This window comes from Agelaius tricolor, unplaced genomic scaffold (genome assembly GCF_023055355.1).
Source record: "Agelaius tricolor isolate 1412-34295 unplaced genomic scaffold, bAgeTri1.0.p SCAF_5, whole genome shotgun sequence".
NCBI classification, from domain to species: Eukaryota; Metazoa; Chordata; class Aves; order Passeriformes; family Icteridae; genus Agelaius; species Agelaius tricolor.
Window position 1 is genome coordinate 34,761,547 of NW_027269265.1, and position 121,896 is coordinate 34,883,442.

The 121,896-nt window shown below is 42.1% G+C and overlaps 2 protein-coding genes across 3 annotated transcripts; one reads left to right on the top strand and one right to left on the bottom strand.

Moving 5' to 3' along the window:
- Positions 1 to 6,978: 6,978 nt before the first annotated feature.
- On the top strand, positions 6,979 to 35,611 carry TTC9 (tetratricopeptide repeat domain 9). Its single transcript, XM_071427200.1, has 3 exons — positions 6,979 to 7,742; positions 29,159 to 29,341; positions 34,454 to 35,611. Exons 1-3 carry the CDS (start codon positions 7,376 to 7,378, stop codon positions 34,531 to 34,533), a joined length of 630 nt encoding a protein of 209 aa, XP_071283301.1. The 5' UTR covers positions 6,979 to 7,375; the 3' UTR covers positions 34,534 to 35,611.
- Positions 35,612 to 62,347: 26,736 nt separating this feature from the next.
- On the bottom strand, positions 62,348 to 120,755 carry MAP3K9 (mitogen-activated protein kinase kinase kinase 9). 2 transcript variants are annotated; one of them, XR_011679223.1, is made up of 12 exons: positions 120,142 to 120,755; positions 114,753 to 115,166; positions 93,033 to 93,213; positions 85,731 to 85,879; positions 82,144 to 82,319; positions 79,839 to 80,079; positions 78,615 to 78,737; positions 77,714 to 77,867; positions 74,980 to 75,092; positions 73,501 to 74,316; positions 72,364 to 73,159; positions 62,348 to 68,280 (listed from the first exon to the last, which is right to left on the bottom strand). XR_011679223.1 is itself a non-coding variant. In XM_071427201.1 (11 exons), the coding sequence occupies exons 1-11, from the start codon at positions 120,440 to 120,442 to the stop codon at positions 72,678 to 72,680; spliced, it is 3,150 nt and encodes a 1,049-aa protein (XP_071283302.1). In that variant the 5' UTR covers positions 120,443 to 120,755; the 3' UTR covers positions 62,348 to 72,677. The 2 variants fall into 2 exon arrangements, 1 of the variants encoding a protein (XP_071283302.1); XM_071427201.1 differs by having other exon boundaries at positions 62,348 to 73,159.
- Between the last annotated feature and the right edge of the window lie 1,141 nt (positions 120,756 to 121,896).

Genomic DNA, 121,896 nt, shown 5'->3' on the forward strand with positions numbered 1-121,896 from the left:
TGAAATTTGACCCAGGCCCTGCAGTTTACCCTTCAAACTCAATAACAGGACAGGCATGTTAAAGGTCAGGACCATAAAACACCTTTGTCTCACCTCTCTTCCAAGGATAGCACAGCTATCTGAGCTGCAGGGCTTGCCAGTCTGCCAATAGAGTGGCTAAGTGCTCTCTTAGGGGACAGTACCATTTACTGTATCATCAGCCACACTTCCTGAAATAGCCTGTTTCTCCTCAGAGGCCATTCTAATCATCATCAACAATTTGCAGGAACTTTTGAGACCAGACAGGAAAACAGCACAAACTCTCTCTTTGACATCAGCCCAATCAAGTATGTCTAGCAGAGCAAGAGCCTACCAAGAGGCCAAGGTTTGGTACCCCTCAGGAATGACAAAGTTAGTTGGCATTGAACCATTACCTTAGTGAAGATTGTGTCATGACATAAGACAATGAAAATGGATGGGCAATGCAAGACAATTCTTGTAAGCCCTGGTTTTCAAAGAAATTGCCAAATTAGGAACTTTCCAGACAACTCTGTTTGTTGTGAGATCTTAACTCCTTTGCACACTGCCAGACCAGATTTTAAAAAAGCAGACACTTCTCTAGCAGGTCTGCTTGCTCTGTAAAATTACTGCTCGTAGTTCTCCTCTTGCAGTACAGCGGAAGTTGGGAATAGCTGTGTCTCACACACAGCAAGCAATTAGAAGCACAAGCATTTCTATTTGCTCCCATGTGTCATTTTTAATCTCATAAAAAAGACTAAGCCACAAAACTAAGAGACAGAGGGTTTTTCCAGCTTAGAGGTAGTTAGATGCACTTTTGATGTGTGCCTTTATGATACCATGGAAGAATTCAGCTCTATGATTTACAGCTGTATGTGCAAGTTGAACCCAAGGGTGCTGGTGTGAGCTCTTTAGGTAATGGGCAAATAATGATAAATATGCACTTATCTTGGAATGCAGTTGCAATCACTGCGTGATCCTGAAGATATAAGCATGGTGTAAAGACTAGGCAACAGTCCTAATGTGGAAACACAAACTGAGCATGCTTTACTACTGGTGACCATTGGATGGCGTTTCTCTTCAGAGTACCAGCAATTCAAAGTTCATGGGGAGTCAGTGCATTTTAGGATTCTTTTTTGTATTGTTCAGTAATTCAGTTTCCAGTTACACTCACATACTGAACATACACTCTCATTAGACTGAAACCTGAGTTGACTTATTTTGTACTCCTGTACAGGTCTGAACACCAAGTGTCACCTGGTCACTTGGAGTTAAGTGATCTTTACTAACATTGAACTATGTGCCATTTACCTGGGCAGTAGGAGGATGCCAGACATGAACAGACCTGCAGTAACTGCTTCTATGAAGTCTCTTATTCCCCACTAATGCTGCTCAATATGCAGTCTTTCAGCATTACGGGAATGAGTGCCTTCACCTCCATGGAGGGTTGAAACAGGCACCCTGCCAGGCTGGTGGAACAGCTGATGTGCAGTAACTTGAGCCCGTAATGCTGTGCTGTGGCATTAGGCAGTTCTGTAAGTCTTCCTGGGGCAGTAGCGACTGACAGTGGAGTGAGGGTCTGCTTCCTTAGGGTCTCAGAAAAAGCGCTGTTCTCAAGTCAGATCTAGGTCAATGCTAACTCAAAAACCTCACACCACACCCCTTTGCCCAGTGTAGATGGGCCTCCAGAATCAGGACAGCTTTGGATGCTGGAAGATAAGCTAGAGGAAGAATGAGGGCTGAAAGATATAGGAGTTCCTGTTTTGTGGTTCTCAATATCCGTCTGATAAGCAAGATCTGGATGTGATTTTTTCCAGAGCTACTCTTTTTCACACACAACAGAGGAATCAACATTGCTGCTGGTTTTTTTGTCCAGCCTGAGTAAAGTGCAAGAGCTACCTAGGACACTGGAGTTCGCTTGAGAGATTATAGCTGTAGCCTGTAGATGGGATGTCAGCAGCTGACTTTAAGAGGTTAAAAGTGTTTTTCAAACTTTTTTTTTTGCACCATTTCCTTCCAGTATGATTGTTCTACAAATCAGAGTACTACTTTTAATTAAAGTGCAAAAAGAAACACTGGGAATGGTGCTAAATTGTTGTGATTTGACCTGTCCTGGGTTCATGGGCAAACTTCTTAGTAAGCAATTTGTTACCACATTTATTTAAAAGAAGGAAAAAATCCAGAATGCTAAAACCAGAACTTGGAACAGTTGTTTTAATTCTGAACAGCTGCTCTGTTTAACCTCTTAGGATTGTCAGCAAGCATTTTTTTGTGACAAAGATGCTGGTCATATACACACACGTGCAACAGCTTGTCATGGAGACTTTCTTATTTGTCTGCAAACATTTCTGTGGGCTATTCTTCCTTGATTGTAAACTATTCCTGGGAGATTCATTGTAGTCCTGATTAACCATTCTCAACCAGGCAGTCAGCAGGCATCAAACAGCCTGCAGGAAGAACTGACCCAACACAGAATGCAGACTGTAGAAGAAGACATGCACAATACTCTCTAAGTGTGTTGCATTTGATGGACACTTGTAAAAAAGGATCTCATCTTTAAAAAGGAATTTTTGACTGCAACAAATGATATAGAGAGATCACAGATATTTGTACCAAGGTGTTACCTGCTGTTAAATGTGATTTTATTTCCCTTTCCTCTCTTCCTTGGATACAACTACATAAGAAAATTTCCCCAACAAAGGACTTCAGAGGCTTCTCTGTTTTTGTTCTCCTGGCCTTTCAGAAGTTCTTTCTCTTCTTTTCCCTGTATATGGACATAAAAGGCTATGCTGCAGGGCTTTACATACAGTTTGGAAATAAATAATGGATGATTGACTAAGCTGGTGACAGACTGTAGCAGCAGCAGCAACTGCATATGCTGGAAGATTGCTGGTGTTTGAGAATTCTGCAGTTGAATTAAGGCAATGAGGGAGCTCTTCTGTTCACAGGGGATTGACACCATTTTCATCACAATAGGAAATAGGTGAGGCTTGTGCTTTGGCAGGAAGGATTTGATGAAACAACTCTCACATGGCCAACAGTCCCATCAACATGAATGAATGCACAAAAACTGGACTGAGGTCTTACATGCTATACTGCTTTCCAAATTGATACCTGGTTTCAATATATATAAACTTGCTTCCTCATAGCAAACTTTAGAGTTCCAATTTATAAAAAGCTCACCTAACAGCATAAATGCTACAGTGGATTCACATCCATCTAGAAGAAGCATAGAATGGTTTGGGTTGGAAGTAACCTTAAAGATCACCATGTTCCAACCTACCTGCCATGGGCATGGACAACTTCCACTAGCTCACGTTGCTCAAGGCTCCATCCAGCTTGGCCTTTAACACTCCTAGGGATGTGTACTCTAGAAGCTTCTCTGGGCAATCTGTTCTTGTGCCTCACCCCCCTCATTAAAAAAAAAAAAAAAAAAAAAAGTCCTCTTTATGTCCAATAAATCTACTCTCTTTCAGTTTGAAGCCATCCCCCCATGTCATAACACTACCTGCCCTTGTTAAAAGTCCCTCTCCAACTCTCTTCTAGCCCCCTTTAGGTACTGAAAGGCTACAATAAAGTCCCTCCCTCCAAGCCTTCTTTTCTCCAGGCTGAACAACCCCAACTCCCTCAGCCTCTCTTCATTGGAAAGATTCTCCAGCCTTTCCATGCCCCACCAGAGACCAAGTGCCCAGCCTCCTCAACTGTCTCAGGAACCTTTCCAATTTCCTTACTGAAGTATCCTGAAATGCAGAGAATCTGTTCCATATGCCTGTAAATTAATTGTCTTATGTGCAGGCAGAAGCAATTGTACCTGGAGGAAGGCTGGGACAGCTCACAGATATGTAAAATCCAGTATTTTTCACAGTATTTACCATTTCCCCCACATCTTCCAGCCAAGAATAGGATGCCAAAAAGACAATTTTCTTCAGGTAACCTGTGAACAGGAAATTATGGTTTAGTGAGTCACAGATCCTAAAATATCCTATGAAGCATGTGGCCTCTGCATAATACTACTATTAATAATAATTAAGCAATGCAAGTGTATGCTTTTGGAACATGCTAAGGAAACCTCAGTGCAGAGGAGGAGAGACAGGCACACTCAGGCAGTTTTGGATACTCACAGCACCTGGGGGCATCCAGATAGACAGGTACAGCCCATCTATTACAGAATGGGAGAGATAAGTGTGTTCTGCTTCTACGGTCAGAAAATCCCTCACCACTGGGCTAAAGACAGGCACAATAGCTAATACTGACCAATACCATGACCTCATCTCATGGCACACAGGTAATGACTGCAAACTGGCTTCATTTTATCTGAATGTATGTATGCTTTATTTCACAGTTCAGTGCATCAATATAATATATAAACTAACTCTTTCTGATGCTTTCAGGTTCCTGTCATGTTTTCAAGCTGAATATCACTAAAGGTGTTGACCACTGGCAAGACTGTATGGAGAGTGTAGTGGACCTGAGACAGCTGAAATCTAGACCTGAATATCACATCATATGTTAAATGAAATGTGAGGTATCTCTCAAGCACAAATCTTGTCCGTCTTGGAAAGGTGACAGCTTCTCATGTTTTCCTCCAAGCACCACATTCCTCTTGAAAAGCAAAAAAACAAACAAAAGCAGACCCTTATGCTGTGGTCAGTGTGGTGACCTATGTCTGTGTGATGTTTCCTAAATATTTTAGTACAGCCAACACTACTTAACTCCTCTCCAGGAAGAAGGATCTGGTGGACTAAACTGACCTTTGCCAGTCATCCTGCACATCTTATGGCAGGTTTGAATTCTCTCGCTGAGAGATCCAGCTCTCAGCTGAGGGATACTCTTTGCTATCAACAAAGGGTCTAAGCTGGCAAATAAACAGCAACCATTCTGACATTTCTGTTATGGTCTGTTTTGGGATTTACAAGCTTGCGGCATTCATCCTTATAGGCACCAGCAATGTCAGGAAGAGAGTTTGGACATTTCTGCAAGAACTACAAGGTGGAAAACTCATTTGGGTGCTTAGGCAGAATTTGGGATTCAGTATATTTCCTAATGCAAGGACCACCCAGTTTTATCACTATTCTGTGACCATTTCTGACCAGATCTGCACCCATAATGCCAGTGGCCACTGCCAAACTCTTCTGTAAGAAAACTTGCACTTTTCATAGCTTGTTTCAGACTACCACTGTTGATCTGTAGCCGAAGGAAGAAATCGCAAAGATCCCTTAAGCAGAGGGGGTGGAAGAGGAGAAAAAGTCACTTATGTCTCAGTGCCCCCTATGCCATGTACTCCATGCGCTCAAGCAAATGCTGAAAAAGGGAAGCAACTACTCCCAATGTCACTTTGCTACATCACCCTCCAAGAAAACAGTTCCTTCTTCAATAGCTTCTGCAGCTGCTCAGATCTCAGCAATTAATCCTCTGTGGCAATCTCCTTTCCTCTGGCAAAGTCAGCGTTCCAGCACAAGAGATATATGTTGTCCTTGTGAATTCTCCCAAGCTGCAATCAATAATGGTACAATGAAACCTCTGAAATTACTTAAACTTACTTTGTGTAATATGACTAGCAGACAGATTAAAACAATGTCCCAACAGGAATGTTCCTTCCTTAATATTTAGGTTCCACACATCAATTCCACTCTAGCTACTGTGACTAATATCTACCACCACCACACCCGCCCCCCAGGATTTCCTGATTTTAGATCACATGTACTTTGAGCAGGATTTGTAAGTAATTTATCTCACTCTTGGCTTGAGGTACCTGAAAATGCTGAGCATCCATTTTCATAAAGTAAGATTTCTTGAAGATGTAGATAGTAGGGCACCTGGAAATGAAAGCACTTGAAATCATGTAATCACTGCTGAATGCCTTAGCTATATTTTCCCTTGTGAAAGCATTTTCAAAATTGTATTTCTATCACAATCAGTGTGATGCTATTTGCTTCTCCTTGTGGCTCTGGCTTTTGGATTCAAGTGAGTAGATGAGTGTCTGTCCTACGCTGTGACCACAACCTCAACAAGGTCCAGAAACTTAGCAGCAGGGACTAACATTACCAATGCATAAAGCACAACTCAGTGGCCCTGCTAACAAGGAATTATCCAACTACTGGTCCCAGACCTGCATTAATACCTTTACATGGAGCTATGCCACACAGCTATCCCAGTTTGTCCAGCACTGCAACACCACAAGCCACCACAGTAGGCTGTACATACCCCAAAGAAAAACTCGTCTCCATTTTAAAATGTTCTCATGGTTGCAGAGAGAAGCTTGAACACATTGCACCGCAGCTGCAGCCTTATCATGTAACAGTTGCATGGGTAATGAAAATACGCATTCCAATATATTATTGAGAAAAAAAAATACACTGTGGTTTTTTCATCCATCCTCTAGTTTTTAAGCACGTGGTAAGACCTACAAAATACCTACAACAATACACCTAAATACATCCAACTGTTCTAATATTCAATGCAGACATGGTGTTAGGTCTAACAAAACAATGCCTCATGCTCCACACAGTTTTTCTGCTGTTGGTCTGCAGCAGGAGAGTCACCTCTCCACTCTGATACCCCCAAACCAGGACATGTTCTAGGCATCAATGAGCATCGACCAATTTTTCAGCAGCACATAGGAAAATCTGTTTCAGGAAAATCAAAGTCCCTGAGTTACTGGTGCCAGGGCAGTTACTGGTCCTTGGCTTCTGCTGCTCTGATGCAGAGCACACAGGAAATTTCATGGTCTGGCACTTCTTTGCCCAGTGATACAGAGTACACACACCGAAACACTTCGAGGGACCCTGAACAGGTGTTCATGGTGAATGGCCACTGGTGGGATCTGGGAGAGGAGATGGAGCTGGGAAACGGGGATGAGGAGGGGAATGGAGGAGGTGGAATCCCAGCCTGCCGACAGGGAGGCGATACCCTCAGGTACGGGAGGGCAAGGCACAGGAGGGCAGAAGGGAGACGGCTGTGGGGGCTGGAGTGAGCTCAGTCTCAGGGAGAGCAGGACGGAGGGCAGGGGTCTGTGGGCTCAGCCAGTCCGGGGCGCTGAGGGTCCCGGCGTACGCTCGCCCCTTGCTGGGCCGGGGCGGTGAGCGGTGAGCGGAGCCGGCGCATCCCCACGCCCGAGGCTCGCCCCCGCCGCGCCGCGCTGGGCTGGGCAGGGGTCGCAGCGGAGCGGGGGGCGGCGGTGCCCGCGGCGGGCGGCGGGGGCGGGCGGAGGCGGGCGCCCCGCGGGCGGCGGGGCGAGGGAGGAGGAGCGGCGGCCGCCGGAGGATGGGAGCGAGCGGCGGAGCCGCGGAGCGGCGCGGGGGCAAGGCCGGGAGCGCGGCGGCGGGCGCCGCGGCATCGCCCGCGTAGGGCGGCGCGGGAGCCGGGCGGCGGCGCGGCCATGGAGAGGGCGAGCCCGGCGGCGGGCAAGCTGAACGCCGGCGGCCGCGGGGCGGGCGATGGGCACGGCCCCACCGGCGGTGCCCAGCCGCGGGCGGCGGCGGCGGGCAGCGCCGAGCCGGGCGAGCTCATCGGACGGGCGCTGGATTTCAAGAGCGAAGGGGCGCAGTGCTACAAGGACAAGAAATTCCGGGAGGCCATCGGCAAGTACCACCGCGCCCTGCTGGAGCTGAAGGCTCTGCTGCTGCTGCTGAGCCAGGAGCCGGCCGGGCAGCGCCCTCCCGCCGCCGCCGCGGCGGCGGGGCTGAGCGAGGAGCAGCGGCAGGCGGTGGAGGCCATCGAGGTTGACTGCTACAACAGCCTGGCAGGTCAGCGGGGCCGCGGGCGGGGGGCGGCGGGTCCCCACCTGCGCCGCGCACACCTCCCTCCCCCTCCGCAGAGCAGCGCTGCCGCCCCGCTCCGCTCGCCGCATCTCCTTCCCTTCCGCTGGCTTCCATTTTCGCGTCCGCGCTCCCGCTGGGCACAGCCGCGTTGCTCGGGCAGCGCTGGGGAGGGGGCGCACGGCCGCATCTGGCGCTCGGGCTTGCCCGCGACCCCCAGCCCTTCTCCCGGGCGGCTCCATCCGCCCCCGATGAATCCGTGCCCTCTTGCCCCGGGAGACAGGTGGCAGGGCGGCGGTGCGTGCCTGGGGCGCTTCGGCTGACAGAAATCGTGGTTTGTGAAATGGCCAAGATTGCCTGCTGCGCTGTACCCTCAGCCCGCGATGTCCTTCAGTCCCTTCGCCGCAGCTCCGGCTCTGGAGCCTGTAATTAATGGTATTACAGAGAGACGGACTCCAACCACATTTGATGTAAGGAAGGGGAAGGGTTTGGGCGCAACTGCAATACCTCCAAATAGTTCTACCAGATATAAAAAGAATTTTTTGGCTCCTTAGCACTGAAAGTTGAAAGCCAATACAGTCCTGGCTTTTCGCTAGCTTCCAGTCATCACTGTGGTCAGTAGACATTTGATCATGCCTCCCTTTGCTCCTTGCCATCTGTTTAGAAGTGCTGCAGGAAGATGGAGAGGAGTGGTGGGGGGTTTAACTACTTTGTAGTCTGATTCTGAAGTCATTACAGAAACAGAACTCCTGTTGACTTCAAGAAGCTTTATCCAAACAAGTGCAGGATCAGATGTTATTTTTGGTCCCCAGCAGCACATGTTTTTTTTCTTTCCAAACCTGAAAGCATCTCTACAACAAAAACTTATGCCCAGGTACATACAGGGAAGAGAGCATTCATAACTTGGACAAGATACACAAAATAATAGCATTAAAAAAGCTCTGCTGTTTTGCAGAAGGATGAAGGGTCACTCATCACCCTTCATATCCTTGGGGGTAAAAATGGTGCAAATCAGGACGTTAGCTTTTGGCTTTCTAGACAGAGTTTGTTAGCTTTGTTTCCTGTTCTCTAGTGCTAGAAAAGATGCAGTATAAAGTGAATGGTTTGAAACACTGAGCCAGCATCCCCTCATCATAATGCATGCCAATCTCTTACATTCAACACGCCTTTTGGGATGAAATAGGGAGCACAATTTAGCTCCTTTTCATCATGTTTCCAAATACTCTTCCTTCAAAAGCCTATTGAAATATCGTAGGTAGAGAGGCCAGTGAGATTTCAGAGTGATACCATAATTGCACAGATGTAATTTTGTCTCTCTACAAATTTCTGTTCACAGGTTTATTAATATCCATTGATTGTATTTGGCAAGGATCATTTAGATTGGCAAGGTTACACAAAGAGCCCACAATACTCTGAACAATATAGCTTGGTGAGCTCCTGGGCTTGAAAAAGGGCTCACAGGCACTATCTCTGTTAGATACAAATGAGACGTGGTAGGTAGATGGTAAATGAAGTGGGAGAGAGAAATGGAATTTGCTTCTGAGGCACTTTCTGCCAGTACACAAGTTCCACTTGCTAGAAATGGCTTGACTCCTGCTGATGGAGTTGTCCTGTGTCATTGTCATTGTCCAGCTCACTTTTTTACAGTTTCATGTTTGTGCAAGGAATTTTTGTCACTGTTGGTTGTATTTGATCTTGTCATCAGTAGCAATTGGTGTGAGAAACATTCTCCATCTTTATCCTAAATATGAACAGATCTTTTTCTAAATTTAACCAGTATGAACACAGGAGGAGGTAAGTATAATTAACCTTGGACTTAGAAGCAGTACTTTTCCTGGGATAACCTCACAGCAGGTCAAGCTGTCATTTTGCACAGGCGGTTGTCACATGTTTTCAGTAGATGGCATGCACAAAGCAGAGAACAGCACTTGTCTCAGAAATGCACAGCTTTGTGTGTGTCTGCTGAGCTATCTGCAAGCAATTTTAAAGAAATGCCCTGCATGCTGGAGAGGGGAGTGTGCAGTTAAACTGGAATTGCAGTGTTTTTATTCCTAGTCACAGAGCTCCCATTCTAGCAAGAAGATCAGTGAATTCACATTGAAAGAGAAAGGAAGAGAGGAGAGGGAGTTTCCTCACAAATGTAACAGTAATTAGTATATATTTCTAATAGCAGCTTCAAGACATGCAGCAGTGAGACTTCATTTTCTAAGTGTGATGCAGCAGAAGACACCAGTTCCTATACGCCATGGGCTCTAGCAGAGGCACCAGCACGTACTGTTACAGCTGAAATCAGTGTTACTTGACATGGGGAGCAGAGGAGATGCAGGGAGTTTTGCTTCTGAGCACTGCTGGCTGCCTAGAGCTGTTTCTAAAATAAATAAATCTGTATAGTGCAGAAATCATAACAGCAGTACATGTTAACTCTGGAGAAGGCAGCTTTTCACTTAGCTCTGAAGTATAGCCGGTAGCATTACCAGCTGTCATCTGGGTGTCCTTATTATCAAGTTCTTTTAGCACCTCCGCTTACTCTCTAAGCCTGGCATTTAAGAAGCCCACCTTGCTTTTGCACTGCCGTTTTTCATGTGGGCACCACACATCCACCTGTCAGAGATGCTTTGCATCACGGCTACAGATGCACACACACATTGACTTGTTTAGATGCAGCATGAGAGTCAGAGGGGAGCATCAACTATAGGTAAATATACACATAGGTGAGAAATTAACCCAGAGGGGATTTTGTGTGATCTCATGGGTAAAGGCTGGTGTTGTTAGTTTGGCTTTTTTTAAAATCTGACCAACTGTGCATGAGTAGGCACATGTGGGCAAATACTAAACGGTTTTCAGTGCCTGTCATTGCCTGCTGAAGGTAAATTTAGGCAGAGATATGCACACAGATTCTTGTTTAGGTCCACTAGTTTTGTAGACCACCTTCAACAGGCAATTCTACTGTAAGATGGGGTGGCCAGCTCACATATTTATTAAAAGCCCCCCAATATTTGGTGTGTTTTCCAAGGTCTGCTGTTGTAGAGCTGTGAGGTACACCACAGCCTAAACTATTTAGCCCATTTCAAAGGATCCCAGATCTGCTGGGTCTTAAGTTCTTGTGATTTTTAAAAACTTACTATTTTTAATCAGCCAAGGCTTTTCAGAACTTGCCATTGGCAGAGCTGCTCATGTTTCTTTCACTAAGCTGCTAGCTGGGCTTCATTTTAAGCTCCAAGAGTTTTGCCTTAAAGGGACTGCCCTTCACAACTGTGCTGCTGCGTTCTTGCATGGGCCTGCCAATACCCCGTCATTTTACCACAAGTCATTCTGATGAATGTCACCAGAGGCAAGAGCAGCAGCATGGCCAAGGCTCCCAGAAATTGCTAGGGTAGGCAAAGACAAAAGCCTACCAGCAGCATAGAGCCTTCCGGAATGAATGCAGGGTTGTAATGCAAACAGTCCTTTCTTTATGACTCACTGGCGGTCTCTGACCTTGAGGAAGTCATTTGACCTCTTTTTGCCTCTCTCAGCCCTGTTGAAAAATAAAGAACAAGGACCACAATCGCATCCTGATGGGTGCATTCAGCTGAGTTTTCTACAAGTTAGTGGTTTATGTTTTTTTAAAAAACAGATGGATGTACAAAGAATGCTTGTGGAAAAGTAAACTGGCCAAATACACCTCAGGTCTTGATCTCCCTTCCACTCATACAGCATATTTGATCTAGAAGAAGCTCAAATGCTTTATGTACTGCATGCAGATGGGGGTCATTTATCAACTACAAATGCAACCACTAAATGCAATGATTATTTTATGCCACCATTACTGCCTAAAAGTTTACAGGATTAAAAGCACTCTCTCTACTCTGCAGAAAGAAACAAGTCCTAGTCATTCCAGAGCAGCAAAATGCTAAGGGTAAGCACAGTTTTAAGCTTTTCTGGTGAGGGAATGTTGCAGTGTGATAAGCAAACCTCTGCTGATTTTCCTAAGCATGCAGAAATTCTAGAGCTAATTCTGGCAGGAGAAACAGAACCAGAGAGAGATCTGGGGATGACAAGTGGCACTGGGGGATCCGCTTGCTAATCCTCCCTCTGTGCTAACCAGCTGTATTATCTTCACAAAATCTTTTGTAAACTTCAGTTTATCCATCTGCATTTTTGACCTCCTGGGAGTACTGTAAAGCTGTTAATTACATGAATGTAAAGTAGGTGTAGAGTGTTTATATTCCCATTCAGACTATAGGAGTCTTGCCAGGAGGGCACAAATGCCTGGAAGAGTATTAAAAATTTAGCTCTCCTAGATACATCTCAGTCTGGAAAATGATGTTTGGCTTCTTACACTGGCAGAAATTTCCACTGGTACCATTTCAATGGCTATGTGAAGGTCATAGTGACAATCCCACAGAACATGACATTTCCAGCAGCATAGCAACCTTCTAGCATCCTCAGGCTGGGGTGTAGGTACTACTTCCAATTACCATCAGTTGCGTGGTCTTCTGTGAGTATTTCCGGTGAGAAATCCAAACACAAATACTTATAATACGTAATCCAAGTAAAAATGTAACTAAACTCGAGAAAAGCTGGTAAAACTTTCCACTGACCACCCACTAGGAGACGTCAAAAGGAGTTTCTGCTAAAAGCCCATCCAAGTATATAGCCGTTAGCAAGTACACACTCTACCAGGACACATGGTGCTGTGGGTGTTAAAGCAGTCTTGGATTGTTGCTTGATGTGATGGTTTTTTTAATCTACTGCATCAACAAAAACACCCTCTATAAGGATGCCATACAGTGGGAAAGAGGGGCAGCAGCAAACAGAGCAGCAGGATGTGGTCTGCATTTTCACTTCTTGGTAGGGGGTGTTTCCTGGCACTCTTGTTTTAGATACATCTGACCAGCCTGAAATGCTTGGAAGCTCCTTGTTTTACAGGACTGATGCAATTACTGCTCCAGGGAGGTGCAACTGCAGCAGAGAATAAACACCAATGACTGTGTGTGGTTTTTTAGTGATAGGCCCAAACTCTGACATGTATTTAAGAAAGATGTGGAATTTAAAGCCATTGTCATGAATTGCTCTTTAGAAATACTCAGTATTCACCTATTCCTTTTTATTTAGGATAACAAAGATCTCCCCTGTTCACGGAGTTTCTTGTGCTTTGGAAGGGTGGGATGGAAATACATCCAGATGCCAGGGGGGCGTGAGGGAGGGAAGAGAAAGGATAGCAAGCTGCCACCAACCTTGGTTTAAGTGATATGTGTCTGAGACCATCTCTTGCTGAGGCAGATGTGTTTTTCTCCATATATGTCACTATTTATCCCAGGCTTTTTCAAAACTTAAGGCTCTGTGGGTTGCAGGTTTTTTTGCAGCCAGTTCTACCTCAAGTTTAATTCCCTTTGCGTGAGGAGAAGCCTATCCCAGCTGACCTTGTCAGCATAAGCCTGAAACAAAGAACTGAGAAGATATAGATTGCCTGGCCAGACTGTCCAGAGGAGCTGCAGTCTTGATGACCTGAGATCCCTCAAAGTTTAGCAACAGCTTACTATGGGAGATGAATCAGGAAATACCGAAAATCACAAAGCTCTCCAAGAACAGAATGGTTAATTTGTTTACCTAAGAGTACTGCTTGTTTTCCACCATGAGAACACTGCTGTTTTCTGAGTTCTGTAGTAGCACATCTTTCCAGCTTTACTCCATCCTCTTCTGAAATGTTGTCCTAGAGTTTCCTTCAGCAAGAGTTATGCAATGAGTCACTGCCTCTTACACCTCCACAGGTTTCCATCAGTGCTGTGCTGAAGATGGTTCAGCTGGTTCAGTAAAACGTAGTGTTAAATCTGGGTCCCAGTCAATTGGTAAATATACCCATGAGGTCCATTGTTACCACCTTTTCTGGGAGCTGGGCCACTTCTGAGTGGTTCAGCAGGTGGAACATCCTTGTCTTCTTGCTGTTCACTTGGGCTCAGGCCCAGAAATGTCTAACCCAGCTCCAGGCCTCTTTCTCCAGCCTCTCTCAGAACTGTTTATCAGTTCAGCAGCACATCCCAAGTTCCTTGCCACTGTCCTCTGCCATTGCTACAGATATTCAAAGAATGGAGGATCATCAGGAGTTCACACATTAGGATTCTAGGACGGTAAAGGAGCTGCTGTGAGGAAAGAAACAGTAAAAGTAAACCGTGTAAATAAAAGGGGAGGTCTAAATGTTGCTAGCTTCTTGCCATTGTGTTGTGTCTCAGAAAGTAACATACAAAGGACTGTGAAATGGAGGAAATAAAATGAAGAAAGGGAGAAGATACGTAATAAACTTTTGAGAAAAATTACTGACTATTTATTTGTTCTCTTGCTTCATGGATGAGAAATTGATAGGGAAGGGAGACAACTGCTATAAATTCTGGTTTCAGCTTACTCAGATGACCATACCAGTGACTAATATTGAGGGTTAAAAATGCTTGGAAAAAAAGTCAGAAGTAACTATCATTGACTAGAAAGGTGTTACTAATGGCTGCTCAGGAATCTCTCTCCTTTTGTTCATTTCTGCACTGCATCTTGGATGGGAAACAGTAGCCTCAGGACATTGATGGATGGATGCAGGTAAATCTTATGGTGGCATGGAGTGCTACTATTCTGTTCTCTCTAAAACGATTGTAGAGTCAGTGCAGTTTGTGGAAGCTTTGCTGGAATTGCTGAACATAACTCCAGCTGGGGCACATTTACTTGAGTGAAGCTAATAGGTGGTAGTAGTGGTTTTCTACACTTGCCTAGGCAGCTGAAAATGGTAACCATTGAATGTGGGGCTGGAGCAGAAAAATCAGTCTCAGGATAGCCATTTGGAGTTTAGGACACTGCCACAAACAGCACTAAGACAGTTCATGGAAATGGTTTAGGCACAGTCATGTTTTTTCTCTGATAATCTATGGCAAAAGTGGCAGCTGGGAGCAGTGGTCTTTAGCTGTCATAGCTTGACATGCCAGAACTCATCTATTACTAGGCAATGACTGATGTCATGATCTTAACTTCAAAATCTGTCCCATTTTCCCCACTTTCCAAAATTCTTGACACACCATTGCCCTGAGGCTCATAGGCTGGATAGCACCATCTGCTTCTCCTTGTCTTTGTCCTGTGTACCCAGTTTTCCCATCATATGTCTCAGCACAGAAGTCAGGGCTGCTTGCATAGTCTGTGCCTCTACCCTTTGAATTCCTTTACTTGCTGTCCCAGTTGCAGCACAGCTATGTCAGACTTTTTGACCTCCCACACAAAGCTCTGTTCTTTCCCAGACACCTCCCATCTCTGTTATGCCAGTGAAGTCTTCTCATCCCCTCGGTGGGTGATGTGACATGTAAATGGAAGCCAGTCAGTTGGTGCTGGTTACCTGGTTTTGTGTGACCTCTCTACTGTATGTGTGCAAGCATGAGACTCTATTCCCTATCTTTACATGCTGTGTCACTCACCTTGATAAAATGACCAACTCTTCCAGTCAGGGCCATGAATTCTAACACATGTATGTCCTGTGTGGCCATGACCACAATTCTGCCCATCACAGTAGCACATACTTAACTTGAAAGCCTTTGGCAGTGTAAGTCACCATCACTGAATAGTTCTGCAATAGCCTCCTAACAGAAGTGTGGGGGAAAAAAGCAATCCCATGCTGTTTGCACCTTTAGTAGTTGTGGATATTTTCCAGAAAAACATTGCCTGACAAGTCCTGTGTCTCAAGGTCCTGACTATGGTGTTATCTCAGTCCTTTTCACTCACATGTACCATCAACAAGGCAGGAACTGCAACCCTGTATATGTCCCTCTGTGCAGAAAACAACCATCCTTACTTACATTGCTACAGAAGCTTTTCAGGACCCAGGACACTGATTGTTGCTTTCAAGGCTTCATCATTTTTCCTTCTCCAGCACATCTGTGTTTGACAGATCAAATCTCTGCCCTACTAAAGCAACTACTTTTATAGACACTGCTCAGTATTCCTTTCTTTCTTTAGTGGGAGCACTGCCCACTGCATTTACTTGCTGCCAGTTTAGAGGGCTGTCATGTAGATTGTTCTGCATCGATGGCAACAGCAACTCCTTTCATATCAGAGTGGCAAACAGCAAAACTCTGATAATCTAGCTGTCCAACCAGTTGCCTGGGAGCTGCTGGAAAGAAACAGCTGGGTCAGCCAGCAAAGAGCCACCAAACTAGTGTTCCTCAAATTTTGCTTCCAAAGCTCCTTTGATGCCCTGATTACAAGGTTTCCACGCCCCTGGCATTGTTCTGGCCTGGCCACATCAGAGACATCTGACAGAAAGCTCATTTCCTACCTGATGAAACTCAGATGAGTTACCTTGAGTATATGTCACCTTAGCATTCAGGGCCCTCTTGGAAGAACCCAGTCAGGCAGTGGTGAAAATTTGCTGCCCATTTGATGAGTCTGTAAGGTTTAGCCTAACACGTAAAGACTGCTTTCAGATCAGCTCAGTTGGATGCTGCTTATCTTCAGCCTTTTCCAGTTTGAAAGACTCTACTCCAGACAGCAAAGCTGTTTACTGCTACCTGAAGCAGAAGGAGATGAGAATACAAAACAAGCAGTGGGGTATTCATTGCCCTGTACATTGCCTAGAGTATGGGAGAGGAAATTTACTCCTGAAATTAATGAAAAGCCAAGGACATGTCTGGGACTTGAAAATTTATGTCAGACTTTTTGTGCTTTCTTTGTCTATTCCTGGACCAATGTGACTAACAAACATCTAACCCCAGTGTGCTGTGTTATCCCTGCAGTCACCATGAAATCCAGAAATGTACTGTGATATGAAAAGCATCTTTATGAAATAAAGGACAATCTAAGAATCTTTCAACCAGCTGCAGGGAAGAAGCTGTGAGAATTCACATACCTCTGCTCACCTCTGCTTCCAGAGAGGAAGAGGGCAGAAAGATTTTATTTCATCCACACTTTCAGAGAATAAATCCAAGCAAACAGGAGCTGCCCAGGGAGAACATCACACCACCCAGCTGATCATGAAGAAGCAGAACTGCAAGATCAGCTGAAAGAATGAGAGAAGGAGTGTCTTAGGGTGCTCTGGAAAATCATCCTAAGTCAGCCCTAGCTGTTGTTCTGCAAAGGCACCTTTTCTGTTGTCTAGTGATTCAAAAAGGATCAAATCAGAATCTCTGTACCATACCTGAAGCAATCATTCTTTCATCAAACAATGTGGGGGAAAGTTAAGCCTCAACTCCTTTAGTCACCATATATTTTTAATACTAACATAATTCAAATCCTAGATTACTGTCCTCTTAAATGCTTTGCAATGATTAATTGCTTAAGACACAGTAGTGTGTTCATGCTGCAAGGAAACTAGAGCAGTGTAAGATCCTCACCTATACTGGAAGTACAAAGCAAATAGATTGATTTTCCTTTTTACATTCCCTAACTACTGTGATGGCGCTCAAACTCCATCACCTCCACTGTGAGGTGGCTCATGGGGTGGGGTAGTAAATTAAATTAATAGATTAATACAAAATAATTTTTAAGCCTCAGGTCTGATTAACTTGGGAGTAAAGTGCCAGAAGGTATCATGGAGTTAAAGAACCTAATAAGGTTAGAAAAGAAGGCTTAGACATACAGCTAATCAGAACATTCACTGCCCTATTAAATAGGATAAAAATTGAAAAGCAAATATTAGATTTTCATGCTTGAGAACCACTGCTAACTGGTTTGAATTTTTGAATAAACTTCTCTAAGATTTTAATTTTCCCATCTATGGCCATGTCACATAGTGACTCAGTCATTCTTTGATCTTCTGGTGTATTCACGTCCTTTTCCTCTTCGTTTTTTCCCAACTCATGAGCTCAAAAATTTTAGCAAAAAATTCTTAGTATGGTCTTAAATTTTGTATCACCAAATTCTATTGCAAATAAATTTACTTCTGTGTACCAGGTCATGTAGTTCTTTATATATGACATTGTCATCCTCATCCCTTTTGACAGTATCTTTGAACTTGACAGTCAGTAGGTCACTCTGACTTTGGCACAGGGCTATTAATAAAGCACTAAACAGGCTCCATTCTGAAATTATTCCTAAGATATCCTACTAGTGATCTCTTTTCAGACCAGCATCCTTGTCAGCAGAACCCATTCATCATGTAATTGTTACAGCGTATCTTCCTCTTCCTCAGCTTAATCCAAAAGGCACAGTCAAGACAGAGAATTCTATTGGTTCAGTGCAATGATTTTGGTGTTCCTGGTGCCTGAACACAGCTGCTATTGGGGTGGACATTATCCCCAGTCAGAGATGCATTCCTGCCTCATCCTTCCACTGCCAGCAATTCACTGCATAAATGTGGTTTATGAAGGCTTTGGGAGTGATCTGAGATTTTTACCTGAAGCACTTTGCCACAGCTTATATTAAAGAGCAAATATCTTATTAGAGGACTGGCTTATGCTTTTGCATAGTTCAAAGTCTGACTTTTTTAAGCAAATAATATTCTGAATCATCCCTCTGGTCTTAAGTTTATTTGTTTTCAGCCTGATTTCCAAAGGAAATGAGTCATAAGTACATATGTTTTCTGCTGTCTGCCTGTCAGTCCCCTCTCAGTAACTTTCAAAGCTGTTGGCCAGCTCGATTTGATAGGAAGAGAGATGTATCAATGATACTAAACTAATATGGTATAAATGGAAGATAGGGAAGAAGCAGGGACACTAGAGGCTCAACTGCATGACAGGGTGATGCTTTAACTGCCTCTATGTGGCCTGTCAAAGCTCAGGCAGGTGACAGCCTGGCACAGGCAGGGTTAGTTTGCTGTTGCTGACAAATCATTCTTCTCAGTAAGTTTGTTTAATGCATTTTTAAGGAAAATAAGGTTGAGAACTTTGTTTTATACCTCTCTTCAGTTAGAAAACAGTTTACTTTTGATTTGCCTCTTTGATTCTTTCAGTTCTTCTCTCCATCCCTCCCAGAAAGGCATAAAGGTTTCTCTCTGTTTCAAAACATCATTAAAATGGAAAAGCTTTAGGCTACACTGGATCTGGATAAAACATATGAATGAGTAATTAATTTAATGAAGGAAATATTCCTCCTCATTTGACATCTCCATGTTGTCAGATGAATCATTTCAGCCAGGGAGAGTTCAGGGAAAATCCAAAATCATTTCAGTCCCAATCAATTTTCCATGGTAAGCCTGCTCTCCACCCCTCAGCAGATTCTACAGTGGTCAGCTCTGTCCTGTGTCCTGGGAGGTGAACTGTGAGCCACCACAGGGCACAGCACACAGATGTTACCCAGCCACGTCATCGTGCCTTGTTCATGGTACAGCATAAAGTGCCTGCTTTCATCCCAAAGTGAGCATGCTGCAGTAAGCCAGGCTTGAGGCCATCATGGCATGCACAACTGTCTGAGACTTCACTGGAGAGCCTTCATGCTGTTCCAGCTGCATTTCACAGTACTGCTGTTCGTTGTTTGACCTACAATGAGCAAAGTATGCATTTCTCTTCAGCAGAGAAAGCAGCTTGAAATCCCTCATGTCTTCCAAAGTGCTTCCCTATTTACAAAAGGACCTCTTTGTCTCATATGGGTTTTGAAAAAATAACATAATTCCATTAAGACCTTAATTTCAGTGTTTAATATATTACAGTAAGAATTACAAATATTTGATAGCAGTTGTTGGAGTTGACTGCTGCTGAACACTAGATATTTACTAGATGGTTGTCTGCTGCTGCTGATCTCTGGTAAAATTCTGTGTACTTCTCCCTTGTGAAAACAAGTCAAGAGACAAGATTCCTTCAGTGGGTGTCTGTAGCAACAGGAACCCAGAGGAGGAAAGGGAACAGTGTAGAGAAGGTGCCACAGTGAGAAAGTAAAGCAACACAAGGTGAGCAAAAGCAAACAGCAACAAAGAGGCAGTGGAATAAATAGCAACTGGAACAGATCTGAAGGCCAAGCATGTCTAGTTGACTGGACTAGACTGGATTAGATGACCACTGATTCTAAAAGATAAAGACAGGTCAAAGATTACTAGATAGTCATAGAGGAGGAAACCTCCAGGGTGTTTAACCTGGCAGATCAACAATAACAGCCTTGGCAAAAAAAAGCCAGAAGGAACTTCCATCTCTTCTAATGTGGCTGCAGTAGGAGCTATTATAGAATAGAATTTATTTATAGAATTTATAGAATTCTATAATTTAGAGTTTATAGAATCAAAATGTTGTAGTAGTTAAAACCTGACTGGATCTCTTGCTGTATCCGTGCTTTGATGGACTTTGCTCCTATCTCTCCTGGCTGAGAAAAACAAAGGTGCAATATGAAGATCATCTCCATGTGAAGCTCTTTATTTTGGTAAAATAAAGATTTGCTGATACATAACTAGAGGCAGGTTTTGATTCAGAAAGTTCTTGTTCACTAGAAATCTAGATTTTAACTACTGCTTTAATATTACCACTGCCAAGATTTTTCAGTAAGCCTCTGGTTTTGATTTGAAGGACAAGTAACTACAGGAAGTGGTAGGCCAAAATACTCTTACAAAACAGAAGCTATGGGGATCAGATGAAAAGTAGGCTGAAATTCCTTGCTTCTCAAAGCTTGGCTCTTTGAAGGAAAACTGCAGTACTACATCCCTGAATTTGTGACAAAAAGGAAGCAAAAAGCATCACAAACTTATCTTCAAGTAGCTTCAGAACCATCGTACAGAAATAATGAACACTTTTAAATAGGCAGTTCAAACCTACAGAAGTATGAGATAGTGGAATATAATCACATAGCAAAGGTTAGCAGTCATGCCAGCTGTTCTTAAATGCTTACCTGTCCCCATGTCTGGCCAGGATGTTGCTCTGACATCCTCCAACAGGACTTTTTGATAGGAATTAGAACTAACTAAATGGCAGCTCTCAAGGGCAACCCAGGATGTTCATGCTCTGAGTGTTCAGGACAATCAAGAATGGGACTGAAGAGCTGTCAAGAGTCCTCTATCCATACCCACGAGTGGTACAAGTGTACAGATAAGACATATCTCAAGTAACATTTGCTTAACCTGTTCTTAAGTATTTGCAAAGCTATGAACCTTCACAATTTTCCCAAGCAGTCTCTTTCAAAGGTTTACTCTTTTCACTGCTATAGAGTTTTTCCTAGCTGAAATGCAAGCCCTCTCCTTACTTTCTGAGTACAAGGAGAACAGATAGTTTCCTGGTTATAACCTTCTTTGCATTTGAGTTGCTTCTTTTTATGTGGATGAATAAGGTTAGCCTCTCTTCCCTCACTGTCTTGGTGAGGCCCTGTCCTCTCTGGACCACTTGTTATTGTCAGGGTCCTCCTGTGGATTTTCAGCAGAATTGCTTTCCAACTACCTGTTCCTCTGCTTGACTTACAGTTGGGTCTTTTCCTGCATATCTGTAGAACTTTTAACTTGCCACTGTCGAATTGCATCCTGTTTTTATCAGAACACCACCACCAATTTGTGGGGATCCTCTGGAATTCTGCCCCTACCTTCCAACAGATACTAGCTTCTCACATCTAGAAGTTATGGGCAAAATGACAAGACAGTCTACAGTCTGTCATTTAGGTCTGTATTGACAATACCAAATGCCATGGGGCCTAGGACACATCAGTGCAAACTACTTAATGTTGCCTTTCGTTTTGTTAAGAGAATTAAGTCTATTCATTTAGACTATGCTCCTTCAAATTGCTTAAGAAAATGTACTAAAATTTGTCATTAGACTAGTGTAAAAGCTAAGATATCTACTGTTTTTCCTTTATCTTCAAGATTGATCATCCTATCACAGACTGGAGTTTAACTGATCTGTTCTGACAGCTCACATTAGTCCTAGGGTAGGCTGCCAGCCACAAAAAGCCTGACACACAGACTCAGCAGCTCCTTTGAGAACTACTAAATACCTTTTAATGTGTACCATGGTGGAAGCACCAGCGTACTTCAGACACTGCTACTGCCTCTTTCTCTCCTGGAAGAGCTAATTGGAATGATGAAGTTGGGATCTTTCTTCTTGATGGGTATGAAGGACTCAGGAGCAGCAGAGAACTGAAAGAGACCATGCTATGTATTGGAAGGAAAGCATTGCCAGGATGGCAGGAGGGGGAGGAACAGTTGGTATCTGTTCACAAATTGAGTCAGGCTGAGAAGAAGGGGAAGGCTGTTTGGAAGAGGTGGCTCACTTTGGGCTCTACAAACATTTGTGGATCCACACTTCATTTAGCATTAATCCCTCCCTATGGAGAGAGGCAACCTGTCATACAGTTTGGATTTTAATTTTCCACCCATTTCCCTGCAAGCAGAAACATACGGGTATGTTTAGGCCTTTTTGGTACCTGGAGAGGAATAAATGAGAGCCACTGGCTGAAAAGTTGTACTGTCATTGTGATATTCCCTTTTCATCTCATTAAGGTTGTCTGGGAACTAGGAGTCAGCTGACCAGATTATTGTCAGACATTATCAAGCTGTCTATAATTAGCTTTTTATTGGTGAGAAGCCAGAAAATTCTCTTTGTTTGCAAGCTTGGACTATAGAGAAAGAAGAGAAATATTTAATGGAAGAGATTGTTTGGAAACTGGATGTCCTAATTAGTGTCTCAGTCTAGTAGGGAAACTGCATGCAGCATTTCTCTGGAAAAAATAGATATTTTAAGCATCCTCTTTTGAGGAATGCTGGTTTGCATTCTTGAAAGGCACAGCACACATGGAGCTCTGTGGAGATATGGATGCTTTTCTCAGTTCCTCTGCTGCAAGCTTCTTACATTCACACATTATATGGCTTCTTTTACTGCCAATCTATTGAAAATTTAACACAAGTTAAAACATAGGTTAAAGCTTGGGCTGTGCCTTCTACATGTAGCCCATGCAGTTTACAAACTCAGGATCAATAAATCCAGAGAAATTTGAATAAGCATTCCAGTAGCCAGTTCTTTTTAGGCTGTACATTAAAATTATATTTAAGTCCAAGGTGACTTTAAATCTAAAATAACCCTTTACATTTTCAGCATCATCTTGTGAGTCACATGTTACCTGATTTATTTTAGAAATTAATTATATTCAAATTACTAACACATGACTGACATTTTCAGTCTCATATAGTAATGGTAGCCATTTTAATTCTTCCAGTGAACATTGTAAACTCCATGTGCTGTTTGTCAACACCATTTACACAGTCTGCAGCAAACAGAGATTAATGATACGTGCACTAGTGGCATGGTTCGAAGGCTGCTGTCTAATCCAAGACAAATATTTTTTCTTTCCACATCCCCTATTGCCCTGCTGCCTCCTGTTTGATTTGGGTTTTGTTATTGTTATTATTGTTGTTATATTCCAATAATTTCCCAAATGCTTAAACTAGAACTTAGCACTACCATGTTTTCTCTTTCCTGAGGGAGAGCATCACCAAGCCTTCTGAAATACAGGACTCTCTTAGTCTGCCCTGTTATTTTGAGCCTTAAAGAGATGTGAGAACAAAGCCTGTTTAATGATATATGAAGGTCTTAATCAAATGTCTGAATAAAACCCTGAAGGAATTATATTAAAGTATCAATCATGTTTCCCAAAGTAGAACCCCAGAGCAAGAATAGGAACCATCTTCCTGCAATTAAATAGATTTTAAGTGAACTGCTGGCTGCTATACCTAAGGTGAGATCATATCCAAAAGCGAAGTATTTTGCAGAGTTTAATTGCGGTTATTTCTGGGAATGACACTGTCAATTTGTGAAATACAGGTTGAGTTTGTAGTGGCTGGAGTACCTAGCACTTGCTAAAGAGGAACAATCCACATATGTTATTAAACTCTAGTGGTGGAGTCAAGAATAAATACAGTAAAGAGGGAAGATCCACTTCAGGCTTAAGCAGTAATTAGTTTAGCTACTTCTCTCTGCATTGCAACTAAACAAATCAATACAGGATGTTTTTTTCCTTCTAAGGGTTGAAAAGAAAGGTCGTTTGGATTCAGACCTTTCTGCACAGGTATGTAAGAGTGGTTCAACCACATGATTTATCATTAACTTTTGTACAGGACACCTACTCCTTGCCCTGCTTGCAAAGGTAGCCTTTCAGCAGTGCTGGTTAGTGTCCCTTGGTGATATCCCAGCACAGGAAAAGGGGATTCAGAGCAGCGATGTGACTGTGGTTAAGTGATGTGCTAGAGATGCTGCTGCCATACACAGCTAGGGAGATTGGTTTCTTCTGTCTGGATTGCACTGCTATAAATGCTCCTCTTGGTCTCCAGGCTGGATACACTGTGTGCTATGTCCTTAGCACAATGCCCCACACTCTTAACTTCACATCTCCACCCAGACTTTACCTCCCCAATAGACCTCAGTTCTCACTTATGCACTGCTTTCACCAGAAACCCCTTTCTGTGCCTCTGACCCCCCATCTTCCTGTCATAACTGAAGCAACGCCTCTTAGCTTGGTTTCCACTTTCTGCTCTTTATTCCTGTGACCAGTGAGCCAAAAACAGTATTTTAGCATCTCAGAGTTTTCAGATCACAATATTTTTCTGGATCAGATTGTGCCCAGGGTGGACTGAATATTCAAAGGATTTGGGTACCAGATTCTAAAGCATATCTCTACAGTATTTGAGTACCATACTGGTTTTATTTTCAGAAGGTTACCAGTTGGCCAGCTCACGATTACCTTGGGGATAACAGAAGGCACTTGCTTGACACAAAGGATATCTGCCAGATTTCTGTTTGCAAAGCCAAATGATGAGGGAATGAGATGCATTCAAAGAGGAAGTCACCAGAGATCTTTAACAAGGGGAAAATAAGCCATGTTTCCCTAGCCTGTTTTTCAAAAATACCTGAACAGTCTTGTCCGACATTTTCCAAAAGCAGATATCAAAGGTGGATATCACACATGGAATGTGTGGTATTAAGGTCATAAACTTAAAGGACCAGCTTATAAGCAGCTGACTCTCTCTTTCAGTAAAAGGCGCAAGAAAATCCTAAAAATAGGCAATGCAACCAGCTTACCTCAGTGAAAGCAAACAAAACAGGAGTTTGTGAAACATGAATTTGCAACCCAAGATTTTCCTGTAAGGTGAAGGCATTTTCATCTCTGTGCTGAGCCCAAGGAACATGCCACAGGGTAGGGATGCTTGCACAGCCCTAATGCTGCTTGCACAGCAATTCAGCCCACTCTCTTAAGTCTTCTGTAACATGGATAGGCCTTGAGCTTTACCTACAGTGGGAATTTAGCCACCGGCATAAAATGTGTCTGGACAATTGCTCTGGAATGAAGATTTGCCCTTTGGTGAAAATTCCCAGCTAAGCAAGTGTCTTGAAGTTGTTGTTCAAAATCTCCATGTTAAAGCCTGGACATGCTACTCCCAGACTTAGTTTTTAGCTCAGCCAAAATTAGAAGCCAAAAGTTAGGGCCAAACTGAGTTTCTTGCATAACCTGCAGAGGTATTCTCACAGAAAAGGTTTCTGTAGTAAGACGCTGACAGCACTATCAGTTGAACTTCATTTTGAGGGTTCAGAGAGTAGCTATAGAAGCAAGGAAAGCTGAAAAAATAAGTTTTTGGGTTTTTTTTAATTTTTTTTAGTAAGAGACTCCAGATGCCACTTTATACAAGCTAATAAAGAGAAGATGAAGGACTTGATCAGAGTCTCAAAGTACCAACACAATAAGGATACACAGGCTTTTCAGGGTAATGTGTGGCTAGCAAATTGAAGCTAAACAAAAATCAGTATAGAAATGTAGTGATGTTTCCTAAACAATAAAGTTATTAGCCTTTGAAATAAAAAAGCTGTCGTGGATTCCTTCTCACTGGTACTGTCAAGCCTAGATGCATCCTTAAAGATACTCTGAAATTCAAAATTATTTCAAGGTGGAATAAAGTAGAATCCAAACCCTTGAACTGCCAGGATTTTAGTTACAACTTCCCATCATTGCTCACCACAGCTGCTGGTAAATGTTAAAGGTGTAGATGTATTTTGGCTCTACAGGTGCTTTAATCTTTGGTTTTGCTCAACCTTGTGCTGAACAGGGCTATACAAACTAGCTCACTTATCTACTGGTACCAGATCTGTACTGCACCTCTAAAATGGAGCTGGCTGCCATAGATTTGAATCCACTAATTAAAATGTACAAATCTAGGTTTAACATTACTCTTGTGAAGAAAAACGGCCACATTTTCTATTTCCTTGCTTAAACATCAGCAGTCAGTTGGGATGTGTGATGGACAAGGCCCCTCCTCTGGAGCTAATAGCATTAACCTTCTCCCTGTTCCCAAGGCACATTACACCCAGTTGTTTCAAGGTGGCTTTTATTTGATTTGATTTTTATTTTACAGCAGATGGGGATTCTTCATCACTATGTGACATACATAGGCTTAAAAGTTAAGAATTACTTATAGCTTAAGCTGACACAATGAATTAGCTGCCAAATTGAGACCGATAACCAAATATGATGGATAACTGTCACATGCTGCTGGAAGCAGGGTAAGCAACCTTTCTGAGTGGGGGAGATGTAATCCCCACGTGCTGTATTACAATGACAATAAGACCTGCTGGGAATGGGCAACTATAGTTTGCCTCTGCAAGTAAAGAGTACCCTTCAATCACCAGAGAGTTACTAGAGCTGGTGCTGAGTAGGATCAAGCCCATTCAGTTTCAAGAAAGCAGGAGGATGATCTGGATTAACCTCTAGATTTGGTCCCTCTGAGTGAGCTCTGTTCATCAGAGGGATTCACCAAGGGCCTAAAATGAAATTAGAAGGAGTGTGATAAGGTGTTTGATATGGTAAAGAAACACTCCCAGCCAGAGTTACACATCTGTTTAGGAAAACAACACATTTTCAAAACAATTCTCCCCTGACTGGATTAGGTAAGAAGTTCAAAGATTCCATATCTTCTCCATTTCTGAAAGCTGAATTACTAACAGCCTCAGTATTTTTGTCGGACCACAGTAGATGAAGATCATTTCAGGCCGCCAAGAACTGGAAGCATGCATGTCTAAATATTTATAAGGGAGATACTCCCTTCAGGTTCATTTCCAATAGCCGCTTCCAACGGTGGCTCTCCAAGTGGCCAGCTCTTCCAGCAGAACTGCTTCCTGCACATCCATCTGCTCTGTTGGTTCAGATAAACACACGTCTCTCATGCTGGCCATGTGGTGCTGACTTCTCCCCGCCACGTGCACAGTTAGCGGGGATGCCCTGCAGAAGCTTTACTGTGAGTATGAGTCACAGAAAGAATCCAGCTGGATATTTGGAAACCCATTTGGGTTTATGAAATAGCAGGATGTGGGAAAGTTTTTCTTCTCTTTTCAATGAATATGTGAAGCAAGTACAGTATGGAATTACTGAGTTAATATACATTAATAGACCACCTGTCATTTTTCCCAGAGTAATTTCTGTGACTCTCACTGGAAATACCAAGTAGCAAATGAACAGAGAAACTGAAATCCACCCCCTAGTAGCTCTGAAAGGCAGAACGTGAAAAGCTGGCTCAGATTGGCAGTGTGCAGAAAGCTACTGCCACTGCTGTACATGTTACTGGTCAGCAGATAAACAAAGCAATCCTGTTTCTGGGGCAGTGAAGCCAGCAGTAAATTTACACAGTCATCTTTTCAATAGCTTTAAAAAATAAAGAAAACCAAGGCACAGTCATTTCAAGCTCCATTAGAAACAGAGTGAGAAAAATCAATGTGTGACAAATAGGAAGGGACAAACTCTGGATAAGGAAATGCCATTAAAGTTTTAGAAATATATGTGGTTTTTAACTGGAAATCAAATAACAAATCAGAACCTTTCAAAATACCTATGCACATAATGGCAGGAGGTGTTAGAATATATACTGCCATTCCATTATTAAAGCAAATAGGACAAAGCTCTTGTTAGTAATGGCTCTGTCACTTAATGTACCTGCAGTGGGACAAGTTCTGCAGTCCCTTGTTAAATCCTTGTTAAATCTGCTTCTACCACCAGAGCACTGATGTCTCTAGCATCAGAGCTCTGGTGGTAGAAGCCTGTGTATGATTGTTCCCAGTAAGCTGTTTAAGTTTTGAAGGTGTATTTGCGTTAGAAATGTATTTTGTCCACATTAAGTGATCATAGATTTGGACTAATTTAGCTTGGAAGAATCTCAGGAGGTCATCTAGCCAGCCTCCTTCTCATGAAGTAAAGTGTGATACAGAAAGGATTGTAGGGCTTACTCTAGGGGTATGGGAAAAGGGGATGAAGAAGTGCATCACATTTCTGACCCAGTACCGTATCCTCTCAGCTGCAGTTACCATGCAAGAAATTAAATCTGGCTGTTCATTGGTGACACCTGACCTGTGATGATGTGGATTTCCAGGAGCACTGAGTCTCCTCCTTGCCAGAGACACACTGAGTAACACCACCTGCGATGGGAAATTTCTCCCCATGCCCTGGCACTTGACTGCCAGCCTCTGAACTGATCCTTGCAGTGGCATTCTGCCTTCCTTCCCCTAATTGTGTCATTCTCCAAGTAGCCTTGGATTGCTGCACTAGATGGGCTTGTGTTGCAGCACAACTTTATTTCCCTGGAACTGTGACTGCATCATGTCCTATTCTTGTCAGTGTTTCCCAAGCCATTCATAATGCTCAGGTCACCTGTATGAGATTTAGCCCACTGGAGTGGGCACTACAGAAAGCCATGAACATGGCTGTAAAGCGTGGCTCAGGGATCTTCCCCTTTATATCACTTCTAGTTGTGGGAAACTCACAATGGGCATTTTCTTCAGCTCCTAGACATTTATGCAACAATTGTCCTTCAGCACACAGAACTCTCAACATATTGTTTATTTACTGTTTGCCTTTTCCTTTAGGAAGTCAGCAGAACTCACCTCTGGGAATGAACTTGTGTTGCAGTGCTTAGCAGAGAGCAGGCAGCATAGCACATTTGTTCCCTGTACTACAACTCCAGGTGTCTCTGGTTTGCTGACAGCACATTCCAGCAGGGCAGAACCCCTTGTCGTTTCCTATAGCAAAACTCTGTACAGGATCTCCTGGATAAAAGGCAATTACATATTATTTTTATACCTAAGACCCTTGGATTAAGCCAAATACGAAATCTGATCCAATTTATCCCCCTTTCTCCTTGTCGGATAATTGTTAGTCCAACTTTTTGTACTTTTCAGAGCTCAGTCCGGGAAGCGATTTCACAACAAATAAAGCCAGCCACTGCCACAAGACTGTGTGGCATTCCAGAGCTGTGGAGGGGTGTTTATGTTTTCCCTCTCTCCCCCAGTGTTTCATGTGCCTATGTGTCTCCCGGGAGTAAACACAATCCCTTTGCTTTGCAATGCCAAAAATAGAAGCATTGGTATATAAATTACGAACAATCGGGTTTGGCAAACAATCCCTTTCTGAATCACGGGGCTGAGTCATTTCCCTCACCTAAGCTGCTCTCCCGTGCATATTGCAAGAGCAGGGGAAACTCCAGCACTAATGTTTTCCTGTCTGTCTGTCATCCTCCCCATGCCCTGCAGCCTGCCTGCTCCAGGCCGAGCTGGTGAATTACGAGCGGGTCAAGGAATACTGCCTCAAAGTGCTGCAGAAGGAAGGTGAGAACTTCAAGGCACTCTATCGATCGGGAGTGGCATTTTACCACCTGGGTGACTTCAACAAGGCCCTCTACTACCTGAAAGAAGCAAGATCCCGCCAGCCGACAGGTATGGGGAAGGGAGCAGAGATGTGGCTTTGCCCTGAGTGCTTTTGTATTTCTTTCCATGAGATGTATCTGTTCCTGACTTGATTGCGTTGATTTCCACAGGGAAGAGCATGCATGACTCACTGTATGTCTTTGCCTGTACTCCCCTTCAAGCACTCGTGGGCAGTGCAGCAAGGTCACAGTGCCCAAAGATTAACTGCTGCCAAGGCTGCAGCATGACCTGGAAGAAGACAGTATTGCTGGAATGCTGAGAGTGTGGAGGGGATCCTGCCTCTCTTTTCCACACTAACTTATTTTTGAAGAAGAAAGCAGGGCAGGGAAAGAGTGTACCCCAACCGTTACATTTTCTGACGCTTTGAGAAAAAGCTTTTTCCCCTTAGCAATGCCAGGAGACTATTTGTCATCCTTAGTAGCCTTCTGCCATCTCAGTAAAGGGTTAGTATTCTGCTTTGATCAAGGAGACAGACATTTACCCACAAAGCTTCATCAGGATGCTTCAGCTTCTCCCATGAAATCAGCCAATTCCTTGTTACGTGTCTGTCATCCATCTGTTAAAACCATACAGTTCATTTGGGGACAGCAATGAAATTATATATCCAAACAACTGAGCCTTGCCAGTGCAACCATTTCCATGCTAACCTGACCAGCCTCAGAACATGGGTGAAAGGCCAGAGGGTGAGGCAGAGATGATGCTTTTATTTTTCAGAAATAATAGGGAGATAAAACAACACTGTGGTTTTAAATATAAAGGAATTTTGTAGAACTCAAAATTAAAGAATTTCAAGAAATTAAAATGGAAGTCATGTGCAAAGAAAATCCTACAGAGAAGCTCTTCATATGAATCTGAGACGAGTGAAAACTGGGTGGGAAAGAGGGGCAAGCCTGGGTCCTGGTGGAGCATGGTGGAACTGATACTCATTGAACTAGAGGAGGGAAGGAGGCTGTTAGACTGGCTGTGCTTGATGTCTTACAAGCATTGGCCCTGCAGGGCTCCTGCAGTGGCTGTGCCCTGGAGGACCATCAGGGAGGGTGTGCTTGGGAATGTGCTGGGATTTCCTTCCTCTTCCACCTCCCCTAAGGGTGCTTGGTCCCATCTGCTGTGCTTGGCCATGGGCTCTGGGCAGTCTGACAGCACAGCTGTGCACCCCACACTCCCCGAGCAAATGTGTTTCAAAGCTCAGTTTAGCCTATTTTAGTTTACAGTGTGCCCTTCTGCTTTCAGCCCTTGCCAGAACCAGGAAATGGAGAAGCATATGCAAGAGAAAAGTAGTCAGTGGAAAATAAGTTATCCTAACCTTGAAGTTTTGACTAGATTTAGATGTGAAAAATTTCTTTTAGCTGAACAGCTTAGCTTCCATTTCTTAAATATGTTTCTGTGCTCCCTTACCACCCCTCTCCTCGTGATACTATTTATTTGGTATTCCTCATTGCTTCTTGAAATAAATACTAATTTATTCAACAGCAACAATTTCAAATACTACTTGCTACAAAAAAATACCAAAAAATGTCCCTAAAGGCCCTTAATGTATACAAAACCCAGTTCTGGCCTTCAGCTCTGCATCAGACTCTTTCCTGTTATTTGTAGACCATTCAAGGCTGTTGTTCCACTGTTTTATTTATGATTATGGAAACCTTGAAGGGCATTCAGGGGGAAAGAATTGAATATGTACAGTAAGAAAAGATGTGGCTGTTAAAATGCAGTAATAGGAATTAGGTAGCACTATCAAGAATTATTATGTGACCTGGAATAAGTCAGTGTCTCCACTTTAAATGTCTCCATCTGCAAAGTGTGATTGTTTTCCTTTATCTGAGGTTTCACCAGGCTCACTGGTTATTATTGCAGTCATGTTCTGTGTGTTCTTTTTTTTTTCTAATAAGGAATGTTTTTGGCACAAATCACTGGCAGTTATTCTCTCTGATGGGAGAGCTTTTGAATGGTAAAGAGAAATTAGTTAGCAAAGGGGTTTAGTTTTCTAAAGGGCTGTCAGCACAGCAGATCCCTTATGGCTATTCACTATCTGCCCAGGGTGAAGGAAGGTTGGATTTGGCCTGATTTCTTGTGCCACTTCCAAACAAAAATCACAAAAGCAGATTGAAATAACACGAGATAGTTGTATAACCCTCCTACTAAGGAAGAGGGAAGTTGCTGTTAAGTCATGTAGAGCATGCATAGACCCTCCATGAGCTCTGTGTCCAGAGGCTGGGCAGCACATGCAGCCAAACATGCACCTTGCTGCAAGCCTTGTTCAGCCCTCTCCCAGTGGGGCTGCATTGTCAGGGCAGGGACTGACTGGGATTGAGACCAGACCATCAGCTGGGAATGGCCTGGTACTGTCAAACAGTGGTCCCTGCTGTCCCTGTGCTGGGAGCCCACGTTCAGATATCCTGCGGGCTGCCCGGACCAGATGTTTTTTGTGCCGTGCACTCAGGCACTGCCTTCCTGCACCCCTGCGACTCAGAAATCCTGGGAACAAAACCCAGACCATGGTGTCTGCACAGCAGATAAGCAACTGGGCTCTGAAGCTGTAGGGGAAGCAGAAATGACCTTTAAAATAGCATTAGGCCACTCTGCAGAGAGATACAGGCACAGTCCTAAGAGCCAGGAAACACATTCCTGTTGGAGCTCTAGCAGTATCTCTTTGCATGGGTGTGACCCCTTATCTGAATTGTTCTTACCTATTTCCACATCAGCCAATGGGGATCACTTTTTCTGCACTGAGAGATCAGTGGATCTGTTTTCTCACTAACATTTCCACATAACTTTGAAATACTTCTGCAGGTAGAGCTAGTATGATGCAATAGTATTTGGTAGAAAAACTTGACAAAGACAGGGCTCCACTCCTGTAAACAGAGTGCTGTTCTCATTATTCTTCCTTGGTAAAATAATGGCCCTCACAAAGGAAGTAAAACATGCCAAAACCAGCCTGAGAGATCTATAAAAAGCTTGCAATGGGAGTGTCTCCCACCCTCTGTCAGGCTACAAATTATTTTGCCCATGGCTTCCCAGGCATGTTGAAATCTCCCAGGTGAGTGAAGCTGTGCCATCAGCAGTCACTATGTTACCTGAAAGCCAAAGGAGGCTGGCAGCTTTTCCCAATTACGAGCCCACCTCTGCCCTCAGTGAGATGCTCAGTCCCTGCGGGCCGAGGCAGGTGGGATCTCCTGACATGCCCACAGTTATCCATTCTCACCTGCACCAGGCAGGCATTCCAAGCGTGTACCTCGGCGGTGGGGATGTGTACCCAGAGCACAGCCCATCAGAGCCTAGAAGAGCACAGAGCAGAGGTCACAGTGAGATGCAGGCAGCACGGCAGGATCCTGCTCAGGCTGTGTGTCCTGCCCTGCACTCATTTTATTTTAAGTCAGCCAACTGCACTCATTTCATTTTAAGCCTAAAATTCAGGACTACCACCTCAACTGAATTTCTTCGTTCCAGGAGGCCGCACAGCTGAAATAGTTCTGTTTTTTAAAAAGCTGCTTTAAAATTTGCTGGGCTGGTAAGAAGTGCTAATGCATAAACAGCCCAGGATGCTGGTGCATCTTGTTGACAGAAGCAACAGCAGAATTCTTAACTCATTTAAAATGTCCCAAATGGGTCCAGGAGCTTAGTCATCAAATCCCACCCTCTGGAGTGCCTAGGATGATGTAGTTGAACCTGCAGAAGACTCAGCAGGGAGACCCACCTCACCAGAGACAACTTGAGAAGTCACAACAGCATAGCCATGGCCCACAGATGCCCCATGGCATGTTTGTGGATAGCTCTGTGTGGCAGGAAATTGATCTGTCTGGCACTGATTCAGCACTGGCAGAGGGCACAACAGAGATGTCCTCATCTTTAAAGGAAGCTTTGCACCCACAACTGCTTTGGGGGGTGCAATACCCACCCTCACTAGTGCTGGACGTGTTCCCAGTAATTTGTTCATCACTTCGAAAGCTGAAGCACTTCTCATTTCCCTAGCTGGTGCGGAACACATTGCAGTTTGAATGAGGAGGAGACGAGATTGTCCTCTGATTGGACTGCATTGCACTTCTGATTGGTGTCTGAGGATCTAATAACTTCGGGGACCAATGTGACTCTGGCTGGCTGTCAGAGCAAGGCTGTGAGCAAAGAACCATTTTTTAATACAGAAGTGAAAGTTGCTGTGGTTTTACTTGCTTGCTTCTGGTACTACATGGCTTTTGCCATTTTGTGGGTGCCATGAGTGTGTGAAGTTTTCCTCATGATAGAAATCAGCATAAAGAGCTTAAAGAGTTAAAGAGAGGATTGACCATGACTGCAGAATCATTAGCTCTGTCTGGAGACATGTAGTCATTTAGATCAACCCGTGATTCAGGGTGAATCAGGTTCCCCTAGGGCTCAGGCCAGGAGATAAAGCCAAACTCACATAGTCTGTGAGGTGTGTTGATGCTCTGAAATTCTGGAAGGAACAACAAGGCTCAGTTTATCACCTTCACACTGCTGGGATATCACAGCTTTCTACTAGGATGGATCAGTTGTTCTGTACCTCTAGGAACTTCATAAGACAAGACAGACAAGGCAGTATGCAGCATATTGCATATGACAAAATTGCAGAAAGAGTGTCATGGTGGAAGGACATCCGAGCAGAAAATTTAAGGGAAGAAGGGGTACAAGACAATGTGAAGGATGCTCTTCCCAATTCTATTCATCATGGAAAAATGTGAAAAGAGTGGAATAGGCTGTAAACAGAGTGGGAGAGTGAAAAGGCAGAGCATAACCGTACACAAAATGCCTTTAGGGGCTTGCATGCAGGTACTGCAGGAAGAGAAGCTACTAGACGTGTGTCATTCCACAAATACAGGCAAGGATGACCTGGAAAGTTTCAACTGTGCTGACCTGTGTAATCAGATAGAAAGTAAAAACTAGCTGAGGCAATACTGTGAGCAATAGGGATGGTGAGTGCAATCAGACCACGCTCTCCAAAACCAAAGGTTCTGGGTTTGGTTCAGTGCCCCTTCCAACTGGTGTTGTTCCAGCACACAGCGCTGGAGCCGTGCTGCTCCCCTGTGATGTCCCAGGGATGAGGGTACATTCTGTCTGTCTGCCACAGGGAGCTGTGTAACCACCATACCTCTGTGTGTTCTTTCCCTGCAGATACCAATGTCATACGATACATCCAGCTGACAGAGATGAAGCTCAGCAGATGTTCCCAGAGAGAGAAGGAAACCTTGTGAAAATGAAGCCACTTCAGCTGAAGTGCCCAAGGGGGAACATTTCCTTCCTAGAAGCTCATTTGGTGGATTTTCCCATTTGCTCTGCCTCATCCTCATCTCCTCATCCATCCACTCTCCCTTGCTCTTCATTGAATACCAGTTTTGAAATGAAAGAGACTTGGACGCTGGATATGGCTGCTTGCCAACCATGGTAATACCCCTTCCCCATGGCAAAAGAGCACAACAACTACAGCCAGCCTTGTTCCCAGACAGTGTCACACACCTGGAGTAGGCAATGCTGGGGGACCTGCCTGGTCCTAAACTGACTGCCTATTACTTATTAGGGAAGCAACCCCCAGAACAACGACTTCCTGACCAGGCAAGTTGGAGACAGAGGGTTTCTGCTCTGAGTGATCACTGGAGCTTGGAAGAGCTAAGAAACCAAGAGAGCCACTGGTCATTCCACAGGGAACAGCAAATGCCTTTTTACCATCAGTTCCCTCTGCCTGCTTCTCCAGTGTGTGTTATTGGTCTCCAGTGAGAGCTCACATGCTCCCAGTCTAATGTCAGTGAAAACTGTTTCTAAACATCCTCTTTATGAAAGCACAGAGCACCCTATGAACCCCCTGCAGAGCTGTCCCAGTGCCAGAGGAGAAGGCTGTGGGCCACCACAGAGCGCTGAATGGACTATGAAAGCATGGTGTACAGTGTGAGGGAAAAACTGTGAAATAATTCATTAAAGGCAAATAAAAAATATTCATAGGCAACAAGTCTGGGCACTGCTTTTCAAAGGAGCCTCTTCGGTTCCCCATGTCCAGACAGGCAACATTATCTAGGGAGGGGTCAGCATGGGGTGGGGAACAAGGGACGTCTCCATTCTTACCTTGGCTCTACCAATGCCTTGCTGTGTGATCTTGGGCAAGTCACTTTTAGCCTCTTGGTGCCTCGGTTTCCCTATCTGTACACTAGGGATAATAATACTTCCCTACCTCGCAGGGGTGTTGTGAGGATGTTATCAGTTAATGTTTGTAAGTAACAGTACAGTGATGTACAGTGCTAAGTATTATTAGTACATTGGATTGAGGTCTTGATTCTCCCACCTTGTGTTGGTTGTTCCTGTGTCCTGTTTTTTTTCTTTTGTAGGAGAATGTGGTGCTGACAACAGGGCAGGACCAACAGCTTTGGAGCCTATTTGGCAGTCCAGAGGGCCTGTTTAGACCTTCTCCAGCAGTTTGATTTTCTCTGAGAGCTCTGTCTCCTTGGCTCAAAGGCCCTTTTCTGAAACTGCCAATAATGGGATCAGTAAGTGCCACAAACATATTCTCAGTGTGACTTGCCCCAGCAGTGGCCCACAGGGACATGTTCCCAGTTGCAGGATGTACATGAGTGGTTTCATCCCCTGGTGGTCAGTGTCAAGTGAGTGTAGCCAGAGTTATTTCACTTGGCCCTCAGCTGAAACACAGAAACTGAAACAGAGCTAAACAAAGTTCGGCCAAGTGCCGTGTGCTTTGGTTCCAGCAGACTTGGTATCTGCAGACAGTTGGCTATGGCATCTCACATTCCAGCTGTGGTATCTGGCCACATTTTTCTCCAGCCAAAATTCAAAAGAGTTGTTAGAGAAACATCAAGAGAAAAGGCGAATTGAATATAAGCCAACAGTGTGCCCTAGCAGCCAGGACAGCCAACTATGCTTGGGTGCCTGTAAGATGTACCTAGTACTGCATTAGTAAGATTCTGGTTCTCAGGCACACACAGTCCTCTATCTCCTAAATATATCACAGCACACAAAAAAATTCAAATAGAGGTCACTCTCCCCTACTTCATATTGCTGATGACAGTTCATCCTGCAGCTGCATGTGTCTCTTCACTAGGAGTGAAATGAGGATTCATCCTGCAGGCAATGCAGAAGAGGACACCACCTACGCAAACAGTCTCTGCCCCAGGAAAGCTCATGCAAGCAGAGACAGGCTTGTTACTCATGACCTTAATGTAAGAGAAAGGGCATTCTCCAGCCACTGGAGATGGAGGGCCATGACTGTCATTTTGTCTGGGAACAATTTTAGCCCTCACAATGGCTTCATTGACGTACTGTCACTGCATCAGGGCCATGTATATAGTAATATAAAAAGGGCACAGCAGGCTCCAGTCTCCTCGGTTTTAAGCATCTTTACCTCCAGGAGCACTGCAAAGGGTAGAGGAAAGAGGGAAGTTTTTGAATGTGCATAAGAAAAATATTTCAGAGAGCCTTCAGGTGCTATACAAAACCCTATTTTCTTTCAGAAGACTGTTGTCCTTACATACACTGACAGCCAGGGCACCTGTAAACAGTGACACTCACACCAGAGGCTGGAAGAACTAAGTCACCAAAGAGGGAACAGAGTCGGGGACTGTTTCATGCAGTGATACTGAGTTTGAGAGAATTATGGACACACCTTTTCCAGTGAGTGGTCCTTAGCAGCCAGATGTGGAGGTGTGGGCAGAGGCCACCCAATTCCACCCAAGTTACACAGACCTTGTTGTAGGGAGTTGGAAACACACTGTTGGAGGTAGCCATGTCCACTACAAGTTGATGGTATGTTTCTGCAGAGCAGTCAAATAGCAATGGGAAGATACACATCCTGGAACCCCGAAAAAGTAAACAAAGCTTTAGCTCAGCCAGGTGGTGAATCTGTATGTCAACATGCAGTACACAGGGGAATGAACACAGGCCCCTACCTATACCCAGCAGGGCCAAAATGTCCTCAGTGCAATGAGATGTGAGCCCATTCATCCATCTCATGGTAAAACAGCGGGAACAAAATGGCAGGTGCCAGGCAGAGCAGTAGGACAGCAAGCAGGAACTGAGGGTGAAAGGACAGGGATGAGATGATTACGGGATGCAAAATATGAGCCAAACCCAGGTTCATGGGCAGAATGACAATTGAACTAGAAAAAAACTGACCAAAGGCTTAGACACACTATTTGCAGTTCATAACAGCACCCAGTTTTGGCAGGATGCACAGCAGGGAAAAAAGACAGCAAGATTAGATGTGATTTTTCCACTTGGAGGGGGCAAAAGAGGGGGAGGCTTCCTTCCTGCTGCACAATCATTTTTGAAAGTGCAAGGAGAGGACAAACAGATGCTGGCTGTGGAAGTTTTCCAAATATGTGCTAGCAGTTGCTGTTGGTAAAGGTAGCTTGAACAGGGTGGAGAAATCTTTGTTTAAACTAGGAAGCGGATATGACTAGTTTCTGGAATGGATGGGAAACAAAGATCTGGATATTCTTGCTTACTAGTGAAATCCAGGAGCCTCTAAGATGAAAAGGAGGGTTTTGAGTGCAGAGCAACCCCTTTAGCTATGCATCTCCATTTAGCTTCCCCAGAATTCCTCTGCAAGCCTCATCTGTGTAAATGTTATCCCCAAAATACACTGAGTAGGCCCAGGAGTGGCTGTGTTCTCATGCCTCACATCACATCTCCAGAGGGTTTATCTGCACTGTTTTCATTATGCTCAGTCCCATGATGATATCCTTTTGATTTGCTTTTTTCCTAGGAGCAGGAGAAGGGAAAGGGGAGGGTATACACTGGGTGAAGGTGAAATCAAACTAAATTCACACAGGTCCTGCTGGCTATCCATCTTCTATGGTTGTTTATTCACCTTTCCTCCTGCACCCTGAATGACAGTGATGCTCTTCCCAAGTTTCTATGGTGAAATTTCTTATCTGCACAGTATTTTAAAGGCTTGAGCAGGAGTTAATTAAATAAGGAGAAGAGGGGTGAGCTAACATGCCCCCCCAGGTGGGATGCTTGGGAGGGTGCAGTAAATGATCACGTTTCTTAATACTGTCCACATATTTTCATAACCAATTACTAAGATCACTGCAGCTGGTAAGAAGTGGATTCCAGAGATTGTTCTTGAGGAGTTCCTAGCTTACTAATGTGCTGCAGGTGTACCACTCTCCCCCTGCCAGCAACAGCTTCATGCTGCCTCAGTGAAAGTGATGAAAAGACAAGGCACTGTCCTGGCTCCTCCCACAGATGCAACTCAAGGAAGGTAAATTCATGCATTTATGATAAGAACATAAGAAGAAACCCGTGGTAGTATGTAACTTTGAGGCAGTTAGCAGCTTGTGAGATGGAAGGGCATATAAGCAGTCCCACAGATGTAGGGAAGGGAAAACCTTCCCTCTCCTTTGCTTCCCAGAGACAGGTGCTCCCCCTGTCACAGCACAGGCCAGCTCAAACTGTTCAGCCCAGAGAACTGTGCCTACAGAAACTCTTTCCAGTGGCAGTTGTGGTTGAAATCAGGAAATAAATAGACTGTGTAGTGCCCAGGAAATTACCTTCTTACTCTACCTTCATGCTCACTCCTTGTCCTTTGGAAAGCACCTGTTGTGACATGACAGACAAGGGGACATATATGACAATATTCAGCCATGGCTATGGTGAATGAGGCTGCTCTCCAAGACAGGCTTCACAGGCCCTACCACAGCCTCCTTTTTTCCTTACTGCCAGCCAAGTCTTATACACAGCAGCAGCTCTGCAAAACCTACTTCCACAGCTTTTCCTTCCACAGGGCTCCCCTTCACCACATTTTGCCTGGAGGGAACATGAGCCTGTGCCAGCTGGTAGCTACCTCTGGCAGCTCCCCATCACTGGTTAGGAAATAATTTGTAATGCAGCCAGGCGGAATTGGCAAGGGCATCAGGAAATAAGAAGAGGAATTTGGCTGGGGCTTTGGGGCCAACACAGATTCTCACACAAGTACTGCCACCAGATCTTCAGTGATTCCATGTGCCCAGGTGCAGAATGCCTGGGATCACTGTACATCCATCCACAAGGCACTCAGAGAGCTCCCTGTTGTGCTCCAGAGCCTACAGAGGAGATGGCAGATGAGCTCAGAGGAAGGGTGAATCACCCATGTACTCTCAGCATTGTACTATTTTCTCCTCAGAGCTGAGCTAACAGAAGCATATGAGCATATATTCTCCTGTCTATTGTTAGAGCTTTAAATCAAAACTGTGATTAATCTGAAACTGTACATTTTTGGTATTAGACCCAGTTTACCTCACTACTGCAAAGACTTGGTATTAACTTTGTGTAATATTGACATCTAAAATGCAAAATATGAGCACTGAAGATGACAGAACAGCTTTCTATAAAGAATTCTGCCAAGAAAAAAAAAATTTCAAAACAAAAGGAAAAATACCTGGTTACTAATAACAGAAGTGATATTTAATATTAAATCATCTCAACCAGTGATTTTTTTTCCAGCATTTATGGAGGCACTCTTCAGTCTCTGCATAAGTGAATGTGCATGTGGGTGGGTGCAGAAAGGTGTCATGGGGTGCAGCCCTGGGGGGAGAAATGTACAAGGCAAAGCTGAACCTGACCACATCCTGCTGCCCAGTCCATCCCACAGCAGGACCTGCTCTACTTCAACCAGTTCTGACATGTTCTTCCCAACTACTTAACTCTCTTAAAATGAGAGCAGGGCAAATGCTTGGTTGCCAATTATTGCTGTTACCAGTTACCAGTTCTGCGGGCTTTTCTCTGGCCATGAATCTGCTGTGAACATAGTGGCTTACACATGCTCTCCATAGAGAGAGAGGAAGGAGAAGGTATTCCAAGGGAAGCAAGAGCTTCATGGAATATGAAAGCCAGCCTGAGTGAAAACTCTCCTGACAAATCAATAAAAGCACATCCAATTTGGGGTCTGGGATCCTGTTTGAGCAAGAAAGCAGAATGAGAGTATCTCAAAGGACAGTTTAGGTGGGAAAAGGAACACAGGAGAAAGAGACATAGGTACCCATACCTGAAAGTCTGAAGGACTTGGCAGAAGCTCTGACTCCAGGGCAGAAGAGGGCGTTTTAGAACGGGAGACATGAGGAGTGAAATGGAAGAGGAAATAGAAAAACAGACTGTGGTAGAAAAATTAAAAGATAGAGTTGACCCCAGTAGGATTTGGGCATCTGGGTAACCAGACCCTACCGTAGCTCTGACTCTGGAGGCAGAAGAAGGAAGAGTGAGGACAGTATCACCCTGAGGACTCAAGGAGGAGACCTTGGGACTGGCTGTCTGCTGGATCTTTAAATCCTGATCCCTTTCTTTTGCCTTTGTGTTGCTTTCAATGTCGTGAACCAAGAGACAGCCCAAATGCCTTATGCTGATGTACTTCTTAACACATGACAGCAGCATCAGGGCTGGGGGAACAGGGATACCGGGCCATCATTTTAAGACCTATATTAGCTGGAAATAGTAAGCCATGTTCTTTATGTTTTTGGGGACAGAGTTATTCTGAACCCTGAAACAAAGCAAATGACAGCTTTTTTCCAAGACTGATATTTTCCTGATAACTTCAATTTCGAGCCCTTATACCAAAGTTGTCCATAAAAGCAGGCTGCTGTTCCAGTTTGGTAGGGGGAGCTATTGCTGTCAATGCTTCTGCTTCAGCAGCGGCCCAAACTCAGATGTAGTTGCACCTGGTTCTTCCTGCACCAGCATCTTTGACTCATGTTCTAAATGTTGCTTAGCATGTGATACTAAATTTAAAGTGTGTTTTAATGGCCACAAGAAAAAAGTACATATTCAGATAATCCAGGATGAAACAGATGGACCAGTGGGGAATTTACAGTTGGGAACAAAGGATTTTCATTTAACAAACAATGGATGGTTGGCAGCCAGTCTAGCTGTCAGTGTTATTTTGTGATGGCAGCCCAAAGAAAGCAGCTTAGCATGGCCTGTACCAGCCTCAGAGGAAAGCCATGTGCAGGATGGACCATGTTTTTTGGCTCCCTGAAAAGAGCAGGTGATAGAGCTACAGCCTCTGTAGGCTTCCTCCACTTCACACAGCAGCAGTACAGGGTTGCAGCAGAACTTTTGGCAGCAGATAAACCCCAAGCTGTTTCCTATTACCTCCCACAAACTTCTGGTTATAGAAATGGCCACATACTAATGGCATATTCCTCACTCAGAGGTGGTCTCCTGCATTTTGTTGGGGCTGAATTAGATCCAAACGAACAGTTGCTGAATTCAGTAGGTTGTCTTTGAGGCTCAGCTGCCTCTTGGCAGGATCTGAGCATTGACTCAGGGAGAGCATATGAGCCCAAGGACACAAGCCAAGATGCCAGCCCTTTCATGGGGTCCTTTGGATGGCCTCTAGCTGAGCAAGATATGGGGGATGAGCCCAGGTGCTCACAAAAACAATGTGCTTGGCCTCAGCTGAGCAGAACAGATGTGTGACCCTTTTGTGGTCCAGAGGCCAGGCCCTCACATCAGCTCCCCAAGCTGCAGGGCGGTGTCACAAAGCCAGGGCTGACAGCTGACTGGCACATTCCCACTGCTAACAAACCTAAAGGGCTTTGACTATCCCAGTCTTTGGTGCTTGGTCTACACTGTCACCCTGAGGTGTCTCTTTCAAAAAGCCCTTTAAAACTTCAGTATTAATGACTCTAAACATCAGCAAATAAACTGTAAAAGTCCATGAGGTTTTTTTGGAGCTCAGAATGGCTCAGGTTATCACTTGTTAATGTTTGTGGCAGGCAATCCTGCCTGCTGTTGTTTCACACAGGCCTGGGCTTCCATATAAACATAGAAAAATAGTTACTTTGTCAGTGGCCCAGCAAAATAGAAGAGCTGAGCAAGACAAAACCTTGCCTTGAGCATCACCAAACCTGCATGTCACAGCAACACAAACTCAAGTTATCAACTCAGCCTGGCAAGCTCAAGTTGCTATTCAACAGGCTGTCAGTCTGGGAGATTTGATTGATGTCTGGAAAATTATTTCCACGTGACAGAAGACCAAAAGCTGTACACAGGAATAGAGTCTGAATCTGCAGTTTACAGGTAACTGCACAGCTTGACTCTCAGATGAGGGGTTGGGAATACAACACTCTCAGTTTGGAAAATCCTGAAACTTACAGTATACACAGTGTGCTGGTTTTAGCTGGTGTAAAGTTAATTTTCTTTATAGTGGCTGGTATGGGGATGTGTTTTGGATTTGTGCTGAACATAGGGTTGATGATATAGAGTTGTTTTTGTTATTGCTGAGCAGGGCTTACACAGAGCCAAGACCTTTTCTGCTTTTTATATAGCCACACTGGTGAGGAAGTTGGGGGTGCATGGGAGGTTGGGAGGGGACACAGCCAAGGGCAGGTGACCCCAGCTGACCAAAGGGACATTCCAGACCATGTGACATCATGCTCGGCGTATAAAGTTGGGAGAAGAAGGAGGAAGAGGGGGTGCATTTGGAGTGATGGTGTTTGTCTTCCCAAGTCACTGCTGCATGTGATGGGGCCCCATCCCTCCTGGAGATGGCTGAACACCTGCCTGCCCTTGGGAAGCACTCAGTTAATTCCCTGTTATGCTCTGCTTATCTGAACAGCCTCTGCTTGCCCTATTAAACTGTCTTTATCTCATTCCAGGGGTTTTCTACCTTTACCCTTCCAATTCTCTCCCTGATCCACTGGTGAGGGAGTGAGCAAGCAGTTGCATGGGGCTTGGCTGCTGGCTGGGGTTAAACCACAACACACAGTCAAAATTCAAATCAACAGAAGAATGAAGAACCCCACAGTAGCATCAATACTGGTTCTGATTATAAAATGAGCTCCATTTTTCTTCTCAAGCAATGAATCTCCTTCTAAGACATATGCTGTTGTTGAGAGACATCCTTCTTATTTTCTGTGTTCTGGGACAGCCATGTCCCACTTCACCTGTTATTAGTCTACAGACTGATGTGGAGCTCTAGGGATCCCAGATGTTTACATCTTTGTGATGTCAGATGGACTCACTTCACTAATGAAAGATGGCTGCCTAATAAAAGATAAGATCTCTCCTTTTCACTCATCAGCAGTATAAACACAAAGTCCCTGCAGGAACTTCACAGCTCTGTTCATGATGAGCAAGCCAAACCAAGCCATGTCATCTCACACTATAAATCTGAGGAAATACTAGCTCTGAAAATAGGACTTGAAAAGATCCTCAAGAGACCATGTACATACATCACCCCACTACCTTAAGGCAATTAGGTCAGATCAAATTAAACTGCTCCTGAGTTTAGTTTATCTAACCTGTTCTCAAAAGCCTCCTATGACAGAATATCACTGCCTTCATAGATGAAAAGTTAAGAGACTTCTTACTACAGCTTTGTCTCCTTTGCAGTGATTTAAACTAATTACTTCTTGTTTCAGCTACAGCAGATATTATCAAAATGTTAGTGTCTGTCTTTGCAGTAAGTCATTATGTTTGTGAAAGGCTCTTCTCTAGGACTGATCTTTCAGCTTCCATCAAGATTTTTTACACTCAAGTTTTCTGGCTCCTTGCTTGTTCTACTCATTCTCTGGATTTCTTCCAGGTGGTTTACATATTTATTGGAGTGCAGTGCTGAAAGCAGGACAGTTCTCTAGCTATGGCCTTCCTGCACAAGACAGAGCAGAAGCATTATTTCAGATAATTATTTCTGATAGATGATAGGCTGCCTTACATATTTGCTGTACTAGCAAGACATTATTGACTCGCATTCAAGTCTCACCCCAGACTGCTTTGACCCACTCCAGTTTTTCTTCTATGTTGTCGTCATGTTCTTTTGTATTTCTGCAGCCAACATTCCTTACTGAATTGCATCCCATGTGGCTGAGAAACAGTCAGATTCCACAAAATCAGACATCACAACTCCTTTTCCATAGAAAGAACAGATCTGCATCTCTGCTTTTTAAAGGATGCATGTGGTCAAATTTTAAGAAGAAGCAAAATTAAGATTTAGCATAAAGTACCAGGTTTTGGGTGGGGAAAAATCAATATACTTGTTCCACTTCTGTGCCATTGTTAACAAGTTCTACTGCACAAGCTCAGCAGTGCTTTTAGCAGCTACAAAAACACTTAGAGCTGAGAGTCACAGGCTGTTGGGATCATCACTCAACAGTGTCTTTGATCATGCAAAGCAACTCCTTATGTTGCAGAGTCAGGCACATTCAGATCTTCCAAAAAGCAGGCTTAATAATGCCTGAGCAAGACTGGAACATTGAAGAACCAATGGCACAAAAATCAAGTGTTATCTACCACACCTTGCAAGCCCTTTCCCCAGCATACCCCAGTCAGACAGAAGATTCGTGTTTCTTTCAGAAGATTCGTGTTTCTTTCAAAAGCTTCTAAGCAAAGGTCACAGGCAGTGCAGCCCATAGATTTGAATTACCAAATCTCCTGTGTGTCTTGGTTTTTTAGCAGCTCATGCACCTGACCATGAACAGAAACCAGGTGCTCCTCAACAGAAATGAAAACTGAGGATGAAAGATGGAGGGAAAAAAAAATAAAAGGAAGAAAATGCTAATTGAAGTTTGTACTGATTTCAGTGAAGATTATGGCTTGGCTTCTCTTCATAGATTTTTATTCTGTACTCACAGGTAGTGAGTAGTTCAGTGACATCCAGAAAGACATTCTGAATGTGTGACTCGCTGCTTGCTCTTTCCTAGCAAGAGAAAGTGTGAACAGCCAAGGACTTGGCTTGGTAGGTCATGGGTTGGAATGCACACATTCCAGTGCTTCTGCCTTTAATCAACGTGTAAGAAACAAATATCACTATCTCCCCAAGGCACTGAAGGAAATAATGCTAATTAGAGTAGCTGAGAATCTGACAGATTGGGTACAGTGCTGAAAGTGGATCAGAGGGGAAGAAAAGTTGTGTAGGGTAGTAGAGGCTGGACTTGTCTCCTAGTTCTGCACTCTCACTCAGCCCATGTCAGAGAGCTGTTCTGAGCCCCACTTCTCACTTCATTGAACAAGCCCCATCTTCTGTTGCAGAGTATAGAATAACTCAACAAATAAGATTTCCAACACACTTTTGAAGGGACCCTATGAGCATGAAGTATTACTGCTGCTGTCGTTAGGATTAAGAACAGAGTCTGCTGCTGAATAATTCATTTGATGTGAAAAACAGCCAGCAAGTTGTTGAACAAAAATGATGTACAATGAGACATAATTACAGAGTGGTTGTGGAGAGCAGGATGCAGATGGGGCTCTCAGGTTGGTTGCTGGTGACATCAGAGCATGGACAAGCACAGATGTGTGTTGGGTTGCATACTTCCTTTTCAGAATTATTGTATCACTTTGCCTTTAACTTTTGAGATACTCAAGGACTCATTTGGAGGGACCATTTCTGGTGGAGAAAGAAGATTCAGTACTCCCAGTTTTTTAGTACTTACCATTACTGATACAGCTCTAGAAGTAGTAAGTACTGCTGACTGAGAGGCACTATCTTGTCACATCAATACTGGTTTTCTTGACAGGAGGAATGGGCAGAGCTGCTAATCCCCCACAGATGTTGTGGACATCAAAATTTTCTGCAGCAAATTTTAAAAATTGGAAGGAGATTCTGTGCTTCAGATTGCTGTTTGCAAAAAGATACCAGCATTCCCAGAGCCCAGCCTGCAGTGTGTGAGCTTTAGAGCTGCCTCTGTTTTTCATTAAATCACACAGGAAAAGCTTTCTCTGCCTAGGCTTGGGAAGAAAATTAATTCCTCTCTACTCTGTTTTCTTTACCCCCACCTGGAGCACTGCATCCAGCTGTGGAATCCCCAGTATAAGAAGGACATGGATGCCTTGGAGCAGGTCCAGAGGAGGGCCATGAAGATGACCAAAAGGCTGGAGCATCAGCAAAAAACAGGCACTAAATCAAAAACTAAACCAGAAACTGAGACCTATTTCAGCCAATTTGTCATCAGAATTAAACAAACAACCAGAACTTCTAGATACTACTGATAGATTCAAACCTGGCTTGGGAGACTGAATGACAAAATCCCTCTTGTATCCCAAGTCTCTGGCTATTTCTGACATGTGACCCAGATTCAAGGGGTGGGGAGCTTGGAAGATAGGGATGGCTCGGAGCCAGGGAGAGAAAGTGGAACATGAGAAGAGGCTTTATCATGCATTTCCTATATAATAGCCAGAATATCCTTCTGTTCTTTCTCATATATCCTAGAGAGAGCACAATTGAAGTGTGAAGAACTGTTTAATGGATTTAGTAATAGTATTGATCTTCTGTCATTTAGAAAGGGTCTCAGGGCCTAATCAGATCTGTAGAAGTGTCTCATTATTTACTTTGCCAAAGGAAAGGATTAGATATCAGAGAAAGAAAAGGCCCTTCTGCGGGCATGGGTTTACTCAGCAGGATGCAAATCCATTCCATTTACTCTTACCTGTATATGTGTTTAAATAGGAAAGAATCCAAACAACCCTCAATGAGATTCTGCCTGGAGGAATCAGTACAGTAGCAATAAACAGAAATAGACTCAGCAACACAGCAAATTGACTCTTAGATTTCCAACACCCTGATTTAGCTCCATTATGTGGTCACATAAGAAATGACAGCAGAAATTGTATTGCTAATGATAGAGACAGATTGAAAAAGTTTTCACCTTCTGAGATACAAAGGTAGAAAGAGTAAACCAGAAACTCTCTGATGGATTTTTATAGTCACTTTTGAGACAACAGAAAATTATCTTATCACACCATTGCCTGCAATGCCCCTGCCTCAGAAAACAGTGATGGTTTTATTTCCTTGACACTTGAACCCAAGTTAACTTCCCAATCTATCTTTCAGGGTGGCTGCAGATGAGACAGCCCATTTTGTACCTATGTTGTGGCACAACTGAAGCTATGCAGACATGGAGTAGCAGCTGTAGAACTGCCTACTCAGCCCACGTTGGGTCTATCAGCAGAACAAAATATTTCAGGTTGAACACAAACATTGACTTTGCAGTGAGATTTCTTTTGCACTGATATTTTTTCATGTTAACATTCCAGATATTATCAGTACATTCTGAGATAGGCATGCACACATATACTTGCATGATAACTATAATGAATAATCTGATTTGATCTGGCTTGCAGGAGATACTTTAAACATCTATTTATTTCAATACCATGCAAACTCTACACCAGTTTCTACTGCTGAATTCCTCAAACAATAGAGTGAATTCAAGAACCCCTGTATTTTCCATCACTGGAGAGATTTTGTGTTAGTTCTCTTTCAGATACTTCTTTTTGGAGACTTTTACTTAAAACACCTCACTGTTTACCACAGGAACCTTGCAGGTGGCTTGCTTTCTTGGATCAACATTGATCTGCCTTGCTCAGCACTGTCATTGTACTCATTCATCCTGATACCCACTTGCATTTATGGATTTGCCATATCCCTGGCAGGTTTGTAGTTAAGTTAATGGACTATTTTATGGGACATGAAGGTTTTGGACATCCCCCATGTCCCAACTACATACTTAAGAAAGGAAGATGCACAAAACCCAATGACCAAGAAAAGGTTAATTCTTTCCTTTTCCAACCATAGAAAACAGGGTTCTTCTTTCTGGGCAGAGATGGGTTAGCAAGTGAGCAGGGTATCCCCTTGGAGCAGAGGCAGGCAATGCCAGCATGACCTTCAAAGCACAGGGACATGGCTCCCTGAATCAGAGGCTTCAGCATGGGAAAAAGAGCCACTGCCAAATTATAAGAGAAGCCTGAAAGTGACTGACAAGCCACAGACTACGCAGAAGTGTCAAGAGCAACAGAGGGTGTGCTGCTCTGCCATGGCAGCTCCAGCGCTGGACAAAAGTCCCCAGGATGGTGGCAGATCCCAGGGCAGAAAGCCCAGGGCTGGCAGTGGCAGCTGGAGAGGCAGAAGGCAAGGAGGAAGGGGTAGTGGGAGTGTAAACTGTCACTCCTTGTATAGCCAATGGAGGAAGGGGTAGTGGGAGTGTAAATTGTCAGTCCTTGTATAGCCAATGGATTTCACCTCGCAGTCACTGATGGACAATAAATTTAGAAAGAAAGGAACACCATTATTTTAGTGTTCCTCTTAAGAAGGAGACAGCATTGGAAAGGTGCTATTTATTATTTACCTGCGCTGCAATACCTTACATACTTTAGTCTGACATTAGAGTCCAGTATCTCAGAGACACTTTAATAAACCTGTACCTTTGAAAGTCTCATGTAGATTCAAAAAGCCTGCAGAGGCAGGAGTAGCCAGCTGCTACAAATACGTTCTCTGATTACAGGAGCTCCAAGGCAAGAGTAGCTTTGTCTAAAAAAAGAACCCGCCCGTTATGCTCAAGCATCTATTTTGTGCAATAATTAAATGTCTGCTGAAAAACCATCTTGTGATCTGTTGCAATAAAAGGAGTATTTTGATCATAGTTTGGTTGTGCTTCCTGAAATGCTGCAGCCCACAGCCTTTAGGGCAGAAAGCCTGACATGTTCCTTCTTAGAGCACCCCTCATTCATACAGAAATGTTTTGGGCCCCTTGCACATTTTGCCTACAGTGCCAGAGCCCTTTCCTTCCTAAAGCAAAAGCCTTCAAGCTTTCCTTCCACTGCTGGAGTATTTCTTACAGGGAAGGGTACCTTAGGCTTTCTATCAGGTTTGTAACCTCCTTCCCAGATGTCATGCTCTGTATTACATCCACAGTTGATCACAAAAATAGATGGCAATTTTTATTTCATGCTCAGCCTGAACCCTACTGACTTAGCAGGAGCAAGGCAGATGTGGTGAATTAGTCTTAGCTTGTCCTCTCTGCACCTTTTCAGCTATAAGAGGACCCTGCCATCTTATGAAAGCAATCTACTGCAGTATGATCCAGACAGCAGTAAATACTTTCCTTCTATTTTTCCATTTGTCATCACGTTTAACCTAAATCAAGTCTTACAGCCTAAAACCAGATATTCCTTAGAACTGCAGATAAAGCAGCAGTTCTAAGCAGTACAAGTAAAATGCCTTTTTTAGACCTATATTCAATAACAAGCAAATGCTAGTAGGAGTGCTAATATCATTAGGAGTGAGGAGATGTTTTAGTTTTAATTCCTGATTTCATGATGCTGAGAAGCACATCACAGTTTTTCTGTGTTGAACTTCAGTGGCTGCTGCAATGCCAGCTGTAACACCCTCTTGGAAACTACAAAGAATGGATGTCCTCTTCTGAGTTGGGTTTGGGTGCCTCCCCCAGCTCACACATACTTGGGTGCATGTGTGAGAAAGGACATGAATGCACAGGCACACACTTTAGGGGTATCCCACTTGCCAAAGGAGACTGTTGAATAATAGCCTCTGAAGCTCAGTGCGTAGCTATTCCAGCCTTTCCCTGGCTATTTTCTCCCTCACTGAGACAGATTTTAATTCTACATCAGACTTCCTCTCATGCAGATTAACTTCATCAATTTTTGTTTTGACATAGGTGACCCCATGACACCAAGAGATCCCTGATGTCTTACATGGCACCTGCTGGCCAGCTCAGAAAATCACATCCTTCCTTGGCTATTCTTCACCAGCTCAGCTATTCCCATCATGCTCTTAGTCTTACCCCAGGCAGTATGACTTGCATGTGAAAGTTTATACATTTTGTTGTTCTTTGGTACAAAGAGGTTGTTTATTGGAGTGATGCCCAGAATATCATTTGTCTTTGTTGAGCACACATAGGTAGGAAAGGGCAGGAGCATAAGGATAGAAGGAATTTAAAGTTGTGTCAAGGTCTTGACTTGCCTCTTCTTACCTGTACAGGAGAGTATGTCATCTGTAACACCTACCTTAGGGGAGGCCAGAAATTACTTTCCTTTCCTTGTCTGCCACTGAAACTAGAACAGCAAAGACTGGGTATGTGAAATATGTATTCAGTCCACAATGCCAATCAGAGGGTCATCAAATGGGACTAAGACTTAGAAATCAGCACCAAGTAGCTGTTAGGAACACCTGGTACTTTGCAAAGCGAAATGAGTGGAAGAGCATCAAACTCCCAGGGTAAGGGCAGTTCCAGGATATTCTATGCACAAAGGCAAAAGCACCTCTAGTTCCCTGGGCTCCCGTCCCCTCACTCATTTCCCCCTCAGTGGAGGACAGTAACATACAATGACAGCTTGGGACTTCATGTCTCCTGTATCATTCACATCCTTCAGTTGCTAGGCTGGGTCCTAAGGGGTAGAGAGAGCAGCAGGACTTTTTTTCCTTTAGTTATGAGGAAAGTTCTGTTCCTTTCTCCACCAAAAGTTATTTTGCCATTTTTGTTTTTATGTTAGCATTTGATGTCAATCCACAGGTAACTCTATTTCTAGCCTCAAATCCTTTTCTGAGGTCCTGATTCTCAACCAGCATTTCCTTTCCCTCTTTCATGTAATGTAATGTTTATTCCTTTTCTTTGAATCAATACAGCTTTATTTAGGAGGCATCTTCATAGAAACTGTATTCTGAAATGCCTGTGAATAACTCCAGACCATGGCCTATATATAGGACAAAGCATTGCAAGTGGCAAATATTGCATGGGTTCAAAACATTCAATCACACTTAGTTTCACCAAACCTCATGTCATCGATTCCTCACCTTTTCTGCACCTTAGAGATTTTACATCTGCACACTTTTCCCCTCCCCTCAAAGGTTGGTGTTTCCTACTTAGTCCTTTATGCACCTCTGATCACAACCACATGAAATCCTCAGGAAGGAAGATGTTCTCAATTAAAATATGTGCCCAGCCTATATTTGCAGTGGGCATTTGAGATGCCAGCTAGATAGCTCCTTAACTCCCAGAGTATCCAATCTCATTAGTTCTACCTAAGTTATTGAAAGTATTGCTTATTCAGAAGAGGTTCTGAGTGCTGACCCAGGATATCAGCACAACATAGTACTGTAAGAAGTACCCAGTAGGATACACTGAAGAATTTGTACCTGCCCTGAAAAGGACACTTTGAGCCCAGGCTTATCAAGATCTCATCAAACAAAAGGCTATCCTGTAGCAGGAAGAGGATGAGAGGCATATAGGTGGCCTCCTGGAGGGCACTAAAAAAGAAAATGACAGTTTTTCCCCAGCAAAGCTTTAGACTTTCTATATTCTCTCCCTATACATCCTATGGCAACCTCCAAACCTGTCTCACTGTCTCCACACCCACTGATGCAGGGGAACCAACACTAATTTCTGCAGAGGCATCTCCTGTAAGCTCACCCTAAATATGAGCAAATTAAGGGGCAAAATGGGAGGAAAGAAGACTGTCATTAAGACTTATTTGGTTTTAAATGACCAGAATGGGAACAGGGATTAAAAAGTATTAGCATATAGAGTGAAAAGTAGAAGCAGCAAAGTCCCCATGTACTCTGATGCCCAAATGATTTGGTTCCCCTCAGGACCCATTGGTGTTAAGGATGCTTGTCCTGCCCGCTGGATTGTGTGGCAGATAACCACTGTCTGCCACTAACTGTCAGCACCTGCCTGCATCCCTGGACCTGGGGAACTCAGGAAGCCTAATGCATTTATCTGAAGGGCTGGGAGACCCTGCCCTCCCCAGCAGGTCAGGAGACAGCAAACCCAGCTCAGGGATCATCTCTGGTGGCGTGCATAAGGGGACCCTTGGACTGTGTGGGCTCAGCGCTGCTGCTGAGCGACGCTTTGTGTGACATACACCATTGCTGAGGGATGCTGACACTCACTGTGTGTTTTAAATTTTGACCAAGAGAAATGCTTTACTATTCTGCATTCACACACCAATAACCTTCCTTTACTAGCTAAAGTCTGCAAAACTCACAACAAAACATTTGACTGATCCTCTGCATAGAATGCAACATATTCTTAGGAAACAATTATCAAAATAAAAAAATAGCCTCAACTTCTATATGTAATTTTTCTTCTTAATGGGCCATTAAAAGGCTCATTCTTGTGCTGCATTCATCTCTTTCCTGTTAGTGCTGCTCTTATGAGAGCATCTTGTGCTTCCCTGTAGACCTCTAGAGACATCCAGACATTTTGTATTAATATTATTATCCTTGCTAAGAGCTGAATGCAATTGTTCAAGAGAGCAAGCTAATGTACACCTACAGTGAAAAACACTCGCAGAAAACCGAAGAGAGCTGTGGCCAGAGAAATTAAGAGGCAGGACTCCTAGGATCTACTTCCGGCTCTGCTTAGAGCTTAAATATCTGCAAAGATTTTTTCAAACCTCCTTTTGCCTCAGTTTCTAAACTGTTGAATGATCCATGAAGACCTAGATTTAAGGTGCTAAGTGCACTCAAAAAAAGGTTGTCCACACTTCCTGTGCCCCTGAATCACACCACTTTCAAAACATAAATTGGCAATTCTACCCATCTCCTTCTTCCCTTCTCCATCCTCAACTCATCCTTCTTATAAGTTTTCCCTCGTTGGGGGTTAGGATTTCTCCTTTTTTTTTTTTTTTCCTTTGGGGGGGGGGCGGGTCGGGGGTGAATTTTCTCCCATTTGTTGCTAAGAGACAATAACTATCGATACTTAAAGAGATAAAAGAAATGGCCAAGGTGAGGGAAGGGTGCAGCTAGCCACTCTCTTACCTGGCAGTTTTCTCTTTGGAAGGGCAGAGATACCATGAGATTTTAGCCGGGGAGTGCGGAGCCCGCTCTCTCACTGTCGGCATCGGAGAATGGTCGAGCTGTTGCTTACTGTGGGGAGATTTCACTGCCACCGCCGGAACCCAGCGCGGTACTGCTTCTTCCTTACTGTGCCTTTGCTTGTAAGAGCAGCCATTGAACTGGGACCTTATTAGCACCCTATCACACTGGAAAGGACCTTCACCATCTGCTCGGGTGCCTCAGGGGAAAACCCTTCTGAAGGAGCCTCTCCTGGCTGCTGTCAGGAGCCATCTCAGCTGCTTACGGCTGCAACCGCCCAGCCCTGGCCTTTCTCTGCCACTGCTCCGGGTTCTTTTCGCTACACTGGAACTCTGCACCCCCTGCCTGCCAGGACACCGGGCAGCTCCTGCCAGAGCTGTGGAGTTTCTGATAAATTTCTCTTGCTACACCGGGGTCTGTTGGTCCCTGCCGTTCCAGCCGCTGCTCCCAGGTTCCTCCTAGAGCCCATTTCACCCCCCAGCCCGCCCGCCATTACGGCGTGAGGGAGACGCGGCTGGGCTCGCGCCACAGCGCCCCCTTGCAGGCGCGGGTGAATCAGCGCCCCCGCGCTGCCCTGCCCGGAGCCAGCAGCGCCCCTGCCGGCCATGACCGGAACTGCAGTGCAGGGGAAGGGCCTGCGGCCGACAGACGGCTGAGCTTGGGGCTCTGGGTCTGGTTCTGTTTGTTGTTGTTTGCCTTGCCATACATACTAATAAAGAACTGTTATTCCTTTTCCCCTGTTGTTGCCTAAAAGACCCTTAATTGCAAAGTTATAATAATTTGGAGGGAAGGGGGTCATATTTTTTTCATTCCAAGGGAGGTTCCTGCCTTCCTTGGCAGACACCTGTCTCTCAAACCAAGACATCCTTCTTTTTGGCTGTTTTGTGCACTCATTTAAATTGCAGCCAGAGACATCTGTAGAGGATGTTAGGAAAGCAATTCTAACAGGAAATATAGTGAGGTGATGATGATTTCCCTGCTAATGTAGTTTAAGGAAAGGGAACAAACATGTAGAAATGCCCGCCCCACAATTACTCTCTGTAGCTGCAAAGTGCTGTTATCATCAGGCCACACAGCCAGAAAGGAGGTCACAGCCGTGTGCTGCTGTGGTTTCATGTCCTTACTGCTGCCTCTCAGCTGTCCTGCCTGCAGCACCTCAGTTACCTCTCATCCCTCGATATGGGGCTTTGCTTTGCTTCCACAAGCTCCTGCACCCAAGGCCAGGAGTGAGGATGTGCTGCACGGCCTTGCAGAGTCAGAGGCCCTACCTTGTGTTTGTGTGTACTAGCACTTCACTTATCTGTCTCCCTCCTTGAATATAGAGAAAGTAAAAATTGTTGTTTTTCAGATGTGCTATAGCTCTAACCACCTACTAGATGTGGAAGACACAAGTCACAGTTCACTGGAGTAATTTAGCCATTGAATAACTTAGAGAAACCAGAAGTGCCAGGAAGACATTCTGGGGAGGTGGAAGCACATAATTTGCACTTCAATCATGATGTTCGCTGCCAGATAAAATCAGCACAAGCCTTAGCATGTACCTGGGACAAAAATGACAAATGGTTGATGAGCCCTGATAGACAGAAAATGGAGAAAAAAAATCTGAGAAGCCATTACAGAATCAAATACAAGCAGCTGCAGGAGCTGTTGTTCTGTGATGGTCATACACTCACCTTGATTATTATTTTGTACCTTGTTACTAGCCTGTGGTTGGCACCTATAAATGCAAAAAGTCAGCTCTGCTAGAAATAGATGTGCTCTACAGCAATCAGTATCTCATCTACTCGAAAATACAGGAAAAGGCACAGCTACATAAGCTGCAAAACTGAGTGCTGGCAGATGAGGCTCTGGAAACGCATCCAAGAGGGTCAGGTGGGAATTGGGAAACAGAATGGCAGCAGGAGGACAGGAAGGATATATGGGGGTCGTTGCTCCCAGAGTTAGCAACAGGAGACAGGGTTTCATGGTGCTCAGTCAGCAGACCTGGAGATGTGCAGGCATCCTTATATCTGACAACTCCTGACTATGTGTAAGGCTGCTTGGCAAAAAACACCAAAAGCCCAGGGGCTCCTGAGAAAGCTGTCATTTTGCAGCTTTTGAAGGCACTAACAGCATGCTGCCAAGTCACTGAATGCCTGCTGTAAAATTCAAGCCCTCAGTGAAATGCGGTTTCTGCACAAGCAGCGTGCCGGACAAGGGGAGGGCAGCAAGGTACAGGAACATAGTGCACACCACCTGCTTCCCACAGACCCACAGCTCCCCATCCAGCCTGACAGAGCTCAGCTAATCCATCCCACAGATCCTTTATAGCATCATCTCTTCTCTGCAAGGCTCTGCTTCAGTGTGGTTCAGGCTGCAGAACCCAGATGGGAGCTCTGGATGTTTTCCTTTCCACCCACAGAAGCCCTTTTATCTTTCAGCTGCCAAAGAGGCATGTGGAGCCTGACAGGAAAACAATCAGCAAGTCTCTCTATCAGCCAGAGACATCAGGGACACAGGCATGTTTATACTCTGAGCCCTTATCTGCCCGGATGGAGATGTGTGCCCTTTGAAGAGCCCAAACTGCTCCCTCACCCTGCACAGTGTCCAGAGTGATGATCATTGTCCTGCCCAGATCCTCTGAGAGCTGCTTGGCCTAAGACCCTGGGCACAGCCCTGCTTTTTTGCCAGCTATCTTGGATGAGTGACAAGGGGTGTTGAATGGAAAGGGAATTGTGACCCTTTGTGACTTGTCAGTGCTGGTGTGGTTCTTCCCACTTCCCCTTCATCTGCTCTGAACTGGCACAAAGTGTGCCATGTCACCACTGCTTCTTGCCTAGTAATCATGCAAGAAACAGGCAACAGGCAATCTTTTTTTAAAAAAGGGCTCAGTACTCCTAAAGATGAGGAACTGGGGCAAGGAATATAACTAAAACAATGAAATGGGAAAGAAACAATGAAAGAAAGAAAGTACATGTGTGCCCAGGTCTGCCAATACAAGCTCTAGAAAGGTTATATAAGGTGCTGCTCACATCCACATTGTGCTGCTGTTGGGAGTTAATGCACAGTCTTGGAGACAAGAAGCTTTCAGTCCTGGAATAGGTGCCTCAGCCTTTCTGGGCACTGTCCTCCTGTTCTGCCTGGGAGAGAGGCAACTAGCATCAAAAAGAGCATCTAATCAGCTGTAATTGAAACCAGCCAGCTCCAATCTATCTACCAGCAAAGGGAAGGGCTTCATACAAAATGTCCTCTACTCCTGCAAGGAGGTGTCTGTCCTCATGAGCCTCCTGGGAGTGAGCAGGAGCCCTTTTCTCACAAGAGGAAAACCGAGGAGTGTGTGTGCTAACCATGGATTGCCAAGCCATTGCACGGCTGGGCTGGGAGCAGGTCTGTGCAATGCCCTGCTTGTAGTGCCAGAATTCCTTCAGGTGTACAACAGGTCTTGAGTGTGTTAGTGGCTTCTGTGTTGTGACTGATAAAGGGAATGAAAATCTCTACAGCATAGGACTGTTGGCTGCTGGCTACCACAGGACCTGAAGCAAATCAAATCCAATGACCTCTCTGAGCGAGGTTTCTTTGCCCTGTTGTCCAATGCTCATGCAATAAAAGAAACTTTTATTTTTGGCCTGTCACAGCATAGCACAGAGATGCAGATGTGGTAAACTTCCTCAGGCATTAAAGTGCTGGAATGAAACAGTCATTGCAGCAAGTTTTGTCCTTCAAGTTCTTAAGCAGGACACAGACCATCACATTCTGAGTCATCCAGCCTCACAGCAGCATGAACTTGCTGTCTATACCTTGGGTTGCTTTTTTTTACGATAAATACACTTCCCTACCACCCTGTCACAGCACAAAGCATTTAGCAATGAATAATATTTCTGCACCAGTAGGAACATCCCCTGCAGTTTGAGGATGCAAACAGTTTCTTCCTGGCAATACATAGTGCAGCTGCCAAAGGCTACCACTCTGAGCTGGAACCTTGGTGTTATTTTAAGCACTGTTCCCAGCTGCAGCAGCACTGTGTTTGCCAAAACCCTTCCTTCTAGAAAGGAAGAAAACTAGCCAGGCCATATGGTGTCTTTCAGGGAGATGAAGTGTTGACTTTTCCCAGCATGTCATGAGGATAAAATTAATCCACACTTTAGCATAGCTGGTGAAGAATCTTGCACACCTTTCATGTTCAAACCCATGTGTTTTGTCTGTCCTTATAACTCTGAATTTATGTCACTCAAACTCCAGTTTGATGCCAGGACCTAGATGAATACCTTGTTCATGCCTATCACTGAACAAATATATGGAACTTCCACTGAGCTGTATTAAAAGCCAAAGGTAGGGACCCAACTAGAAGTGCAGATAAATGAGGTCTTGGAGGGACAGGAGACTGATGTCAGACTGACACAGAGGAGAATGCCAAGAATTTGTGCGCTTCTGACTCATCCCTGGCTAGAGAAGGGTGATTAAGATAAGGACTCTGCTCCAAGGTTACCAAACATTTCTGGACAAGTCCTGCTGTTTTTCTGTTCCTCTGCCAGAATTGAAAAGCTTAGACATGTCCACCAGGTACCTGGGTATAAAGGCAGACACAGGTAGTACCCACAGAACCTTCCCAGCTGCCGCAGAGAGGTTTCCCTTCTCATACGCACAGGCATCCCAGGACACAAACCCAAACAGCTGCTGTTCTAACTACCCATCAAGAGACACACTCAACTATCATCTCGGTCAATTTAGCAAATGTTTGCCTTAGATAAGACAAAACTGAAGAAAGGTGAGAACCTTGTGTAATCTAAATCACATTTACTCCTACGCACAGAGAAGTAAATAAAAAAATCTTTTATATTGTGCACTGCAGCCTATGGAGACATATGTATATAATAAACATCCCCATTCTAGAGGTAGTTAAAGAAGGGGTATACTGAGCCATACAGGAAACACATTGGGAAGATGAATCCAAGTGCTCAGTCAGCTCTAAGATCTCCTAGCTTCAGTCTGCTTTCCTATGGCAGATCACAGCAGCCAATATCAGCAAACTGAAGCAGACCCATTGGCAAAGAAAATGGCTGTTTGAGTTACAAGATTAGGCCCGTGGCACTTCAAGTAATGGCTGGCATAGTACTTCAGTCACAAGAGAGAGGCTGATGGGGATATTGCTCAGGGGCAATTTCTCTCAGCTGGTGTTATTCAGATTATGTAGAGGCAACATCCCGATGCACACCAAAACCTTTGGAGAAGAATACATTTACAAAGGGTCTGACATAAGGTTAGGACTTCCTGTCTGAGATGGAGCCCAAGGCCAGAAGCACTGCATCAAAATAAGGCAGTCTGGATGTGCCACGCAGCTTGAGAGGAATTTTTCATAGTATGAGACAAAACAGGATTTGCACAGAGCTGGTCAGGCCCCCAGATTCCCTTAGCCGCATGGTTCCAAAGCTCTGTTCTTAGCTTGTGCGCAATCTTGCAGTTAACCACCCACTGCATAGTTTAGATGAGGAAAGGAAAACAGCTTCCAACACCCTCAGCTGTGGTTTATGCAATACTTAACATTATTGTTGCTCAAAGGCTCTCATAGAAGTTTCTGCTTGACTCTCCTTAGTCCCAAAAACCCTGTTGTTCCTGAGAGATATTGTAAGTGCTGAGAGGTAGCACTTACATCTACAAGACTGTGTAGATTCAAGCCCAGAAAGGACTTGCTTAAAGAGCAGGTTGTTGCAGCAAATTCCTACACTCCACCAGACATTTTCAGTTGTGCACTGTCCAACAGCAATTTTTTAAAAATCTGTTCCATCTTTAGTTGGATGGGAAAGAATTTGCGATTGAGACTTAGACATCTGTTTCTCTGATAGCTGTGTAAATTGAGGAACTCTACAGACTAAATGGCTGTGATGCCATTTCAGAATTAAGATTTGATAATATTGACTCCTTACCCATGTCTGTAGGCAGGGCGACAGTGAAGGACATTGCTTGAAATAGTACTGCTGAAAGGTTGTGTATAACTGGTGAGGAAGTCCTACCATGCATGTAATTTGTAATAATCAATGCATGTGAAGGGAAAAAAACTTCAGGCTAACCCTGAAGAGTTGACATGTAGATGCAAGAAGTGTGGTCCTAATGTCAGAAATGAATGCGGGTGAGAAACCAGTTGGCAAACATGGTTATGACAGATTGATCCAGAGAAAGACATGTGATTGCAGAAAAGGAGATTGGATTATAAAGACAGAAAACTGCATGGCAGAGGAGAAGGCCAGCAGAGAATCTCAGCTGTTTGTACTAAAGATATGAAGTACTGAGGCTGCAGGACTGCTTCTTCCACAAGACTCAGCAAAAACTGAGTCTCTGAAACCCCCACTGGTGGTGAAATCTCCTGGCCCCTCCTCTCATTCTCTAACTACACTTGATTACAATGCTGAACTGCAGAACTAGAAAAAGATAATAATGAACTTTAATGGATTTTGTCATTGAATAGCCGTCTGCCCCACTACGTATGCAACAGCCCCTTCTACAGTTTGGCTGCCTGGGCTCATGGTCAGCTCAGATACAGCTGTGTGGCTGTGGCTGAGACAAGAGCTATGAGAAACCTCATCATAGCCTCCTCCCTTGACCAAGTAGCCACATTTTCTTGCCCAAAATCCTTGCCTCAGCTAAATTATGATTATGGCTTCACTTGCCCAGTACCTTGCTCACCCAGGCCCCTTTCTGCCTTCCTAGCTTGACCTTGGACCTGCCTTATCCCTACAGACTTGCCTGATTATCACGGGACTGTGACTAGCCCCAGTTACTGTCACTTGACCTGCTCTGCTTACCTTGATCTGGGACTGTATCCATGAGGCCACTGCCCTACAGTCACCCTTTGCTCCAGTTCATCTTCCCTTACAGAGCAGCTCCAGTCATAAGTCATTATCAAGAAGTTCTCCTTTACAGTGCACCAGCTTAGAAGTTTCTCTTACCTCTAAGTAAGGCCTGCAAGATCTGGATGTACCTGTAGCAAAAGTGAATAACCAAATGCAATTGCAGGAAGATCACCAAAAGCAAAAATTCCAGACTGCTGCAGAAATAGTAAGCTCTTTGTACAATGAGCAGTTCTCCAACTACTGTCTCAGGGCCCCATTGGAGACCATGATGGTGTACAACATTCACATCCATGAGAGCTGGTTCTTTTAATACTGGCTGCAATCTGTGACAGGTAACCCCATTCATGCTTTTTTTTTTAAAAATTCAAAACCTGTGATTTTTGAAGCGTGATCTGGGGACAGAATAATAAAATTCAGAGCAATTTTTGCAGGCATGAAGTGTACAGACTTTGGTTATATTTAGTAAAGCGATTATGGTTCTGTTCCACTTTGTGTCGGAGTGCTATCAGTTGATCCTGCCTCTTTTCATTCCACTCAGATTTGTCCATTGTTAAATTAATGAGGACTTAACAGCAAGTAAATCACATGCCATTTAATAAGATTTCAGATGAAGCAGCAAAGAGGGACAAAGCATGCTGAAGTCTACTTGAAAACGCTAGAGCTTTGTTCATCCTTAGTTACAATTATTTTCTTTCCCTGCCAAAGCAAACTGCAGTGTCCATTGTGCCCAAGCATGAAGACAAAGCTTGTTAATCCTTGTTAAAAGACTCTGATGTTTGTTATTGTCATGTTCACTCCAGATTATTTTCAAGAGCTTAGTCTGTTTGAGCCTGATAGCAATATGCCTAGAACCTTTTCATGTTACATGTAATTAGGCTCTTGTTAAGCCTAGCTTTAGTAGGTCATCTTCTCCTTTTACTTCCATGTCAGAAGGATTAAGAATGTCAAAATTTCACTAGAAATAGCTGATTAATCAAATTATATGGGCTGCATGATAGAGGAAAGCCTGTCCTCTTCTCCCTTAATCAGCATAGCCTTGGAAGTCCACTAGAAGTTTTATCAAGGTATGCTATGGACTTTCAGAGCACCACTTGCATTTACTATTTCAGCATGTGCCATCTGAATATAATGTAATACATGGTGATTTCCTCACCTGAGCACATTCAGAGCTAAAGGCCACATATGATTTGCACTGTCACGGTAGAACTTGTACACCCAACCCCTACCTACACATCAAACAATGAAAAACTCAAGTTGCTCAGCCTAAAGCATCTGCTGGTGTGTTTGCTCTGCATGGTGCTGCCTCTGCCAGTTTTCATTTAAGACGTTCCTTCTCTGCTAGAAGTTAAGATTTCCCTGCTTAGAAAAGTGCTATTTCATTTTCCTCTTCTAACCCAGTGCTTTGTGCTCCTGCCATGTTCTGCAGAGGCTGCAGCTGCTGGCAGAAATTGATCTGCCACGATGCATGTAGATTTCTGTTGCTGATGAGGCCAGCTTGAACATTAGGGTAACCTTATCATTGTGACAGGTGAGTAAATTCCGCCAGAAAATCTGAATCTTTTAAGACATAATGCTACTTTGCAGAACATTACAGGAGGTAGAAGTATTTGTTTCAGTTTGAGACACTCCAGATTTGGGGAGGAGTGAAAAATAGCTTGAAAAACAAAACACTGTAAGAGACCTTTTGTTAAAGCAAAAGGTCTCTTGTTAAAGCAAGTGAAAAAGCAATTCATCTTGCATGCTATTATTTCTAATAAATTTAATTGACAGTCTGTTCACTGTCCTCCTAGTTTATCACAAAACACAGTACTACAGCACTCTGAATGGAATATATGACTAAAGGTAGCCTACCTATGCATTGTTCAGTCTCTGCATCTGTTGGAAGTGTGGAGGATTTCTTGCATGTACCTGCATTAGAAAAAAAATCTTTTTTCAAAGGAAATTATGAAATTTAAGTACTTGTAGTACATAGTCCTTCATCAATACAGCTACATTTCTTAAAACAGAGAAATGTGAAATTATGGTTTTGTGGCAGAGAAAAACAAAAGTATAATCTAGGATTCAAATACACGACCTGGGAATCAAAACCATGTTATTCTGGCTTTCACACCGACAGCGGATGAAAACAGCTTGGAAAGATCCTTGTTCATGCACCTTTGTCTCACTGAATGATGCGGCAGGGACAAAGGCACAGCATCACAAGTGAATCTAAACCATCTGTTAAATGTCACCGTGCACAAAACATGTTACTGCATAAGCTCCATATCCAACCATTTAGATTCATATTCTAGTTGGGATATTAAATAAAGAGTTGAAAAATCTCAAGCTAACAGAACAGAAATATTAGCCTTAATAAAAATGGTATGCAACTAATTCTTCGGTTCAGAGAAAAGCCAGAAGGGGCTCAGCAGACAAGTACTATGTGCCAACACCTGCACTAAACTGAGTTTTCACAAAAACATTTCAAAAGCCCTATGGAGAACCCAGAGTTGGACTAGCTGACCAGGACTGAGGTACCTAGTGAAGAAAAAGAAACTTCTTGTTGTACTGGGAAAAATTCTGAAATCCTCATAGCAAGGTAATGCCACTTTTATTCTAAATACCTGCTTGAAATTATTTGGAGCACAAACCCAAGAACTCAAGGCCTGAAGACAATCACTTTTATAACAGTTTTATTCAAGTCTGTGTGCTCTAGTGTTGAGACAAGGCCTAGATCAGCATTACACTGTAATACAATAATTTTAGCCATTGAACCAAGCCTGCTTGGCATCCTTGGTTTACAATTTACAGTACATCCAAAAAAAGAGCAAAGAGAAAAGAAATCCCAAAACGTCAACAACTTCCATTAGCTCTTTGCTTCACTTAAATATTGTTCTATAACATAAAATAATTTAATACAAAAAGAACTGTAATCCAAATACACATAATACATTGACACAGAACAGAGGAAAGATACAGCAGATTATGCACAAGAGTATTCAGTTGATGTGTTACCTACAGTGAAACAAATTGGACATTAATATAATTTAACTATTTAAGCCCAAGAGGGTCAGAGGCAACAAGTCCAGGTCACAAATAAAGCTTTTTAAAAATGCAATCTTCTTTTCCTCTAAGCTTACTGCTGTACAGAAGTTAAAGGAAGGCTCCAACAAATCACTTAATTTGACAACATTTCATCACACAAACAAGAAAAACTTGGTGGCCTCTGTCATTTTACTCAATTCTGGGGTACATTGTCATTTGGTAATGTAACTGCTTCATTGCAGGTTCTTCGGGCAAAACATACCTTCAGGTGCTACTTCCATAGCAACAGACTTTTGAACACCATAAACGGAAGAGAAGACATACAGAGGTCTCCAAAACCAGACTGAAATACTCAAGCTATAAGATGAATCCCAGTCCTACAGAGTTTGGAGTTCCTTATGAAGTACCCAACACCCTCTACACAGCGATTTCAACACAAGCGGGAACTATTCCATATCTCAAAGGATCAGACATGGGGGCATGATCTTACACTAGAGAAATCTACTCACCTGGTTATTCAGATTCACAACACTGTACCTAGGAAAGTCAGGTCACCAATTTTTGCATCTGGCTTGAAATAGAAGCAGGAGCAGATTCACAATTAATAAGGCAAAAGAAAGAAGTAGCTTATAAAAAGAAGGAGGAAATACATTCTCTGGCTGAGAAATTCTTGGACTTTCAAAGCCACAGAAGAGACATTGTTAAAAGCACAGGTATTTTCCCTGATTTTTTTCACCACTGTTGCCTGCTCACTCCATATAAGCCTCTCAACTTAAGTCAGGCAAAATATCTCAGATATTTCCAGCTTGTTCTGAATTTATGACAAAGAACTCAAATATAGCAGCACAGTGTGCTGTGCCAACAGCTGATAGACAAGAATCCTAGAACTCTAGTAAAAGTGGTGGATGTTGATCACCGCTGAGCTTGTCAGGTCTGTCCACCAGCCTGGAGGGATGCATTTGTAAAATGAGAAGAAACACTTGAGAATAGGCCTCAGGTTAAACTGCCATTTGCACACACAGCCTCCAGTCACCACTTACTGCCCCTTTACAGCTAGCAATCTGCTAATGCAAAAGTTCTTCACCCCATGTCAGAAAACATTCTCAAAGCTTACCCTGGTTATGGTTAGAAGTAGCAGTCAAATAGGCATGGCATGTGAAACCATGGAAAGGCCACAAGAGTCAGCAATCAAACAGCATTTACCCAGGGGCTTGTTGAGGAACTTGTTCCTCAGGTTAACTGACCTCTTACTCTGACAATCAAGGTAAGAACCTGGTCCTTCACCATCAGTTTCAACACAACAATCCCCCAATTCACATTAAAAGAGCTTTGCTCAGCTGGGGTCTTGTGCATTTTGACCGACAAATACATTCCACTGATTTCAGTGATATTTAAGTATGTGATGAAGAGCTTTCTGAATTGAGGCCTCTTCCCTTTTAACTTGGAAGTTAAATAGCCTAAATACAAACTTTTATTACTAGCTGCTCTTGGGTTTATGTGGTATCTTCTTATAACTGCCAAACATGATGGGCACTGGTGCCCATGGACTTTATGTGAATCTAGGTAAATTCTGCAGTTCAAACCAAGCCATCCCCCAAAGAGATCTATGTTGCAAAAGAATGGATCCTACTCTCTGCCAAGAGCACTGGCCAAATTCAACCAGTTCAGCTGGCAAACGCTCCTGAATATTCTTTCTTTTTTACCTATTATTTTTTCATGTGGCTATATTCTTTACAGTCTGGATATTATAGTTGTCAAGATAACCTTGAAAATAGAGCAATGGCAGAACTGATGGAGTAACAACTGCTTGAGATGCAGTGTGAAAAGTCAGATCTTATTAGCTGCTCTGCTCAGATAGAAATGCTAACCCTGTTGACATTGTAAGAGCTGCTCACTAAAGCATGCAAGACAGAAGAACAAGCCTACTATGAGTATCTGGGCAGTAAGTTGAGGGTGACAACTGATTCTGTGACATTGACCAAGCCTGGGAGAAAACAAATTACCCCAGCTGAGAAGTGGCCACATTCACAAATTCCATCAGAATTCAAGGAAGAAGCTCTGTTCACCTTCAGATATAGTCAGACTCAAGGAGCTCAGTATGCAACTGAGCTAAGCCAAACAGTAATCAGAGGCCAGGTTTGTTCTGTAACTTAACTGCTGCTAGAGGAATTCTTATTAATGAAGCTTGGAACAACACCAGCATGTCCTGCTGCACCATTATAACCTCTCCAGCTAAGATCACGAGACACAAAAGATCAGGACATGGCTAGAGCCATGTTTCTTCTCCCTCAGACCTGTATGCCTCTCCAAGAGGAGAAGGCCAGTTTTATCCAACCTCAACATCTGTTCTTGAAAAAAATGCTGAATTGAAACAATCAAGGTAGAATGGGAGACAGTGTTAATCAGTCTGAAATAGCATATATAAAATTAATTATTCTTGTCTTAATGTTGAGGTTTCAGCCACATTGAACACAATGTAGATTCTCACTAGCTATCCTGGCAACTTAAAGTTTGAGCATGGACAAGATCTGATAGATGTATTTCTGATTAATTAAGGCCCTCTCACCTGCCACCCTCCATGCTTATTTTTCAAATTGTTTATTTTAAGCAAATACTACTTTGGCATTGCTCCTGCAGATTTGTTCTAAGCCCCCTTTTCCTAGCTGTGCATCCATCTGACCCATCAGCAACAGACCTAACAGTAGCCCACTTCAAGCTGGGTTAATAAATCCACCATAATGCACACTAAAAATGTGTCATAGTTCCTTAATATTAGTTCTATTGGGCTGCCTGCACATTATTAGCATTCAGATATAGTAAGGACTGTATTAGGAGCTGATACACTAGGAAAACAATACTGCAAATACAAGAAAACAATCAGGATCGTGCACAGCTCCACTTTAAGAGCACATTAAATTATTAAAAAAAAAAAAAAAAACAAAACTGTTTTGAAAAAAGACTATCATTTCTAAAAGCAGTTGTGACCAATATGAAATCTCCACCTTTTTGACTCTGGACAATCAACTCTTCCACAAATTAGAAACTATCAAGAAAAATGCCCCACTTTGTCCTTTATTGTTTATTTTGGAGACATTAATATCTAAAGCAAGTATAATCTTAACTTAATAGCTGGTTTTACTTTTGCATCAGGAATTTGCACGTCAAAGAGCCAAATACAAGTTTGCCTCTGCCTTCCCATCTCATTGCAACCTTAAATACTTAGAGCAATTCTTACCAAAACTTAGATTTGCTGCCCATTCTATCTCTACAGATGAGGTAGTTCAGGGTAAAACAAAACAAACCAACCAGAAACTGGGTAAGTTGGATGGGGCTTTGAGTAACCTGGAAAGCATCCCCATCCATAGCAGGGGGACTGGAACTAGATGACATTTAAGGTGCCTTCCAACCCAAATCATTCTATCAAATTAAGTAACTGTACATTCCTCAAATTCTTCTTTAGGATCCAACCTAACTATGATGCCGACAGTTTACCAAGTAGCTAGTATTCCTCTGTCCTCTGACTTATATTAAGAAGGATAATTCCACTGTGTTATTTCCTGCCAACCTCCACTTCCACTTCCCTCAGTTATATCTTATGCTTGTAGCGTGGAAATCTTTTAGGTCAAAGCACATCTGAAGTGTGTATGGTTTTCTGCCTCACACTTGTTACTATGGCAACAAGAATAAATAACCAACAAAGATGGGATGGGGCCAAAACCCCAGTGGAGAAATAGGGAGAGGCAGTGATAGCACATGGCTCAACACAGGAGAGTAAATGGGACAACACAAAAGGTTTCCAGTGATGGTATTTGGCCTGAAAGTACTGAAAGCTACAGCTAGGAGGTCCCTCCAAAAAACCAACCCAGGCCCCAGCAAGGAGATATGTGAGATGGAAGGCACCTTGGCATACAAGGATGCACCTAACACATACATATATAACTGAGAGGCTTAAAAACCAAACCCAAAATGAACAATTTCCCCAAACAGAAAACTAACAAAGAAAACCACAGAGCTCAAGAAGCCATTCTCAGTAGGAAAATTATGTTCCTGATTAGAAAAAGGAAGATTTTTCACTATGTACAAAAGGAGCTAAAATGTATTTCTCGTATACAAACGTTGAGGAAGTGCTGAAGAATTTCCAGTTGCAAAAAATGGGAGGTCCTTGTTAGAAAGGAACAATAATAATTCCAGTATCTACATCAGACCCACTACCCAGTCACCAGTGGCAAGCTACTTGTTAATTAAGCACACACTTCCTAGCCTGGGAGTGACTACTTCCAACGTAAAAAAAAAAAAGTTTCTGTAGGTAATTTCAGAAGTTGTGTTTATCTCTGACCAGTGGTAAAACTGTTTAAAAAAGCCAAGAATGGGAAAAACCAAAAGCAAATGCACATTTTAACTGCAGCATGACTTTCTACTAATGCATTCAATAGAAGGAGCACCAGAATAAGCCACAGATTCATGTCCATAATGCCTAATGAAACCGTGAAAGTGAGATTAACAACAATAACTTCTTCTTAAGACTATATTGATTGTTCAACACCAAAAAAGACACAAAAAAAATTTAAACCAAAACCTGGATTGAAAATAAGAAGGAAAAAAAAGCATACTTGGTTAAAGATCCTTTCTGTCCAGCTAACTACCATATTGGCTGGCTGTGCAAAGCACTGTATTCTACTATTAAAATAGTAAAATTAAAAAAAAACATAAGAAGGCATTTTTTCCTATAGATACCTTAATTATATCATCAACCAAAGATTCACAAAGTCTGAAAGTTATGCTCTTTAACAGTGTATTTTGGTTCTTGTATTTGCTGTATTTATTGCTTGTTTGCAAATATGTTTTAATACATGTCTATCCCCTCACTTTTAATGTCCAGTTTTACCCAAATTGTAGTCTTAAATAAGTTCTAAACATGGAAGATAAGAAACTGTTGTTCAGTGACAGGGTAAGGATCAGAAATCTTTTCAAATGTAAATGTCCTTTTTCATACAAAAAAAAAAAGAGCCAAAAGGAGAGGAGAACTTAAATCACACTGCAAGATATAACCCTTCTTATTCATAGGGTTGGTAAGAGTTCTTAAGAGTATCTCCAAAGTGCATGTAAAAGGTTAGAAAGCAAGAAGCACGTTTTCCAAGGAGAAACATTTCAAAAAACCAAAAGGAAACAAACCTATTTACATTAGCTTAGAATTACTTGTAAAAATAACAGGCTATCACTGAATTTTGGGATGTAGGAGAAGGTTTGATTCCATACATCCAATGAGACTCCAGGCCCCATATTCATCCCACAGAGATGAATTAGGTTTCAAATAAAAATTAATCTCAAGACAGAAAGGCGACTCAAGGTCGGAGATTTCCTACATGTTTTATTGAACAAAACACTCCAAAGGCAAAGACCTTTCTTTACTTGACCTTTCTTTACTTGACCATTACTGCCTCACCTTCAACAGGATGAGAGGTATCCAGTTTTGTGAGATATTGAAGTTACATCTCTATGCAGTATTGTCCACAATGTCTCAAGATAACAGCATGCTATGAAGAGGAAGGCAACTACTCCCATTCCTAGAGGTACAGAAAAATATTTCATCATAAAACCATGCTAAACCAGAACGGGTCTTTCCCCATCAATAACAAAAATTCACTTTAAAAATACTCATTTTGTTCGAAAACTACTACAAAAAGAGTATTTTCACCAAGGTTCCCTGCCCCATACTGAATATCAACGCATTGCAATAATAAACTGGAGGGAAAATCTAGATAAAAAGTTACATTTGCACCTCTGAAAATGATTGAGAGGAGATTAAGACTTACTTGCTGGTAAAATAGACCACTGTGCAGTCTTGTAAGAAGAAACAGTATTAGAAAAGAATCTGTAACTATTTAATCACCTTAGTTTTGACACAAAAGCTTTTTCACTCTACTTGTCCCACACTCAATTTCTACGAAACCAGTAGAAATTTATCAAAAAATTTGTCCTTTTTTGCAGTGGTTGCTATGTCTGTGCCTTCCCCCCAGTATCCATATTATATTCCAATTACAGGAAAACTAAACAGGCTACAAGGATAGCATACTTCGAAGGCCTGACAAACTTCTTTCTATTTCATTTCCTAAATCAGCACATCAATTATATAAATTAGTGATACACACTGCCAGCTGACTAAAGAAAAATACAAATATATTTCTAAACCACAAACATTTCTCTCAGCTACAATCTCATTATTACTATCAGTTAAAGAACTGCCACTTCCTCTTTGTAAGGGTTGTATTCAAACATATTTTTCTCCATTCTTTTGTCATTGTTTTAGACTGCTCAGTGACTTTCATGTTTTCTCTTTTCATTTTCTCTGACAAAACAAAAATGCAACTTATTCAGACATTTAGGAAACAATACATTTGTTATAATTTTTTTAAAGTAAGATTTTCACCATCTTCCTCAAGAATACTACTATAAAGATAGGCCAATGATCAATATTCTGAGATTTTTGTTTCCCTGACAAATGGAAATACTAGCAACCAGTAGGAAAAAAAGATTTCTGAGCTGATGGGCTCATACCTTCTCACTGTCTAGTGGAATAGAGTCAACCCCTGCTTTGGAGATTTGGAGCACCTCAGCTCTCACAACTGGGAAGAAAAAAACCCAACAGATTAAGAAAGCAGAGAATTCAAGGCAGGAGGGGACAGATGGATATAGAGAGAGGTTTTGACCTAGCTTAAACATGCACACAGCCTCTGGGCCTCAGGACACTGGCTGCAAAAGCTTTTGGAGTGCATAAGGTAAAATACCTGACAAGTCTTGAGAGCCCCCTCTCTGCCTGCCTGAGAATACCCCACCACCTAGTGAAGTCAGCAGCCTTGTTTTCACAACTGACTCCTCTCGCCTGATAGCTCAGGTTGGCCACTGGAAGACAGTTACAGGTGGATGCTCAAAGACTTTCTCAGATAATTCACATGCTAGGGTCAATGATGATAATTGCATCAAAGAAAGGTTAAAAAAAACCCCAAATAAAAACCACAAAACAAACACATACCAACCAGTATGCTTTCAACTAGTCTGTCTGGCAGCTTTGTAATAACAGTATCTAGTTTGGTAACCCTGACCTGGATCCTTGACTCTTGTCATCCGTCCTACCAAGTTTTTTGATGTAGCAATGTCCACTTGGCATTAGGGAAGATACTCTTTGGAGCAAAATACTTCTCAAAGTTCAGCTACATGCCACCTTCACCAAGTGATTATATAAATGGGGGAGAGGGGCAACAGGGGGTTAATTCTTCATCCTCAACTTTCCTAAGTAAAAGAGGTGACTGAACAACTTGCCTTTACATTTGTCTTTCCTGGGAACTTGACAGAAACCTTAAAAGTTCATTTGGTGAAATCAACTGGCCAGATATTACAAAGTTTAGCAGGCTGAGTTATATCAGTTATATAGTGTGACCTAGAAAGGTGTCCTCCCATTTCATGCAACTAAATGGATTCGAAAGATTTCTGTTCAAATGGAGCTATTCCAGGGGATGCCTTTGCAGAGCAGATGATACTCCCTATGACATTTATAATGATACCTTTTGGATAGAAAACATTAACATTTCAGAACAGCTGACCCAGTTTTGTTCCAGATGTTTTAAAATTATAAGGAAGCCTATGAAAAATAAATTATTTTCATGTCCTTCTTTCAAATCCCTCTGACACAGCCTCTTACTGAGATTGCAATAAGGTTGATTTATAGCACAATCAAAATTAGTGATCTTTTGGATGAGTTTTGCCTTTTTGCTAGTGTCTGGGTCACAAACTGAGTTTTCAGAAATGGAAAGCAAAAGGATGCTTAAGAAATCAATAATGCCAAAGGTCTAAATTTAACAAAATAGTCAGAAATGTTTTCTTTACGTATCTGAATCCCATCTTGCCTTATCATAATACCTTGTCTAAACAGTCAACAGTCTCTCCAGGTTCAACATCTAGTGTAGCACCATTAAGGCTAGCTCTGGAGCATTTAATAGGCAGCAGAAAGTAATCCTGCCATTAAGCATTTTCCATGGAATGTGACAAACAAGACATATGTGACCTTTCAAAACAAAACATACTGTAATTCTGAGAAAAAAAAGGTGCTCTTGACTAATGGGAACATGCCGGTTTCAGTCCTCACTGAAAAGAGGACAGAACTAAAAAGCCTTACACACAGTTCTTCCTCAAACATGCTGGTTTTTAAAATCAGGTTACAAACATCTAAACACACAAGTTCACTGTGCTGACAGCTGCAGGAAGTATTCAGCTCTCCTGCCTTCACAGCAGGACTGGACTGCCCCAACAGGCTGAGCACTGCACTGGCAGCACTGTCAAATGACTTCGCAACCAAGTATCAGCGAATTAGCAAAACAAGCACAGATCTGTACAAAACCAGTGAACAGACATGCTGTACCCTGCAATAAAGCAGACTACCCTATTACACTCACATAAAGGCCACATCCCTTATATATAATGCCAAATTTGGGGAAGATTGAAGCTCTCATTACAGCCAGTAAGACATACCTGCAGTGGCACAGACACACTTGAAGTCTTTGTACAGAAAACTCTGAGCACAGGCACACCCTATCTGTGTGACTTCCTCCTTCCAGACAGGGGTCTGTTCTTGCTCCAGATCTAGGAGTGGTTTACATATTTGAACAAGAATAAAGGTCTACATATCTATAGTGCCCTTCACTCAAAGATCTCAAAGGACTTTATAAACTATTATATATGTCCCAATCCCTTCCCTTGTGAGGTAGGTATTATTCCTATTATTTACAGATGGGGAAATTCAGGCACAGAGGTTACATTATTTGCCCAGGGTCACACAGTGAAGTCAGTGACAAAATAAAACAGAATCCAGATGTTCTGATTCCTGTTTACACAATCCAACTACTAACAAGCCTCATTTCCAAAACAGCCTTAAACAAGTACCAGTGTGCATAAAAACAGTCTTGGGTTTCATTGGTCACTCCTGAAAGGTGTAAGAAAGGAGAAAAAAATAGAAAGAAAAATATTTGGAAACACATAATTTACTTCCTTCTGCAAGCCAACACATCTTTAAAGAAAGTTTCTGCTAACTCCCCTTCCAAAGCTGAGGCAACTTGACTATGAGCCTGAGTAACAGGGAGGGAAGAAAAGAGACTGATGGTAACGAAAGTCTGGGGGAAAAAAAAAATCAAGCTAAACAGCTATACTATAAGCCTTCATCTTGAAAGCAGAGGGCCATAAAATAAATAGGGCTGAGAGGGACCTCAGGAGTTCACTGAAGTTCATCCAACCTACCCTGAAGCCAGGATCAACTACACCTACTTGTTTCCAACAGTTTGGTTCACCTGCTCTCAAAGACCTCCACCAGTGGAGCCGCCATGCCCTTCCCCTGCCATCTGTTCCACCTTACACTATTGCATGAGCAAAAGAGGACAAACAAGTCTTAAGATAGCTACTTCTGCTTTTTCAGTGGGGGTATGATGATTCCCAGGCCTGTCTAATGATCTGAATGTATTTCAGAGAAGGTAGTCTCCAGATATTTATTTGTTTCTGTTCTGGATTCCTTGGGAAAACATCAAACACTGATGTCTGCTGTAGTGTAATATATGACTATTATTTGAAAATACTGATTAATACCAGGATACCAAGATACTTACTGCCAGGCGCCAAATCCTACAAGGTCAGTAACAAAAGACTTTGATACGATAATTTTAGCTCATTGCAGATTCAAACTGCAATAAGAGGGCAGGGAAGACTACAGGAAAACCCCACAGCAAAAGTCAGCAGCTCAGAGTTGCCAAGTTTCACCCAAATGCAGACAAAAATCAGGCAGCTGACAACACATCTTCAGCCGAGGCAGCACCATATGATCTCTGTAGCATCCCTCCATCTCATCTGTTTTCAAAGTGCATTCTCAGTGCAAAAAGTAGGATTGAATTTAGAGGGGCTCACTGCCCCCAGTGGTTTCATATTAAGACCAGAATTCTTGCTTGAGTTCATATGCTGCAGCTTTGTGTGTGTTAAGTTCACTTCTGCATAGCGGAATGGTGCTGTCCTGGCTCTGCCCCTCAGCATCCATGTCCAACAGTGTCCGCTCCTCTGCAGGAGGACCCACCTGGAAAGGAAGCAGTGCAGGCAGTCCAGGTCTCTCTTCTACAGTGCTGCTGCTACTAGCAAAACAAGAGTCCAGATTGCTTGGCGTATCAGTACTTGAACTGTTGGCAGAAGATTCACCCTTGGCATTGCTGGGTGACACAAACCACCAGGGATCGAGCCGCTGCCGACTGGCTGCAGGACGCGGCCGGGGTAGGAACTCCAGTGTCTTGGGTCTTTCCAGTGTGGGATCCTGCTGTGCATTCCATCGTCTCGGGGTTGGAGGAAAAACAAGGTTGGGGTCTGGCAGGCGAGGGACCTCACTGAGATCTCTGCTTGGACTAGGTGTTTTTAATACACCTATCCAAAACAGACAATGTAAGAGAAGAGGGAAAAACATGTTAGCTGTCACTGCTAAGTGATTCCTACAAATCTTAGTTTATTGTATATACAGAGGAAAAACATTCAAAGTAGAAAGTCTTCATTCAGAATCTACAAACACCGTATCTTCAAGATTATGGCAATTTGAAGATGCTGGAACCAAAACCATTGCCACATTATTCTGTTAGCTACTTGTGTAAAGACAGCCTCCACAAGCAATTCTTGTGGGCTGGTCATCTCAACAAATGCATAAGCAACAAGTAATTATACTGCTTCTGTCTTTACTCTGAAGAGGAAAAAGAAGATGGCTGAAAACCTACCTGCTCCCAGTGCTCCAGTTAAACAGCTACCCGAAGGGCATCCACTGGTTGGGCACCCATTGGCAACCAGTCCACCCCCTTTGATGGCTCCATCAGAAGGTGTGCGCCTGTGTCCGCTTTGCTGGGTGTGGGAAGAGACAGTCACGTGTGTGGGAGTCAGGGACTGGTTGGGGTCTTGTTTGAACCTCTCGATCTGGACATTGACCAATGGGTTTGTAATAGCTGGCAAGGGAGCCTTGACTGTCACTGGGCTGACAGGCATCTCATAAACCACAATCTCATCACTGTCTGAGCGCAGCAGGGACCGGGTGGAATTACATTCGGAAATGGAAGACAGGGAAAGAAGGGTGAGGGATGTGGATGGCTCGCCTAGCAACAACAGGGGATCATCCTTCCTGAAGATCTTCCGGGAAGGTGGACTAGTGCTCCTGCGTGGGCGTCCAGCTCGCTGAAAAATGCTGTCACGCTTCTTCTTCTCTTCCTTGGGCACCTCTGGCTCTTCCTCAATCAGCAGCTGGCACTTCCCTGCTTCTAACAGATCAAAACCCAGGCCTGCAGCAGCCAGCACTGCTCCACAGCCAAGCAATGCAACCTCACATCGCTTGTGGTGGGAGCCGCTACGTTTGAGGCTGTTGGTGGGTGTCAGCTGTGGGGTACTGGTAGCAGAGTTTACAGGGGTGGACTCCTCATTGGCATCACTAGAAGGGCCATCCCATTCTTCATTCTTCTGAAATGGGATGCAGAGGTATGACTGATTATGCACAGGTGAAGGGTGCACTTTGCCCTCTCCATTAAAACATTCACTGTCCTCATCATCTGGAAAACAAATGAAAATAGACTTTGTGTCAATGTAAAATTTTCACCATCAAATTTCATTGTCTCACAAATATACTTCAAAATAAGATTCTCCTCAGAAGATGCAAGTGCTCTCCTCACAAACATCATTTATCAACTCCCAAATACAGTCTATTGTTTCCAAAGAAGACAGGCTGAAAGAAGTAACTGGAAACACTATCAAAGTGAAAGAAATCAGTGAAGCATTCATCCACTTGGGATTAATTGCACAACTGTATTTCAAAGGCAACCTACACCTCAGTAACTTCTAGAGTAAATTTATGTGTTTGCGAGTGAGAAGCAAAAGGTAGAAAAATTTTAAGGATTTCTCCTTGCAAGTGAAGGTGTAAGCATGCTGCACATGTAAATGTCATTATTCAGTAAAGGAGCTGAGAGACAGCATGGAGCTAGAGGAGAATTAACAGAAGGCTGTTAGCTTGACAGAGGGAGAAGCACAAGCAGTGAGGAGAAAAAGAAGAAAATCCAGAAGCAGAAAGTGGATACTTGACAAAGAATAAAAGAAAAACAGATACCAAACAAAATTAAGACATTGCTGTAAGGTACCAGCTGAAGGTCAGGAAAGAGGTTCATTGAAATGTGAATGGAAGTGGGGATGAGAGTACCAAGTTCAGGGAATTTCTTTACCAATCTCTGCTAAGCTGGTGAATCCTGGAAAAGCAGGTGCAGTTCTCTGGATCTTCCCAAGATTTGGTGCACTGGATGACCACTGTTTGCATCCTTCCACCAGAGCTTTCAGACTAAAAATAGTAGAAGAATGTGAGAAAATGTACCATGCTCACAAGTAGCTTCCATTCTTCCCTCCCCTTATATATTCTCTATTGATTTACTTAGGGTATGCTTGTATGCATCTCAACTATATAGATCTGAAGTCCTCCCACAGCAAGACATTTTCTGACATCTCTAAAGCACTTTAAAAAAAAAAAAAAAAAAAAAGGTCTGTTCCTCATTTGTTACACTGTGCCAGAATGGTTAATGAGGATGGGCTCGCAATGCAGTTGAGGACTGCACAGGATACTTCTTAGTTTAGCTCTCCACTTCACTACAATTTTCCCATGGTTCAGTATTTGGGTTGGCCCTGTTTTATATCTTTATCAATGATCTGGATGAGGGGATTGAGGGCACCATCAATCAGTTTGCAGTGACACTGAGTTGGGTGGAAATGTTGATCTGCTGGAGGGTAGGAAGCTCTGCAGAGGGATCTGGACAGGCTGCATCGATGACAAATCAAGGCCTGCTGTATAAGGTACAATAAGTTGGTCACAACAACCCCATGCAATGCTATTAATCCCCAACAGTGGGGATGAGTGGCTGGAAAGCTGCTTGGTGGAAAAGGATTTGGGGATGCTGGTCAACAGGCAGTTGAACATCAGCCAGCAGTGTGAAGAAGCCAAAGGCATCCTGGCAGGGAGTGATTGTTCTCCTGTACTCAGTGCCAGCGAGAGCACACCTCGAATCCTGAGTTCAGTTCTGGGGCCATTGCTACAAGAAAGACACCGAGGAGCTGGAGCATGTTCAGAGAAGGACAACAGAGCTGGGAAAGGGGAAGGTCACTCATATGAAGCACAACTGAGAGAGCTGGGGTTGGTTAACCTGCAGAAAAAGAAGCTGGGGGAGACCTTATCACTGTCTACAACTCCCTGAAAGGAGGGTCTCGCCAGGTGGGAGTCAGCCTCCTCACCCAAGTAACAAGTCATGGGACAAGAGAAATGGCCTCAAGTTGCAACAGGAGAGGTTTAGATTAAGTATTAGGAGAAATTTCTTCACTGAAAGGGTGCCCAGACATTGGAATAGGCTGCCCAGGAAAGTGGTGGAATCACCATTCCTGGAAATGTTCAAAAGGTGTGTGGATGTGGCACTTCGGGAGATGGTTTACTGGTGAACAAAGTAGAGGCTAGGTTAATGTTTGACTCAATTCTAAAGGTCTTTCTCAACCTTAAATATTCAATGAAGTTTTATTGCCTTACCCTAGGTAAAATAAGAATTTAAGAAATACTAAGAAATAGCAAGAACTATCTTTTGAGTCACTAATATTTACTGCAACTCTGCTCCCTTTAAATTAAAGTCTGCAGTCTGGCATGATCTTAGCAAGGAGTGGTTCATTGTATGTTAGCTATACTGCCCTCTCAGCAAAACTCTCATGTTTCAGACACTGCAAAATGCGGTATCTGTATCGAGTCTCCCTAGAAGAGACTCTGAGTACTAAAGAGCATCTCAGTTGTAGAGAGAATAGGACAGTTTTATGAGCAACCACAGTTTGCATGCAACTCCATTCCAGCTGTCTGTACCCAAAACAATCAGTGCTTTAGACTGTACAGTAATGAACAGAAAATGGATGAGGTCTATTCCCAGAATTCTAAGAACATGATTTGAAGGTAGAAGTGTTTTTTCCAGCTTCAGTGATCTCCCCCTCTTTTACATAATTAATGATTGTAAAGTGTGACATCTGTTTTAATTCCTTAGAATGCTATCCTATCCTTCATCTGTAGAACAGGTAAAGCATAGACAGCAGTCAAAGAAGCTTCCTCCACATTGTCCTGCCAACATGTCTTGAGTATCTCAGAGTACATGTTTTAATAGATCCAGGTCTCCAGGGGGCTACAATACTGATGCACTATGCAAACATCAATTTTTCAGGCATTTCACACCTGACCACCCATTGTAAAGATAAAGATTAAAACCGTCTGTCTTATTTTCCCTGCTAAAAAACACGGCAAGAGTCAAACCATCAATTTATCAGGGGGAAAACACTCAACCATTATTAAAAATTACCAAGCTTTCAAATCTTTTAGAAGGCCAAAATAGCCCTATGCTTAAAGCAGCATTCCAGCAATGGTTCATTGGAGTCTTGGTATAAATAATTCACACACACAAGGGAAAAAAAAAAAAGAAGCCACAGAACAATAACCTATAGAAACACAAGGTACAGAGGTACAACCTGTATTTCTGCAAAAATCACTTTCAGGACTGATTCACTCAAAGTACATGTCTTTTTCAAAAGACTAAAGAGAAGATATTTGTTTGGCTTTACCAGATACTTTTTATATACTAGCATTTAAGACAACTACAGAAAGCTGAGCCTTAAAACACAGAAGAACTTCTACAGAGTTTTGCACAGCTAAGAAGTTTGACAGCTTACAAATACACCTAACAACGTAATACCAGACAGTGAAACATCAGTTCCTAGGCAAATGAACTGAATGCAATTTTGTAAACTGCTCTGAATCTCTAACATGTCTGGCAGAGGAAAGAAGTTTGGAAGCAGAAAGGCATTTGCAAGTGGATAGACAAATACCCTGTGAGCCAGCTCATGACCCTGTTTAGAACCTAGAAATGAGCCTTCCTCCAGGCCCTCTCTTACCCCTCTTCTCCTGCACCTAGCTCCTTGTGACAAAGTGAGCTTGGTCCCCAAGTGCGTCCCTTTTTCTTCTGGCCTCTCTTCTCTTCTTCCTCTCCTTCCTCCTTTGGAAGGACTGAGCTTCGTCCCCATGTTTTACTGCTTTCAGCAGGTGTCACTTCACAAGTGGAAAGAACAGTGCAAAATGGGAAGGAAAAACAGATACACAAATTAAAATAATTGGTTCCATGGCAAAATAAAGAATAAAACATAGACCAGAACAGGAATAGTAACAAAAGTGATTTTCTCATAATTCTGACCATTTATCAATACAAATCTAACAATTAAATGCCAAATTAAGCATTCCCTAATCCTTTCAAGTATAGGTAGCCTCTCCTGCTTTATTCCATCACCAGTTTCTCTTTAGAACCACCAGTTTGAAACCGAACACACAGGTGCTGTGATATCCAATACAAACACTATACATTAATTAAACACGACTTTCATAATTTTAGGACATGCATGTCTGCCTAATTCTGTGTTATGGGAACATTATTTGCATGAGAAGTGCCCTTGTTCTTATCTCCTTAAAACAATAACTTAATACACTACAGCAATGTTTTACAGATCTACTCTACCAATTAGTATTTTTTAAAATTAACTTGTACACCTAAGGAATCTATTTTTTATAGAAACAGCAGTATTTCACAAACTTGAGCAAGCATGGCCTAAGCTCCAAAGATGGTGATACTCCCTCCATCACTAAGACACTCCATTTTTCTCTCCAAATGTATACATGCAAGGCACAAGGCAAACATTTTAGGTGCTTTCTTTAACAGTCCTGTCCTAGGTATGGAATCTTGGCATCTTACCACGCTGACAGACTGCACATTTCCCAAATTCAATACTACATTGAGCTCCTTACACTGTATGGCCCTGAGTCTGGGAATAATGGTAGGACTTGCAGGAGGGCTGGAGCAGCTACTGATCAAGCTTTTCCTTTTGTCCATCGTTGGAGAAGCCTGTACAGTGAATTTATGCTGAAAATCTGTTTAGCAAAAAAAAAAAAAAAAAAAAAAAGCAGAAAGACACGGTTAAAATTCTCTTTTTTTTAATATAAGGAAAAAAAGAAATAATTTATGGTAAGTTTCAAAGAGTGCAACTTATGGGATCTATGTAGAAAAGCTGTATTGCTATTTCCCTGTTGTACACAACAAAAATTTAGAACAAAGATGTGTACTCACAGCCCTGAAAATGTATCCTAGTGTATGTGTGAAACACATACACACACAGATGTTTTGTTGAGTGTCATGCCAAATTATATCCCTGTGTAAATCCTTGTACCTTACCTCTCTGTTTCTTAAGCACCACCAAAAATAGGTGTTTGCAGACCTAAAGAAAGGCATAGGTAACAAACGCATTTTATCTTCTCTTCTAAACAGCCAGTGTCTCCCAGAAAACAAAGACTATAGTACAAGTCATCATCCCTGATGCAACAATGAGCACTAGGTGATTTACAAACCCCACACTTTTGGTTTTTTGACAAATTTAAATCTCCATAAAGAATCTGCAGCAGAAATGCTAACATCACCATCTTCACTCTTAAGAGTGACTTTACCAACATCTTACTAATATTTAACATTTCTTCCAGAAGCTGCTTCCGTGTTAATAGGAGTTCACGTGTGAACTAGCAATCTAAGCGTTTAGTCTCACAGCTATCAATATATCAGTATTTTGGTAATTTTTAGATTCCTACACCAAAAAAATCCAGTAGATTATAGTTTCTCTTGCAGCATTATGTAAAATATTCCCCAAGTGCGAATGCCCATCATCTTCTACATACATCCTTTAAAAAACTGATTCTTTCGAGTATTAACACGTTAAACTGCAACACCACCTTTTTACAGTAAGCCATATACAGGCAACAGCTAACAAACATGTTACATTTCAAATTTACTTCTGGCCTTCATATCGGAACTTTGGGCAATGCTAGCCACAAGAGCATTAAATTTAGTTTACTGATCCCAAAGAGGCATGTTCTTCTTGAAGTACATCAAATCCTTTCTAGTGCATAAGGGTCAGTAGTAAGGAACTATCAAACCTACAGGCTGCTCCCATTTCACCTGGCACAGCCTACCACATCACCAACCTGAAGGCAAGCTGATATGATTGCCATCCTTTAACTTGAGCCGACTCCTCTTGAACTTCCCCATGCGTTTCTTGACCCGAGGCTTCTCCTGACACAGCTGGTGGATGATGATGTTGAGCTCCCTTTCCAGGATGTCAATCTCACGTTCTGCCAGCTCCTGTTCCCGCCTTCGAAGCAGCTCCTCATGGTTCTTCTGTTCAACAGCAGCACGAGTCAGCTCTTCTTCCCATGTGCGCAGCTCCTGCAGGGAGATAAGAAAGTAAAACAAAAGGCTACCTTGCCACCTGTGGCTTAAGACCAACATTACTGGTTCTGAAGGCACAGCTTCAATGGCTTGCACCCACTGGTTAAAGGCTCAGCTGAGAGCCAAAAAAAATCCTCAAGGACTTCAATGCTTGCCATTCAAGGTCCCTCATAACAAGTATTAAAATTCAGACATAACCACTTGTTCCAGTATTAAAATTCAGACATAACCACACCTGAAATCCTATGTCAAATTCTAGGCTCTCCAGTACAAGACAGATCTGGACATACTGGAGAGAGTCCAATGAAGGGCCATGAAGATGGAGAGAGAGAGCACCTTAAGAGACTGGAGCACCTCTCCTATGAGAAAGGGCTGAGAGAGATGGGACTGTTCATCCTAGCCCAGAGACGGCTTGGGTGGGGTGAAGGGGTATCTTACCAGTGTATAAAAAACCCTGAGGGAAGGGTGAAAAAAAGATAAAGGCAGGCTCTCTTCACTGCCCAATGACAGAACAAGAGGCAATGGGCACACACTGAAACACAAGGGTCACTCTCTGAATACTTTTTTTACTGCATTACTGAGCACTAGCACAGGTTACCCAGAGAGGTTGTGGAGTCTCCCTCCTTGGGGATATTCAAAAGCCATCTCACCATGGTCCTGGCAACGGCACATAAGGCAAACCTTTCGATCTATCCCTCGCTGACAAAACGAATTAAGTGAAACTGTCCTTGAAATCCCAAAATCCCACTGCGTTCCTCTCCTCCCACCACAAGGACAAAAGAATTCAGCACTTTGAATAATTCTCTCCAGATGGCCAATTCCAGTGCAGAAGGCAAAAACTGAAGAATTCAAGTTAAACATCAGATAGATAATCAGACAGATTTTAGTTTAGGTGTTTTTAATAATGGCATTGTTATCTGGCTCATCACCAGGGAGATTTCAATAAAATCATTTAATATAAAATTATTTCCCTATTGCTAAAGAGGAATACAGTACCCATCCTGAGGGCAGTGTAGTTAGTGCTGTTTAGCTGTTTGTGTATTGAAGTTTCTGGTTTTCAAAAACTGTTCCAACGCCATGGGACAACAGTAACAAGGAAATGCCTATCAGCTAATTTATTCTTCCCAAAAGCTACTAAAATAGGTGAATAGAAAGGTTTTAAGTATTCTTGTAGAAGTTGACTTCTTTCCTCTGACCCAAAGTCTTCTTTTCCTTCTCTCTCTGCCTCCCAAACCCAACCTCTGAGCCCAAATCAAGATGGCTGCTTATTATGAGTTTACTTTCAAGCAAGAGACTGTCAACTTACAAATATATATAATATATATATACAAATATATAATTATACTAGTGATTTTGGTTCTGCTCCAGTTTTTCTTACCAACAACTAAAGACAGTCTCTGTAAGGACCTTATATTAGATGCAGCAAGCTGTGCTTTCTGCAAGCATGCTTGAAGAAAACTTCAGTTTTTTCACATCTCCTCTTCAAGGCTGATGGTCACTATTCCTGTTATTCCTGCTGGCATTTTTGTTTCCTGCTATTTGCCCAGATGGACTTCAGTTATAGCAGTTACTGGACCCTTTCCCTGACAGCACTCATGTTTATTAGTCCATGCATTTTGTTTATGCTCAAAACCTTGAAAACACAAACCCAGCAGAAACAAAGCTGCAATGTTAACTAGAGTGTATATATATGCTGAAACTACCCTCCTACATCTCCTGTTAATAGTTTTCAGTGTGTTTCACAATTAAGATTCTAATAGTCAAACAGTTATCAAATGCAATAAACAATCAACTCATCACAGCAATTTGCACAGATTATGATGGAAGCTCACTACAATATTAGAAAGAGTAGCAGCTGAGGATGTGGATATTTATTTTTCTCATGATTCTATCCTTGTGTGCATCATAACCTCCCACTGATTCGGGGACTTAATATATTAACTCCAGCAAAACAGACAAAATTAGCTCTGGGATGCACAAAACAGTGATCCCCATTTGAACTATGAAATGGGGAAATTACAATCCAGAGAGCACAAGCAGGGAGCATTACTCTCTACTTACCTTTTCTTTGGCTCTAAGCTGATCAAACATCTCTTGGATCTCTTGTTTCCAGTCTTCCTGCAGGGAGTGGAAGGAATCTTTGGGCATTTCAAAAAAACCAGACTCTTCTATGGCCGTAAGATGGTCTAGGATAGTGGCAAAGGAAGGTCGTGAGTGTGGGTCAGGGTTCCAGCAATCTAGAACAGAATAAAGACAAACAACTGTCAAGCATCTCTAAGAATGGAGGTCTGAGAGGACAGGTAGCACTTTACTGATCCCCAGTGGCTAAGAGTGGCATACACACTACCCGTGTTACCCCAGCTTTCCCACTGCCCACTTGCACTGACTATTGACAAATATGGAATTCATGCTTTCATGCTTGTACAATATCCAACAACACTTAAAATCTTGAACTACCTAACTATCTAGGTCTCTAGGTTCTATTGCAATAATATGACAAGTAAAATACAGATTTATTAATTTTACAGAAGGGTACACCTTAAAGCATTTTTTAAAATAACAAATAATTTCCTTTAATATTTTGCTTTATGATGCATATATGTGTTCACAGAGTAGAAATACTAAGCAAGGATCTTGCAAATACTTCTTTTATAATAGCTACACTGCAGAGTTAACAGCCATACTGCAGGAGGATATCTATCAGGGCTTTTCCTGATGCCAAAATCTAATACTGAGCTGAGTCATTATGAATCTTTTCTCAGAATGGAAAACCTCTCCTGCAAAGCAAACTGGACATAACTTGTGTGAAAATAGGAGATTCAAGTAAATAGTGACATCAAATGGTGCATTTGGAGTTCTCCTACTTTTACAGGTCCTTTTTTATTATTTGAGTGAAAATTAATCAGTCATTTTTCTTTTGCTTTTAGGAGAAACCACAGATGTAAACAAGTCTTTTTCATTTACAATCCAATGCAATTATTCAGCCAATTACAGAGATCTAAAAACACAGAACAGAAGGTAGCCACCTTACCACATAAAGCAGCTCAATGAGCAACAGTATAAAAGGTAATGTTTTATAGTGATGGATGGGAATTGAACACAGAAAATAGTATGAAGTAACCCCTAATCCATTACAAACAATCCCCCAAACCATTACATTAAAACATTTAACAACACTTTTGAATAGGAAATTTGCACTCATTCAGTCTCCTCTCTTCCTTCTCCCTCATTTCTACTCCAGAAAAAAAATCACTTCCTCATTCTCATTCTATGTTGTCCTGTACCAACACTTACACAGGTTCTTGTTCAACAGATGTTCTTATTCTCTTTAGTACTGCTAGATGCCTGCATGCAAAATTCCAGAGCAACCAAACACAAAACTCACATTCACATGTACTTGTAAGGAAAATAACTTTTCTGCATGAATGGAAGTAACTAACACATGGGTCTCTCTCATCATACAGCATTGCTCCACATGGTCACTGGACTTAAGACAAGCATTACTGCAGTGCAAGACATGAGCTATAAAAATGTTCTAAAAGTTTTCTAGACCTTGAAATCAGAAAAAAGGGAACATTGTTAAAAATATTATGTGATGTCCTAAAAGAAGTTCATTCATCAGTTTTGTGGATTGAAGTACACCAAGGGCAGCTGTAATTAAAAATAAAAATCACTTCACAAAATCTGTGCAACAGCCAAGGCTTGGTTCTGCAGTTCTTTCCTTGGATTTTAGCCTTAGTGAGATTTTGGGTGTCCTATTTTCAAAATTGTGGGTATCAACAGGTTCCATGCTGGAACACATTTGTATTTATGGCTTTTAATTTGCTTCTTTTATCAAAATACAGAACTGAGGATGTTAAAGAGTGCTCAGATGATCCCCTGATGCTGGCCAATTAGTAGCAATGGGTGTTACAGCAGGACTGTCAGTGCCATAATCCCTGTCTCTTTACCTCAGGTTTTAAGCATGGCAAAGCAAACATGACCCAAGTAAAACAAAATGCTGCAGCAAGCCAAATGCATGAATGAGTGAAGAGGATAACTAGCAGGTGGCCTGTGGCTTTTATTTTCCCAGCCCTAGATCAGCCACTATTTGCACTAATGAGGAGAGTTGTAATATATAACTTTTCTGTGAAGAGTGAAAGTTCAGCTTTGTTGTCTCAGTGAAGACCACCATGGCAGTAATTCCAAAGTGAAAGCAGCATTAGAGGAAGAAGAGCTCACCCGAGATGGGAAACAGCCTGTTTGAAACACAGCTTTGGTGAAGGGGCAGAAAGTAATTGGGTTCTTTTATTCTCATCTTCACCCAGCACACAGAGAAGCCAAGTGCTCCAAAGCCACGTGGGTGCTCACCCCTGGGCTGCTGGGTTCAGGCACTGGCCAAATGCCTCTACCTAACTTTCCCAACAGAGGGCATGATTTTTAAATCCTCACTTATAGTTAAGAAATCCAGGAAAGCAGGTCAAAATAAACTACGTGGCTGGTAAAAAATAAACTACACTGAGCTGGTAGTTTCACCAACTCTTTCAGACACAGTTTCTCACTTTACACTACCTTCAAGCTATTCTACCTGCAACTCTATTGTTTACTGTCCAGTAGAATATTTCTGTTTTAGCAGAACCTTCATGAAATTTTTCACTTTAAATTAAATTAACTGTAGCCTGTAACCTAAAGAAAACACCAGAAAAAATGCAAAAGTATTCCAAAAGCAGAAAAAAAATCCAGCAGAAACATTTTCTTCAAGATTCATATTCCTTTCCTGAGGCTAGAAGCACCACCAGAGGCCACAGAGTAAGTTCTATGTTGAGACTCATTCTTTGCTCACCAAGACTATAAACCAAGTTTGATTTCTCTTTATCTCTGTTTTCCTTTCTGCCAGATAGGTATAAAAATGTTCATTACATATAAACACCTACAAATCTTTGGGAATAGGGGTACTGACAAAAATACTGAAGGTAAGGAAGAGAGAGAGGACAAGAGAGAGGGAGGGAGGAACAACTGAAGCTCAGGAAGCATGAAAGTATTTTCAATGGCCAGCAGACCAGGTCACATAAATACACCCAAAAATTACCTCACACAACCCTTTTTAATAACTACAGCAGCTCTGATGACTAACTCCTGTATTTCTTTCACCTCTCTGTAACCCACCTTGGGCATGAACTACCTTCACAGACAAATCAGAAAATCACATCATTCTGACTGAAAATATGGGCTGTTTTGGAATGTCAAAGCCACATTTAAAATCTCTCCCTGAAATGTCAGTAGGATAAAGTTTCGTTTCAAACCAATCTGACACTATTAGCAAGATGCTTGACCTATAAATTTTAAAACAAATTAGACTTCAAACAAGATCTAGTTATGTGAAGTTTTGGTGTTGGTGAGTCCTCACTACTAGAAAACAAGCTAAGAGAGAACAGCAATAGCCCCCCTTTTCCTATAAAGCCAGTTGATAAAAAAATCTTTCATTATTCTGGTAGTAGACCGACTGTCAGAGGACACTTACAGCCAGGCCTGGCTCCCACAACAACCTGCACCCCTGGATAAAGCCACTGGAGAAATTTGTGCTCTTAGGTAACAAAGCCAACACAAAGAGGCCATGCTCAACAGCACTCCAGGAACAGCACAAACCACACACACCACAGCTGGCTTACCTTCCATGAGTTTGGCAAAAGGCTCAGGACATGTGGAAGGGATTGGAAGGGCAAGCTTATTCATAGCAACACCATATGCTACTGCGAGACCATCAATTCCTCGGAATGGTACTTCTCCTGTCAGCAGCTCCCAAAGCAGCACACCATAGCTATTGGGAAGGAAACAAAAGAGAGAAAAGGTGTTTGACTTGAACACAGCCTCTGTTAAGCAACAAGGTACCTGAACCTGGGAGTTTAGTATACTAAAGAAATTGCAGTTTGCAGGACAAGCTTATCATGGATGCCAAGCTGGTGATCTGCCCTATTCTACATGCTTTTTTTAGTAGCTCTGAAATAAGATGACATTTTCACCTTTTAGGCAAAAATAATTTTCTCTCTGAAACTGCAAACAATTTGAAAACCATAAATCTTCTAATTTAGTTTCAAAACAGAGCCTCTCAAAACACCCAAAAATATGAAGAAGGTTGTTTGGTGGCTGGTGATTACTAAAAATAAGTGAAAAATACTTCTTCAGAATTAGTTGTCATCTTAAGATATTCTACAAAATACTACCTGTGAAGTTACAGAAATAGTTCCAGGACTGCTCTCCCTCAAAGTATATGATGAAAAGCATAACCTCAGAATATTATTTCTGCTTCTAGAAAACCCGAAACAGAAACTGCTTCTTCATCCTTGGTGACCTGACAGTTTTTTCTCCCATTGATCTCTTACTCTCTTCTGAACCCATTTACCATCCATTATATTCTGTGGTAGCGAACTCCACAGATTTAATGATGCATTGCCAAAAAATACTTCCGTGTACGTGTTTTGAGCTTGTCACTTGGTAATTTCATCGGCTTCCCTGTAGTTCTTTCAAACACAAGAAAGAGTAAACCTATGTTCCCTATTAGCTCCTTCCATGCTGTCTATGATTTCACAGGCTCCCAATCATCCTGCCTAAATCATCATCTTTCCAGACCCCCAAATCCCAATCTAGCTAAATCTTAGTCTAGTTTCTATCCTGAAAAGAAGCCATTTCGTATCTTTCATTGACTTTAACATCTTCTGTTGGAATGAGCAAAATCACAAAGTTTTAAAGATATGGGGAGAGGCACAAACGGTATTGCTTGTTTTCTTTCTTTCCTACTAAATTTTCATTTTCCAGTTGCCTTTCTCACTCTTTACAAAATAAGCTAAATTATCCATAGTAGCTCCAACATGTTTTTACTGAATCACAATAGTAAAATTTAGAGCCCATAAATTGTACATATTAAATTCCCCCATGGGTACTACTTTGAATTTATTACCACTACCATCTATATTATCATTTATTATAGTAAAACTTTTCCTCATCTCTCTGCAGAACATTAATTTTTCTTATGCTGAATAACTTGGTACCATCAACCACGTTACCTAACCATGTACTGTTTTTTCAAATCACTTATGATTGTGTTGAACACAGAATTCCCCACCAATAAAACTGATTAATTATTTTAGTAATTAAGTATTGATTAAATGAAGGGAAAAATACTTGCCCTCTTTTCCCACATCAATTTACCTTATTTAAAAGCTTATGATGCAGGATTTTGCTTAAAGTCTTTATAAATCCAAATACAGTATAAGCAACCACACCATTTATCCACATATTCAGTATCTCCTTCAAGCATTTTCACTTTTCACAAGGTATTACATTTTCTTCTACAAAAGCTAACTCTTCCCCAGACATGCTCACATGTCCACCAGCTCCCTGCTCTTTAGTGCTGTTTCTACCATTGAGAAGAATTCAAGATCATACTTGCTAATTCTTAGGAAGCTCTTTTAAGACCTGTCACTGTGTCTGCTACCTTCCATTTCTCTGGTACTACACCAGCTCTAAGCAAGAGATTGCCCAGCACAGCTGCTAACTCAGCTGACTCTCATGTTCTTGTAGAAATTTTGGGTGTTACTGTAAATCTCAGGAGTTGTTACTGCTCATTTAAAGAGTCAGTCTTAACACCTCTGTGAATTTTACTTCAGTAAAAGATATGTGCTCCAAGCTTGACTCCCTTAAAGAGAAATTTTCAGCTTAAAATGCCTCTGCTCTATTCTGGCAGACACAAGTCACTGAGGTTTTTTTCTGGTATAGCCTTATCTTCCTTGCACTCCCACATTTTGCCCACTTCTGGGCTGTTATGCTCTCCTGCAGGGTTCTCACCTGTGCGGCATTTGAAAGCAAGGGATTTGGTTTTATGCTGTCAGAAGACTCTCTTCAAAACCCTTTTATCTTTGTTTTATATTCAACTTGAAAGAGCTCAAGTCAATGCATAATTTTCCTCATTTGGATACAGACTGAGATTTTAAAAAGATGTCTTTCAGTAGTCTTTTCTACACTGTCTTCTTCATTCTTTTGAAGGATTTCCCATACATTCACTCAGTACTCAATAATCTTGAGATTAAACACTACTGTAATGGACTAATTTTTCTTAATTGTGCTTGCAAAGATACAAAATCTAAAGATACATATTTGGACCATGTCATACTATACCACCTTGAAGGCCTCCTAAGCACAACTGATGACCAAATGAAAAACTGCTTCTCTTCCAACAAGCTCCTTAAATAACTGCTCCGTGGAAGAGTTAAAATATAAATATAATATCAAGTTAAAATATTAAGCTTTTCTCATTTCAAAGCAACAGTTTCCCTATCCATTTGGGAGTACAAATGGATATCACAAACTGTACCCTTGACATCTCCCTTCCAGCCCATCACATCTTTAACATTCACTGTAACTGCAGATAACTTAGTTGGACACTTTTAACAGTACTTTTCCTATTTAGATAAAGGATTTTAGTAACTAAAGATCCAACCTTTGCTGCTAACACAGTTATTTTACTTTATTAAGCAAAATATATTTTTTGACCTACACAGTCTTTTTTTCTTATGTAATTCACACTCTTGATATTATAATTTATCATTTCTTACTGTCTCAAGAGCATTATTTGAAAAAAATAAACTAGAGTCTAAGGAGTTCCCAATTTCTTCTTGGCCTTCTAGGATTTATAAAACACTCAAAGAAAATGAAAACTAAACTGAATGTATATTTGGACTGCCTAAATCCGATTGCTCATTCATGTTACTTTTCAGTTTAGGTATCACCATTGATAGTAAAAGATAGTAAAATCTACCAAAGAGCTGTATTATTACTTTAACACTACTATTGGATAAAGCACTACAGATGTGCTCAAAGCACTTCTTCTGCAGGGTACTTTTAAAGGAAAAAGGAATAGACAGATTGGTGCTTCTTCTAATGTGACACCAGAAGTGTATATTGCGGGAAAGGTCACTTTGCTTCTGACAGAACTCAATGCCACTATATGTACACCTCATTGCTGAGAATACTGCTTGCACAGAACTGGGGAATACTGCTTTGTGGCACTTGAACAATAATCCCAAGTGAATAAACACCAAGACAGGTGCTGAACAGTGTGTTTTCCTATTAACTCTAAAGCAGAAAATTGGGAAGTACAAAGGAAAAAGCCAGATCAGAAGACTTACCCAAAAAAAGGCATAGAAAGAAAGAAACAAGGGCCTCTACACATTCTCAGTGGGGGGAAAGAAAAAATGATCAAGCTCATTTATTTTTCCACCACCTATTAGTAATTTTTGGACTTTAATTATGAAATGAACCATGTGACACAACCCATGCATCCAAGTCAACTGACACTTGTGTGAATAATTAACCATCTTTCAGTGATCCAGTAATCCCTTAAGCCATTTAACATCAGGTTCAATCCTACTCACTGGATTTTCAGGGCAAGGGAGGCTGGAGGTCTGCAGGATTTCACATGTGATTTTGCCACCTTCCTTGTTAGTCTATGAACTTTTAAAAAACAAGTAATTGTTTCTCACTGGTACTGTTCCATGGCATATGTACCATAGGCTTTTCTTATCCATTTCCCCAGGTTCAACACTTTCCATGAGGAAGGAATTATCAACCCAACAAAGAGATCCCAGTTCCAACAGCAACCAGAACATGACTTTTAGTACGGAAAAAAAGCCCCAAACTTCATTTATTCATTACATTTTTATAGCTATTAACAGCTGGCATTTTGCATGTTAATTAACTGACAGTTCCAGAGATGACCCTTCCTGCCTATTTCACAACACTCATGTATGTGCTTTCACAGTACTCATGTGCTTCTCCCAGGTGAGTTTCTCCTAATATTGCTAGTCAGCATTTGTCTGCCAGGTATTGAAGTCTTGACAGTGCTTCATTACGCACAGAAAACCACAGAAGCCTACAAGTGATCAATTGTGGATGGAAGCAAGTGCTTGACCAGTGCTTGCTTAAAACAAAATATTCTAATGACTGAAGTTCCTACACCCAGCACTGAATGCCTGAAACTTCCTGATCTGCTAATCTGATGGTTTTAGCTAGACCTGGTATTCCATTCCTAAATGGAAATTAAATGCCCAATTATTTCACTGGTCTCAGAGTAGATATAGCTTAAAAACATCTAAATTGAGGACCACAGAGAACCCAGATGATGGCTGTATGCTGCCCTTATATTCCACACACTGATAGTACTGACACTATGACTGTCTTTTAAGTAGTACAAGTAAAAAACAAAGTGTACAGCAAACAAGAAATATATTTAACCAGCCAAATGACAGAAAAATGTTATTTATATGCCTACTAACATTAGCGTACAGTACTGGATGAGCTGCAATATCCAAGCTTCAACTTTAACCCTGTAAATCCAAAGCAAATACAAACAAACACATAACAGATTTACAGGAAGGGACTTATTTAAATAAAGTTGTAGTTTCACTGTCCTCTGTACAATATAAGCACAAGGCTTCTACTATATCTAGAGCCTCTGGGTACACCACAGAAAAATTCACAGCAACAAGTTTTCACTAGCAAGATTTACTAAGTACTGATACTATGAACAAGCTCCACAGTGGTCCAGACCCTGGTGATAAATACCATGTGTGGTCATTCCTCATTCTTTTTAAGTTCTTTGCCAACCCTACTCCAGAGTAAACAGATGGAGCTTTTAAAATGGAGCTTGAAACATGTTTTGGAAAGATGAAGCAGTCAGTTATGATAAGATTGACTCAGGAAATTTCAGTCCTAGCATGATTCTTCTTCAGCTGTTTGTGCAGCAAGAACACAAGGAGAACAAGATTCTTGTTCAAAGGCTGGGAAACAGTTCAGCCAGCAGTATTACTCTAATAAGCTTTAAAGAAAAGGTGTTGAAATAAAAGGGTTCATGAACATTAGAGACAATTCTGTTGATGCTGCATAGACTAACTGGAAGGCTGTCAGGCAAAAAAACCCCCTACGACTCCAGTGATTAACCAAGTGGTTGAACTGGACAAGAGGAGGAGCAAGTCTAATAGGATAAAAAAGTTCATCCTGTTAAGAATTTCAGGTTGCATCCTTGGGTGGGGACAGGAATTATTACACAAGTCCATGACTGCTTTTCTAAAATCTAGGGCTTACAATCATTGGCAGACTAGTAGTGATTGCACTGGCAAGCATTTGTCCTCTGCATACATGTTCTTTTCAGCTTGTTTAACTATGAATAGAGGTTTTACCCACCAGAAAGAAAAAACTTATTCAGAGACAGTATATAAGTTCCCTTAATGGTGATGACTCTCTGTTTAAGGGCGAGTATTGTGAGGGACTCAACCTCTTTTCAAGGGAAGACTGGTAACTATAACAAGAGAAAGTGATGAAGGAATCTTAAAAGTGGAAATAAAATATTCTGAAAAATGAACAAATCATTTCAGATATTTACAGTCCTTAAGTCAATGATCAAACTGGTACTTTTGCATGGGCATAGAGGCACTTCATGAAAATCACCAACCAACTAAATAATTCTTAATATTTTTAAAATTAATTCATACTGGTACAGAACATCTACTGATCTGTTCATAGCATGCCTGTATTACTAAAGTTACAATTACAGGAAAACTGTTCCCTCTTTCCCTTAGGTTACCCTTAAAGGCCCTTCCGGGCACTGTTTCAGAGAACAGCAAGTTTAGGTTTGAGGTTGACAAGCTGTGCACAAACCAATACCATAATCAGATGCACAGAAAAGGTGCACAGCCTTAAGATTTTCATTTCTGCCAGACTTCACTCCAAATAAAAGCCTGGTTCTTGCTCAATCTGTCTCAGATTAGCTACGGAGGCTACCACATTTAATTACATGGTCAGGATTTTATCCATACTATCAGAGTGCAAAATACAAGTACTTATCACAAGGCAATACATTATCTATTCAGCAAAACTGGACAAGGAAAATGAAAATCCCCACACCAAATAGCTGCCATAACAGCCAGACATGTCTACCAGCTGGGCTATTTCTTTATCCTGATGGGTTTTACAGCATGCACTCACTTGTGGAGGAGCATTACTGGCCAGCAACAGAATCTTACTGCTATGAAAATAAAGATTCTGACATTTCAACACCTTTTTCTCCACAACAAAAACAAAATTCTCTCTATTTTATCTGTTTCAGATGCTCAGTACTAATTCTAAGTCATCCAGTATCCAGAAAAGTCACTGTCCTGGAGCTATATACTGAATTATGTATTTAGAAATCCACTTAATAGAGGTATTCAAACTCAATTTCTGGAAATATATAGGCCAACCTTTACACCTCCCCACCATATTAGCTCATTCATGAAAATTCCAGTGCATGAATGAACAAGACAATATATACATGCAGGTTACTATTTATGGATTACATACTCAGATGGGCCCAGATAAGAGATCTATTATCCTATGTGAAATACTAGAAGCATGAAAATAATTAATAAAATTATTATGAAAACAAAAACCATAGTATTGTGATTGAAACAGGACAGGGAATTCAATTAACTACAGTGTATTTGTGTACATATACATTAGTGACAGATTACTACCAAAACAAAATAGTTCAAAATTACCTTGTATGTAAAACAGTATAAAAATTAAGTACTTCTCAGATTGTATTATGGCCTTTGATTATGTCAGTCAATAGCCAAATAAACCCAAAACGTTTGGTTAAGATAAAGCAGAGGGGATTTGGATTATGAATCTCAAAATAATACGAATGAAAACTTATAGAACAACAAAAATTTAGAGGCATGCAGTAGCTGGTCCATCACTTATTTTCTACAGTAACAATAAGTCTGAGATAAGTCTGACAGATGGAAAGCTGGTGGATAAAGTTTTCTTAAGACCTGAGTTTTAATATTTGGTTCACCATCACTCATTCTTACACATAAAAGAGACTTCCTGGCAGGTCCAGTTACTCTTTAGTATCCAATCACTTAATGCCAAATCAATACCTCCAAACATCGCTGCCTTTGGAGAACATGGAAGAGCGGATGACCTCAGGAGCCATCCAGGCATATGTCCCAGCTGCGCTCATTTTGGTAGTTTTATGCCATTCCCTGGCCAGGCCGAAATCCGTGATCTTCAACATCTTGTTGCTCAGATCTCCATTTTCCACCTTTTCGAGTATCAGTACTGGAGAAAAGAGGGGGGGTTGGGAATAAAACGTATGCAGAGTAAAGCTAGTATTTATGCAAAAACAGATTTTCCTGGAGATCCCCCAAATTTCAAGACTTTCCCTGGCTTTTTGTTATTCAAACATACCATACCCTCTTACAGGTTATTTCAGGCTGATTCCTTCATCTGACAACTGAACAGTTCCCTAACAAATAACTTCAAATTTAACCAAAGTACTAAATCCCAGAGAAGAAATATGTAATAACATAATTATTTAATATAGTGCCTAGTGTCATTCTGTATAATGCTCTGCTAAGAGGAAGTGAACCACTGTAACTTCTAGAAATCCAGATAAGGGAAGACATTTCCTAATTAATCCTCTCTCAGCAAGCCAGTAATAGCATCATTTTCTTGAACTGCTTAGAGGACTTTTTTTTTTGTAAATCCAGATACACACACATAGGCTGGATATATGTGTTAGGAGTAGAAGCTCTATGCACAATATTTTTTTTTAAATCACTGTTGAATAAATTTATTTTGATCAGCAATAGCATGCCCAATTCCAGAAGACATGTAGACCCCCACAGACTCCCTCCCCCATCATTATTAAACAACTTTTTTCTGCCCTTTCTGTGGCAAAGGAGTCCACAGCCAAAAACTTTAAAAGCACCTTGAGGCAGAACTCAAGAATGCTGTGATATAAGACACATTCCTCTGGAGCTGGAAAGTTGTACTGTTACACCACTGAGTTTAAACCAGAGCCCACAAGTACCCACCCTACTTTAGCAGCATCTCATTATCCTCTTTCTTTATCTTAGTGCAAAGTGACCACACGAGCCACTCCAGCAATGCAACATAAATTAACAGAATATGAGGGGACTAATCTTCCATAACTAATGGAACCATAAGCCCCTGAAATGTTTTAAGCCACTTTGTAAAGCACCAAAGAAAGAAATATTTGTATTGGTATTATTCCAAAGACTTCACATCAAAAATCACCAAGCCAATTACGCACCATCACAACATGGCTATGTTTTTCATGTCATTACAGACACTATAGACAGAGGTTCTTAGAAAACATGAGGATTTTTTTTCTTTTTCTGTGGATGCATCAATTGCAAAAAAACCAAACCAAAAAATCCCAAACAAACAAAAGAAACTCCATGACCTCCATAATCAATCATGGATCATAACAAAACCTATAAAAGGCAGATGTGCTGCAAAAATTACAGAAAATAATCTTGAGGACCATTTTCAGCAGTCCATGAGAAGACTCAAGTGTCAGCCTCAAGCTGATACAGCTTTCTTTTTTTGGGGAGGGAAGAATCATTCCTTCCAATAATTAAAATGGGGATTCCCACCAAATAAAACCCAAAAGTGTTATTTGAACCCTTCTACATTATAAGTAACACACATTTAAAATGTTAAAATACTGCTTTTACTTCAATAATAGAATTCACAAAATACTACTTCAAAGATTTTTGTGGGACAACTCAAGGTGTAAAGAAATTAGACCTACAGTTAAGCTCCTGGTTCTTCCTTCTTTTGCAAAATTTCTGACAAGACCAAATGCTCCTTTTTCCTAATCACAGAGAAGAGACTGAGGCCTAGAGTTACTGTTCTCTTCATGGTGGCAAAACCATATGCATTTTTAGAGCAATACTTCAGTGCACAACAGAACCACCACAAGAAACCAAGGTAGAGAAGGTGCCTTCCTTTGGGCTTCTTCTTCAAATTAAGTCTAACTTTTTTACTTCCTTCTAGCAGATGAAGAGGTGCTAAAAGAAATTGCTAGCAAGTCACTCCTTGATTGCAAAGTGAAAAGCTTCCTAAAATGTACATAGTGTTTCTTTTTCTAGCTTGTACCCATTCTGCCTAAAGAACTGGCAGAATAACAAAATGTAATTTTAAATTTAAATGCAGTAATTTAGAGATGTACAGTGATGTTGTAAAGTTAAAGTAAAACTCTGAGACAAGAAAGTATGGGTTTAGGGGGTTTGGGGATTTTTTTTGCTTCCCTCCGTAATCACCATGAGGAACAAACAAATTTATTGTTCACAGATCATATTCTGTCTGAATGAGGTCAATAACAGGACAGAGCACCATATATCAGAACTGATACATGCTTTGTACATACCTTCCTGGTAAGAGGTTATTTAAATCTAATTAAGTCTTGATTTGTATTAAGTTCTAACAAAATAATTAGTACTTCCATAGTTCTTTTGTATCCAGAACTTGTTCTTTTGTCAGAGGCAGGGTAGTAAGAAAAATTACCATGACAAAAGACCACAGAGAAGGACAACAAAAGAGACGGATTTATTGCAAGTCTGATTCCTTAGTTACAACCTTGGCTCCTTTTCTATTTCCTTGTAATAACTGCTTGGAATAGTAATCTTGAAATCCAAATTTTTAAAAATTAATTTTAAAATGGCATCTGTTTCAGTTCTCTTTATTGTATTACTCAGTATCAAAAGGCTCACTTGCCAGGAGTCTCCCTCGCCCATCTGTCAGACTTTCAAACCAAAAGCCTTGACTCTTCCCTCTTGTTTTTGCCTGAATTTCAATGAAGAACTTGTAAATAGGTGAAATTTTAATTTGTTTCAGTCTCCTCCTTATAAAAAGACTTTTACAGAGAACACACAGGAGGTTGCTAGGACACTGCATTTTGCTTACGCTAATCAACATGGTCTCGTTTACTTCTGAGTTTTACCTACAATCAGTTATTACTCTTTGTTTAATACTCTCAATGCAAGTCCTCTTCTGCAAGTACTACTTCTGCACTTGTATTAGTCCATGACAAAACAAACAAGATACGTGAAACACAAACAAGCAACATGCTCTCTACAGTTACAGAATTAATGTACTTTCCTAATTTAACAGATTTGATTGCTCAGGACTGAGATAACAGTGGACAGATTATTAACATCTGGCATAACTGCATTGAGTTTACATGGCCAGGTTTTGGTAGTGGGGTGGGTGGAAGATGCTAGAAGCTTTTCCCTTGTCCAGCACAGCCAATCCCTGGTGGCTCCAAGATGGATGTGCCACTGGCCAAGGGTGAGCCAACTGGAAGTGACAGTAACACCTTTGTGACAAGATACTTTAGAAAAAGAATAAAAAGTTAGTTATTGTGCAGATGTAATTGCATCAAGAGAAGAGTGGAGAGAGAATATGTGAGAAGAACAAATCTAGAGCCACCAATGTCAGTGCAGAAGGAAGGGGAGGAGGTTCTCCAGACACCAGAGCTGAGCTTTCTCTGCATGAGCTTTCTCATCCATGGAGGACCACATGGATGCAGAGATCCACCTGTACCACATGGAGGAGACCCACGCCTCCTCCAGAGCAGGTGGATGCCTGAGGAGGCTGTGACCCTGTGGGGGCTCATACTGGAACTGGTGCCCGGCAGGGACCTGCAGATCTGGGGAAAGGTTTCCTGCCAAGATTTGTGACTGCATGGAGGACCCATGTTGGAGCAGGCTGTGCCTGAAGGACTGCACCTGTGAGGGAAGAGTGCAGGAAGAGTAACCCATGTTGCAGCAGTTTGTGGAGTTGTTGCCTGTAGGATAGTTCTCCATGGACTTCTCCAGCATGAGTCCATTTCCTGTGGGAGGGACTCCACACCAGAGCAGTAGAAGGACTGCTCCCGCTGAGCACCAACAGGAACAATGTGTGATGAACTGGGCATAACCCCCACTCCCTGTTTCCCTATGCTGATGGGGAGAGGAAATACAGCTGGGAAGGAGGGAAGGTTTTGGGTTTTTTTAAGGTGTTCTTTTACTTCTCATTATCCAGCTGAGTTTTTTTACTAAGAAATTCAAGTCATATTTCTAATTTGAGTCTGTTTTTGCTGGTAATGGTATTTGATGAGTGATCTCTCCTGGTCCTTATCACAACTCATGAACCCTTTGTTATATTTTCTCTCCCCTGTGCAGTTGCAGAGGGGAGTGACAGAGGGGCTTTGGTGGGTGCCTGGAATCCAGCATCAACCTACTACACTACCAAAACAAGTTCAGGCGCAGATATAGACCACTTACATCAAAACATAGCTAATACACAAAGGAAGTAAATCTCAATCTTGTCTACTGATTTTAAAGATCTGCAAGTGGTGGAGAGGTTTAAAATAGGTAGAAAATTTAATAGAAAATCTTTCACGTTCCCAGCCTTCAAGAGAGAGACTGGCAGCAAAGACGCTGGACCCAGTCTGCAAGCAACCAGGGAAGAACGAGATCCAAACCAGCAGGAACATGAAGAATGTGTATCAGCTTGTTAGGGGCGGATCAGCCTTTCCCTGTTTCAGCAAGGCCCATGCAAGAAATCTCTTCCTGTGTGCAGGCATAGAGCCAGCCAAATTGTAGATGAAGGTCTGCTATGTACTACTGCTCCTCTTTTTCCTCTCTGGCACAGGCTAAAAGCTGATCTTAAGTAGCATGGTAGGAGCTGACCAGCAGTCTACAAGGGGGACTGGGGAAGCAAATCAGGTATTACAAGCACATTCAGACTGCTTGCACCATCCAAATGCTGCAGCAAAACAACTTGATATAGGAAATCACCATGTTCTTTGCTTACTGTGCAAGTACAAAGGAAAGCATGGTGGCCTAGAGTACCATTAAAATGGTTAGCAACCTTCGGTGAAGTGCACCATGCATGCATGTCCTTACAGGACTAATAATCCATTAGTGCTCACGTATGTTTTCATACAGTCCTGAAAGACTTGGAACTTGTCCTCAGGAAAATAAGCATTTGACAATGAAGTTAATTACAGCTCACAGAAATTCTGTTCAGCAAGATAGCTCTTCAATATCTCCATGTGTCAGAGTCTAGAATGAATATGACCAAATTTGCCTTAGTATCTCTTCACAAAACCTTCCTGAGATCAGGCAGTCATCCAGATACAGATACATATGATTCAGCTGTGTAATTTCAACCACTAAGAGTGTACCAAGAACTTTATTACCACATGGACTTTCAAGAGTCATTACTGACCCTTGATCTGACTCCACTGAGAGCCAGCCTTGATCCGACCCCATGAGAGCCAGGCAGACTGCAAGTGCTGAAAGACAACAGCCAATCAAGGCACGTTAGAGAGTTGAGACAGAAAGTTAGAATTAAATACTGAGCCTCCTCTTAACTAGGTTATGATGAGATAGTCCTTTTTCTTTAAAATTAAAATGTTTACTGAGCTTCCTCCATATTCTTCAAGAACATCTTTGGTGCCCTACAAGAAACAGCAAGTTATTTTCCTATCAGACCCTTGTGAAAAATTTTCTAATTTGTCATCATTCTATTTTTCAGTACTTTTTGATAGAGGTTTCCATCTATGTGGAGCTTTGGCTTCTGCTTTGGCCAAAACAAGTTGCAGTAACAAAGGGGAAAGGTAACACTGCATGGCATGCCAGTTTCAATCCCTACAAAGAATGATGAGGTGTTAACTCTGTCAATTCTGGTACCATTTAAAGATGGTCTTCTTACTTAGTATGGAAGTGGAAGTATTATGTACTCAGAATCCTGTTATGCTGTCTGTGATTTGGGCTAGCAGCTTTTCTAGCAGAGTTGAAAGTGATGGAAACCACCTTCTTGAGGTCAGGTGAAGCCAATTTACCCTCCCCACTATTAGCACCATTCCCTATGTACATTAATAGCTAGCAGATTTTCCACACATTCCAATGTCACTCTTACAGAAAGTCATCAATCCTGTGGAAGCACCCAGATCCTAGTGATAACAGATCTCAAAGGTTTTGGTTCTCAGTTTCATGAGCCACAGCTGGGTATCAGTGGCTTCAAGAAGAATGAGGGTTACTTTTCTAGAGCCAGGGCCAACTTAGATACTTTTGTTGCTTTAACAAAGGTTTGTAGTACTGAAAACAAACATCACAGGAACAGATCCACCTAAGTACAACTGACACACTGTTATCTGACACTGAGTCAGCTCTTCTTCCTGTTCCACCAAATTCCAAATTATTATGCTTTACTAGAAAGACAAAAAACATCTGCCTTGTATTCAAAGCATACAAAACCAACTTGGTTAAGATTTCTAAAATGCCATCATATCCTTCAGCCTTCACATATTTCCTACTGCAGGATCTTCAGTTCTGTTTCATCATCACAATTCACTACGGAGATACATGCCTTTCAGAAGGAAAAATCACTGCAGAGAAAATACTGACACCTGCAGCTTCAAAATTCTGTTATTAAGGACATCGTGCACGGCAAGAAAACCACTGGTTAGTTCTAAGTGGCAAAACAGAGGGCCAAATGATCAAATGAACTCTGAAGGAATACAAACTGAAGTTACAAAGATTAACAGTTTAAATGCTAGCTAAGTTACAGCTCTGCCATAAATTAGCAGATAAAACTACAGAAGGGTTGCCCTGGAAGCAAATTAAATAAACATTTCTATAGAGATGAAATTCTGTCTTGCATGCTTGCAACAGATGCACACCTGCCACAGCCTCACATGTTCAAAAGGTGAATGTCTTCTCCTTCATGTTCTCTCCCCTCTGTAGCTGTGGATCATTACAGTGAAAACTGGCTTACATGAAACCAACTCACAGCATCTCAGAAGGCAGTCTTCCCAGGCTCCAAACAGTCAGAGAAAAGACAAAGCCTCTACAGAAGGGGATTCCAAGCATATATCTAATATAGGTGTCTGAATTACCCTCCACAGGAGCCTGTAATGACAAGAGGCACATCTGTCCTAAGTGCTTACTCAAGCCACATAAATCTCTCTGGTCTGGTATAAACAAGCTATTTCAATTACAGAAGCTCCCCTACACACATGATGTTAGAGACATCTGGTGAAAACCAATTTACTTATCATTCCAAGATTACCTCAGTGGTCTAAACATGTACAAAATTAAGTAGTCAGAAATATATTGTTCTATTAGTATGACAGCTAGCTGTAAAATACTGTACTACTGTAAAATAAGTCGTAAGTAAAACTGTCCTTTTGTCCACAAAGGCAGCTGAAGGTCATCTCTCATTGCATCTTGCACCATTCACCTTAATAATCACTGAATCAGTTGAAAAGTCAATGGTGAACATCATTGAGAACACACCCAAAGCCTTAATGCAAGTAAGATGTCACTTCAGATACTATACAGCTGTGTTTTCACTACTCATGTATCTACTAGAAAGACTTAAGAGCAGATATACAGATACACCAAAACAAGATAAAAATAGGGGGATAAAAATGTATAACCATTGAGGGGCATAGAGCTATATATCCTTTGATCTACTTGTACCTATGTTTTAAAACACCTGAAGAGACTGGGTAAACCACATCTAATACATATCACTTCTACTTCTTAGCCACTGCGTTAGGAACTTTAAAACCGCTGAGCAAATTTTGTTTTGGGAATATTTTGAACTTTGCTCTAGTGCTGCAATGCAAATAACTGCATTGTTGATATACTCTTCTTTCTGCTTAACACAGCTTATTTGTATTACAATGCTTTTCCTCTTTCCAATTATGCTAGAAGCTCTAAGTCTGAATTTCTTTCCTTCTGCCAGAATATACACATTTCTATCCCTTTCCTTTAATTTTCTTCTTCTTAAACCCATCTTCTCTCCTTCTAAACATGCTCCTCTATCCTACACAAACAGAAAAACCATCTGCAGCAAATTTTTCAATCCGATCACTTAAACAAATATAATGAATCTTTACTGAGGTTTCAAGTTAGTCACTACAAAACCTCAGTCATATACCTCCTATTTTTAATCTAACACTATACTACCTCCTGTATGCATAAAAAAGATATTTCAAAGAGGTAGATTGCTTTCACCAAGGGAAATTTTTCACAAGGTAAATTAAGAAGAAAAGCTTGGCAATGAAATTAACAGCTGCTGTTTTAATTCTCTGTTCTGCTCACATTACACTAGCAAAACAATATATTATAACCTCCTTTCACAAACAGATACTCCCCCTGGAAGGTGGTAACATTATAATATTTTTTCCCTTGTTTCTCTTGGAACGGTTGTTTTAGTTTCCAGATACACTTTTGAACAGTTTGGACAGCATTCTTCCTGTCCAGTGGGCCAAAGCAATGGGGAACAGCTAGTAAGGAAAAATAAACACCTAAACATATTCTGATCCAGTTGATAGCAACATCAAAGAACTGGTAGAAAATGGCTCCTCAACTGTCAACATTAAGTGTCAAGGCATAAAAATATGGTCATAAATGCCTTTTTCTGGTTTCTGAGCCTAGAGAAAGTATTAGGTTAATCTGCATACTTTAGTGCTGAACAGAATACTCCTATGCTTTGCTTGTGTTACAAGCTGACTCATCACTTTAGAAGTAGAACAACATTCAGGAAGGAACTACTACAGTATGATCTTCCACAGCAAAAATATCCCACTTTTAACTATCAAAGTAGAAGAAAGGGGTTGCTGCTCTACTGCACGAAATAGTATGAACAGCCAGGCATACCAAAGCTGGCTTCAGCTTTTTCCACTATGCTGCTGTCATATTCCTAGTTTATTTGGCACACAGTACACCAAAAAAATAAAGACGTTCCTGACTTAAAAGGCAAAAGTTGGTAATAACAAGACCAAGGAAATCAGGATTACCCTGCAATACCACCACAAGAATTAACCACCAAACTGCCCATTGCCCCTATACTTCATGACAACAGCTATATCAACAACTTCATACTCCATTTCTCAGTCCAGAGAATGTATGTGTGTATTAAGAAATCTGAAAAAATTGCAAAAAAATCTAAGACAGTCTCTTGTATGGTCCAGCTGACACCAAGTCAATTATCTCTGCATGATGCTACTCAGTAAACCCGAAGCACAAGAATAGAAAGCTATTAGCTAATAAATGTCACGCCTGATGGAAATGGTCACAATAATTAGGTGAAGGAGAAATAAAGAAATAAGAGCAGGACTGAGTGTAATGAAAACTGAAAACATACAGAAAGAAATCTGTAAGGAAGAAGGTTAGAAGACAAGGAAACCTGTGGGGGAAAACAGCTGTTATCTGTAGTACACCAGGGTATAATTCTAACTTGATGGATGATTGCTGGCTTCATACTTAACTTCCATATAACTTCTCTCCAGCAGGGACAATATAGTCAGATTTTAATGCCAGAGTAACTATTTTTTTATTGAAATACAACAGGCAGACCATGAAAAAATTACTACCTAGTGATAAAGCAACATTAACTTATGTATTTTACAGTAATATTTTAAAGTTTTATCAATTTTTCATAGAGACCCATACAATTCAATAGTGTTTCTAGCAGGTCAGGGTGGCTATCAATGCTTTGAAACAAGTTGGGAGAACAAAGTATCAGAAGCTCTTTTGCCACCAATATAAAACTGACTATAAAGGTACTCCAAGCAAGCCTGAACTTAAAGGGACCTCCTGTACCTGGAGACAAAGCAGGTGGTCAATGTCCCAGGTGAGGCCCTGACTGCTGGCTACCTGACACAGCACCTGGAGGATGGAGAGTTGAGAAGGCTTGAAACCCTTAAAGGTGCTGGCAACACCCAACACCTGTAAGTGTCAGTGCACTTGAGTAGTTCTAGTTCAGTCTCTACCAACATGAACACTGCTGTGGGTCAAGTGCTTTGCCCCCCAACATTCTACAAATGCAGAAAGCAGTCACATCAAAACAAGAGGAAAATCTCCAGCAAAAGCACTCAGCCTGTAAATGTATCCCACTCACACCCATTCCCAGGAGTCACAACCCATTACTTTCTGTAGTGTTTTCGTCCCCTTAGGGCCGCATCAGCTGCTGACATAGGCCAAGAGCTAGATGGCAGCAACAGCAATGGGTGGGAGTCACAACAGAGGAAGGACTATAAATACAAAAAATGTCATTGTTATTTCACTTGCTGCAGAAACATTCAATTATAATATTTAAATCATTAACTAGCTGGATTCGGTGAAGTTTCTTCCCCAGTCTCCCTTTTTATTTGGCCTCTAAACAAGGTTACTGCTTTACCTCCAATGCTTCAGCATATCTACTTTCATTTTGTTAAGATTGAAGATGGGTGAAAAGACCACTAGTTATGACCTGAAAGGCTGAAAAATGGCAAGGGAAGTCAAACTCACATGAAATGACATTATTTCACCTGACTTTTGTCTCCCAGAATAATATCACACCTTTTTGACACAGTTGGGTGTTTTTGCAGATCATTCCAGAGCAACTGAAGCACCAATGGACACAACAGCCTAGTACTGGATTTGTTTTCCCACAGGCTTTTGCTCATCTGCTACTGTACAATCACTATTTCAAACATCACTAAGGCCAACTGTAAAGAAGGGAACTAATGTTACCCTTTGTAGCTGGAATGTGAAAGACCACTGCCTGGAGTATCATTGTGGGTGGGAATACTGGACACATTTTATTTCCTCCTCCATTTTGAAAACAGAACAGCCTACTGTGGCTTTACTGACCAAAATGGAAAATACCTAAATGCAAACTACCAAAAGTGGTCAGATGGTAAATAAGCATCAGCCCATTTACTTCTTCCATTGAGATAATTCAGGTACTGTAAATAGATAGATCAGATACTGAGTCCACCAAATCCCAGGTACAGGAACTTTAATGAAAGAACAAAGTAAAACCTTTATGAAAACCAATGCTGTTTCACTCCAAGATCTTTAAATGCAAAACATGAGCAGGGTTTCAGTTCTAAATAATGCAAGTCATTTCTGTGGTATGATTTAAGAGGAATCCAGGCCCATACAGGGAGGTACTACCATTAAAACCTCTCTCTGCTGCCAATACAGCAGAAGTCTCAAGTGCAAGAGTTGAAGGAAACAGAAAATATTTTCATTTCCAAACAAACCCAAATTTATCCAAAAATTGCTTAACACAAATCTCCCAAGAAAGCTAAAGGCTTACTGAAGTCAAAGGTTTGCCAGAGCAGATAAAAGACTGAGTAATATCACAGGATCCAGACTCTACCACCCACCCACAGAAGAATATGTCCAAAACTGAGCCAATCTGTTACAGGAAATTTGGTTTTGAACAAAGAATCTTTTCACTCAACCGTGTATGTTTTCTAAGGGATGCTTTTCAGACCACAGAATACTTAGGCAAGCAAGACGAGCTCTGAAGGAGGTTTATTTAATTTTAATTTCTTCACTGACACACATAGACCCTGGAATTTCACAACTGGGACACACAATTTCAGCCTACAGAATTTTTTTCACTCATCTCCCCACAATATAGGTATAATTTGCACTTTGTACAAATCCCTTTAACTGTCTTCTAGATTTATTTCCAGACCAAATACTTTCAACCACAGCAAGGTTGTGAAATTCATGCAAATGTAGATTAATACTTTTAAATTAAGACTAATTCAGAAAAATCAGATAAGCATATTTTGCTTCTTGCATGGGACAATTACTACTTTTTCTACTTGCTTTTATCTGAAAAAAGAATTATAAGTTCCACTGTACTCTGAAGAAACGCAATGCAGTCTGAAATCTTCAGAGTTTTTATATGTAAGGTACTATAGTAATACAAGTATTGAGCATTCTCCTCTAGCTCTTGAACAGTCCTTATTTCAAGGAGACAAGTATTCATAAATGAAACAAAAATATTCTTGAATAGAAGACTGTTTCACTGAACTTAGTCTGATTGTTCCAATCCTATTTTTTCCTCCTATAAATAAGCAAAATTTCCCAAGATACATGTCCAACTCAGATGCTGGAGGTGGTAAAACCTGGATGTTAGATAAAAAGATAGCCTTAATATACTGCTTCATGCTGCTGCATTGTCTCAGAGAGACAGGGGATAGCTATCACGTCTGCAGTTAGCTAACAAGTCAAAAAAGCTATTGCAAAGGGAACAAGGGACTGAGGTTGCCAGGCAATCCTTTTTTTAATTATTAAGTCCTTTTGGCAGTACACTGGCATTCTGTCTTGAGGACAGAACTAAGCATTTGGGAAAGGATTTCAAAAATTCGCTCCAAAATGAGACCTCATATTGTAGCAGTTTGCCAAAATCTAATTTGCAATTTTAGCTCTACCTTCCATAGTCAGCCTGCACAGCTTTGCTTCACAAGTATCCAGATAATGAGCAATCTGCTCTTGATCCTGCATTCAGAGTACTTAAAGTGATTAACAGATCTGCACATGGAATAAGTCCGGGCTTTCTGCATGTAGCCTTTACATACCTTCTGTTGGGTACTCTGCCATTCATTTCAGCAGGACTGCATCTTTATTCTAATATGTGTTTGAGGTACAGAAGGCTAAGTGTTGCATGAGATGCTAGAGAGGGCAGAATTTAAGACCCATTCAAAATTTCACATCTTAGAAGCAAAACCAAAACCCATAAATATTGCCTCTAGTAATAAGCACATATTTTCTCTCTTATTACTAACCATTCAGCAACAGTACATTAAAAAAATATATGTACACCTTGGAAGCAATACCTCCTTAATTACTGGGTACGAGTCAGGGTTCAGCAAATCCATAAAGCTGCATGACTGTCCTCTTCTATCAACCTAGAAGAGGTGATGGATGTGACAGCACAGCAGTTCTTGGATTTTAAGCCATGCAGTACAGTAACTCTAAAGAGCTAATGCATAATGGGGGAGGGGAGAGGAAAGGCCTTCAAAGCCCCGATATATTTAGAATCGATCCTTTCACCTAGCTAGGCTGTAAAAAGTCTTATCACTTTAGTGATCTGTACAAAACACACTGAATGCTCAGGTGAGTTTCTGGGGAAAAAAGAGCTGTTCAATTCTGGTTTCAGACTAAATCCTACCATACTGCTGACATTGCAACAACCTCTAGCTCAGGCATGGATTATTGTACTCTTCATAATCAGTTAAATGCTCCAAGGAAAAAATATAATTACATCTGTACTCAACACAGGGCATTGCTAAATTGTATCACTTTGAAAGCCTGCAACACTTCAAGAACTGTATTAGGCAACAACAAAAAAGGAAAGGAAAGAGTAAAATCACATGAATAGTATTCATCATTCATCACTAAAGACACTACCTGAAAAGAGATTTAATAATATGCTGGTTCAGTGGGAGCTGTTTCCATACAAATATAAACATGAAATTCATGATGGAAAAGGTAGCCCAAACTGTTTTGTTTTAGTTTCTATTAAGACATCTTTATGAAACAGTAAGTAAAACCAACACCAACTCATTCATGGAATAAGCTAGTACTCCAAAATCTAGAAGGTAAGAAAGACAAAACTTCACAGGCAGCAGCACAATCCACACCATAAGCTGGGGTGTTTTATGGGGTTTTTAAAATCACATTCAACCTAAAATATTTTTTAAAAGGTAGAGAGGTGTATTTTCATTCATCAGAACAAATGTTAAAAGGCATTTAGATGCAAAATCCAAGCTACATCTGACAACAGTAAAATTCAAGAGTTTCTTGGATACTGCCAAGTTTGACCTTAAAGTGAGCAGAACAAGTTGTCAGCTGCTGAGAAAGAGTGGATTCCTGCACTATTGTACATGAAAGTCCACACAAGACTTTCAATAGAGCTATCAAAAAGCTCTTGACTTTTAGATGTGCTACACTTCTGATAGATTTTTTTTGACCCAGCTTACCCTGTGATTAAAGACTCTAACTACAATAACAATAACCTGATGAAGTATTAGGAATATTCTGTGGTTACCAGATAACCATAATCATATCAAAACCACACATTATGTGACTGATTACATGAACAAAGGAAAAGCTAATCAATAAACCCAGGGCAAGACTGACAACACTTCAACAAGCAGAATTGGGCATATAAAGTTCTATTAATCAAAGTTATCATATTTTTCTTATTCTCAGGATCCTTGAACAATGCGAAGTCAAAAGGAACTAAAGACTATTCTCTAACATCTTTCCATAGGCCCATACTCATAAAGGAGAAACAACAGGAAATGCAATGCTTTTGTGATTGGTGGACCACATGGCCTGGTCCACACACATCCCACCACTCTTGTATGTACCATCCTTACAGCAATTATTCATAGCAGCATTTCTTTTTAGTAGACCAAGAACCTTCCAGGAATCTCCAATTTAAGCACAGAAATTGTTGCAATAAAATCTTAGTGGTAAAAGTACTGACCTTTACTAGTAAGTGGAGCTGCTGGCACACTGACAATCATTTGCTACACATCTTAATAATTAGTCTATACATAGGCAAGGAGGAAGCCATGTTTGCATTTAGATTTTTCCAGCTGTAATATAAACAGGAGATCCCAATATTTCTCAATGGCCAAACCAAAATCTAGGAACCTGTTTCACAACGCATCAGAGATGAATGTACAGAAAACTGGGAGCTTGGCTTGTAGCTGTAAAATTATCCCAGATGTAAGACACACAGCATTCAAAACACATACAGAATTTCAGAGACAATTTGAAATCGATATGTGCACAAGATAATGCTTTCTCTTTTGGGAGGGTATTTTTGTTTTTAATAAAAAATGGTGTTGTAATAAATGTGTGAGCAATACAACAACACCTCTAGAAAGCTTAGTGGAAGGGCTGGGTGTGGCAGTAATACAAACACTTCATAGGAAGGCTGTGTGTCCTCTGGCTACTTCCTTCCCAAGAGGACCCAGAGTGATGCTGCACCAAGCTGCCATTACCACCACAATGACTATTCTACAGATCGGGACACAAAAATTTACCATTCTGTGGGCAAGAGCTCTTCTTTCTGAACTTAAGAAACAGTGATGAAACCAAACAACACAATTCTGAATTGTTATGCTTTGGAATAGTTTGTTTTCTCAGTGCATGAGGTTCTGTTACTATTTCTTTTTCATATCTGCAAAAAGCTCGGGTCTGAGGAAGACTTTCCATTAGCAGTGGGACAATTAACAAGCAATTAGCAGACACTCCAGTCAACTTTGGCAACCTTTTGGCAATCAAAGTCGACCGACATAACAAACTATTCTAGAATCAGAAAGCAAACACATACCAAAAAGCAGCTACTTATAACCATGTGCTATGCCCTGTATTCTTTCAAACAACTTAAGGTTTCCCTTGTCCTGTCATAAGGAAATGCACGCAGTCATCAAGATGGGATGTAACTTAAAATTAAAGAATCATCTTGGGTGATGAATCATCACTTCAAAGAGCAAGACAGTGTTTTATGTCTGATGCTTCAAGAGCGGGTTTGCTTCAGGTATGTTGAAATTCTGAATGGAATTGTTTGATAAAAAAAAGCAGAAGTGAAGCTGCTGACAGAAGTCAGTCAAAATAAAAATTAAGTTTATTGATGTGGAAGAAACACCCCAAAAAAAAAGTGGAGATCAAGGAATTATTCTAGCTTCTCAGAGATAGCACAAAGCTGTTCTCACCCTTAACTGGCTCCTTCGAAATTTCAGAAGAACACAGCTCTGTCACAGATGGTCAGACAGTGAATTCAGAGGATGCCTACAGACCTTGCTGCATGACCATGCTTAGGTCTGTTCTACACTTCCATATGCACAATTTGAATAAAGTGCTTCATACCACAACTCTAAGTTATTTTTTCTTAGGAGCAGAGAGAACCCAACAAAAAATGTGCACAGTGGCTCAATTACATCAAAGGGATATCAGCTAGGGTTTCAAATGTAATAGACACAAATTAATTTCTTAAAAACAAGAGGTACTCTTTCCATACTTGTCTATTAGATTCCATTGCTGAAGTTGCCTTTTTAATACTTAGTGTGGGCAGGAGGACACCAAAGTGTCCTTGTGGACATCACACATTTCATAAAGAGTCATATTTTTGACTTGCACCTAACAGTGAATATGTCAATCCATATTCAACTAAAACAAACTATTTACAGAAGATGTATGTCATTTTGGAATTCTCAGAAATCTACTAAGACATGAAAACAAGACTGCATCATGAAAGCATCTGTCAAACCTCTCTGAGAGGAAAACAGCTGCACTAATTTACAAAAGCTAATGAAGAAAAAATCCAGGAAAGTACCAAAGCACAACACAGAAACTGTCACCCTACTTCTGTGAATTCCTGATATTTTAACATCTTAAAAATTAGCAACACTTTCAGGCATAATTTACATCTTCTGCACTAATTGCATATTTTTTTTCATTTTTTTCAGTGAAAATGTGTAGTATTAATGGCATCAATTTCCTCATGATATTACCACAAGCAAAAAATTATGGCTATTTGGAATTTTTTTTAAACTACAATACAAGTGACCATCATCTCGCAGCTGCGGTCTTTCACACCACCCGTCCCCCCATAAAACTTCACCTTTTTACCACTTTCCTCTTACAGGCCAAGGGACTACCCAACTAAGGCCAGACCAACTACTCATCCAGTGCAAAGCATTCAGATAGCACTGAAATAGCTTCATGATATTCTACATGAAGCATTACTCAGCCTTTTAATTGCACTGACAAAGGAAATCCATTCTGATAGAAGGTACAACATTGGAGAGTTAGTCAGCAAATTACACTGGAGTACCAGAAGCAGCAATAATAACTGTGTGGAGTTCCAAACTGCTCTGCCAACATACATTCAGCAGACCTTGCAAGAGTTCTCCTCTACACCTCTGCCAGACAGAGGAAGAGGCTTACAAATACTGTTCCTTCTCTGAAAAGACCAACAGAAGAGTGTCAACTATGACTGGATTAAAATAAAAAACAGGGAATATTGTAAGTCCTAGGAACAACTATCCATAAACCAGGTGGAAAGTCAGCTCTACTGGCATCTTTACGAACAGATAAAGGCTTAACTACATTAACTAAGCAAAGCTATAGCAGAGTTTGGAATTCTTTTGGAAAGCTAGAACTTAGAATAATCTCGGGACATCACAAGCTTACACTGGTGATCCAAAAAGTACAAGAGGTAAACACTTCAAATAACTTGAAAGGAAAAACTACTGACTTGGCTGAATCAGAATTGTTGGGGTTTATTTTGACCACTGTCCTTTCCTCTTTCTTTGACCTTGGCAATGTCACTTTGCTGCTAATCTTCTGTGCCACTTTGGAACACAACCATGGTGACTTTTAAAAAGCACTTTGCTAACTGGCACCTTGAGCAAAATCTTTCAATGTAGTGCAAATAACAAACATGTTTTGCTGAGACAGAAAAAAAAAAATCAAATATGCTTTTGTTAGCTCTCCATATATTAGTTAATTTGCTTTATTCCTATAGCAATGCTGGCATATCTAACACAGACAGACAAACAGGACCAACTTTGTTATTTACAATACTTCACTAAAACCAACAGGACTGTTTCTTTTTGATCCTAAGCATTATATGCCAGGCACTTTTCTCTGGCCAGAAATAAGACTTGAATCACAGATGAGAGATAAAAGAAAGGGAAACTCTTAAGAGCTATTCTAAGCGCAGTCATGTTGATGTCAGTGGGCATTTCTAGTTACTTTTTTTCCTACAGCTCAGCATTTAGATTATTTAGGTGCTTTCACATTGGGAAAGGCCTACTAAGGATTCCATAGCATATGCTCGATGGCTCACCAATGTGCAACTGAAGAAGGAAAGAAGGAAATATTACCACATGAAGAGAAGCAGTAGCAGCCACTGAGGATTCTGTCAGATTAGTAAGATTAATTTTCGTATGGAATAACTTGAATCCCTTAAATCAAATGCCCAAAATGAAAGAGAAATACTTATCTCCACACACAGCAAAACCAAATAGTTTCATAAATTATCTTTTTTCTCTCATGTAGTTATATGACTGACATATGAGTTGGTAATGCCATCGGAACACTTGTCTACCAGACTTAATGCCAGCTGAACTCAGACTCAAGAAAATAATTTTCTAAAATTATTTAAATCACCATTTCTAAAACTAAATTACAGGTGTACAATTCATTCTGTAAAGACCTTTCTGTACTCACTTCCTGATTGTATCCCCAAAACAATAAAACAGGCAGCCCTCAGAACCTCCAAGATTTACAATAAGTCTTCCTCAAACAAACATGGTATTAAACATACAAAGCACTTTTCCTACAATCTAAATGTATTAGCATTAAATGTTAAGTTATGAAAATGTAAAGAAGAAAAAAAAATTTAGAAAACTATAGAACAGAAAAAATTTCCTTCTTTTAACCAAAAAAGATGGATAACATCTTTTTTGGAAAAAAGATGGATAGCATTTGGAGTGCTTTTTGATGAGGAGTATCTCAAGAAAGAGACATCTCCTGGAATCTTCAAATAATCATCTGAAGTTCAGTTCAGATGAACTAAAGTGAACTTATCTCTCAAAGTAATCAAAACCCTATGTTCTTTATTACACTACCAGAAATGCTGACAACTATTCTGAGCATTGTTTTGGTACACACTGAGTCCACCAAGCTGCAACAGTTTAAATCAAAAAAAGATGCTTTCTCCAAATTCTTATATAATGGGGTAATTTCTCAGACTTGCATTAGGGTGCCCACTAGATATGCTCAAAATGTAATGTAATGTAATTAAAAGATTCATCATGAAGTACAGTCCTTATGCATTCTGTGTCTGCCTAAATATAAGCAGACAACAAGGCATTCTCTGATTTTTTTCCTATTCTAGTAGAAAGAAGGATTTTAAATAAGGCAACTCTGCTCTTTGCTCAACAACTGCCTGATCTTGTTCTCTACCTCCCAGATTAACTCATCCTGCAGCTTCAGAGGCACTGTGTACATCCCAGCTGGTGCCTGAAGGCAAGATGAGATGTACAAGAATCACAATCTATTACTTAACGTAGGCAGTAGCAATCAATAGATCAATACAGCTGATGCTGCCATGACAGCTCTACAGCACTTGGAGATGTTTAGTACATGTAAGAAATGCATCTGCAAGAATCCTTTCCAAGCTCTTGCCAGCAGAATCTCTTCCCTCACCACAGACACATCACTGCCTGTCACCTAGCGGGTGGTAACTTGTGCAAAGGAAATGCTACAAGCTTGTAATTCTACAAGCACAAAGCTAACAAGATAACCTGCTCTCCATTATCCACGGTAATTAAGAAAACAGTTCATCAGAAAAACAGACAAAATGCAAGCTATATATTAATCAGGATGCAATAATGTACTCAGTCCAGTAATCTTTACAAAACTAGTAAAAAGCTTTTCACAGGAAACAGAGCAGAGAAATTTCTAAGATGCTTATTATATATAAGAGAAAAGGGATTTCAGCAATGCAGTGACAGAATAATCAAGAAACACATGACTTAGGCAGCTCAAAGTTGTTCATCCTACAATCCCTTATCCCCACAAAAAAGCTCCACCATTGTCATAATCTAATATTTATGATGCTTGCTCTGTAGGTTCACTCAGAAAATAACGTGTATTTCAAATGTTTAAAATAGCATACATTTTAAATTTCTCTTCAACCACACAGCACAGAACGAAGAACTTCATTTTGTTTAATAAACAGCTGTTGCAATGTGTCAAGCCTATACCCAAGGCTACTAATTTATCTAATTTCAAAAGAGAAAAACAATCCAATAATTTTTCCTTAAAATATCTTAAGTCTTTTCCTCCAGTACCAGCTCCTACATTCATTTAGTTTCCCAAATGTAATATTGCTTGCTCCAGTCTTATCTGGGATGGAATTTTCCAATACCCATAATTTCTCTACTAGATCAGATGCTATCTTGGTCACAACCACCATGTAAATTCTCTATCTTTCCCCTTCAAACACAGAACATCTCTGAATTCTTTCAGAGGCATTCTGACTCATTCTTCCCCTTTCTTTACTATTGCTTCCTCCCAAATGATGGAAATTATACATGTAGCAACTTCTCACTGGCCATTAACAGTGCAGCACAATTACACTCTGCTGATTCTTTGTGACAAGAGACATTTACTCTTGCTGTTGACAATCCACGTGTTTTCTAGCATCCCTATCTGTCTGGATGGCAACACTGTGCACTGGGTGTCCCTCTGGTTGGCCTTGTTGTCTTGCTGAAGCTTTTCCCTTTTACAACTAGAAGTCTCTGGTCTGAATAAAACATGAAGTACTAGAAGCTAACAGATTTTTATCTTAGAAATAACTTTTCTTAATAACTTAATTCTAAACCTCAAAAATGTTCAACTAGCACTTAGCAAGGAAATATTAATGGCCTGTTAGCAAAATAAGCAAGTAAATAGTTTCTTAGGTAAGGAGGAAAGGCACAACACTGAAAGGCAATTATTTCTCATTCACAGATGCAGCCAGTCATTCATTAAGTCATGTAGCAAATGATTTCTTAATTTTACAACATTTATTACCATGCCATATATTTGCCATCTGTAAGGGAAGGGTTTAGATATCAGGAAATCTTTATTGACATTAAGATTGCCTTACTCTAACAAAATGGGAAACTTGTTACTATAAGAACAATACTGTAGAAACTAACTTGAATGCTCTTATAGTTCCTTTTTTCCACTAACAAAAACTAATAATACATTTTTTACTCTTCCACAACCAACTAAGTAAATTCATGGCCACAATATTTGAGACCACAAAAACATAGGAAGATACTGGAAATTTACAGCATTGCAACTGTTAATGCTAGTGAATCTATTTAAGATATTAAGATTCCCATCTATCAGACCTCTTGGCTAATGTCCCTGCCCTCAAAGCGAAAGGGAACATATGCCTGCATCCCAGACACCCAGTTCACAGAGCTTCTTATCAACTCAAGCCATAAATGACAATGAGTTCATACTAACACACCAGTCTAAACCACTACATCCAACATGCAGGTCTGTGTTTGCTCTTGCCATCTAGACACAGACAAGCAGATAGAAAGGCTAAGGAGCAGCATACTGCATCGGGAAAGGAAATTATGATCTTTAAACCACTGCAGCACTTTGCTCCCACACTCATAAATAATATTCTATGTGTGTGTTTGACTTTGAGAAGTTAAAGTTTGTGAAAAGAGACACATTACAAGAACAGCACCCAAGCAACACACAGTAAAGCTGTATTACAGAGCAGCTGAAATCAGAATGATTTCCACAATCCTAACTACCAAAGTTTCCCTTGCTCTCTAATGGGTGAGCTGTACCATGTAAAGCTGTACCATGTAAATATCAGCTGAAGTCCTGAGTGTACAAGGACATTTTATTCACATGAGTTAATGTTTCTGTCAACACCAGCTCTACGACGGATAAAGGGAAGATCCAATTCTGCTGGGATCGGTTAAATCTCCCATAAGGAAAACAGACTTGCATCTCATCTATACAGCAAAATCTAGTAAGTATAATGAAAGCCTAGGAGCATTTACCCTTACAAAGAAGCACTTATTCTTCCAAAAAGAGGAAGAATAATACACATTCTAAGTTCAAGTTTATTCTAAGGTTTTCTAACATACAGAAGTCTGTTGAAATGCCTAGACACTATATGAATAATAAAACCTAGACACTAAATGAATATACTAGCAAAGCATGGTTCATTCACAGTTCTTTTTCCATCCAATCATTTAAGTTCCTTCTACAAATTGAAAGCATTTGCATGTATCCTGTGATCTCTAGCACCATACTGCATAAAAATAAACCCTTCTGGGATTGAATTAGAGGATACAGTGGTTCACTAAATTAACAGTACTCCCCTCTTTTCTTTGTATGATTTTTTTCCCCAAAACCATGTCCCAGCACCCTGACTGTTCACTGTGTAGCACTTACTGTTGCTGGACTTGAGGTCACGGTGAATTATGGGAACAATTGCTTCCTCGTGCAGGTAGTTCATTCCCCTGGCAATCTGCACTGCCCAGTTCACCAGTATGTCAGGAGGTATCCTTTTACCAGACAGCACCCTATTGAGCGATCCTCCGCGGGCAAACTCCATGATCAGGCAAAGGTTAGGTTCCTTCAAACACACGCCCCTGAGGGCAATGATGTTGGGATGTTTTAACATTGCAAAGAGCTTGGCCTCCTGGCGGACATTCTCAATGGTCTGGCTGATGTCCTCATCAGGGTCATAGCGAGCTGCCTTGACAGCAACTTCATCTCCTATCCATACAGCTCGATAGACTTTTCCGAAGCCCCCTATGCCAATGATTTCTTCCAGAACAAGCTCTGAGAAGTCGATCTCTAGGACTAGGGAAAGAGACAAAGAAAGATGTAAGCATTTAGCAACTATGCACTCTGTACATCAGCTGAAGGTCCATGCTGGCCGACTCACCTCTGCCCTTGGAGGAAGGGCCAATTTTCACACCAAAACAATACAAAGGAAAGTAGTGGGCCTTTCTGACAAGCTTTTAGTGCTGAATAGTATGGTAAAACAGACCTTGTAGTGTCATAAAACTGGCATGAAGTACTCACTGTAAATGGTAAAACAATAGAATAGCCATCTCTTACCACAGTTAAACCCTTTTACTACTGATGCTCCTGCCCCTACTCCCCTTAAGGATAAACTCTCAATTACACTACTGGATTTTGAAAATGAAAAACACACTCACCAGCTTATCTTCGCTGCATTCACAATACAGTGCTTAATGTAAAATAGCTAAAACTCAACACAAAACGTATCTGCTTCTCCATTTGTCCCTTATTTAAACGTCTTTTGTTGAACTGCCACAACAATCTTTTAGTCCTTCCCAAATCACACTTATTCTTCCACACCTCTCCAGGCTTTGCAGATTTGTTCCCCACAAGAGATCTGTTAACCAGTTCTGACATAACCAACAACAGTGTGACAAACAGATGGATCAAACCATATACTGAGTGCACAGAGCAAGCAATAAGAAAACCATTTCTTGATTAATGCATACTGCATTTTCGTTACAAAAACTTCCTATTCCCATACACTGACAGCTATACTTAACAGACTGACACAAAAAAATCTACAGATGCAGCTGTCTCAATTCAGCACACAAAATGCACCTGGAGTAAAAGCAATAAGAAAATGTATCCTGTACAACTGTACACTAAACACAGTTTATATGGGTGGCCAAAAGAACCCATCTAACACTGACCAACATAGAATAAAATTCCACATACTGACCATCAAAAACATGTAGACACAGCTTAATTTACAGTAGTGGAAGGCTACCACTGATGCTACTCTGTATGACATTTGCATGGTTACCAATTACAGTCAATGACATTTTAAAAAGTTTTAAAGGAAGAGTACCATAATGCAAGATTTGAACAAAAAGTCACCAAGCCTTTTAATATTTTCCTGCATTTGAAATGCCAAATCTGACATGGTTCCCCCACTTTGTCTAGCAGAAAGGAAATTAAGTATGCAAGGGTGCAGGTTAGATCCCACTTCAATAAAGTAGTCTCCTTATTCCAATCAAATGCCTTTCCAATGTATAAGTCTACAGTACAAGACTTTGTCACAAAACTGTATGGAGTTAATACAAACTCTTCTGTCCACAGCTGCAGGCTTTTATTTTGTCTGAGCTCTACCTTTCCTGAACATGATTTTTAGAAGTTGGCTTACTTTAAGTTAGTCAAACCTACGAGTTAGTTTAATAAGGATGCCTTTGCTGCCTTTCCTAGTGTTCCATGAACAAAAGACTAACAGGAAACAAGATAGAAAACTGACCAAGAAAGTCTGCCAGAAGGAGAAAAGGTCTCTTCCACTCCAGAAGATGAAGAGAATTTATTTTTCTGCTACTGTGAATACATATTTTGGGTAACACTCTGAGCTTCAAGGATTTGTGCAACAAAGAAGATTTCAGTCCTACAGTAGCAACCTTGGTGTTCAAATGCTTGAAACAGAGATTACTAGAAAACATGAAAGGAGTAAATTCTGAGTGGAAACACTGAAATTTTAGAACAAGACTGTAATGACAATAACTCTAAATGTGAGACTCCCCTGCCACTGAGAATACACAAAGAGTCACTCTTGTACTTCTCACTAGTAAAAGACCTAAAGAAATCAGATGTTGAGTCATATCTCTTCAGTCAATAGAATTTCAGCACTGCTAGAATCCTCACTTAACCTGCTTCTAGGAACAAGGTCAGTTAAAAAACCGAAAATGAACAAACACGCATCCCACACCACCAGGGTGCCAGCTCCGGACAGACAGCGTTCAGGCGCTGCTCACAGCGGGTGTTCTGCTCGGGCATTTCACGGATTAAGAGGACGTCAATGAGGAGCCGAGCGAGCGGCCGCCGGCCCGCAGGTGCTGAAGGGACAGCTCCGGCGGCAGCGGGGACCGGACGGGGACGGGACAGCCCCGCGGGCAGCGCCCCGGCCTTCCCCCTCCACAGCCCCTTCCCCCCATCCGCCCCGATTTTGGGGAGAAGCGCGACAGTAAGGTGGCAGGCAGGAGAACAAGATGGGCAAAGGAAACCGAAGGGCTGGAAAGTAGAACACTTTGTGTGCCGCCACCCATTCTCCATCAGAAAAAGCACATCCCTGCTGGATGCACAAATTAATAGGGGTGGGATGTAAAACCGAGAGACTTCAGCTTCCACATGAAACCCAATGCATGACATTGAATGTTCTTTTATTTGGAAGTACAATCTTAGCTTAGTTTGAAAATGTATACTTCTATAAGGCAAACTGGGCAGCTTACCCTCATGGGTAGCTTATTCATTAAAAAAAACAGATTTTTAAAACATGTTTTGTTTAGGGTTTTTAAAAGGTATTTTCTGCTGAATTAGTTTATTCATTTTCAGAGTTTGAGTTATACAGGTACATGAGACCACAAAATACTTGCTTTTTGTCACATTTCCAAACACTAACTCCAGTGTCATTTGGCAGCTGTGTTGTACAGGACTGTACAGAATTCAAGAACTGAAGTGCTCTCATTCCTCTGTGGGCTGGTAAGGAATTATAGAGCCTGTACACCATGAACCAGTGGCCATGTTGACAACTGCAAGGTAGGTGCTGTTTAATCAGCCCTTATTAGACCATATGATTAAATTGTTTGATTCAGTCTTAAGTACAGAGGAGAGTCCCTCAAGTTGGCCCACTCCTGACAGCCACTACAGGCTGCTTTTTATCATTCATGGTATCTTCACCAAGGCAAAATTCCAGCACACTACAAGGATGGCTAAAATTACCAGCTAAACTAGGACAACTCTCAGTAGAAGTAGAATCTCTAGGACTTGTACTCCCAAATTTTCATTAAATATATAAATAAACTTTAGAAAAGCCAGTAAAAATAGGTTCTGTGCTGAGGTGCATGTCCAGAACAACACTTTGCATCACTCCTGCAAAACTGGACTTACTGGACTATGAAGTATTAAACAGTAGATGGTGATTCCTATTCCTAACAGCTATCAAACTAACATCATCAGCTCTAAAAATGGATTGCATTCCTTGCAAAGGATTTTTAATACTCAACTTGAAAATCCAATTTAATGGCAACCAACTTTAATCCCTGTCCAAACTGCATTGTTTTTTTAAAAGAAGCCCCATACTCCTTAAGCATTATAAAAACCTCTGAGGGTAATAAATTCTACTTTGTCATGAATGCATGGTTGGTGACTTGACAGAAGAGAAGTAGTGTAGTTCTGTAGGGGCATGGGAAGAGTAAGGCAAAGACAAAGGGACAAAGTACAACTCCACAACTGTTGGTGAGCCACCAAACCATAGAAGAGGCAGCAAGACAGGACAATCCACAATTACAAAGCCTGAACTTGAACACTCCACAGAGGATGGGAGCTGAGGGTTTGAAAGGTTCTATAGAAATGGTTCTCTTAAGTACTTCAAAAGCAAAACTTAATAAGCATTCATTCACAACTTTTTCTGTGTGTGGGGAATAAAATAACTTAACAGTGCTCTTGCAGCATGGAAGAAAGGAACAGCACCTAGTCCTTCCAGAAGCCCAAGGGCAATGCTACAAATTACTGAGTTTTACCTAAATGCTTTCAAGAAGAACACAAAGTAAGAAAAAAAGCTATTAGTTGTACTCCTTGGAGATACGGCCTAGATAGGACAAAGCATCTTTTCACTCTTTTACTTTCTAGAAAAGCCTACTAGTCTTAAGATCTTTCTCTGCCCCTCAAAAAAAAAAAAAAAAGCATCCTTGCCTGAATTGTCAATGGTGATAGATAAACAGGATCTAGAAAGTCATTCCACCTTGTTTCTCTTTCCACAGTACATAGTGACTAAAAAAACGTTGAGATGAAACAGCCCTATTCTCTGTCTCCAACAAAGGCTTCAAAACTGCACCAAAATTCAGGGAAACAAACCAATCCCTCAGTGCCTTCAGCATCACAACATAGTCAAGTGACCCTCAGGCAGGCCCAGATACCCAACGCGGATACAACTCACTCACAGGTATTTCAGGACAGAATTTGTAAGAGGGCAGAGGAACCTGGTAACACAAGTCAACTTAGAAATTTTTCAGTCAGAAATAATAAGCTTTTGGTTAGTAAGTAACACTGAACAAGTAAGTATTAGCAGTGAATCAACACTTCATAAAACAACTGCTTCCCTCCCAGCAACCTTTCTTTAAGAATATTCTTAAAGCAGAATGACCAGAGCCCTGGTGACTCCACTACTGCCCAGTCACCAGGATTTTGTTGCTTGATGGAAATTTATCAGCCCCTGGAAAAACAGGTCTTAACAATGGGAAACTGCTCCCAGCGTCGCCGAAACGCCACCACACTGAGCCTGAAGCTCTGCCTTCCAAGGAGCGGTGCGCTGGCCGGGAAGGCAGGAGGGCACTGGAGCAGCAGGAATACCTCCGCGGGTGGGCAAGGGAACACACCGGGGGCTGGGGCAGCCCCAGGCCGGGGGCCTGAGACGCCGCAGCCCCTCCGCTCGCCACCGAAGGCCACCGCAGGCCCCCCCACCCCGCCGCCGGCTGGGCCCGCGACCTCCCACGGCCACTCGCAACCGGGATGGGCCTTCCCTTCCCCCTCAGCGGCGGCACCGGCTTCCAACAGGACCCACGGAAGAGCCGGCCCAGGCCCCTCCCCAGGGACATCGGGAGGGCCGAGCCTCGGCTGTGCCCACAGCCTCGGCAGTTCCGCCGGTCTCATCCCCCCTCCCATACCCACCCCAAGCCCGCGATAGGGGGGCAGGACCGGGCCTGTCCCTGGCTCCCTCCCTCTCGGCAAAGGGGCCGCGCCAAGCCCCCCGGCCGGGCCCGGGCTCCCTTACGCTGTATGGCGGGGGGCGGCGGGTATCGGGCGCGCAGCTCCGGGCCGCCCCCCTGCACGCCGCTGCTCACGTAGTTGCTGGGGAAGATGCCGACGCGCTGGTCGATCTTGCCCGTCCACCAGCCCTCGTCGCCGGACACGTGCGAGTCCCGGGACAGCACCTGCACCACGTCCCCCGGCCGCAGGCTCAGCTCGTCCTCGCCGCACGCCTCGTATTCGAAGACAGCGGTCCAGAGCGGCCCGTCGCCCGGCGGCTCCCCGCCGCCCGCACCCTCCTGGCTGAGCTCGGTGAGGGGCTCCATGGCGAGGCTGCTCCATAGGGGGAGGCGCCCGCGGCAGCCGGGCGCTGCGGGGGGCGGCGGGGCCGGGACCGCCGCCTATTGTTCATGCGGCCCGGCGCCCGCCGGCACCAGGTGCCGCCGCCGCTGCCGGGACTTCCCGGCGCGGGGCCGCCTCAGCCCAGCGCGGGCAGGGGCGAGGCCAGGCAGCGTGTGCCGTGGAGGAGCCGCTGCATCCCCCCCATCCGCCGCCTCCTCCGTGCCCGCCTCCGCCTCCTGCCGCCGCCGCCGCACATCCCGGAGCCACCTGACTCTCTGGCAGCTTCGGTGGCGCGAGGGGTGGGCAGGGCAGGCCCCGCCCCCGCGCCGCCATTGGCTGCCACCGCCGCCCGTCAGCTCCGCCCTCACCTGATTGAGGGCCCGCGCCCCCTTGGCCACGCCCCTCCCCTACCGGCCCCCGGCGTCGCGCACTCACCGGTGTGCCCCCGATTGGCCCCCGTATGGTCAGATCTCGCTTCCCATTGGGCCGCGCGCTCCGAGCTCCGCCTTCCCCGCTGCGTCTCATTGGCTGGGGAAAGGGGCATGACACGGGTCAAGGGCGGGGCGGCCCGAGGGCGGAGCGGGCGGGCGCCACCTGGTGGCGGGCGGAGGCGGCGCACATCTGGGCCGGCACCCGCTGACCCCGGGCTCGGTGTCCCCCGCCCCGCCGGGACCGCCACTGCCCCCCCCGCGGGGAGCGGTCGGAAACCCAACAGAATCTCTGTTTTCTGTTAGGCCATGGGCTTCCCTAACCCGTCCGAACTTAAGCACGGGAGCTAGATGGTCTCTGCAGGAGGTCATCATGGGAGTATCGCTGCTGAATGCCTTTGTTAAAAATTAATAGAATTTACTTCTCACTCTTGCAATCAGCATGTAGCTGCTCGGTCCTGAACATCCAAATGCCTTCTCCCTGCTGCCAGGGTTTTCACAGCTTGTGGAGACACCAGATCTTGTCAATGCAATTTGCTTGAACTTGGTGATATTACTGGGAAATTTTCTTTGCATTTCACTCCATTTTTTTTAATCTTCATTTGAATTCCAGTGGTAAAACTGGAAATGAAAATTCTCTGTTCATGCTTCATCATAACAAAGCCCACTGATGCCAAATGAGAAGCCCAAGTACCATGACCACACCTGATGTCTTCACACTTATACAGAAAATGCAGGGCTTCATTATTCTTTAGTATTTAGTAAATGCAATTACACAATTCTTCTCTGCAAGACGGATTTTTAAAAAATTCTCCATCCCCAAGTCAGGCCTTTGGTTTGGTTTATGCACAGAGCAGTTCCTACTAATTCCTTAACTTTGCGCATTGTGGTTTTGTCTATTTATCTATCCTTGCATTAGCATTATGCTATAGCACCGTTATAGGGAGCCCCAGGGTTCCGGCTTTTAATAGAATGATGAAGATCTTAAGCATAACATGTTCTGAGTTAAT

What these genes read in the sequence shown, in the direction of transcription:
- MAP3K9 (XM_071427201.1), bottom strand. Translation starts at nt 120,442, where the DNA reads ATGGAGCCCCTCACCGAGCTCAGCCAGGAGGGTGCGGGCGGCGGGGAG. An exon ending in TTTTGCCAAACTCATGGAAG is followed by an intron (nt 82,320 to 85,730) that starts GTAAGCCAGCTG and finishes ATTCTGTTCTAG; the next exon opens with ATTGCTGGAACCCTGACCCA. An exon ending in CTAGGTGCAGGAGAAGAGGG is followed by an intron (nt 75,093 to 77,713) that starts GTAAGAGAGGGC and finishes TACTATTTTTAG; the next exon opens with TCTGAAAGCTCTGGTGGAAG.
- TTC9 (XM_071427200.1), top strand. Translation starts at nt 7,376, where the DNA reads ATGGAGAGGGCGAGCCCGGCGGCGGGCAAGCTGAACGCCGGCGGCCGC. An exon ending in CTGCTACAACAGCCTGGCAG is followed by an intron (nt 7,743 to 29,158) that starts GTCAGCGGGGCC and finishes CATGCCCTGCAG; the next exon opens with CCTGCCTGCTCCAGGCCGAG. An exon ending in AAGATCCCGCCAGCCGACAG is followed by an intron (nt 29,342 to 34,453) that starts GTATGGGGAAGG and finishes CTTTCCCTGCAG; the next exon opens with ATACCAATGTCATACGATAC.